This window comes from Bos taurus, chromosome 9, assembly GCF_002263795.3.
Source record: "Bos taurus isolate L1 Dominette 01449 registration number 42190680 breed Hereford chromosome 9, ARS-UCD2.0, whole genome shotgun sequence".
NCBI lineage: Eukaryota > Metazoa > Chordata > Mammalia > Artiodactyla > Bovidae > Bos > Bos taurus.
The window spans coordinates 50,413,623-50,557,801 of record NC_037336.1 but is presented as its reverse complement, the minus strand read 5'-3'; the positions used below and the strand labels follow the sequence as shown (position 1 = coordinate 50,557,801).

General features: G+C 43.2%; 1 protein-coding gene across 4 annotated transcripts; it reads right to left on the bottom strand.

Annotated features, from left to right (window-relative positions):
- Window positions 1-61,216: 61,216 nt before the first annotated feature.
- On the bottom strand, window positions 61,217-139,176 carry FAXC (failed axon connections homolog, metaxin like GST domain containing). 4 transcript variants are annotated; one of them, XM_024996971.2, is made up of 7 exons: window positions 139,085-139,103; window positions 137,954-138,075; window positions 132,400-132,535; window positions 121,958-122,154; window positions 112,034-112,257; window positions 88,820-88,936; window positions 61,217-69,805 (listed from the first exon to the last, which is right to left on the bottom strand). In XM_024996971.2, the coding sequence occupies exons 2-7, from the start codon at window positions 138,058-138,060 to the stop codon at window positions 69,516-69,518; spliced, it is 1,071 nt and encodes a 356-aa protein (XP_024852739.1). In that variant the 5' UTR covers window positions 138,061-138,075; window positions 139,085-139,103; the 3' UTR covers window positions 61,217-69,515. The 4 variants fall into 4 exon arrangements, with proteins under 4 accessions (XP_024852739.1, XP_024852737.1, XP_024852740.1 ...); XM_024996969.2 differs by lacking the exon at window positions 139,085-139,103 and adding an exon at window positions 138,554-138,629; XM_024996972.2 differs by lacking the exon at window positions 137,954-138,075 and having other exon boundaries at window positions 139,085-139,176.
- Between the last annotated feature and the right edge of the window lie 5,003 nt (window positions 139,177-144,179).

The window sequence follows — 144,179 nt, the reverse complement described above, 5'->3', positions numbered from 1 at the left end:
ATGATTCTAAGAACTGATAACACTCAATATAATAAGGCTGCTGACAGTGTGAATGAATAGGTGCTGTGGTTTGGAGGGTTTGAAGTCACGTAACTGGAGGGCAATTTGGACACAGTCATCAAGAGTCCTTCAAATGTTTATGTGCTTTGACTCTGTAATTCCTCTTTAGGAATCCATGTTAAGGAAATAAAGAGAAACGTAGCCAAAGTCTTACATGCAATGTTTCCCATCACTAAGTTACTTGAAATTGAAAAAAAAAAAATTGGAAAAAAAGTACTATCATCTGAATGTTGTTTCTCCCTAAATTTCATAAGCTGAAATCCTAACCCTATAATATTAGTAGGTGGGCCTTTGGGAAGTGAATAGGTCATAAAGGTGGAACCCTCATGAATAAGATTAGTGCTCTTATACAAGAGGGTTCAGATAGATCCCTAGCCTCCTTCCATCAGGTCAGGATACAAAGTGAAGTTTGAAACCCAGAAGAAGGTTCTTCCCCAACCATACTGGCACCCTTACTTCAGACTTCCAGCCTCCAGAACTGTGAGCAATACACTTCTGCTATTTATAGGGCACCTTTCTATGGTATTTTGTTAAAGGAGCCTTAACAGACTACAACACAATGAATCCTAACAACGGAAAGGTAGTTAAATAAATAAAGCAGCCATTAAAAAATCATGTTTTAGAAAAATATTTAATGAGACAGGAAAATGACAAAAACATAATTTTAAGTAAAATAGCAGGATTGCTCCCATCACCAAATTTGCTTCATATACTGAATTACTAGTCAAGCTTTTTCCTAATATTTCTTATTATTCCTACTCTTCTTCTTGTGGTATTAATTACCTCAGGGAAGAGATGAGGTAGCAAAAAGTGGAAAACACAGGAGTCAGGTCTTGATTCAAATGCCTCTGCCCTATCTTAGGCGAAACAATTGGAAAGAGGTGACGTGAAGAAGCGCCAAGCCCCACACTTACCCCACCCTGTGCTCTGTCGCTTCAGCTGTGTCTGACTCTTTGTGATCCTATGGACTGTAGCCTGCCAGGCCCCTCTGTCCATGAGACTTCCCAGGCAACAATACTGGAGTGGGTTGCCATGCCCTCTTCCAGGGGATCTTCTGGACCTAGGGATCGAACTCGCATCACCTGCATTGGCAGGTGGATTCTTTACCACTGAGCCACTGGGGAAGCACTATCCTACCCCAGGGTTAGATATAAAGAACCTCTTCCCCAGATGAAGGAAGAGCTGAAGGAGATGCAGAGAAGTAAAGAGGTCCTACTGTATTCATATGGTGTGTGTGTGTGTGTGTGTGTTATGGGAGAGCATGAAGTATGATGACAGGCAGGGAAAAGTGGAGAGCAAAGGGAACCTGGGTCCTTCCTGAACAGAGCTCCAGAAACAGCAGAGTGAGAGTGCAGCCGAGTGCGGGAGAGTTCCCTGCACCCACAGAGGAAAGAGCCATACACCACGTCTAGGCTGAGTACTTTATCACACACACCCCAGTTCCCAGGAAAGCATGGAAGCAGCGGGACGAATCAGCGTCAGGAGTGGCAGGCAAGTCACAAGCCCTCTGATGGCCTCGTGAAGTCTCCTACCGCCCAGGGCAGCACCAAGAGCCATACGAAGCCGGGTGACCATGACAGCAGGAGAGCGGCTGAGAGACAGAGGCACCCACATTCAGAGAACCAGAGCACATCCTTCAAGCGTTACAACTGAACCAGCCCTTTGGTTCTTTCACCAAAGACTAGACCCAGAGTTCCCTCCCACCCTACATACCACTGTCAGGGATCCTGCAAAAGAGTCAAGTCTTAAACTTCTAACTGATGCACAGTCAGCTCTCAGATCCCATATCTTGCCAAGACTGTCTGCTCTAACTCTCCTCGGATGAAGCCCTCCTCCAGGCAGACTACTGGGACAGGAGAAGGTTTTCCCACTGTCCAGCTTCTTTCCTCCTCTCTCATTAACACCCTGTTGCCCGCAGTCATCCTCCTACCAGCTCAGAAGTCCCCAGCAGGTCTTCAGCCCAGAGCCCAGACTTTACCTGGTTCCCAGACCACATGATAACCAGACCTGCCCAATGAATCCATCCACTTCCCTATCTCTGTGACAGAAACCCCATTTCAGACTGTCTCTCCTCACCTGGAGGATCTCTGCAATTCAAACTAGCCACTCTTCAAATTCCAAGTCAAGTCCCATTTTCCCTAGCAATATTTCCCTATCCTTTTAGTTCCCAAGGATCTCACCTTTCTTTGATTTCTATGGCACTTATTACCTAAAGCATTCCCTCAAATTCTTAACCACTTATGGACTCATATTTTTTGTCATAACTGAAGCCTATGTTGTCTCTATGGCTCAACCACCCAAGTTGGCCAAGTTCAGCAGTGGAGGAAGGGGTATGAGAAGGGATATGTCTTTCACACAAGTTGCCCAATGACAAGAGCACAGGAAGTGCTCCTTAATGCATTCACTGCACATCCGTTCCTTTCCTACTCCTTCATTCCCAGCTGTAGGCAGAGCTAAAGAGAAATGGAGCAGGCTGCAGAAGGGGGCAATGGGCAGTGCAAGGATCCTGGAAAGGATTCCCAACATATGGAAGAGTGCTTATTTCAGAACACACCTTGGGCCTCCCCCACGAAGAAATTTACTTAAACACTGCCCTTAAGACTACATTGGCAATAGAAAATAGACTTGTGGTTGACAGAGAGGGATGGGGAATGGTTGGATGGGGAGTTTGGGATTAGCAGATGCAAACTATTGTATATAGGATGGATAAACAACAAGGTCCTACTGTATAGCATAGGAAATCTATATTCAATATCCTGTGATAAGCCATAATGGAAAAGAACATGAAAGCACATGTGTGTATATATATGTGTGTGTGTATATATATATGTGTGTGTGTGTGCATAACTGAATCACTCTGCGGTACAGCAGAAATTAACACATATAAATCAACTATATTTCAATAAAATAAATTTTAAAAATAAAACAAAAAATGAAAAGACTTCATTGGTGAGACTTAAATACCTAGACAATGTTAGTACCACCTATGCGCACTTCAGGTCTGGGATGGGGAGAAAAGCAAGGTTCTAAAGAAAAGAATATGAATTTAGGACTTCTTTGGTGAAGCAGCTTAAGCACAATTTACCAAATGATGGCCCACAGCAGAGGTCACAGAAGAGTGGTGTGTGTGTGTGTATGTATGTGTGTACATGCATATTCACAGCCAAGAAAGCAAAGAACTGGCCCATCACATTTTACAAGAAAGCAAAGAACTGGCCCATCACATTTTACCAGAAACATTAAACAATTATGTGTTGAAACCAAAAAAGAAAAGCATACCCACCATATCAGAAAAGTAGATGAGGGATACAGAAAATTTACACACAGAGAAGTTCAACAAGCATAGGGAAAGCATCCCAACTTTAATAGTAATCAGTCAAAAATCTCTTTCTCTCCTCCTTCCCTAAGGCCTAACAGTATCATAAATGGGAATCTCAACAAGCAAATTCAACTTATGTTTTCTTTCTATCTATTGTGTGTCAGACACTGGGTAGCAAGCAATTCAAAACCATCAACAAGTTCAAGCAAGAGAGGACATGCTCACCTCTACAAGCCCATCACTGTGGAGGATGCGCTGGGGATAGGGAGACAGCATAAGCTAATCCAAGTGCCAGCATTAGGATCATGCAGTGCAGGTGATAACATTTGCTTCCAGCTCAAGTCATTCTTTCCTTCAGGTAAGCTATTTTCTCTTTTTTCTAATTTAACTTCATTTTGACTACCAATATTACAAAAGTCCTCCCAAAGGGATTAAAAAAAAAAAAGGCTAAAAAGTTTTCACAAAAACTGTATATGGCTTTTACTTTTCACCAAAGTATTAAATTCTAAAACACAGAGGTTGTGTACAAAAGTGCTCAAGTTCAGGAGTGAAAATGAGCCATGTGCTTTGGCTGCTTGAGTTAAGTGAACCAGAGCTCAGTAGGCACTTCCCAGATGAAAAGTCAATTCACTTCAAAGAATTATCTCCCCTTTAATAAATCATAAACATGAGAGTAAGCCCCTTTGCACGAATCTGATGCATAATAATAATAATAATGATGATGATGGTGGTCATCTGGTCAACAGTGAGTTGCTATTCCTCACACAAAGGAGGAGAAAGACATCCAGGGCAGGATTCTGATCTCAGGTTTTCAACTACAGAGCTATTCTATTTTAAATATATTCTGTTTTACCTGGTTTTGCTTTCTCTGTCTCTCCTCATCAAGTAAAAAAAAAAAATGCTAGGTGTTATTTTATCAGAAGCCCTAGGTCCTCTCATAAGGAAATAAGGGGCAGAAGTTCAGCTCCTCGGAGCTCCTCCTCACCTTGAGCACTCCCTTCGGCTGGTGAAGAATGTGACTGGAATCCAAAAGCCAGACGGCTGTCGGTGGAGATGGGCTCCAGCTCCCCGTGACTTCGGAGCATCATCAACCTCCAAGGTGAGACTCGGCCCTGAGAGAGCGCAGTGCTCTGTGAAAGACGTATGTGCTTGTGCTTGGCTATGACTCTGGGTCTGCTGCTTCTGCGTGGAAAGGGTACTTGGTTACCTGGACTAATGCCACAGCCAATCAGCTCAGCTGGGAAATCTTCTGGAAAGGGGCTCAGGCCTCTGTTTCTCTTGTTCCCAAAGGCCAAGTCCTTGTGCCTGATGGCACAGTGAGGCCAAACAGTACTGAAATGTTGGTGTTTGGAACAGAGAAAGGCTTACTGCAGGCCATGCAAGGAAAATGGGTCGCTCCCTGGTGGCTCAGTGGTTAAAGTGTCTGCCTCCAATGCAGGAGACCTGGGTTCAATCCTTGGGTCAGGAAGATCCTCTGGAGAAGGAAACAGTAACCCACTCCAGTATTCTTGCCTGGAGAATCCTATGGATGGAGAAGCCTGGTAGGCTACAGTCCACGGGGTCGCAAAGAGTCGGACACCACTGAGCGACTTCACTTTCTTTCTTGCCCCCCAAACCCCCAACTCCCCAGAAGGTTTCAGCAAAGTATTTTGAAAGGCCTGGTGAGGGAGGGGGGCTACATGATAAGCAATCCACTCATGCACAGTTCTCTGATTGGCTGAAGTAACGTGAGCAATCCTTAGGCATCAGAAGGCCTGGGGGCTAAATGCTCCTGATCATCAAGTAGTTAATTTCTTCCATTTGGTGGTGGCTGTTAGCATCTGAAAAAACTCTGGAAATATACATAAGATACTATCATCTAGTTACTTCAGAGAGGAGCTAAGGCAGAGGATATCGGGGTGGGGTCTGCCCTTGGACCGCCCTAAAGGGCAGTGGCCCCCAATTATTTTGGCACCAGGGACTGGTATCTTGGAAGACAATTTTTCCATAGACTTACTCGCCTGCCACTAATCTCCTGCTGTGCAGCCCTGTTCCTAACAGACCCCAGACTAGTACCAGCCTAGAACCTTGGGGTTAGGGACCCCTACCACAGGGTCCTGCTCAGTTTCAGGTTTCTGTGACTCTCTCCAAGTGAACAACACGCAACCCACCAATTCAGGGAAAGCCCAAATTAATTGATCCAATCGCTCAGCATCAAGGAGGCATAACCATGGTGTTCAAAAGCAGATACAGTCCAGAATCCTGAGTGGACCAAGACCTTGCCACAGTTGGCTCACTTTCAGCAGCCTAAGCTGTGAAACCTCCGATATACTTTTCAAAATTGCTTTTGGAAACTCGCGTTCCAGAGAGCATTCACTCTGACTCCATTTTTACACCAGCTCTTGATTGAGCCCTGACCAGGTGTCTGGCATTGTTCTGGGTACACTGGAGACAGTGATGGGGCAGGAGCCCTGCCTCTACAGAGCACGGTACCAAGAGAGAGCAGTTTTTCTATTGGGGGCTACCTTTCAGTCTAGACATTTATTAATCATTCTTCTATCAGAGAGGAAGGAAAAAACCCTCAATCTCCCCTAGATCCTTTTTTTGGATGATCAATGAAAATATTTTATAATTGAGAGCATCAGATGAAGACTCCTTTTTAAAAATCCTTCTACCTCTAATAAAGTGAGGAGGTAAAAGATATGGATAAGATAAGATTACCCAGGGAAAAGTTATTAGAAAATAAGTTGAAGGACCATATGTTGGCTGTTGATGGCTTTGTCTGGCTGCAGGTACACAGTCTGGGGGTGGGGTGGGGGGGCAGCTTCTAGAACCTGCTGTGAAGTCTCAGGGGTAGATGGCCTCTGCTCAAATAAGTTCAAGTTTTGTGCCTTTCTGAGTCTTCAGAACTGCACTACCAAATCTTCCTTTCTCTGGACCCTCATTCATGAAAATAAAATCATGAAAAAGAAAAGGACTCTGCCAAGAGAACCAGGAGAAGGAAACCACACACAAAGGTCATAAATGTTCCATGCACACCACGATCCCTGCACATCCTTCTCTGGCCTCCCAGAGCAACTACTGCCCTGCTTCTAGCACTGGCCACGTCAGTCGCTTGTGAATATATAGTCTTCACCCTCTAAAATGTGAGCTTCCCCTGAAGAGTTGTTGTTGTTTCCTAAGTCATGTCTAACTCTTGGCAACCTCTTGGACTGTAGCCCACCAGGCTCCTTCTGTCCATGGATTTCCCAGGCAAGAATACTGGAGTGGGCTGCCATTTCCTTCTCCAGGAGATCTTCCCAACTCAGGGATCAAACCCATGTCTCCTGCATTGGCAAGTGTGTTCTTCACCCCTGAGCCACCAGGGAAGCCCTCCCTTGCAGAGAGGCAATGCCAAATTCACCTTTGTGAATACCCCAGAACAAGGCCAAACAAGCTGGTGGATGAGCGGGTTTTGCCTGGCACTGTACCAGGAATGTCCGGGACCCATAGGAAGAGCTGCCTCAGTCCCTCCCCCAGCAAGGATCTCCAGAAGGTGTGTGATCCCACAGTCCTTGAGCAAGAGGGGAGTTTGGCACAGAAGGAACAGGCTGCCCTTGAGACAACCCTGTCAGGAAGACCAGCTACATGATTTGCAGCATCTAAAGCAAAATGAAAAATGCAGTTTCCTCTATTAAAAAATTGTTAAGAATTTCAAGACTGGACAGCAGAAACCAAGTATGGGCCCCTATGAGGCTACATGGGTCCCACATTCATGAAGCCATCTCAGCTTGGCACCTTCTCTGCTTCCTCTACCCTTTATATTTACTCCTGCTGTAACACTGGGCTTCCATGGTGACTCAGAGGTAAAGAATCCACCTGTCAATGCCGGAGACACGAGTTCCATCCCTGGATCAGGAAGATCCCCTGGAGAAGATCCCAGGAACGGGGGAGCTTGGTAGGCTGCCGTCTATGGGGTCGCACAGAGTCGGACACGACTGAAGCGACTTAGCAGCAGCAGCAGCCGGTATTTTTGCCTGGGGAATCCCATGGACAGAGGAGCCTGGTGGGCTATAGTCCATGGGATTGCAAAGAGTCAGACATGACTGAGAAACTAAACAACAATAACTAACCTCTCAACTGAAAACTAACTAACCTCTCAACTGAACATTTTTCTGCTGTTTTCCCACTTAACAGTGAGTCCTTTGAGGATAAACATTGTATTTTATTGATTTGTTTTCTCAACTTTTAATACAACACCTGACTGATAATTGGTGCTCAATAAACATGAATTTAATTCAGTGAAATGGAATAAATCAGTGGAACGGTATGCCTTTGATATATCTTCTGGTCTAGAGGTTTCAGAAGGTTTTGTGGTAAAAAGAGGCCTGGGGAACCGTGATTTGAAAAAAAATTGTGATTCAGTGACTGTGACTCTCTTACTGTTGAAAAGTAGGAATTTAATTTGTTTTTCTCTTTGGAAAGTAGATGCTTCTGCATCTCTGCACCTTCTCTTCCTTTCTGAGCTACAAGACAGGGCAGAAAGAACACTCTGGGAAGGAAGAAGATAGATCCATTACCTTTTCAAAATCTTTTAGTCTTTTGACTGTAAATGTTCATTTTAATCCTGAAAACCAATAATTTTATAAACAACAAGAAGCTATGTATAGCACAGGAAACTATAGTCAATATCTTATAAGTACCTACAATAGAAAAGAATATATATACATATATATCAGTTCAGTTCAGTTCAGTCGCTCAGTCGTGTCTGACTCTTTGCAACCCCATGAATCGCAGCATGCCAGGCCTCTCTGTCCATCACCAACTCCCAGAGTTCATCCAGACTCACGTCCATCGAGTCAGTGATGCCATCCAGCCATCTCATCCTCTGTCGTCCCCTTCTCCTCCTGCCCCCAATCCCTCCCAGCATCAGAGTCTTTTCCAATGAGTCAACTCTTCGCATGAGGTGGCCAAAGTACTGGAGTTTCAGCTTTAGCATCATTCCTTCCAAAGAAATCCCAGGGCTGATCTCCTTCAGAATGGACTGGTTGGATCTCCTTGTAGTCCAAGGGACTCTCAAGAGTCTTCTCCAACACCACAGTTCAAAAGCATCAATTCTTCAGCACTCAGCCTTCTTCACAGTCCAACTCTCACATCCATACATGACCACAGGAAAAACCATACCCTTGACTAGACGGACCTTTGTTGGTAAAGTAATATAGGCAGGCAGGCATATGCCTATATATAGGCAAATAGACTTCACTGGTAGCTCAGTTGGTAAAGAATCCACCTGCAGTGCAGGAGACCCTGGTTCAATCCCTGGGCTGGGAAGATCCCCTGGAGAAAGGATAGGCTACCCACTCCAGTATTCTTGGACTTCCATAGTTGCTCAGACGGTAAAGAATCTGCCTGTAATGCAGAAGACCTGGGTTCGATCCCTGGGTTGGGAAGATCCCCTGGAGGAGAGTACAGCAACTCACTCCAGTATTCTTGCCTGCTAAATTCCATGGAGAGAAGAGCCTGGTGGGCTATAGTCCATGGGGTCACAAAGAGTCGGACACAACTGGGCAACTAAGCACAGCATATACATACATATATATATATATATATATATATTTCTGAATCACTTTGCCATACATCTGAAACTAATACACCATTGTAAATCAGCCACACTTCAATTAAAAAATATTTTAGGATGTTTTGCCTAATGGCCGCTTTTTAAGGGAGATTCCTTTCTAGAGCAATCCTGTGGTGTCTGCAGCATAGTGAGACTGGGATCAATATGATGCCCTGCTCTGCAATCCCTCATCTTTTCCTCTCCCTAATTGACTCTCAGAATCAGAGCTGTCCTAAGCACTCTTCAGCCAGGACTGGTTTGCTCTCAGTAGCACACTGGTATATTTTCATTTAAGCTTTAGTTAAATCGTGTCTGTTAAGGTGTCAGTGACCCATCTTGGCATCTAAAAGGTTAAGTTAGTGTAAAAGTTAATTTCCTAAGGTCCTAAAGGACAAAACCCAGGCAATATGCAGGGGGTATGCATATGAACTCATTTCAGAAGAAGTGTGTTTGGATGGGACTATTCTGAGTGTGCTTGGATGGGACTAGGGTTTCTTTGATGGCTCAGCAGGTAAAGAATCCACCTCCAATGCAGGAGACGCAAGAGACACAGGTTTGACCCCTGGGTCAGGAATAGCCCCTGAAATAGAAAATGGCAACCCACTCCAGTATTCTTGCTTGGAAAATCCCATGGACAGAGGAGCCTGGTGGGCTATACTCCACAAGGTTGCAAGGAGTCAGACAAGACTGAATACTTGGCACATTCTGAGTGAACAGAATTGGGAAAAAAAGACTACCTTTGATCAATGAGAAAATGTTTATAAAATCAAGATAAGCCAACTCATTAAGTCTATTTATTTTGACTTTATTTTATGCTATCACATTGTCTAGAAATATAGGAGGTTAATGAGGAAATTATTCATATAGAAGAGCTATCTAATAATGGAGGAGTTTTGATAAGAAATTCCAGAACTGGTCCCGCTCTGAGAAGTCTGTACTTATTAGTTCTCTACTACTGTATTAGTTTCCTATTGAGAAGCCTGTACTTATTAGTTCTCTACTACTGTATTAGTTTCCTATTGCTGCTGTAACAAACCACTGCAAACTGGGCGGCTTAAAACAGCACAAATGTATTCTCTTGCAGTGCTGTAGGTCAGAGGTCTGACGCAAGTCTCACTGGGTTCAAACCTAGATGTCTGCAAGGCTGTATTCCTTTTAGAGACTCTAGAAGATGAATCCATTTCCTCGCCTTTTCCAGCTTCTGAAGGCCACCTGCATTCCTTAGCTTGTGGCCCCTTCCTTCATCTTTCAAAATGAACAATGTTGCCTCTCTCTGAATATTCTTCTGTAGTCACATTATTCTCTGCCCATAGCCTATAAAGATTCTCCACTCTTAAGAACCCATATGATTAGACTGGACTAACCTGTCGCCCCTACACCTCCTCCTACATGAGGTTGCACTGATCTTTGGTTCTCTACAACAATGGAGATGTAAGCTTCCCTCATCTTGGCCTGACCTTCTAATGACCTTCATGGAAACATTCCCCCTGCCCCTGGCCATCTGCACACCCACCCCAACCCCTCATGCCCTCCCCCCAAGGACAACTGGAGCCCCTGCAGCAACCACAGGTACAGACATCCATCTTCAGGCAAGGTGGTGGATAGCTATAAGCAGCCACTAAGTTCACATGTGTTAGACTGGAGGAAACGGGACAATTTTTTTCTGGACATCTCACTTTCCTTTACATAAGCATCTTGAGGTCATTGTTGTTTAGTCGCTAAGTCATGCCCAACTCTTTGCAACCCTATGGACTACAACATGCAAGGCTTCTCTGTCCTTCACTTGAGCTCAGTCCACTGTCCAAAAGCCAGAGAGTATTTGGAATGTCAACATAACTATTCTCATTGGAACTTGATGACTATGAAATACACAAACCTGGACTTCCCTAATGGCCTAGTGGTAAAGGATCCACCTGCCAGTGCAAGGGACACAGGTTCGATCCCTGGTCCGGGAAGATCCCATGTGCCAGCGGGCAAATAAGCCCACATGCCACAACTACTAAAGCCCTTGCCCTAGAGCCAGCGGTCTGCAACAAGAGAAGCCACCACAATGAGAAGCTGATGCACTGCAACTAGAGAGTAGCCCCAGCTCATAGCAGCCAGAGAAAAGTTTACTTGCAGCAACAAAGATCCAGCACAGCCAAAAGTGATACATAAGTAAAATTTTTTAAAATACACAAATCTAGCCCATATTGGATTAATAGAAGTGTTCCAAGATAGAGAGCTATAACACTATCTTTTGGAGAAGGCAATGGCACCCCACTCCAATACTCTTGCCTGGAAAATCCCATGGACGAAGGAGCCTGGTGGGTCGCTAAGAGTCAGACACGACTGAGCGACTTCACTTTCACTTTTCACTTTCATGCATTGGAGAAGGAAATGGCAACCCACTCCAGTGTTCCTGCCTGGAGAATCCCAGGGACGGTGGAGCCTGGTGGGCTGCCATCTATGGGGTCTCGAGAGTTGGACATGACTGGAGTGACTTAGCAGCAGCAGCAGCAGCAACGCTATCTTTATTCCAAAATGTATTTTACCTCAGCATAACTGACAGAGGTCTGTAGAAACGTGAAAAGTCTTCTGTTGCTCTGTTGAAATATGAATCCTTTAAACAGGATCTAAAGAAATTAACTAATTAATTAATAGAAAGTATAGCTACCAATGTTAAAAACAAAACTGTAAGAGAAGAGAGTTCTCACTGATCTCTAAGAAGAGATATTTAAAAACTTGTTTTCTGTCTGTAACAAAGCAGATTTGGCTGACAAGTGTTCCCTTTCCCCACATTGTTCATCATCTCCCAACAAAAACAGAAGTGTTAAAGTTCATTATCTATGCAACATTTCTGTTTCTCAGTCATCAAATAGATATTTAAATTATAAGCTTTTTTAATACTGAAAATTATGAAGTCTTTAAGGTCTTTTCTAAGTTGTATGGGATGCTCCCAGGGGATTTTCTCTCTCTCTCTCTCTCTCTCTCTCTCTCTCTCTCTTTTTAACTAAGTATGTCTCTCTGCTTCCTTTCAGGAGGCGGGAATGTACAAGACCATTTCCATCAACCAGATTGCTTCCAAATTCTTCCTCTCTCAGAAGCTTCCTCCTCAGGTGACCCAGATGTACCTGAGAGCATCAGCTTCCCAGGAGATCTCTCAGGCAGAAGCTTGGGGTCTCAGGTCAGAATCAGCCCAGCCAAGGCATAGGGGTGGGAGGAGAGGGCAGCACCCAAAGTGCTGGGCCTTGACTGGCCAAGAGAAGATTTAAAATAAGGGGCTCCCTGCCTGGGCCTTCTCTTGACAAGTGACCAGAACATATGTGTTCCTGCATTGTGTCTGAATCATTCAAAAACTACAGCGGTCAATTGACAATTTGTTAGTGATGAGGATAAAATACTAGATGCTTCAAGAACACTTTCCAGTTTATTACTCTTTCAAGGTGTAATGAAAATGAGGAAGAAATAGGGAAAGGGGAAGAGAAAAGAGGAGCGCTCAAAAAGAAAGGACATGCGCTTTGAGTATCTACTGTGGACCAGATACTTTACATCCCTGTCCTTCACCATCCTCTCAAAGGTCCTAGGTCATCGTTATTGTTCCCAGTAACAGGGAAGGCAACTTGGTCTGAGTGTGTTTATGTGACTTGCACACAGCCCCCTCCTTAAGAGCATGAGAGCTGGGTCTATCTTTTTTCTACCATCCCTCAATGATTTCAGCTCCCAACGTCCACTCCTGGCAAAGGGTTACGTTAGGTGGTCAGTTAGTTCCTTGGTGAGACCTTGTCCTGACACACTAAGAAATTCCCTTGACACAGGAAGCAGGTGTCACCTCTCCTACCACCCCGAACCCTGGATATCAATGCAGTCCACTGGCATGAAAAACTTCAACAGCTGAGAGTCTGAATCAGAGCCTCTCTGTCTCCTCAACACTCCCACAACCCAAAGAATTATCTGGGCTCCCCCTCCCATGTACCCCAGTGGAGTCCTGCCAAGCTCCAGCCCCTCCAGGGGTTTCCTGAGACCGAGACCAGGCCCTGGGGCACTCTCTGAGGGTTTTAAGGTTTCCCCCAGTGGTTCAGAGTCGTCTGAATTTTATAGGCTGCCACTTGAGTTGGTTTGCTACCGTCCATGGGCAGCTGACAGCTGTCAGGGAGGCAAGCCTCCCTCTCGCCGACGGCCAGTCCTGAGGCTCGTTCACAGAGATGGGGACAGAGCCCAGACTGACAGAACATTCTAGCTGTTTCTGTGAGGCCCCATAAAACTGGGTTTGGCTGCCTCTAAAGTCAGCACAACATGCAAGCTTCTTGAATACCATTGGATCCTGCTACCATGAACTGAACACAGGGCTGGTAAAAGACTCTGGCCCCTCCTGAGGATCACTTTGTTTCAGTCAAATACGCTTTCTTTCACATCACTAACATCTTTGAGTTCTTCCCATGTGCAAAGAATGAGGAGGCAGAGGCCCTGGGATGTGTTTTGCCTCTACCTACACTGAGAAAGCACACAGTGAGAAAGAGCTTTGTCATTCATTCATTCATCCATCCATTCATCACTCACTTACTCACTGATTCAATAGACAGCTATTGTATATCTATTCTGTGATACTGTGTACTGTGTTAGGCAATGTGAAAAATAAAAGAAGAGCTCTCCAGAGTATCCTGCCCTCAAAAAGGTTAGTAGAGGAGATAAGTCATGGATATAATTTCTTTAAGATAAGATAATATATGGTTTTTGCAATGAGACAAGAAGAGTGGCATGTGTCCAGGGAATGGAAAGACACTGCTGCCATTTGGAGTGTTTGTTTTTGTTTCTTGGCGGTACGGATAGCACTGTGTCATGTGGGATCTAAGTTGCCCAACCAGGGATTCAAACCCATGTCCCTGCATTGGAAGCGCAAAGTCTTAACCATTGGAGCACCAGGGAAGTCCCGTTATTGGCACTTGGAATATCAGGGAAGCTGTCTGGGAGTTTGTTTCCCCAAAAGCAGATCCTGAAACAAAGATGTGAGTCCAAGTAGTGTATTTGTGGGGGAAGGGATCTCAGGAAGCACAGGGAGTAGAAGGCAGAAAAGGGAGAAAAACAAAAAAGGTACTCTAGTGAGTACATTACCACCATCAGCATCTGGGGCTCACCTCCCTGAGGAGCCCCTGGAAGAGCCATAAACACATCTCAGAATCACCACAGGAAGGGAGGAGGAAGCTGCAGTGTTTATCTCACAATTCCCATCTCTCAAGCTTGAGGGTAGCTCCTGTTACGTTCACTCTCTTTTCCTGGCAGCTCAAACCCCAGCCTGCGACAAGAGGATACTCTCCAGAATAAATTCCATTGTATACAGGACCAGCCTGCAGGTCTTTCAGATGGGGCAAGAGAATGGGGGTGGGTCACCTAGCCTACACTCCTGAAGTCTTCACAGAGAATCAGTACTCGAGCAGAGTCTGTCTTGGTCCCTTTGGGCTGCTATAACAAAAATACCATAAACTGGGTGGCTTATAAACAACAAACATTTCTTCTCATAGATCTAGAGGCTGAGAAGTCCAAGACTAAGGCTGGTTCTTCACAGATTTGCTGTCTGGTGAGAGCTCACTTCCTGGTTCATAAATAGCCATCTTCTCACTGCAACCTCCATGCGAATGACTAGATCTCTTTTATAAAGGCATTAATTCCATCCACCCTTGTGATCTAATCCCTTCCCAAAGGCCCCACCTCCTAATACCATCATGCTAGGCATTAGGTTTCAACATACAAATTTTGGGGAGACACAAATATTCAGTCCATTTCAAGGTCTTAAAGGAAAGATAGCATTTGACTTGTGGGGGGGCAAGAGAATTTCAGGTGAAGAAACAGCCTCAACAAAGGCACAGTTGCAAATAACTACAGACCGTACATGGGAATAGTGAATAATTCAGCAAGTCTGGACCTCAGGATCCACAGAGTGGGACAGGGAGAAATGCAGTAGAGCAGGTATGAGACAGCTGGATTATACATCAACACGCTATAGGATCAATACGTAAAATGGATAATTTTAAATGACTTTAGAAGTACAGGTGACATTTAAATAATTCAATCCCTGCATAAAGAACCTGACTCTATCTCAACGGCAAGCTATTTGACTTGACCAAGAGGCAGGCTTGAATTGAATCTACTTTGCCTTTGTGGCTAAAGTTGTGTCTATAAGTGGCCTCCTATATTGACTGTGAAATGCTCCTGCTGGTGAACTACAGTCCATCTTTATAATCCACAGAAGAGGCTGCAAATATGTCAGTGGAGTGACTCAGTATTGGTAAACAAATACTTCAGGGCAATGCAAACGAGATGAATCTCATCTCTAAGATATGTTAGGAATCGTCACCTTTACCCTGAGATCATGCCTCTGCCCCTGGGCTGCTCTGGAATCAGAATTTCTCCCAACAGTCCAGCACTCACAGGAACAATCAGCTGTCTCAGAGAAATCCCATGCCAAGAGTGACCAGTGCTGGGAAGCCAAGGGACTCTGACACACCAGCACCTCCTGTCCAGGGACTTTCTGTCCCCAGAATTGTTGCTTTACCACACGTTCGAGAACAAGGACATGGATTTGGGGTAGAGGCTTCAACAGGTGAGTTAGAGAAGGGCTTAGAATCTTAGCCTCAGGAATTCAGGTTTTAGGTCCATAGGAGAATTGGGGAGGTTCCTTTTCTTATCGGGGTCAGAAAGCATATATGCTCCGACACCTCAAGGAAAATCTAACTTTTTTTAAAAGATAATTTTAATGAGAAAAAATAAGTATCTATGTTCCTTAGTTCACAAAACCAAACATGTCCCCAAAAGGGATGTAAAGATGAATTTCTCCAGCTTGAATCTTATTTTTAACTCAACACAGGAACTTTCTTTTTAAAGTTGTTTTTGCTATGTATAATAAGAAACCATTTGTTGTATGAATTTTAACTTCCCTCACATTCAAACCAGCATCATCTTCTGCATTTGTTTGGTAAATCTTGATGTGTTTTGGGTTTTCTGTGAGAGGAGCTGCTATGCTGTGCTTACTCACTTAGTCATGTCTGACTCTTTGCAACTCCCTGGACCGTAGCCCACCAGGCTCCTCACATTCAATTAAAAATGTTGTTTATTAGGAAGCTTTTGAAGGTGAGGAGTGTGAGTATTATCTTGATTGTGGTGATGGTATCACAGGTGTATACATATGTTCAAACAATCAAATTGAATACTTGACATATATGCAGCTTCTTGTATATCAACTATACATCATCAGTTCAGTTCAGTTCAGTTCAGTCACTCAGTTGTGTCTGACTCTTTGCAACCCCATGAACTGCAGCATGCCAGGCCTCCCTGTCCATCACCAGCTCCCAGAGTCTACCCAAACTCATATCCATTGAGTCGGTGATGCCATCGAACAATCTCATCCTCTGTCATCCCCTTCTCCTCCTGCCCTCAATCCTTCCCAGAATTGAGGTCTTTTCAAATGAGTTGGCTCTTCTCATCAGGTGGCCAAAGTATTGGAGTTTCAGCTTCAGCATCAGTCCTTCCAATGAATATTCAGGACTGATCTCCTTTAGGATGGACTGGTTGGATCTCCTTGCAGTCCAAGGGACTCTCAAGAGTCTTCTCCAACACCACAGTTCAAAAGCATCAATTCTTTGGGGCTCAGCTTTCTTTATAGTCCAACTCTCACATCCATACTTGACTACTGGAAAAACCATAGCCTTGACTAGATGGACCTTTGTTGACAAAGTAATTATACTTCATAAAGCTGTAAAATAAAATAAAGTGCTGTTTTCTCATTCAGCTCAGCTCAACAGCTCTTTACTGAGAGCCCTCAAAGAAGAAGGCAGGAACCATTGTGTTAAAAGTCAGTGAGGCAGAGGTGAATGTGGCACATTTCTGCAGGTTTCAAGGAGTTCGCATCTTTATTTTATTTTCCCTGAATGTCATAGTGGGCATTATGTCATGACTATAGAAAAGCTGGAATTTTTTAATGCAGTGCTTAAAGGGTGACAGTGATATTAATTTTACAAACTAATAAAAAAAATTGACCTCAATAACTCCTCTTAGATTATTTGCAAAGAGTTTAAAACCATAAGAACAGGTCCATACTCATTTCCTATCACTAAAACTGGAAATAAATGTGTCAGATGAACAATGATCTTTACATTGTTATTGTCTCTCTCCACAGACATTCATAATTTTATTTCTTTGCAAGAATTTCTCACTGCATCTTGGAATTCTCTCCATGGGTCCAATTTCAGTGGCTTTTCAGACCACCCCCATTTTTCTAATCATCTCAGATGCTGATCATATCAGATCAAAGTCCTTAAATTTCCCAAGAGAAGCCATTAGGAAAGAAAGTAGAAAAGTCCAATGGGAATAACTGCCCAAAATTCACATCAACAGAGATGCAGGCTGGCTTCCAGCCTAGCACAACAGGTCTGCTGGCTGGGACCACTGGTTCTCCATTTGCAAGCCCGGGTGCACTCCCAAGTCTAATCCTGAGCTGGGTCAAGAAGGTTAAGAAGGTCCCTTTGTGCGTTCCCTCTGTTTTGAATGCATTATACAATTTATCCCCACCTATTTAATTCTCCCAACAGTCTCTGCCTGCACTAGGCGGCATGAGCCCTGCTCAAAGGTAAGACACCTGAGTTTTTACCAACAGTGAGTCAATAGTGAATCCAGAATTAAATCCAGGTCTGTCTGGCCCTAAAGTCTATGCCCTTTCAGCCATACCACATGGCCAGTGCTGGACTATACCCCTCTCTTATGCTGAGCATCCAGCATCTCTGAACCCTCAGCTGGTGCCTGGAGCCCTACTTACCCACTGACTGGCTGCTCACTGGTTTTCAAATCACTAATGAACTCCTTCTGCTGGGATCTGTCTCTCTTCTGGGGCACCCAATTTCCTTGTCTTGATCCCTATTGTTGACTGCATGGCTGGCTCTTCGAGGCTATGTCCCTACTCCTTGGAATCTCTCCTGCTCTGGCCAGACCAATCTTCCCTCGGCCCCTGCAGGCTGACCAAGTGTCATTCCTGGCCTCTTCTCCTGGTGCCCCACCTGCCTGTGAAGCACTGATCCAGGGCAGTGTGAAGCACCCCCCAAAAAAGGACAGAAAATATCAGGACACCAGAGATGGCAGGTAATAGATTCTGTGATGGCACTATGCCCAAGAGACAGAGCAAAAGCTGACTTCCAAAAAAAGAACAGGCTTTGCCCAGAACTTTCTAGATCTCTGGCCTCAGACCCAAAGTGAAAGTCACTCAGTCATGTCCGACTCTTTGCAACCCCATGAACTATGAAGTCCATGGAATTCTCCAGGCCAGAATACTGGAGTGGGTAGCCTTTCCCTTCTCCAGGGGATCTTCCCAACTCAGGGATCAAACCCAGGTCTCCCGCATTGCAGGGGGATTCTTTACAAGCTGAGCCACAAGAGAAGCCCAGCCTCAGATCCAAGAAAGGTATTAAACTTTCTCCAAACTTTTTCTTAGAATTTCATTTACCACACACAACCAGGGCCAGACTAGCAGAAAGGAGACCTTTAGAACAAAAGCAATTTTCTTTAGGAGCAGATGGCAACCTTTCCAAAGAGAGGCCCCATCAGGCGGCATCCCCTGAGCTCAGGCGTGCTCTGCCCAGGCTGAGCGAGCAAGTGCCCACTCATCTCAGGGGGTGGAGAAGTGTACTGACTCTCAGTGAAAACTGCAGGCAGCAAAGTCCTGCCCTAATTTAGAAGAGTGTTTGTGTTCCAAGCTGGATCATTGCATCTCCAAAAGCACTCTGGCTTCTGATTATCTTAGCCATCCCACTCTTGGATTCAACCAGTGTCTCCTGCATTGGTAGGTGAATTCTTTACCACTGAGCCACCTGGGAAGTCCTGTCTCAGCCATAGCTGTTGTAATAAAGTGATCTGTTGAGCTGAAGCAATTCTCTAAATACATCAGAACCCTGACCTGCCTCTTGAGAAATCTGTATCCAGGTCAGGAAGCAACAGTTAGAACTGGATATGGAACAACAGAGTGGTTCCAAATAGGGGAAGAAATACATCAAAGCTGTATATTGTCACCCTGTTTATTTAGCTTATATGCAGAGTACATCATGAGAAACGCTGGGCTGGATAAAGCACAAGCTGGAATCAAGATTGCCGGGAGAAATATCAATAACCTCAGATATGCAGATGACACCACCCTTATGGCAGAAAGTGAAGAAGAACTAAAGAGCCTCTTGATGAAAGTGAAAGAGGAGAGTGAAAAAGTTGGCTTAAAGCTCAACATTCAGAAAACAAAGATCATGGCATCTGGTCCCATCACTTCATAGTAAATAGATGGGGAAACAGTGGAAACAGTGTCAGACTTTATTTTTATGAGCTCCAAAATAACTGTAGATGGTGACTGGAGCCATGAAATTAAAAGCCGCTTGCTTCTTGGAAGGAAAGTTATGACCAACCTAGATAGCATATTAAAAAGCAGAGACATTACTTTGCCAACAAAGGTCCGTCTAGTCAAGGCTATGTTTTTTCCAGTAGTCATGTATGGATGGGAGAGTTGGACTATAAAGAAAGCTGAGCCCTGAAGAATTGATGCTTTTGAACTGTGGTGTTGGAGAAGACTCTTGAGAGTCCCTTGGACTGCAAGGAGACCCAACCAGTCCATCCTAAAGGAAACCAGTCCTGAATATTCATTGGGAGGACTGATGCTGAAGCTGAAACTCCAGTACTGTGGCCACTTGATGCAAAGAACTGACTTTGCATTGGGAAAGACCCTGATGCTGGGAAAGATTGAAGGCAGGAGGAGAAGCGGATGGATGACAGAGGATGAGATGGTTGGATGGCATCACTGACTCAAGGGACATGAGTCTGAGTAAACTCTGGGACTTGGTGATGGACAGGGAGGCCTGGCATGCTGCAGTCCATGGGGTTGCAAAGAGTCGGACATGACTGAGTGACTGAACCAAACTGAAATGATACAAGCGAAACATTTCCTCATTAATACCCAGGTAAAAGAAACTGAGTCAGGCTGTTCCTTTTCCAGCATGATCAACACTCATATGTCTAGTTTATCAAGGAAGACAAAGCTCATGATTCACCCAAAAAGTGGTTCCAAAATTATTTATTCCAAGTTGATGAAATAAATTAGGAGGATTATATGGTCCTTGATATAGTCATGAGAATCCTGGAAGTACTACGCTTCCTCAGTCTAAATAGGTTTAATAGGAAGTGTTAGTCGCTCAGTCGTGTCCAACTCTTTGTGACCCCATGGATGTAGCCCACCAGGCTTCTCTGTCCATGGGATCCTCCAGGCAAGAACACTGGAGTGGTTTGTCATGCCCTCCTTCAGGGGATTTTCCCAACCCAGGTATCAAACCCTAGTCTTCCTGCATTCCAGGCAGATTCTTTACAGTCTGAGCCAGCAGGGAAGCCATTTTTCTCATTACCAAGTATATATCTATGGTAAAAAATTAGAAACGTACATAAAAGCACAAAGGTAAAACTTTAAATCAGTCATTATCTACTAACTCAGAGATAACCACTATTAACACTTTAATGATTATATGCCAGTGTTTTTTCTGTGCATATACATTTGTCTCACCTATTTTTTTTTGTTTTTTACAAAAACGGAAACATTTTGTATAGACTATGTGTATCCTGCTTATTTCATTTAATGATATACTTAAATAATTTCCTATGACACTAAAGAAGAACTAAAGTACCTCTTGATGAAAGTGTAAGAGAGTGAAAAAGCTGGATTAAAATTCAACGTTCAAAAAACAAACATCATGGCACCTGGTCCCATCACTTCATGGCAAATAGATGGGGAAACAATGGAAACAGTGACAGACTCTATTTCGGGGGGGCTCCAAAATCACTGCAGATGGTAACCACAGGCATGAAATTAAAAGACACTTGCGCCTTGGAAGAAAAGCTATGACCAATCTAGATAGCATATTAAAAAGAAGAGATATCACTTTGCCAACAAAAGTTCATCTAGTCAAAGATATGGTTTTTCCAGTACTCATGTATGGATGTGAGAGTTGGACTATAAAGAAAGCTGAGCACTGAAGAATTGATGCTTTTGAACTGTGGTGTTGGAGAAGACTCTTGAGAGTCCCTTGGACTGCAAGGAGATCCAACCAGTCCATCCTAAAGGAGATCAGTCCTGAATATTCATTGGAAGGACTGATGCTGAAGCTGAAACTCCAATACTGTGGCCACCTGATGCAAAGAACTGACTCATTGGAAAAGACCCTGACTCTGGGAAAGATTGAAGGCAGGAGGAGAAGTGGATGATAGAGGATAAAATGATTGGATGACGTCATCAGCTCGATGGACATGAGTTTGAGTAAACTCTGGGAATTGGTAATGGATAGGGAAGCCTGGAATGCTACAGTCCATGAGGTTGCAAAGAGTCGGACACGACTGAGCAACTGAACTGAGATGATGACACTAATTTTTCTTTTATAACACAATATTACTGCTTGATAGTATTTGCTGTGAGCTATTTAAATTGTTTCTAATTTTCTATATTATAAATAACATCAATAGTAAAAGTTTTGTGCATAAAACTCTTTGTACATCTCTATTACTTGTTCCTTATAAATTCCTTGAAGGAGACAAAGTTAGAAAGTGTGAGTGTTTTTAAGATTTACTTTTATATTAACAAGTTGCCCATCAAAAATTGTAGATATTTGTAGAATATGCTCTATTTCTTGTACCTTAACCAATAGAGTGCATTTCCAGTTTTTGGAAATTTAATAGGTGAAATTGAGAGCATGCTATTTTAATCGGCATTTCTTTGTTTACTCACGAGCTTAAACATTTTATCATATGCTTTTTGGACATTTGCTTAAATATTTATAATTTTTATCCATTGTTTGTATTATGGTATTTATCTTTTTCTTATTTATTTTTAAGAGCTCTTTATGCATCACAAATATCCATCTTTTGTCTACTGTATTTGTTTCCAGGATTTTCCATGGCCTAACATTTGCTTTATAATATCACTTATTTACACTTGTTACAATTGATATGCCATTTTGAAAGTGTTCCAAGTAAGAGATAAGAAACTTTCTGCATATAGACCCTAACTAACATCGACTAGAGTGAGCAAGGCGGCACATCACACAAGTTCAGGGGCTCCAGTCATACTGGTAGTGATTTGAACAGCACACACCCGCCACCCCTTACAGTGGTCCTAGATTCCAAACACTTTGTCCACAAAGACTGTCCAAAAAAAAAAGCAGCTGAGACCGTCTGAACTCCTACCTGACCCAGTTGATTTCTGACCAATGATACAAGACAGGGTACAACAAAGTTGTCCTGTAAAGAGCCAGACAGCAAATACTTCAGGCTTTGTGAGCCATACAGTCTGCCACCACTGCTCATCTCTGTCACTGCATCATGACAGCAGCCACAGACAATACACAAATGAGTGGCTTCATCTAAGTAAAACTTTATTTACAAAAATGCTACAATCTTAATTTCACGTAAGTTTCACATCTCACAAAATATTATTTTTATTTTGACTTTTTTTCAATCTTTTAAAAACCTAAACATCATTCTTAGTTCACAAGCCACACAAAAACAAGCAGTGGGCCAGATCCAGCTCATGGACATGAATCAGTTTGCCAACCCCAACTGCAGCCATGAAATCAAAAGATGCTTATTCCTTGGAAGGAAAGTTATGACCAACCTAGATAGCATATTCAAAAGCAGAGACATTACTTTGCCAACAAAGGTCTGTCTAGTCAAGGCTATGGTTTTTCCTGTGGTCATGTATGGATGTGAGAGTTGGACTGTGAAGAAGGCTGAGTGCTGAAGAATTGATGCTTTTGAACTGTGGTGTTGGAGAAGACTCTTGAGAGTCCCTTGGACTACAAGGAGATCCAACCAGTCCATTCTGAAGGAGATCAGCCCTGGGATTTCTTTGGAAGGAATGATGCTAAAGCTGAAACTCCAGTACTTTGGCCACCTCATGTGAAGAGTTGACTCATTGGAAAAGACTGATGCTGGGAGGGAATGGGGGCAGGAGAAGAAGGGGATGACAGAGGATGAGATGGCTGGATGGCATCACTGACTCGATGGACGTCAGTCTGAGTGAACTCCGGGAGTTGGTGATGGACAGGGAGGCCTGGCGTGCTGCAATTCATGGGGTTGCAGAGAGTCGGACACAACTGAGTGACTCATCTGATCTGATCTTATCTGAATGCAGGATGGATGTCTTGTTCATGTGTGTGTGTTTGTGCATGCTGAGTCACTTTAGTCATGTCTGACTCATTGTGACTCTATGGACTGTAGCCCACCAGGCTCCTCTGTCCATTCCATTCTCCAGGCAAGAATACAAAGTGGGCTACCATGCCCTCCTCCAGGGGATCTTCCCAACCTAGGGATTCAACCTGCATCTCTTATGTCTCCTGCACTGGCAGGCAGGTTCTTTACCACTAGCACCACCTGGGAAGTCCTGTCCTTTTCAAACAGATCTATTAATACTAGAGAAACTTGAGGAAAAGGACACGTTTTAATTAGTGAGCGAATGAGATGTGCACCACTTCCAGGTAAGATCTTTAGAAGCCATCACATGGCTGTACCATATTTTCTCTTGCCTCATTCCCAGCAATGTCCCTGCTTGTCAGCCTGAATTCCAGAGTGAGGACAGATGGAACAGGACCACAGTGCATCTGCAATGAACATGAAACCTGATTGAGAAATATTAATAACCCTTTGTTGATACAAGCCACCAAGATTTGGGGATCATTTTGTTACTGTCCATACTTTATGCTGACCAATACACACCTGAACAGACTGCTCTGTATTTATATTTGCTTAGCTCCTATGGGCATTTGAATTTAAAAGTCTTGATTTGAGTCATGTCAGCTTTTGTTTCGTAAGCTATAAATCTGCAATACTGTGTGCATTTACAAGGTTATTATGAGGATAAAAATGAGATATGTGAAAATGCTTCATAAATTAAAAAGCACTATCAGTTCACTTCAGTCACTCAGTCGTGTCCAACTCTTTGTGACCCCATGAATCGCAGCATGCCAGGCCTCCCTGTCTATCACCAACTCCCAGAGTTCACTCAAACTCACGTCTATCACGTCGGTGATGCCATCCAGCCATCTCATTCTCTGTCATCCCCTTTTTCTCCTGCCCCCAATCCCTCCCAGCATCAGAGTCTTTTCCAATGAGTTAACTCTTTGCATGAGGTGGCCAAAGTACTGGAGTTTCAGCTTCAGCATCATTCCTTCAAAGAACACCCAGGACTGATCTCCTCTAGAATGGACTGGTTGGATCTCTTTGGAGTCCAAGGGACTCTCAAGAGTCTTCTCCAACACCACAGTTCAAAAGCATCAATTCTTCGGCCCCAGCTTTCTTGACAGTCCAACTCTCACATCCATACATGACTACTGGAAAAACCATAGCCTTGACTAGACGGACCTTTGTTGGCAAAGTAATGTCTCTGCTTTTGAATATGCGATCTAGGTTGGTCATAACTTTCCTTCCAAGGAGTAAGCCTCTTTTAATTTCACAGCTGCAAGCACCATCTGCAGTGATTTTGGAGCCCCAAAAAATAAAGTCTGACACTGTTTCCACTGTTTCCCCATCTATTTCCCATGACGTGATGGGACCAGATGCCATGATCTTCGTTTTCTGAATGTTGAGCTTTAAGCCAACTTTTTCACTCTCCTCTTTCACTTTCATCGAGAGGCTTTTGAGTTCCTCTTCACTTTCTGCCATAAGGGTGGTGTCATCTGCATATCTGAGGTTATTGATATTTCTCCTGGCAATCTTGATTCAAGCTTGTGCTTCTTCCAGTCCAGCGTTTCTCATGATGTACTCTGTGTAGAAGTTAAATAAACAGGGTGACAATATACAGCCTTGATGTACTCCTTTTCCTATTTGGAACCAGTCTGTTGTTCCATGTCCAGTTCTAACTGTTGCTTCCTGACCTGCATACAGGTTTCTCAAGAGGCAGGTCAGGTGGTCTGGTATTCCCATCTCTTTCAGAATTTTCCACAGTTTATTGTGATCCACACAGTCAAAGGCTTTGGCGTAGTCAATAAAACAGAAATAGATGTTTCTCTGGAACTCTCTTGCTTTTTTGATGATCCAGCAGATGTTGGCAATTTGATCTCTGGTTCCTCTGCCTTTTGTAAAACCAGCTTGAACATCTGGAAGTTCATGGTTCACATATTGCTGAAGCCTGGCTTGGAGAATTTTGAGCGTTACTTTACCAGTGTGTGAGATGAGTGCAATTGTGTGGTAGTTTGAGCATTCTTTGGCATTGCCTTTCTTTGGGATTAGAATGAAAACTGACCTTTTCCAGTCCTGTGGCCACTGCTGAATTTTCCAAATTTGCTGGCATAATGAGTGTAGCACTTTCACAGCATCATCTTTCAGGATTTGAAATAGCTCCACTGGAATTCCATCACCTCCACTAGCTTTGTTTGTAGTGGTGCTTTCTAAGGCCCACTTGACTTCACATTCCAGGATGTCTGGCTCTAGGTGAGTGATCACACCATCGTGATTATCTTGGTCGTGAAGATCTTTTTTGTACAGTTCTTCTGTGTATTCTTGCTACCTCTTCTTAATATCTTCTGCTTCTGTTAGGTCCATACCATTTCTGTCCTTTATCGAGCCCATCTTTGCATGAAATGTTCCCTTGGTATCTCTAATTTTCTTGAAGAGATCTCTAGTCTTTCCCATTCTGTTGTTTTCCTCTATTTCTTTGCATTGATCGCTGAGGAAGGCTTTCTTATCTCTCCTTGCTATTCTTTGGAACTCTGCATTCAGATGCTTATATCTTTCTTTTTCACTTCTCTTCTTTTCACAGCTATTTGTAAGGCCTCCCCAGACAGCCATTTTGCTTTTTTGCATTTTTCCATGGGGATGGTCTTAATCCCTGTCTCCTGTACAATGTCACAAACCTCCATCCATAGTTCATTAGGCACTCTGTGTATCAGATCTAGGCCCTTAAATCTATTTCTCACTTCCACTGTATAATCATAAGGGATTTGATTTAGGTCATACCTGAATGGTCTAGTGGTTTCCCCACTTTCTTTAATTTAAGTCTGAATTTGGCAATAAGGAGTTCATGATCTGAGCCACAGTCAGCTCCCAGTCTTGTTTTTGCTGACTGTATAGAACTTCTCCATCTTGGGCTGCAAAGAATATAATCAATCTGATTTTGGTGTTGACCATCTGGTGATGTCCATGTGTAGAGTCTTCTTTTGTGTTGTTGGAAGAGGGTGTTTGCTATGACCAGTGTGTTCTCTTGGCAAAACTCTATTAGCCTTTGCCCTGCTTCATTCCATATTCCAAGGCCAAATTTGCCTGTTACTCCAGGTGTTTCTTGACTTCCTACTTTTGCATTCCAGTCCCCTATAATGAAAAGGACATCTTTTTTGGGTATTAGTTCTAAAAGGTCTTATAGGTCTTCATAGAACCGTTCAACTTCAGCTTCTTCAGTGTTACTGGTTGGGGCATAGACTTGGATTACTGTGATATTGAATGGTTTGCCTTGGAAACGAACGGAGATCATCCTGTCATTTTTGAGATTGCATCCAAGTACTGCATTTCGGACTCTTTTGTTGACCATGATGGCTACTCCATTTCTTCTAAGGGATTCCTGCCGCAGTAGTAGATATAATGGTCATCTGAGTTAAATTCACCCATTCCAGTCCATTTCAGTTTGCTAATTCCTAGAATGTCGAACTTAGAACTTAGAACTCTGTAAAATCTGTCTTAGTTTATGGCTTTTTGATGATAAACATAATAAAAGGCTTCTAGAATGTGAAGTCAAGTGGGCCTTAGAAAGCACCACTACAAACAAAGCTAGTGGAGGTGATGGAATTCCAGTGGAGCTATTTCAAATCCTGAAAGATGATGCTGTGAAAGTGCTACACTCATTATGCCAGCAAATTTGGAAAATTCAGCAGTGGCCACAGGACTGGAAAAGGTCAGTTTTCATTCTAATCCCAAAGAAAGGCAATGCCAAAGAATGCTCAAACTACCACACAATTGCACTCATCTCACACACTGGTAAAGTAACGCTCAAAATTCTCCAAGCCAGGCTTCAGCAATATGTGAACCATGAACTTCCAGATGTTCAAGCTGGTTTTACAAAAGGCAGAGGAACCAGAGATCAAATTGCCAACATCTGCTGGATCATCAAAAAAGCAAGAGAGTTCCAGAGAAACATCTATTTCTGTTTTATTGACTACGCCAAAGCCTTTGACTGTGTGGATCACAATAAACTGTGGAAAATTCTGAAAGAGATGGGAATACCAGACCACCTGACCTGCCTCTTGAGAAACCTGTATGCAGGTCAGGAAGCAACAGTTAGAACTGGACATGGAACAACAGACTGGTTCCAAATAGGAAAAGGAGTACATCAAGGCTGTATATTGTCACCCTGTTTATTTAACTTCTACACAGAGTACATCATGAGAAACGCTGGACTGGAAGAAGCACAAGCTTGAATCAAGATTGCCAGGAGAAATATCAATAACCTCAGATATGCAGATGACACCACCCTTATGGCAGAAAGTGAAGAGGAACTCAAAAGCCTCTCGATGAAAGTGAAAGAGGAGAGTGAAAAAGTTGGCTTAAAGCTCAACATTCAGAAAACGAAGATCATGGCATCTGGTCCCATCACGTCATGGGAAATAGATGGGGAAACAGTGGAAACAGTGTCAGACTTTATTTTTTGGGGCTCCAAAATCACTGCAGATGGTGCTTGCAGCTGTGAAATTAAAAGAGGCTTACTCCTTGGAAGGAAAGTTATGACCAACCTAGATCGCATATTCAAAAGCAGAGACATTACTTTGCCAACAAAGGTCCGTCTAGTCAAGGCTATGGTTTTTCCAGTAGTCATGTATGGATGTGAGAGTTGGACTGTGAAGAAAGGTGTTCAGTTCAGTCGCTCAGTCATGTCTGACTCTTTGCAACCCCATGAATTGCAGCATTCCAGGCCTCCCTGTCCATCACCAACTTCCGGAGTTCACCCCGACTCACGTTCATCGAGTCAGTGACGCCATCCAGCCATCTCATCCTCTGTCGTCCCCTTCTCCTCCTGCCCCCAATCCCTCCCAGCGAGGGCCAAAGAATTGATGCTTTTGAAATGTGGTGTTGGAGAAGACTCTTGAGAGTCCCTTAGACTCCAAGGAGTTCCAACCAGTCCATTCTAAACGAGATCAGTCCTGGGTGTTCTTTGGAAGGAAAGATGCTAAAGCTGAAGCTCCAGTACTTTGGCCACCTCATGCAAAGAGTTAACTCATTGGAAAAGACTCTGATGCTGGGAGGGATTGCAGGCAGGAAGAGAAGAGGACGACAGAGGATGAGATGGCTGGATGGCATCAGCGACTCGATGGACGTGAGTGTGAGTGAACTCTGGGAGTTGGTGATAGACAGGGAGGCCTGGCATGCTGCGATTCATGGGGTTGCAAAGAGTCGGACATGACTGAGCGACTGAACTGAACTGAAGTTCTACTATAGAAGTAGGGGGTACTATGATCAGGGAGGAACTCAAGATAATTCAGATAACAGAATTTCTTCAAGAGAAGGTGGTATTTGAACTAGATGCTGAAAGACTGGCAGGCTTCTAACAGAAGCAGGAACAAATGCAATGGGGACGGTCCAACCATGGCACAGCCTTGACTTCTCTTTGTCTCCGCACTGGTTGGAAGTCCTAAGACGAAATCTGTTCATTAAGCTTTGAGAAAGAAAAAAGAAATTCTATCACAGGTGAATTGTGTAACAAAAGAGGGCTCTGATATGTTCATTCTGAAAGCTGACGTTCTATTTCAAATTATTTCATTTTAACTCAAAGTGAAGGCAACACAGAGGAATTAGCTACATAATTGTTCTTTTAACAGACCTGACCACTCTTAGCACATTTAATTATTTTATAATTACTCTTACTTACAGCCCAATATGGAAATTATATGCAGATTATCAATCTTTATGATGAACACAAAAGAAAAGCAGTCATCACTCTCTGTCCCCAGAAGTTCTCCTCCCCTTACCATGAGAACAAACAGCCCTCTCTGGGCAGTGAAGAAAGCTGAGGAAAGGTGGAGACCAGAGGACCATGGGTGTAAGCTTGGATACTTCACCAAGGGCATAGGCACAAAATGCTTACACATTTCCAGAAAGAGTTCACCTTTGGTTTATCTCATCCACAAAAAACATGCTCCCTAAGACACCCAAGTGTTCAATTAGAAAAAGTCCTGCAAAACTCACCAAATTTTGTGAAAGCCAAAAACACTTCAGCATAATTTTTCTTCCTTTCAATCCCCCATCTTAGCTCACTTTTACATCAAAAAATAAGCACAAGCTCAATTTAGTGAACCATCCATGACTGGACACCAAGTTGGTGCTGGCTTCGCTAGACTTAAGCCTTACATCTTCAGTCGGATATCCAGCCTTTCCTAAGTCATTGCTTTGCACTTAAGGGGAGGCAATTAGTGGGAACTCATGACAGTTGATGGGACAATGACTCAAGTAACATTGACGTACCCCATGCTAATGCCTCCTGAGTCTGTGGTCACCCAAGTCATGCCAGAAAGAAAGGGAAAGCCCAGCTCAGAGTGGCCTGCTGCTTGTAACCACTGACTCTGTGTTCCTGTAAAAACACAAACTCTCTGCAGTGCTACAATCTTATCATGGCTTTTATGGAATAATCTCAGGAAAATAGAATTTGGGTAAGGCCAGTATTGCATGAGTGTCTGCTTATGTTCAGTCTTAAATCTCAGACCTCACCTATTCCAAGAGATACCAGGAGCATCCCAATTGCCAAAGAAGAGAACCACTTACCTCTTTTGTGGTTCTTTTAAGAGCCAGTAAGTATAAAACAAAGCACTTACCCCTTATCCTCCAGTATCTCTGACTGAGGGGCCATTATGTTCATTCAAAGCCTCTTCCCTCCTGAAGTTTATAATCTAGTTTGGGAACAAGACAAAGAAATGAGTCATCAAGAAACAGCATCAGACTTGAGCAGCCACACAAAGCAACTTCAAGGCTGTCCAGGTTTACCCGACTGAGGAGCAGTTCTCCAATAAGTCAGAGGAAGAGAGAAATCTCGACGGTTTGGATTGGCCACGAGGGTGTCTGGGTAGAAGGTAGGACCTGATGGAATTGTGTGGATGGAATTTTTTTTTTCTTTATGAAGAGATGGGCAGACAACATTCACAACATGCCCAGCAGATGGAGTCTCAGAGGAGGAATGTGCCTGGTGACTTCAGGGACAGTAGGGCCACATCTGAGTTGTATCCAAGGATAAGTTGTGCAAAATAAGTCTGAAAAGGCAAATTGGGGACAAACTGTGAACGGCCTAGAAGGCCAGACTTTGGGGGTTCAGAAGCTAACCTAACTGTGAGCAGCTAGAACGACCCTTTACTTGGATCTGCAAGAGAGATTAGCGGTTAAGAGCCAGCCTCAGTTTCTCAGCCTTTAAATGGGGATAGAACAATACCCACCTCCTCATAGTTATATGATCTGATATATATATATATATATATATATATATATATATACGTATATATATATATGGAACTGTTATATATATGTGTGTGTATGAAAATAAATATATACATTTATATAGCTTATATATCTAAGCTGATAAATTACATATGTAGTATATACGTACGTATACTGCTTATTGGGCTCCCCAAGTGGCTCAGTGGGTAAAGAATCCACCTGCAATGCAAGAGACCCAGGTTCAGTCCCTGGGTGGGGAAGATCACATGGAGGAGGGCATGGCAATCCACTCCAGTATTCTTGCCTGGAGAATTCCATGGCCAGAAAAGCCTGGCAGGCCATAGTCCATGAGGTAGCAAAGAGTCAGACAAGACTGAAGTGACTAAGCACACACAGCACAGACTGCTTATACCTAATACATAGCATGATAAACATAAATAATATAATAACATACAGCCTCGGAGAAGGCAATGGCACTCCACTCCAGTACTCTTGCCCAGAAAATCCCATGGGTGGAGGAGCCTGGTAGGCTACAGTCCATGGGGTCTCAAAGAGTTGGACATGACTGAGTGACTTCACTTTCACTTTTCGCTTTCATGCATTGGAGAAGGAAATGGCAACCCACTCCAGTGTTCTTGCCTGGAGAATCCCAGGGACAGGGGGAGCCTGGTGGGCTGCCGTCTATGTGGTCGCACAGATTCAGACACGACTGAAGTGACTTAGCAGTAGCAGTAGAACAGGGGGCCTGGCAAGTAATAAGTTTTCAGTATAACTTATTATTTCCTTATTACTGGTGACATTCATCTACCCCACCACCGCCCCCCTCCCCAAGAGTTTCACACCCTTTGGACATGACTAAACAGGAATATATAATTCATTCTTTGGATTTTATAGACTAAAAATAAGTATGAGTCTCTTGGCCCAGGACAGATGGAGACCTGTTTCCTAACTGCACCCCAAAGAGAAAGAAGGCATGGGGTGGAATAAAAGTCCGGAATCTGAGCCTGGGCGAGCATGCCCCGCAGTACGGAGTCTCGCATCTTTCCCGGCCCTTCCCCTGGCAGCGGGGAACTGAGAAGCCTGCCCATTAGAGCGCCCGAAACAGTGATTAAGATGGACATCCTCTGAAACAAATCGGAAACTTTTTCCAAAGGAGGGGAAAGGCTGAACTTCCACAGTATAAATATTACTAGATGGCCTCGGGCTCAGATGCCATTCACAAACTCCTCAAGCTGCGCTTTTGCAATTTATGACATTTAACAGAGCCCCTGGAGAGCGCGTCAGTTCTGCCTTCGCTCCCGAGTCAAATATTAGCCTCCTCGTGTTAATGAGGCCGAGTCAGGGAAAAGGAAGACAGGAGATCATTTGAGTGATTTTGCTAGTTAACTTTCAGCCTCTTCTCTGCCCCCCACCCCGACCCTTTCTCCTCTTCCCCTGCTCCAGAGAGAAGCTGGGCGCTCTCTGCACGAAGACTCCAGCGCGCCCCCTTCAGCCGGCTCCAGGGCTGGACCCTAGGTGGCTCACCACCACCCCAGGTGTCACAGGCTGCTCTGTCCCCAAACGCCAGAGCACACAGTGGAGGGAGGACGGGAAGACACACAGGGAGGAGCCTGGCACGATGGATCCCAGCAGGGCCATCGGCCTCACCCAGGGCTCTGCCTTCACGAGCCTGCCTCTCTCCAGCCTCGAGAGCTGTGTGGCTCTGAAAACAAACTTTTAGGCTTCCAGCAAAGGAAGACCTGAATTTTTACACTATATAGCCTGACCACGGTCCACATCTGGACAAGAGGCTTTTTGTCTGCATCAGGCACATAGCCTGATCCTACACTTCAGCCCTGACCCTCTCTAGGGCATGCAAATTATGCTCTATACGCTTAGGATTGTCAGAGTCAGCAAAAATGAATACTTTTAATGTTAAGTCTTCCCATGCAATATTTTTTATATACTTATACTAAAAATTTTGTCTTTGTTCATTTGAAATTCAAATTTGATTGGGCCTCCTGCTATTCATCTGGCAACATGATGAGGAAACCTCAGTTTCCTTATCTCTAGATGGAATATTAAAACTAGATCAGTGATTTTCAGATTTTTTGAAGGATGAAGTTCTCTTGTCAAAAAAAAATTCTTGGGGACTTCCCTGGCGGTCCGGTGGTTAAGACTCCATACTTCCCCTGCAGGGGGCACGAGTTTGAGTCATCGTCAGGGAACTAAGTTCCCATTTGCTGACCAACCTAGATAGCATATTGAAAAGCAGAGACATTACTTTGCCAACAAAGGTCCGTCTAGTCAAGGCTATGGTTTTTCCTGTGGTCATGTATGGATGTGAGAGTTGGACTGTGAAGAAGGCTGAGCGCCAAAGAATTGATGCTTTTGAACTGTGGTGTTGGAGAAGACTCTTGAGAGTCCCTTGGACTGCAAGGAGATCCAACCAGTCCATTTCTGAAGGAGATCAGCCCTGGAATTTCTTTGGAAGGAATGATGCTAAAGCTGAAATTCCAGTACTTTGGCCACCTCATGCGAAGAGTTGACTCATTGGAAAAGACTCTGATGCTGGGAGGGATTGGGGGCAGGAGGAGAAGGGGACGACAGAGGATGAGATGGCTGGATGGCATCACTGACTCGATGGACGTCAGTCTGAGTGAACTCCAGGAGTTGGTGATGGACAGGAAGGCCTGGCATGCTGCGATTCATGAGGTCGCAGAGTCAGACACGACTGAGCAACTGAACTGAACTGATAGGCAAAAAAAAAAGTCTTGACCAGAAGCACAATGTATGGAATAGGTAGAACAAAGCAGCTATGGCAGAGGCAAAGGAGGGCCACCAGAGCCTTCCCCCCATCTTCTGCTGAACCCAATCTGCACTGAGTTCTGTTTAAAAACCAAGGGAGCACACCATCTATCCCGCCCTTTTCATCTCTGCGATCTCCACTAGCCTTCCTGTGGCCTTCACAAATGAAGATCCTACAAAAATTCAGGTCATTTGTGTCTGTTTCTCTGACACAGGAATTTTTCACATGTGCACCGTCCTGGAGGTAAGGGGCTCATCTTCAGATTCTGCAGGTCCTGATTCCAACCTCCAAACCCATGAGATGTGGGCTAAGCAACCCCTTAGACTCACACCATGAAGACGAAGCATCTCAGAGACTATGCATACTGCAGGAGTTGCCCTAGCCAGGCTGTGGTTGGCCATGGAGAATGCATGGCCTCCAAGACCAAGGACTACCACTGTTCAACTGGGTAAACTTGGGACTTAGCCTCTCTGAATATCATTTCCTTAGATAAAGGGTTATTTTTTTAATTATCAGATAAGGTATATAAAAGAGTTTCATAAGTAAAAGATGCCCCAGCTTTCCCCTCAAAAGAGCACATTATATGATTTCATTTATATGAAACTCTAAAAACTACAAACTAATCTACAGTAAGCAAAGATCAGTGTTTGCCTAGGGATGGATGGCACTGGGAGATATTTTGTGGTGATGGTTATGTTTACTATCTTGATTGCAATGATGGTGTCTTATGTCAAAACTTATCAAATTGTAGTCTTTAAATATGTGCAGTTTACCAAATGTCATTTATCTCTTAATAAAGCTATTTAGAAGAAAATAAATAAGCCTAAAATATTAAAAAATATTATCATTCTTATGCTTATTTTTATCCTGGCTTTGAGAATTCCTCCTGGGATTTAAAGATTGTCCTTTTCTCCCAAGAGCCAAGTGTGTTTCTTTTAAAAAAAAAAAATTCAAATTGTTGTGACCTTGGCCCCAGCTCATCACCTCAGAGGTGCAAAAGATTCTAAATGACCCTTTAGCAGAGGCATTCTTTTCTCCTCCCTCTCCCCTGCATCCAAATCCTATTAATTCTGTCTCCTGCTGTCTCCAATACCTCTTCTCCTTCCTCTACCTTCTCTATACTGGTCTAGACACTACTCTGCCTTGCCTGGACCTCTGTAGTAGCTCCTGGTGGCCCCATGCTCCCCAGTCTTGCTCATCTCCATTAGCCACACTTAAGCTAGAGTGATATTTTTAAATGCAAATATAATCATGTCCTTCTGCTGCTTAAACCTTAAGGTTAGCATTTAGAAAAAGACCCAAATGCTCCACCACGGCCTCTAAGACTCCCATGATCTGGCCTTTACTCACCTGTCCAGTCACGGCCTGCACCACTCTTGTTTTCTGTGTCCCAGCCAATTTGGGCTTCTTAAAATGGACCACACTCTTTCTCAACCCCAGCCCTTCCTATGTTCCCCATAAGCTAGTCCCTCTGCCTTAAAGATTCTCTGCCATCATTCATATAGCCAACGCATCCTTTGGGTTTCAGTAGAAATATCACTTTCCTGGAGCAGCTTAATTAATTCTCTAGACAAAGTCTGCCCCCACCTAATTTAAGTCTCCAATATATCTCCAGTGGGTTAGCTCCCCATTGTACCAGTTCCCATCCTAATAGCTGTTCCACCATGCTGATCACCGTCACAAGTCCTGCAAGGGCAGTTGGTATTCAAATGCCAACTCTTTGGTGCAGACACACACTCGTATAGAAAGCAACTTTATAATACAGATCATGAGCTTACTCTTGTACTTTCCTATGACGAAGAAAGAATATGTTGATGAGTGTTCTTTTTGATAATTACCTTTTTCATTGTAAATGAATACCTTCCCTCTCTAATTTTACTGTTCATGCTCTCTAACTCACTATCTTCACTGAGGAAACACATCCTAAGGAAATGAACTAAGTTGTGAAACAAAAATTTATGGAGAAAAGTGTTTATTTAAAACAACAACAAAAAATTAAGATGGCCAAAGTATGATGATGGTGAAATAAATTATGGTGTATCCATAGACTAGAATGTGCTTTCCAGGTAGCTCAGGGGTAAAGAATCTGCCTGCAATGCAGGAGACTTCAATCCCTGGGTCAGGAAGATCCCCTGGAGAAGGAAATGGCAACCCACTCCATTATTCTTGCCTGGGAAATCCCATGGACAGGGGAAGCTGGCAGGCTACAGTCCATGGGGTCACAAAAGAGTCAGACATGCTTTAGCGACTAAACAACAACAACAAATAAATTAGAATATTAAACAATAATTTTGAAAAGCAGGTGCATATTTATGGTTTTTAACAATAGGAAAAAATACTTATGATGAAGTGAAAAGGTAGGTTTATTTTACCTGTTCTATTTTATTACATCTAATATATCTTAGAAATGTCCCATTAAAACCATCTCTAATTTGGGAGAGAAACTGACACAAGATAGCCAAAAATTAGATCTGTGGAAGAGAACTACAGTGGCACATCATTATTATTATTTAGTTGAAATAATATTCGTACATACAATATACATCCCTGAGCACATTTTCAGTCATATCAAATATCCCTCACATGCTAGCTTCTAGAATTCCTGTGAATTGCTTACACAAAATCTTCGAACAAGTAGCCCCAGAATGATGCCCTTGAGGCAAACAAAGGAGCGAGATGACAAGAATGTATGTCGAATTCCGTGAAGCTGCCCCACGGGCAATTTTGGTTCTTCCAGACCTGTTACCCGAAGTCTGGCACACTAGAGCCCCAACATAACTAAATGAGGATATTTCATCCGTAAAATGAATATTCAGTGTGTCCCCTGGGACTCCCTCATAACCAGAGGGGAATATTTCTGTCCCTGCCTTCCGCCTTCTGCATTGGTTACTAACAAACAACTCACCTTACTGTTCCCCTGCTAGGAACTACATGTTTCACCAGGTGATCTTACCTTTATTTCAGTTCTTGATAAACAGATTAAAGATGCTATTAATAAAGATTTAGGAAGTTTCTATTATTTGATTTACTGTAAAAAATATCCAAGAACTATACTTAGAAGCTGCTTGGTACTGAGGAGAACACTATGTTTTAGAGTAACAGAGGCCAGGATTCAAATTCTGGCTGAGTGTCTTCTGAGATACTTAATCTGGCCAAGCCTCAATTTCCTTTTAAAATAGTGCTCAAGAACCACTTTTCTAGTGATGAATTTAAGCCTTGTCATGTGCCTAGTATATTATGGCAACATAATAAATTATTTGCAAATGAATGGCCTTAAAATCCTTAGCAGAGTGCCCTTCTGTTTCCATCAGTGCTACCCAAATATTAAAGTGCATAAGGAAGCACCTTCAGATCCTGAAAAAATATAGATTGAGATTCACTAAGTCTGAGGAGAGATTTCTAACAAGCTCTCCAGTGACACCAGTGGTGTGGGTATACAGACCAAGCTTTGAGTAGCAAGGTTTTACATCACTCGTTCTCAAACATGGCTATACCTTGTCAAGAAAGTTTTAAAAATACTGATGACTGGGTCCCACTTTTAGTTGATCTGGAGGTGTGACCTGAGCTTTGAGATTTTTAAGGGCTCCCTAGGTGATACTAGGTACACCCTAGAATAGGAATACTCATGTTTGAAAACCACTACTCCCTATGCTGCTGCTGCTGCTGCTAAGTCACTTCAGTCGTGTCCGACTCTTAGCAACCCCATGGACTGCAGCCCACCAGGCTCCTCCGCCCATGGGATTTTCCATGCAAGAGTACTGGAGTGGGGTGCCATTGCCTTCTCCAACTACTCCCTATAGGAAGTGCTTAATAAGTAAGGCCTATCATAACTATAAATTTGATGAGGGTCCAGATGATTGTAATCACATTTAAGTAACATATAACATACCATAATACTATTCTATAATAAATAATATGAACCATGCTGTAATAAAGAGCAGAGAGAACCAAATAACTCAGCAGGTAGGTCTCAATTTGCTAAAGATGCAAGAGAAAATGAACCAACCAGAGTTTGTTTGGTCTGGTTGGAATTTAGAGTTTGCTAAACTTTTAACTACTTTAAGTGAATTCTATGCAATGCTTTAAAAAAAAAAACACAAAAGAGTGCTTTTTTTAAAGGGTGTTCTCATCAGATGTACTCAAGCGCATGGTACACATCGGGAGGTTTTCATCCTATCTTGTTAACTGAAATGTTTGGGTTTCTTTTAACTGTGCATTCTCATTTCCAACAGAGAGTGGGAGCACGAGACACATGATACAATAGGGAAAATGTCGAGGCAGCATTTTCAAACATAATCATCCAAATGTGAAGGGACAATGCAGCTCAGAAGGAACAGAGTAAGACGATATAGCAATGAGAGAAGGGAGCAGGTGACGCAATCTGATGTGACGCTGACACGACAGATCAAAGACAGACGGGCGAGCAACATTTCATTTGGGAATCAAGTGAATTGTTATAAAGTTAAGAGTGAGGAGGACTGTGGAAATAATAGGACTGGCTTTCAGCCACCACATCTAAAGACTTTGCCCAGAGGTAGTATTCAAGTGCTCATTCAGAACACACTGGCTGGAAGTGTAAATGAAAGTGTCCAGGACTCCAGTGGGCTCTGCTTGTCTTTAAATATCTCCACCCAACCCTGAAGCCTCTGACCTTCCTGAGAATGTCACTCAGATTCCAACAGTCTTCCTCCAAAAGGACCAATCTCCTCTCCCTGGGATATTTCTGTATTCTACCCACTCACTGAGTTTAGCGCTTAATTTGCATTTAGCACCTGCTTTTGGACTCACTTATGATCTATGCCACTAACTTTTAAGCTAAAAAGTATTTTCCTGCACCATATTTTCAAACTATTAAATGTTTTTCATATTCCCTTAAACCTAATAATTTTATAATGTCCTCTTAATTTTTTGACTCATTTCTACCACTTTACTGTTTTGCAGAACAAATCTGTCACTTCAAAGGAAACAGCTTTGAACAATTCATTTGCAAAGCTGACTCCATTGAGGAATCTGAAAAAAGCATGGGATGGCTTTCTCCCTAGCCTTTTCCCTCTCTGAGGTTGCCTGGGTTGTACAAGATATCTATTCTTTTTCACCTTGTTTTTTTCTGTGTTTTCCATTAGTGTATTAAAAATGAGAGATTTTAACAAAATGATACAAAATTTCTCAAAAGGACACATCAAAATTTATCCTGATAAAAGTAGGAGTGGAATTAATATGAACAAATTGTACAACTTACAAAGAAGGTGAGCATATCTAAACCACTAGAATTATATTTACTCTGACCAGACCCTGAGTCCTAATAAAGTTCAAGGAATACTATGGAGTTAATAGTAACTGGATTAAAAATGTGAAACTATGTATTTTTTTCATAACAGTGATCAGAATCATAAAAGACAGAATAAAAACTGATTTGAAATCTCTGTCATATGAGGGCAAATGAGAATTTCAGTAAAGTACAACTGGATAGAGTAGCTGGAAGGGACTGATAACAAGGAAGATGACCACACCTGGACCCACTCAGTGGAGTCAAATGAGAGATCTAGTTATAAGCACTGGCAGGAAACACAGCCTGACAGGTGCAGCATCATCTCTAAAAGGTACAGTCAGAGAACACATGGCTGACACACAGCAGGTACACCTGGATGGACAGATGGATAGATGGATGGATGGGTGGGTGGCTGAATGGGTAGATGGGTTGGTGAGTGAATAGATGAGTTCATGAAAGGGTGGACAGGAGGGTGGATGGGTGGATGAATGGGCATTCAGACTCAGAGTCCAAAAAGAGATAGCATGCTACCTAAAAAGACAGTTCATCAGGGAATATAAGGGACCCAGGAGAACCCCAGCAGCCTGGACAGGCAGGCAGCATCAGAGAGATCCTTCTACAGATAGAAGGTATTCAGGGAGAGAGAATGGAGAGGAATCTAATAAGCGCAGAATCTCCATCCTGGAGAAAGCAAAATATATGGAAGACCATTGAAACAATCATTTATAATAGGCAAATAATACAAAAACTGAACTCTCTAGTGGAAGCAAGAACAATTAGGTCCTGAGAGCTAGACAGAGCTCAGTTCTCAGATGTAAGACACAGGGTGAGATGATGTCTCAGAACTGGCCCATAACTTCAGTTATTAGAATCAGGGAATGAGATGAAGGCTGTACCAGCACCAAAAGCCACTTGATGTTCAAATCTGAAACTCCTTAAATCCCTCTTGCCTGCAAATGAATTCCCAGGGCTGAGCCTAAAAATGTGTTTAGGAAGATCCAGCCTTGGGGAGAGGAGACAGTGGCTGGAAATCAGACAGCCTAGGAAGCAAACAGAACCCTACCAAACAAAAAAAGGAAAGAACTGAGATGGAGATCCAGAAAAAAATACAAACATCAAATCCCAGGGCCTTTCCAACAGTCATCTGAAAGCACATCCACCCTACAGACAAACAGCACTGTGGCTAAGAGCTTGAAAGCTCATGCAGTCTCACTTCTACATGCCCCTGTTACACTCTGCCAAGTCGCTTCAGTCGTGTCCAACTCTGTGTGACCCCATAGACGGCAGCCCACCAGGCTCCCCATCCCTGGGATTCTCCAGGCAAGAACACTGGAGCCGGTTGCCGTTTCCTTCTCCAATGCATGAAAGTGAAAAGTGAAAGTGAAGTCGCTCAGTCATGTCCGACTCTTCGCGACCTCGTGGACTGCAGCCCACCAAGCTCCTCCATCCATGGGATTTTCCAGGCAAGAGTACTGGAGTGGGTTGCCATTGCCTGTTACACTAGTAACCTGGTAATACCAGCAGCACCAGCCACCAACATTCCCTGACTTCCTTTCTGTGCAAATAGCCCTGTCCCAGGTTCCCATCAGAAAATGGAATTCCTTCTATTTAGAATAAACTGATGACAGGAATGGTAAGACTGAGCAGTGATGATGTGAAAAATAGCCAAGGATTTTCTCTTCCAAAATCAAAAAGAAGACCATTCATTCAAGTAGCAGGGACTTCTGCCACTTAATAAAATGGATGGGAAATGGTCCATTTGGACTCATAGGAATGCCACTTGCTGCAATCAAAGAGCCAAAGTGTGCAGAAGGCACTTCACGTTCCAGCCCAGGTTCAGTCCTGTGATGCCCTCATCCAGGTCGGCCTCAGTGGCTGAGCCTCTATCCAGCCAGAAGGACAAAGCAGAGGAGCTGAGATCATGGACCCAGTGCCCTAGGATACAGCCGTTTGTTCATGTGGAGAGAAGCCCCTTCTCCCACTCCCTCCGCCTACGGTTCCGAGGTGCCTTCTCCATCTGTATTCTGAAGGCGTCCTCTGATGAGTGGCATTGAGATTGAACAGTTGTTTGGGTCTGAGTCCATTCCATATACTTAGCCCCCAGCATTGCCTCCAGCCATGCGCACTTGCTTAAGAGGATCATTTGCTACTGATGTTTGCTGGGAGCATCAGCAAGATGTGATTGTGCTGCCTTTGCTTAGCAAATAACCCCAGTTTCAAAGAAGAGAGACAAGCTGCCCTGTAAACCAGAGCCGCAATGGAGGATTCCACTTCGGAGACTCGACTTTCGAGAACCAGGGTCTGGGGGACCTCATCCCACAGCTCTGTGAAGCGCCATGTGGCAGCATCCTCACCCCTGGGGGCCGTGTGGCTCTAACAGAGGAAAGGAAGTACTTTTACAAAAGTCTGGCTCCCTGTGCTAAGAAAAGTGGAAAAAAAAATCTGAAATCTGAATGTTAATAAGACAGCCACCAGGCTGATTTTAAAGAACAGGAGAGCACCCCTCACACTAATGAAAGACTCCTGGATCTTCACACCACAGCTTCCTTAGTGCCAGCAATGATGCGAGGAGGTCCCACCCCAAAGACCCCCTCCTCCATGCAGACCCTCCATGATATTTCCAAGAATTTGACTGGACTGCTCTTGTCTTCTTCCCATGGCGGGAAAAATGCTCATGTGTGTTAGAGCCTAGAGACTCAAAACAGAGCAGCTTTATTCCATTCCCCTCCACTTCCCTTTGAGAGCTTGTCCTAGCTTGAACCACTAATACGGTCCTCCTTTTCTTGCCCTTCCTGAATTCCCTAAAGGGTAAAGCAGGGTTGGGGAGGCAGGACTCTTCCGTGTCATCCTGGCAGAAAGTTGAAAATCTCTCTTCCCCAAACTGTGGTTACCTCTACAGGGAAAACGGGATGACAATACCTACCTCACATAGCTGCTGAGAGAGTTAGACGATACAACGAATGCGCAGAGCCCAGCATGCAGCAGGCATACAATACATGTCGGCAGGTGTCACACTGTTTTCTCCCCTGACAAGCCAGGCACACCAGCAACCTGCACACCATTGCTTTGTTCTCTCCCCTGACAAGCCAGGCACACCAGCAACCTGCACACCATTGCTTTGTTCTCTCCCCTGACAAGCCATGCACACTAGCGACTTGCACACCATTGCTTTGTTCTCTCCCCTGACAAGCCAGGCACACCAGCAACCTGCACACCATTGCTACCTCCTCTGTCACCGTTTACCACAAGCGCCACACACAGCTCAACCTCACCAGACAAGGCATTTGCAGCATCGCTCCGATCTGGCTGCCATCAGCTCGCACCCCTGGAGAGCAGGCAAACTGTTCTCATCAAGGTGAGGTGAGCCCCAGAGGACAAACTTTGCCATTGGAGAGGACTGAACTTGAAGCTAAACTGGAAATAAAACAGAAGTTCTCTTCAGAGTGCAAAACATCTGGTTACCTCTCTTTTCCCATTCATAACACTGCCCATTACTGCAGTTACAGGCTGGCTTCGGACAGCCACGCTGTAGTCCTCAGGGCAGACTGCATCCATTTTTGATCCACCTGAAACCACATAAGTGTCCGAGAAAATCCCAAGCCCTGTTAAGATTTACAGACCAATTTTCTAAACTGAAATGGTTTGCATAGGCTTTGGATAAGAATCTGAAACACATTTCCTTCTCTAAACTGGACCACTTGAAAAGAAGAAAATACAATAGTAGCTTTCTAGGGAGTGGTTTGCAGCAACACAAGACCAAAGAAAACAATTATCTGGAAAATGAGTGTTACAAATCAACCGTTCTTCTACAGGAAAGACATGAGCCTGCATGTCACAGAGCTTGGGAGTATACACCTGAAATCACTACTCTGATGCAAAACATCACCAACTGAACTCCAGTGTTACCATTTACCTGGGCCCTGACCGCTATCTCCCAAGTTATGATAGAAGGGATGTCATACGACAGAAGGGATAAGAGGAGATATTGTCTGTCCGAATAGTCACTGGGAGGTGGTTGGGAATCATAAATCTGCAGCGGAGTCCACTTCTCATCACAGTTTATAACAGCTCTCACCATGGCAGGAATGGGGGTTCTGGACTTGTCTGTCTCTGAGGGAATAGGGACACTGAACTCCATGAAGCTACGGGGGAAGCCAGTGCTTTCCTGGGTACAATCTCCCCTTTAATCAGTCAGTATGGAGTTCTCTTAGGATGAACAGGACTTTATTGGGAGCCTAGAAGCATATTCTTAAAAGTAAAAGTAACCCCACATGACTTAAAATGTTTACCATATTGAACTGGCAAAATGAAAGTCTTAGTGGGTAAGAAAAATGAAAATAAATAATATCCTTAAATGGCAAATGGTCTTTAGATATGTTTTTCAACTATTTCTCATCTTTGTTGACCATCTGAGGTCTTCAAACATCATTTTCATCTTCAAATGAATTTGGGGCTCTCATGGCATCTGTCCACAATATCAAAGCGGTTTCAAAATTAGCAAATTCCCTATTTCCCCAAGAAGGAATCTCTGAAACCATCTTACAGGAAATGCTAGAAAAATGGAATCCCAGTACACCTGAGGGGGTGGTGGGCAGTGTGAAGCGAGAAATGTTTAAGAAAATATCTGAACTCAACTTGCTGAAATTGCACAAAATAAATAGACAAAAACCCGAGACAGTTGCCTCCATTCCTTCCCACACACCTGCCTTCTGGAAGGTCACTGTCTTTATTAGTCCTGCCAGAGAAATATTCCTGGGGTAAGAGCTGTCCAGAGAAGAGGACTCCTTTAGCAATGCCCTTCGGCATCACCTCCAAGCTTTACCTACTTTTCTTCATCCTGAAAACTTTTCTCATTTTTCTCCTTTCCACTTGATCTTCCTTAGACAGACAACATCAGCAATACCTGGGCTGTTGTCAAGAACACAGACTCTCAGAGTCCATCCAGACTACTAATTAAGAATTTGCCTCTTATCAAGACTTCCCTCCACGTGATTTCCTCACACATAAACGTCTGAAAATCCTGTTCTGCACTACATTCTTTCTATTCCTCCACCCACTTGGACCTTCTGAATCTTCCCTGTTTTGACTGACATTCCTAATGCTTTTCTCCTGATTTCAGCCTCAAGTCTCTCTCTTATTGTTCTCTGCCCCACCCCCACCCCCCCCCCACCCCCACCAAATACGAGGCTGCGTGTAGGAAGACAGTACTTTTATTTTGTCTCCTGTGCTTCCATTATCTGACCTGGCCTAGGTGAGCCCAGTCTCCTTTATTATATCTGTAGCTCAACTGAAACAAGTCTACTGTTTGTGTACCCCGTGCCAGGCACTAAAGCTACAAACAGAGCCAAGACACTGGCCTGTCCTCCAGGAGATACAGTCCACACGGGAAGAGCTCAACTCTGTCTTGTCATTCAGCCCCACAGCAGCTCCACCGTGAGCTCTTCAAAGGCACGAAGGACTGACCGAGAGAGAGCAAACATGAAAACAAACTTTCCTCCAGAGTCCAGAGAGGAGGACCAATCAGAAGCCAGCAGATGAAACCAGCCAATCCGCGACCCAATGGGCTGAAAACCAGAAAGTTTACAGGAGGCCTGCAATGTAGTACCCAAAGCGGGGTTGACCAAGCCCTGGGAAAAGACATATAAAAACTTACATTGAGATACGATCAACTAAAATTAGAGGTATAATTAAAGTAATTAGGGTTTATGTATATGAAACTCACTGTCACCATTAAAAATTATGTCTAGGAAGAGACAGCCCTTGCAGTCCAGTGGTCAGGACTCTGAGCTTCCACTACTGGGGGCTCCAGTTCGATCCCTAGTCAGGGAGCTAGGATCCCACTTGCTATGCAGTGTGGCCAAAATGAGAGAAATTATGTCTAGGAAGAATACTGATGACATGGTAAATGCTTACAGCGCTTCCTACCCGAGAAACCTTGGACACCTTACTGAAGATTTCTGTGCCTCTGTTTCTTCAACTATAAGTGAAAATACACTTAAAAAAAACACAATCCATTAATTTTAAGATGCATGTTTTCTCACATTTTAACATCTCTGAAAGAAACAATCATCATTTATGGTGACTTAAAATGAATTGGTGGTGTTTTTCTTTATTTCTTAGTGCACATACGATGATGATGCAGTCTTGGAACCCTCTTAGACCTGATGAAAAGGTAGGACTTCCTGAATAGGCTTTCGTGAGAATGTAAAGAGTTAATAAAGGTAAAAATTTAAAAACTGCCTCAAAAGGAACAAGTACTCAAAGCAATGTTAGTTATTATAACTGTAACTAGCCAGGAGCTCCTTTTAGACACAGGCACCCATCTTTGCAAGAACACAGACAGGCAATCTCAACAAAAACAAATATACTCTGTTCTTCATTTTGGTCCCTGGCCTTTATATCACCCATCATTTCCCCTCCACAAAAAGAGGGCTTCTCAAATCAGGTTGCACAGGGAAATCACCTGGGGGAGATTTTTTAAGTGCTGGCACTACACCCTCTCCCAGACACACACACATACACACACACACACACACAGAGCTTTAACTGGCCTGGGATAAGACCCTGGCATTGGGATTTTTAAAAGTTCCCTGGGTGATTTCTGATGTAGACCCAAGTCTATAAACCCACTGCAGTAAATTATAAGGTCTTTGAGTGTGCAGGTCTTTCTAAGAAGAAAACCAAGATAGCAGTGTACTTAGGGTCCTGGAGTCAGCCAAGCCTGGGTTCAACTTTCTGTTCCTCCCCTTGACCAGCTAAGTGACAAACTGCTTGACTTCTCCAAGCCTCAATTTCTTTATCTGCAAACTGGGAATAATACTTGCCTCCTAGTGTTGTTTAGGACATTCATGAAGTGAGCTGAGCATACATACTTAATAAATACGTTGTTATTATTAGTGCCATTTGATAGCCATTTCAGCATCTACTCAGTGACTCAGCACCAGAGGTGCTTAATAAATATTTGTTGATTTGAATTTGGAGAGTATAAAAAGCTCCTCCCATGAGAGAAGGACATAGAGAAGGAGGTAATCAAATGATGCCAGGTTAGGGCCACTCTCACGAGTCAGCCTAGGCCTGGTCTGCACCTCACAGACACAGAGGTGGGAACACAAGAATGATCACACCTCATGACCAACAAAGCAGCAATCCTTTCCATGACCAGTGAGGCAAAGATTTCTGCCCTCCAGACATCGCCTCTGCCTTCAGTCTCCTGTGTAGGTAAATTGGTAACTGAGCAGCATCTAATAACTTGGTCCAAAAATTATCCAAATCTGAGGGATCTTTCAGAAGAAGGGAAGTTGAAACAAGACAATGTATAAACACTCTACTAAAGGCAGGGCTGTGATGTTCCTTTTCTCGGGGATAAACCCTGACCTCGAGAGCTGAGCGGAGAGAAGGCCCCACCCCACAGGCCTCCCATCCTGCGTGCCTGGGCCGGGGGACCGCCAGCCAGAACTTGCCACACTCCAGCGATAAGCTGCACTAACAAGGATACCCGGGAAAATGTGCAAAAGCTGCGAAGGGAAATGAGCCCCAGGTCCCATTCCTCTCATCAACATCAAATTTTTATTTCTTGACTAAATAGCAGCTCTGTGGAAAAGAAACAAAGCTAGAACAGAAATCATTTGCTGCCCTCTTGTGGCCGACTTGGTATCCTGTCCCGCTGGTTTTCTAGATAAGACCCAAGCAAAAGGAGGAACATAGAGTTGGTGTCTAAAAGCTCTGCTCCCTTCTGCAAAGGACCTGGAAACACTGCACCTCTGCTTGTTCCTGACCATCCCATGTATGTCTGGAAATCGGTCTAGTTCTGGCCAAGGTTCAGTGTACTTAAGGGAAGTCTGAGTGTGCCTTTAGCCTTGGAGGAAAAGGGCAAGGAGGACAAAGAATAAAAGGTCTGGCTTATAGTTTTTATCATTTTCCTGTGCTACAGTCTGGATCAGGGCTCTTGGCCTAACCCTGGCCAGCGGGGTGATGGGAGATGGGGAAGAACCAAGAAGGCGAGTGATTCCAGAACCAGTCCTGATGGTTGCATCTTCTCAACAACTGAGGTCAGCAGTTGAGGCCCATTACAAAATCCTGGACTAAATCAACAGTGAAACCAAACCCGGCTCCAGGGAGCTGGAAGCGAGGTCAATCCCACCAAAGGCAGCCTGGTTGGGGAGCAAGTGCTGTACCCACCACAGCCCCCTAGTCCCAGCCCCACTGGGCCAAAGGAGGCCTTAGCCCATCACAAGCTTAAAAAATTGTTTGTGTTTTTAGAATTGTTGAAAGATATCCTCCCTAATTTGGAATACATCTAAAATGTGTGTTGAAGTTGTTGTCTCTCTGGAGAGTACCCTGTGCTAACAAAAGACTGATGTCCCTGTTAGCCAACTCATCATCTGTAACTTAACTAGTGACAGATAAATGAACCAGAATGGATTTTTTTTTAATTATTGCATTCTTAATAGATACATGAAATTTTAGAAACCTTATAGAAATGCAGCAGCACTGTCTAATAATCTAAGGAAAGAGGAGAGACTTAATAAAACAGTATTTTATTTGCTATTATCTCTTTATTGGTGTCTCACGATACAAAGGCTACTGATAGCACTCCTGGAGTTGTGGTTTTAAAGCAGCGTGCATTCGGATCCCAGGAGAATTCATGTTAGAAAAGCCTGTTTCATGAGCATTCTCCATCCCAGGATAGCTGTTGTTTTCATTCTGAGGCTGGTCTGGGCAAAAATTGATCCATGAATTTATTTTTTCCTACTTGATTGACTGTCGTAGCATTACATAGATTCAGCTTCATAGTCATGATTCTTCAAATGGAGGAATCACTAGACATATGTTTGACTGCACTACTCACTTACCTGGCATCTCTGAAGCCCCCACATATTATAAAGTTGAACTGCCCAATATGGTAGCCACTGACCACCTGTGTCTATTTAAATTTACATTTTAATGCATTAAAATTAAAGTACCTCCATTGTATCAACCACATTTCAAGTGTTCAATAGAAATTGGACAATAGAAATGTCAAACATTTCCAAGACCACAAAAGGGGCCCTTGAACAGTACTTTTCTATAGGATATTGTTGAAAATCTTTGGCAAAGCAAATAAGGCCCTTTACAACCTGGTCCCATCCACCTTCTTACCATTTTCTCTGGCCTCTCCTCCAAACATCCCATTATTTGGCCCTCTAACCCACCACTTCTGCTGATCTCCCTGGAATGTCTTCCCTGTACTTTCCACCCCCACTACCTGTGAATTGCTCCTAATTCTTCAAATCCAGGTTAAATATCACCTCCTCCCTGCAGTTCTCCAAGATATACTTTCCCCCATCCCACAACTAGGAGGTTCATTGGCCTCTTATAAGTAATTCCATAGCTGTTTATTTCTTTATTAAATATGCGTGATATTAATTATGCTTAATAATATATTTTACTAAGATGTAATATTTTGTTATTTAGTAATAGTCATTATTATTATAGAATAGTCATTGTATCTTTGGAAATTTTATGAAATAATTATTTTAAAAAATAAATGTGAGCTCTGATCCCACCCTAGTTTGAAATACAGTTCTCAAAAAAAAAAAAAAAAAACAGCTCCTCTATCTTCAGGGTTAGGATGTTCTGGAGAAAAAGAATTGAACTGGAAAACAGGAAATTCAGAGTCAAATCCTTGGTTCCATCCTCACTAGCTGTGTGATCTTAGGCAAGGGTCTAAAACTCTCTGCTTTCTCATTTATCAAATGGAGCTTTGGGTCTGGTTATTCCTAAGAACTGTCTAAGTTCGTCCAGGGCCTACATCTAAGCAGGTAGCCAATGGGAAAATGGTAGAAATACACGCTGGTGAAACTGGGGGATCAGAATGCCCCCTTCTTCATTACGAAGCTTCTGGAAACTAAATCTAAACCTCTCCTTATTCTCCCCTCATTCACACCAAGCTGGATAACTCCAAGGACTATTACCTCAGGAGTCAAGTCACCAGATTCTTATAGACAAGTCAGGGGTCAGTCTACGTAGGGCTGGGCTCTTGGTCTTGTGTTTGTAATTAACTTTCAAATACTAGAATTATTCAGGATAGCTAAAAGTGCTAAAAAAAAAAAAAAAAAAAAAACTCAAAATAACACAAAACAAGTCAGATATCTCTAGCTCTCCCAAATTAACATACACAGTCTCCTGAGATGTTCAGGGCTCAGCCCAAGCATCAGCTGAGAAAGCCTTTCCCTGACTGTGCACCTGGCCCACTCATGACATTCTCCTTCACGCTACTCCCTTCTGTGTTCTTTATAACACTTACCATCGTCTGAAGTTATCTTTCTTGTTTATTTGTTTCCTTATTGATTGTGTGCCCAAATACTCACTAAAATATAAGCCCCATCAGGGGAAGACTATCCAGCTTATTTATTGTGGTTTTAAGCCCCTATGATGATGGCTTGCATGTGGTAAGCACCTAATAAGTATTTGAGGACTATCTGATGAGCAAATGAGGTCAGCAAAACTATGGTAGAATCACTCCTACAGGATAGCTACATCTTGCAGTGTCTTTAAACCTCTCACTGTCTCTGTGGTTGCTCTTCAGGATTGTGCAGCTATTTAAGAAGATCTCTTTACTGCCTTGACCTTGCTATCTTATACAGTAAAAAGGCTACATTCTCCTGTCCCAGTAAGCACACTCTCTTCCTTTGGCACTGTCTTTATACTTTGCTATGCCTCTAGCAGGCATCATTGGGAGAATAACTTATAATATTTCCACTTCACTAGGAAGTCAGGACATAGGAGTTGGCTCGTGTTGGCTCTGTATATATGTAACAAAATTTTGTACCTCTGGCTACGTGACACAGAGCAGAATGAGACAATGGGGCCGGGGGAGGGGGTTAGAAACCAAGACTGCTCCAGGGAACTCAGTGGCACCCCAGTTGGAGTAATCAGATTTTTTTCACCATGAATTTTGAAAGGTAGTATGGAAACACCCAGAAACTGAGAGTCACCACTTCTGGAAAACATCCTGAACACTTACAGTAGAATTGCCTATTCTGAGGTTTAGCTGTCCCATTCTTCCTTTAGCTTTGTGAGATACAAGGGTTCTTCCAATCGATTTCTATTGCTTGTAATCAAATGAACTTTAACCGATACAAGCCAAGGTGTCCTCCATTCCATTCTGTAACAGAACTCTGTCACTTAGTGCTCTATCTGGCAGGTATCCCTATAACCTACGGACACTTTATTCAGTTATAGTTAAAGTGAATTTACACATTGATCAAAGTTGTTCACCAGTTGGAAGCTGTCAGTGCACTGTAGGTGCAAGAATACGACTGAAAGCTACCAACCTAGAAAGAGTCTGTACTAGGAAAGGGTACAAAGCCAACATGATCGAATTTTATAGGAGTAGAAATTAAGGCCTAAAGTAACATTATATTTATCTACATAATCAGAAAAGAGGAGCTGGAAAGCTCTGATTTCTCAGCAGTGTAAATGGAAGAGACCTGAGGGTTTCAGCTGAATCTAATCTCAGTCTTACCTAAGACTATATGAGCCCAACATGATGAGCACTAATAAAGTTCCCAGATAATGATAATAATGATTATTATTACTACATGTAATAATGACTCTGTAGTCTGAGACATGGATTAAATACTAGCTGAAGTATTGTGTCAATCTGTCGTCATCCTATCAGGATGGTCAAGGAGAGGGCTCTAAAATGACGAGAAATGTGTACGCCATGTGACACCAGGAACCATTAACAGAATTGGGGATGTTTGGTTTGGGGAAGGACAGGATTAAGAAAGTCCAATTGCTTCATCATATATTTGAAGAGCAAACACATGAAAGAAAGCCTCTGTTGTAATTCTAGTAGACAGAAGTAGGAATAGGGAAAGAAAATTAAAGAGAGGCAGAATTTAATCTAAAACAATGGCTTTCTATCAGAATTTCTCAACAATATAATAAGGTACCTAACAAGAAGTAAGCTACTCTTCCTCGAAATGTTCACAAACAGGCTAAATATGTCCACACATTCAGCAGATGCTTCTCCTCTGGCTAGAAGGGCGACATGGATGACACTCCAGTCCCTTTCAACACTCAGATGTGGGGTCTCTTGTGCAGACCCTATCACTCGCTATCCGGGTGACAAGTAACTTAACTTCCCTTGAGCTCTTCAGCCTCACCTGTAAGAAGAGAAAACTAAATTAGACGGTCTCAGGGCCCCTCTCATTGCAAACCTCTATCATTTACAACAGAGGGGCAACAGGTCATCTGAGGTGGAGGGAGGGTGGACTCCCAGACAGAAGGAAAGAAGTGGGAGCGGGGAAAGGACGCTGCAATTAGGGAAAAGAGGAGAAGCTGATGAAAGAGGAAGAGAAATAAACGCTTTCAGGAGGGGAGGGAAAGCAGGGAGAGTCATGTAACAGGAGAGAAAAGAAGAAATCAAAAAACAGAAAAGAGAAAGACGAAATGACAATGGAGAGGTTCTGCCTTACCCAGCCCCTCCCAGCTCTATTTAATAGTCCCATCTCCACCTTCTTTATTGTTCAGCTATCTTGATAAATTTCAGCTTGCATTAACATAAACCATGTGGTTAATACCATAGTTTTAACACCCAATTCAATTTTATTACTAAAGGCGTCTTTTTTTCCCAAACAAGTATCTCTCTGAGACCCAATGCATTTTCCTTTTATATTCATCACATATTAAAGGTTTCCAGGAGCCCCTAAATTTCCAATTTATGCTGAGACTCCCATTTGGTATGCTGAAGGTACTTCATCACCATTCGTTATGAATGAGCTACAACAGTATTGCAACAGTGCTCAGCAAACAGCTCCTGACTTTCAGGTGTCATTACATGCAAGTTAAACTAAATGGATGAATTTTTAGCAGGAATAATGTAGTTCATGTTGACATTATTCAGAGCTTTCCCAAGAAGACAGGTATTAATCAGACAACACTCCTGTAGGTCTCCGTATATAAATATTTGGGCGTCTGGCTAAACAGTGCCCTAACCTTTAAAAGGCATATAGACCCTTATGCTTTAAATAGGATCATCAGTATAAAGGGCAATTTAGGACAAATAAAAGGAAGAATTTCTTTGCACAGGAGTATGGATGTATATGGAACCTATGATAATAGGTTCCAAGAGTTTGAACAGCACACAAATAAAAATAAATCCCCATGAAAGATTTAGATAAGTCAGTAATCACAAAATTCTGTGAATTCTTCTTTCAAAATCATTCATGTTTCTGTCTCTTTCTCTCTATTTCCACTATCCCCATATTGGACAACATACATTTACTGAAGCCTCAGAGGAATTTTTACAAAACACAAGAACTCAGGTGTCATTTCTGAAAGTTTATAATCTAGAAAGGGGGATATGGTATACAGCAAGAGGTGTCTAGGAGAGCATGTAAGCACACGCTAGGTGATCAGTGAACAGATGAACAAGGATTGCTTCAGAAATTAAGAAGAAAGGGCCATTTCTGAAGGCAGGAAGACTTGCAGAGAAGGATGAACATGATGTGGGCATCATGCATGGAATCATGGCATGGATAAGCAAACGATGAAAATCCCAAGAGTCAAAGCATGGAAGTGGCCAAGGGTTTGACACAATTTTGAATGAATCATCTGTCTGGGTAAAGGATGGAGTTCATGGGAGGAACTTCACATAGAAGAGGAAAATGAAGCTGTTAGGAACAAAATACAGGTATCCCCCACTTTTTGAAAGTTTGCTTTGTGTGATTTCACTTTTAAGAAAGACCTACATTAGTACCTGTTTCCACTAACCAAAAGAAATCGAAAAAGGGTTTTCACTTTTACAAAAAAAAAAGGGAGAAAAGAAAAGTGGTTGTTTTTCAGTAAGCTGTTACAGAGGCAGGGAGAGCGGTTCCCCCAGGTTCCTCTCTGGGAACTACCCTCAGCATCACAGCCTCAAGCCACCACCACTTTGAACTGTCTGTGAGTATCTGGGTTTATCTCAGTTTACTTTGTGCATTCATTATCAAGATGTGTCCTAGGGTAATTGCTTCTTCACTTTACATCATTTCAGCTCATGAGAGTTTTCATACTTTCTGATAGCCGGGGACATCTGTGTTGGAAGTGCTTGGCAAGCAGGCTGAAAGTTGAGACTCTTCTGTAAAAGGGGAGAGTCACCAGAGATGTTTGAGCAAGAGCAAAAAAGACTTCAGTGGAGAACAACAATGTGAACAGAAAGGAAAGAACACACGTACAGGATGTCCTGCTCCTCCCTTCTAATGCCCGCTGCTGCTGGATCCATCTTCCTGTATCATCTTATGAGCCTTCCATTCAGAAGTCCTCGCTGCATCCCACTCAAAGTCCAAGGTCCACTTCTTGGCACCTGCCGTGTGTTATGGAGTTTCACAGATCTATCATTTGCCGCTTACTGCAAACAGGCCCTTTCCACTTTTAACCGGTCTGCTTACTATTTCCAACATACACACTGTTCATTATTAGCAAACATTAGCAAACATTTATGGTTGCACACGGAGAAGGCGATGGCACCCCACTCCAGTACTCTTGCCTGGAAAATCCCATGGACGGAGGAGCCTGGTAGGCTGCAGTCCATGGGGTCACTAAGAGTCAGACACGACTGAGTGACTTCACTTTCACTTTTCACTTTCATGCATTGGAGAAGGAAATGGCAACCCACTCCAGTGTTCTTGCCTGGAGAATCCCAGGGATGGGGGAGCCTGGTGGGCTGCCATCTGTGGGGTCACACAGAGTCGGACACGACTGAAGTGACTTAGCAGCATGGTTACACATGATGTGCCCGGTTCTGTGCTAGATGTGAGAGTGAAAGGATCATAAAATAGAGCACTGCTTGGGAAGACCCACAGTCTAATGGAACACCCCTCCCACTGTTTTGTGCCTCACTCCTACCTATTCATCCAGAAGAAGCTCAAGTCCACATTTTCCTCACAGCCATCAATGATCACTCTTGCCCAGGCTGGCTTCACTTACTAGGAATTCATATATGCTTATAATATTTTCCATTCATTCTATTATTGTAATTCATCATTTATAATTTTAACATGTCAAAAAGTTTTCACTTAAAAAAAAAATCAGCACTTAAGATGGGTTTTTATTCTTGGTTACTTACTGCCCCTGCAACTTGCACATGCTGACAGCAGGGGGCAATAGTGTGCTGAGGGGACAACAGCACCTAACACCCAGACTTGAAAAGCATGGATTTCTATTTTTCATACGTCTTAGATTAACCCTAAATCGTATACATAGGCATAATAAAAACAAAAATCATTATAACTTCCCTGAATCATTATTTGGGAATAATCCCCTATAGAACCAATTTACCCTTCAGTTTTGGCTTTAGACGAGAAACTTTATTAACTAATCTTTCCCACCAAAGTCCACTTGCTTTCCATAAGGCCAAGGCTCTCATGAGTCCGTCTCCAGGCCCCTTGATAGTCCTCTTACCCACTTGCCAGATGACTTTTCACAGTCATTTAGTTTTATATTCCCATATTTAAAATCAGTCTTATTTAGTCCCTCCAAATCACCAGCAGAAAACAGCACAGACGAGCAATGAATGTAGATTAATTATATGATTGATTTTTCATATGTGTGTGTCAGCTTCATTCTAGGTTACTAAAAACGGTGTGTGTGGGAAGTGGGGAGTACATTTGGAAATAACCCTACATACTAAGGGGACAACTTCAGAGTTTCTCAGAATCTCACTTCAGAGACAAAATAGAGGGGGAGATAGCCAGTTTAGTAGAACTAAGGGAGCATTTTTCATTCTCTTATTTTGCAATGATAAAGGAAGAAGCAGTAGCCCAGGAGAAGGAACAGAAAAGCTGAGGATGCTTGGAGCAAAGTCCTTGTGATAAGAGCCCCCCATAACCAGCCTGAGAAGAGACACCAGAATACTGCCCACTTAAGAACAGTGAAGGACATTCACAGACTCAGGACCATCAAACTCACCTTAAAATATCCTTTGGTTCCCAAGCACAGGTATATGCTACATTTTATAGGATTGCTTCCTCACCTTCCGCTGAGGCCCCGAGACAGTCGGCATCAACTAATCCCACTCTGTAGCGGGGTCTTAGACACAAAAGGAGAAGTGAGAGGTAAGGGAAATTTCCAGTTGCCTCAGGCTTAGTGAGCCAGCGGGGCTTGGTGGAGAGCTGGACATTTTGCTGGAGAGGCCAACATTTTAGCACAAAGAGAGACACAGATAACGTACCATCTAAAAGAGACTTTGCTGGGTCTTCCCTGGGAGACCCAAGTTTGATCCCTGAACAGGGAACTAGATCCCCCATGCTGTAACTAGAGTTCACTTGCTGCAACTAAAGATCCCCAAGTGCTACAACCAAGACTCAGCACAGCCAAATAAATATTTTTTAAAATAAATAAATAAGAGACTTTGCTTACGAGGACTTCTGGAAAAGTGCTAGAAGTCCAACCAGAGGACAACAACAGAATCATAAGTGATCAGCCAGAGAAGCATTCACCTGTATCCTGGGAACTTCCAGGTAGAAGATTTCCTGGTACTAGGGAGGTCTCCAAATGGCCCGGGAAAGTGCGCATGAGAATCATCTTCAAACATCTGCAAATACCGGCAACCATTTTGGCAGCAGCTAAGTTAGACACGTCCCCCTAAACTCCTCCGCCTTTCTCTGATTCATCCCTAGTGGCCTCAGAAGCTGAGGCTAGCCAATCAATACCTGTGGAGTGGGAAAGAAGGAGGCAGGGAGAGGAAGCTGACAGAATAAAGATAATGAAACTCGCCCTTCTTCTGATGGCAACAAATGCAAAGCAGAGGAGCAGCTTCAGTGTTGAGTGCAATTCAGAATTTGTATTATTGCCCTTAACTCTACATATTAATATCAGAACCATAATTGGACAGAAAACTGGACAAACAAGACAGAAGAGCCTGGCATGCTGCAGTCCACGGGGTTTCAGAGTCGGACACAACTGAGCAACTGACAAACAACTGGTTTTTGTTTGTTTGTGGTTTTTCATTTTTATTTTTTACTTCCTGTTTTATATTGGAGTAAAGATGACCATGTATGGATGTGAGAGTTGGACTGTGAAGAAAGCTGAGTGCCGAAGAATTGATGCTTTTGAACTGTGGTGCTAGAGAAGACTCTTGAGAGTCCCTTGGACTGCAAGGAGATCCAACCAGTCTATTCTAAAGGAGATCCAGCCCTGGGATTTCTTTGGAAGGAATCATGCTAAAGCTGAAACTCCAGTACTTTGGCCACCTCATGAGAAGAGTTGACTCATTGGAAAAGACTCTGATGCTGGGAGGGATTGGGGGCAGGAGGAGAAGAGGACAACAGAGGATGAGATGGCTGGATGGCATCACCGACTCGATGGACGTGAGTCTGAGTGAACTCCGGGAGTTGGTGATGGACAGGGAGGCCTGGCGTGCTTCGATTCATGGGGTCGCAAAGAGTCGGACACGACTGAGCAACTGAACTAAACTGAACTGAAAGATGACCAACAAAGTTGTGTTAGTTTCAGATGTACAGCAAAGTGATTCTGTTATACATATACATGTATCTATTCTTTTTAAAATTCTTTACCCAATTAGGTTGTTACAAAATGTTGAGCGGAGTTCCCTGTGCTATATAGTAGGTCCTTTGTCGGTCATCCATTTTAAATATAGCAGTGTGTACCTGTCAATCCCAAACTCCCTAACTATCCCTCCCCCAACCCTTCCCCCTGGTAACCATAAGTTCAGCACTGCAACTGTTTTGAGGGACTTAAGGGATCCCTATCTTTCAGTCATCTAAGAGTGAGCAGATAAATGATGAGACTTGCCTAAAATTTCATCCAACTTTAGGGAGAAAACTAGCCCTACAGAGCAGCTTTGCAGGGAAAGTTATAATAAAAAAAAAAAAAAGGTAATTTATGACTGTACCTGACATGTCTACTTTTAAGCTACTAGTTGCATACTCACAAGATGATACAGGAAATAGGGCTAAGAGCAATACCGTATTACTATGAATTCAAATTCCTAATACAGAGAAAGACTTAGAGCATAAGGAGAAAAAAAAGAGGAAGACATCTCCTCCCTACTAGGAATTTCTCCCTCTATCTTTAGGCACAGGTTCAGGCTGAATCCAAAGAAAGCATCTCTAACTGTGCTCTAGTTCCTATAGGATGCAAAACCAGAGCTAAAAGGAATAAACTTCCAAAACCCCTAAATAAAGCCATACACAGAGTTTTAATGTATGCAGTCTCCTTAATAAGTTAAATATCCTATAATACATAGCAACACTACAGGACAAAGAGTAGGTGAATGTGCCTAACACCGGAGGCTCTAACAAGAGTGCAAGGGTGGAGATGAAGACAGTGCCAACCACGGGCAGGATTTGGGATTCAGATGTGTGGTGTGTGTGTGTCAAGGAAATGCGAGCTGTTTGAATTATGGGGCTATAATTCCATCAAGGGATCCTGAGGACTGCATAAGCCACTTGAGCCTCCAGAAATTACTACCCCGTATTTCAGTCACCTGCGGTTTGTTCTATGAGTAATTTATGGGCTGCCTTGGCACAGTCTGTCTTGTCAAATCTTAAACTTTGGATATTTCTTTGCACTTTGATTTGTCTTTTACCTAAGAATCTGTCCATTCCTGTAACTAACCTTTATTGATCATTTACTATGTGCACCGTACCATGCGGAGAGCTGCCCTGTGCCTCTTCCGTGGGGACCTCCAGTTGCTGCAGGTTTTAAACCCTTAAAGTTATCCAACACCAGAAATCAGACATCCCATGGCTGAGACCCCTGCCTGGGGAGTCAACAGCAATGAAAAAGTAACACAAGTGTTTAAGGAAAATACAACCACAAGCTTTTGGGGGCGGGGTTCCCTGAGAACTCCATCCTTGGGGCTCTAAGCAGTTTCTCAGGCCCTGCTTACAGGGAAAAGCTCCTTTTAGAGAAAAGAGGGTTTATTTCCCTGATGCTAAGACATAGGTACAAACACCCAATCAGCCCCCACCATCTGGCTCCAAGCAGCTGGCACGATGCCTCTGAGCAACACAGATACATTTGTTCCATTTTAGCCTGTCTATAATACCTCTGCCTCCTTTATCTCTTCAGCGGTATTAAGGTAGCGGTAGACAGTAGTGTAAAAGCTGAACTCTCAGACTCACTGCGTTTAAACTGCAGCTCTGCTGATCATCTGACAGAGATTGGAGTAAGTTACTTGACTTCTCTCTCATTTTCCTCATCTGTAAACCAATGATGCTGATGGCAAGGTGTGGTGATGAGGGCGATTATGAGGAATGATAAAACCTCACAGGGCTATGGTGAGGATTAAATGATAAACAGAAGGAGGTTGCTAAGAACACAGTGCTTGGCACAGAGTAATATGGTGTGTATGTTCTCAGTCATGTCTGACTCTTTGCAGCCCCATGGACTGTAGCCTGCCAGGCTCCTCCGTCCATGGAATTTTCCAGGCAAGAATACTGGAGTGGGTTGCCATTTCCTTCTCCAGGGGATCTTCCCGACCCAGGGATTGAACCCATGTCTCTTGTGTCTCCTGCATTACAGGTGGACTGTTCACCACTAGTGTGCCACCTGGGAAGTCCAATTAATAAGGTACCAATAATTAATTAGCTATCAGTAATATTAAAATATATATAACACAATAATTGTGTATAATGCTTCATTATTATATCACTATAGTTAATATTAATTAATTAGCTATTACTAGTTGATTTGGTCAATTAACTCCTCCTTTCAGCACTGTAAGAACCAGCAGAGCAGGAGGTGGAGTCGGTGTTGCCAGAGGAGTGGCTTTCAGCCTCAGGGAAGGATAAAAGGAAGTTTGAGCCAGAAGCTATCTTAAAGATCAACCTGTAAGAAGCCTCATTTTGTAAATGAAGACACTAAGTGATGTGGTCTCAGTGTTACTGACTCTAACAGTACCTTAAAGATGTACATTATGCAAATACAAGATGCCAATAATTTTTTATTATCTCTCCAGCCCATTTGCTTCAGCAATCCCTTCAGGGAGGTGGCTTCACTTCTACCCCTTCACAAGCTCCAGTCCAGTAGAGACTGGTTCCTCAAATTCAGGGCGGCTAAAACCAAGTACTGTTCTTGCCCCTTATCAGCCCCCGCCTCTTCCCCTTTCTCTGCACTGGCAGCAGCAGGCCACAGTCTCCAGCATTACCTTGCCGCCTTCACCATCTCCCCCCACCCCACTGCCACCCCCTCCCAGGCTCACCACTGCCAGGAGTCTCGGGTTCTCCTTGTGCACGGTGGCTGCTCTCCCTTCTCCCCATGTCCCATCCCTGTCCTCATGTCCCACCTCTGACTTCACTCCAAGCCACTGAGATCAGGTCTGGCTGCTCTCTGACCAGTGCTGCATGCAGGCTGTCATCAGTGAATCTCGTCTAAATACTCATTCCTTACATTAGTCCACAGCTCAGAAACTTTCCTCACCTGCAAAGGGATGACTTTCCAAACAGTTAGCCCCCGGGTCCTTTCTCCCCACTTACCCTCCTTCCCATTTTTGTGCCACTATCGAATCAAGACTATTGACATGCCGGAGTAGTCTTTAGAATTTCTGCTATTTTCCTTGAAATGCACAAGCTAAGGCTGGAGGAGGCTTGTGAGAATGGAAGAGCAGCACCAGGCTGCCCCACAATAAACCCTTGGCACAGTAGGGTTGGGAAGAGGCCTGGGGCTGCTCCCTCCCACACTCAGCCCTTTTCTCAAGTCCCCTCCCTTCCAAGGCTGCCTGGGATGCTGTTTTAATCAGGGTTTTCCATTCTGTGTGGAGCACAAGTGACCCAGTGAGCTCTCCCCAGACCAAACAGCCCAGGGAGGGGAACTCCAATGCTGCCCATCCCTCACCTGGAGATGACCCCCAAGTCTTCACCATAAGAACACCGTCAGGGAAATAGACCAGGTACCACTAGGCACACGGGGCAGCAACGCAGACGTTACCATGATGAAGGAGGTGGGTTCTCTTTCCTCTTTGTTTTCCGAAGTTCCCTTTCATCCAAAGGACAAGCTACTTTAACCTTGCCTGTGCCTATGCGTGCTCAGTCACTCAGTCGTGTCCAACACATTGCGACCCCGTGGACTGTAGCCCGCCAGGCTCCTCTGTCCATGGAATTTCCCAGGCAAGAACACTGGAGCCGGTTGCCATGCTCTCCTCCCGGGTATCTTCCTGACTCAGGGATTGATCAAACACGCATGGATCGATCGAACACGCATCTCCTGCATTTCCTGCAGCGGCGGCGAATTCTTTACCACTAAAAGGAAATTCTGTGGCCAGTGAGCACCAACCCAGCTGGGCAGTGTTTAAAAGGCGCCGACAGTGGCACCATCTGCAAACCACACAGGCAGCCCCTGAGAGAACACGGAGACCGACTGTGCCATCTCCCCCGTGAAGGAAAAAGACGAAAATGTGAAAAACGGCATCATGGAATACTCGGTACAACTGGTTGCAAAATATTTCTCTTAACACTTCTGGGAGCAAAGTGTTTTGGAAAGGCAAATCACCCCCTTCATTCTAAAAGCAAGGAGCACAAATCTTCCCTGAAGGGACAGACACCAAGCCTGAGTCCAGGACCCCCACACAGGTTCTAGAAGGGTTTGAACCCACTTAAGTTGAAAGAGTTGTAGATTTGCCCCAGAGCATTTCCAGTTGAGGTCTATGTTACTAATAACACAGACAATAAATAATAAAGGCTGAATAGTCAGGCTTTACAGGTTACCAGAGAAAGGTGATCTAAATGATAAAAAGCAAATTATTATCTCTGAATGTGGAAAGGGGGGGTTCTTTCATTATTTACCTAATAGATAGTCCCATGGTTTGAAGAGTTTGGGATTTTGTGGGGTTTGGGTTTTTTCCTGTTTTGTTTTGTTTAGGGGTGGGGGGTGATTTTAGCCATGCTGCGTGACTTTGGGGATCTCAGTTCCCTGACCAGTGTTGAACTGGGGCCACAGCAATGAAAGCCCCAAATCCTAAACACTTGACCACCAGGGAACTCCCAAGTTTGAGATATTGAATGCTACCTTGTTGTAATTTGCTCTAACAGGTAAAAAGCTAACATTTGAATAATAGTTGCTCAAATTCGTAGAACAGATTTTAAACATTCTGAATGCCTCCACCCATTCTGAAATGCCCACAGGCCCACCTCTCCTTCGCAGTTCCTTGCCAGGCATGTGTGTGAAACACTTAGTAAGATTTGTGTTTCCAAAACCTTACTGTGAATCTCTGACCCCAGTATTTGACTTGAGCATCTCTTAGCCACATTACCCTAATCTACCACTTCAAGCCTCTTTTCTTATCTATAAAATAGGAATCAGAATTACTTCCCTGAATAGCTGGGAAAACTAACTGAGGCATGTTTACTTATCCAGAGGGGACTTGGTCTACCCACCAGGCTCAGCAGCCACAGTGACGGTCTTCACACGTGTTCCCCTCTGCATCTCCTTCTCTCCTCTCTGCCAGTGGGCATCAGTCCTGACAGAGCTCTGACGGGCACACTGGGCATGAAACAGGGGCAAGGGAGGAAGGACCGCATAATCCAGAGACCTGTTTTTCTACTTAAAAAACATTCATTTAAAATTCTATCAGAAAGTCATACGCCTAAAAAATTCATTACCTCCCTTCTCATTATACATGAGCCTTAAAATTAAATATTCTCCCAATCATCTAAGAGACCACCACTTAACAGTATATTAGATGCAAAAAATATCTCAGATTTTCCCCATGGGTGTAAAGTTTAAACATTCAAATTTGCAAAAGAGAAGCAAACTGGAATAAAGACATTCACAGCCAGCTATTTCATATCCATTAGTTATCATATACACATCAAATACATACAGCAATGAGACCAAATATACAGAATCTCCACATTTATATACAGTAATCAACATAGTGCACAATTCAAATCTATCTTACAATCAAGTGTACAAGTTTAAATATGGCTTTATAAACTACTAACAATAACTGTGCTAAAGGAACTCATAGGTCCAGAAGTAAACACTGGAATGCCGCCTCCATATCGAGGCCCTCGTTCAGCAAGATGCTATCCACTGTGTTTGCAAAACAGAGGGTGCGAGTCATTGTTTCCGGGCAGTGTCCACCCATCAGCCCCCAAGCAGCTGAAATGTAGGTTCAATTATACCAACATTGGCCCCTCCTATCTCAGGTATCTGAAAATAAATCTGTACATCTTCCACACATTTGGAGACACGGGGTAATAAACAAATAGAAGAAAAACAAATAATCAGTGAGGTGATGATTACCAGGAATTATCAAAACGTGCTTTTCAGATTCAGAAATTCTCAGGCATGAGAGTCAGCATTTGCATTATTGAGGTTTTTCCCTCCCTCCTTTCTTTGCTTGTTTTGCTTAAATCAGCGTACTGAGAAAATTTTCAGGAATTTAAGAGATGTACTATATCAAGTGGTCCCCAAAACAGAATTGAAAAGAGTTCTTATAAAGGTAACATCTAATTATTCACTCTTTTCTTCTAGCCAAAAATGGCTCTTAAGAATGAATGAATGAATAACCTTGATCTAAAATCATGCTTCCATGCCTATTTTACATCTACTTGCCCACCAACAATATAGACACACTCTCTAACCAACTGCTGCCTTCTACGTGCTACCTTTAAGTCCTTCTTGCCCCATACTCTAAACTCTATCGAGTAGACTATTCCCTGTAAATTTCTATGTTTGCTATGTTTTTAATAACAAATCATTGGAGCAGTGTGTGTGAGTTTAAATAAATACCTTGCGGGGCATGCTTAGAAAGTCTTACTGATGAGGTCAATGAGCGCAGAGGTTTGGAGACCACTGCCTACATAGAGATGAGGTGGGTGTCTCCAAACATTTAAGGGTCTTCTATCAAACAAATATACAAATATACTCTGTACATTTTTTATATTAGAAAATGGAAATTCTATGTCACAAACACTTTTGAGAGACAAGAAGGAAGTTCCAGAATCAAAGGAGTGAACACACCAGGGCCACTCCTCCAGTTCCCAGGCTCAGACTCAGGTAGGACGAGAACAAGCCAGAAACTAGGACAAAGATCAAGGTTACTCCAGGGCTTGCTGCACGGGCCACTGGAATAACCACAACAGTCCTTCCCTACAGATTGCATTTATCTTTCATTTAAACCCGTAGTCCTTTGGATTGCTTTAGTAAGATGCCACCACTCAGAACACTCTCAACGTGCCTGACACTTCTCTAACACAGCCACACCGCACAATTGCTTGAAGTCCAGTATCTGTTCATCTTTCCTTTTCTCCTCCCACTCAGTGAAATTCAAACACCACCAGAGGAAGGACTTGGATCCTCATCTTTTCAACCACCACCATGGGGGGAACGTCACCCTCATCAAGGGTGGAGTTGTCAGACACTCAGCAGGATACAGATAACTAGGAAAAACACGTTTCTGATAAACATGATCCCACGAGACTGCTTACTTTAGGTGAAGTCATTTTGACAGGAGTCACACAAACATGTTGCTCCTACTGAAGCAGAGATTCCCTCCAAAATTTGAACATTATCTCTAGTCTTATTGCTAAAAAAAAAATTCAGATATAATTTGTTAAAGATAAAAATACAATCATTTGGACATGGTTGATGTTTTAATAAGCCAAACATGATCTCTTATTGGGGGATAGAAACAAGTATGAGAGAAGACTTCCAATTCTGAACAACTATTAAAGGGAACAGTCTATAGATTGTAGTATTTTTTAAGGGAGGGAGGTAGTAAGTACCCAAAGCATTACTCCTTTCTAGCCTCGAATTATATCACATTCCCTCTGCTATCTGTTTAGCCACTGCTGATTAACTTGACAATTTAGGAGCTAACTCCTACTGTTTTCAAACCCATGGGGTAACTTTTTTTTAATACTAAAGAAGGTCTAAATTATACTAATAAATCAAAGTTACTCTATTCTAGAGCTAAAAGTAAAAAATAAAAAAGGGAGGGGAAAGATGCTTGCCAATGGGGGATGGGAGGTGAATTAGTCACTTTTAGTAATACTACTTTTCATAAAATGAAATAGCATCATAAATATATATCACTCTATAGCTAGTGAATTGTTTCAAAATATTTAAAGCTGTAATTAGGGACAAGAGCAGCTGAAAAATATTTAAGAAGAACATTATAACAGTAATCAAGTTAATTGCTGAAATTATTTGTGTATGGAACACCTAAGTACTGTACCAATGTTTGGTTCTAGATAACTTGTTTCCCCATGGAAATGGTCAAGAGTATTGGTGCTGGCTGGACCATATTCATAAGCTGTTTTATTATTGCAATGGTCCCCTTTATTTGTCTACAAATTTGATAATTAGGGGCAATAATCCACCTGACATTTGAGCATCCAAATGGTCTAGCCAGCAGCAGAAGTTTCAGAGAGCTTTGGTCTGGGGACAAAGTCCCTGTTTGGCCAGAGCCAGAATGGTTAAGGAGGTCATACTGTCAGCCCCCAAACAGTGAGTTGCTTCCTTTTACAGAGAATGTTTTCAGTATTCTCTGTAACCTTTAAGGGGCAAGGCCAATGTGTTGCTGGTTCCAGTTACCTTAAAGATTAAGTGCCTTAATTACCTTTAAGATATTCTTTAAAGTCAGGGACTAAAAACCTAAAAAAATGAAAAAAATCCCACATCCATTTGCATTTACTCCTGGCACTAGCAAGCGTTCTGCCATCCAGAGGAGCCTCCTGCTCACACACCAAGGGGTCCTTTTGAACTTTGCAAATTGCATCCAGACCATCAAAAGTAAATGAATAAAAGTCAAGCATGCCACAGTCACAGGCAATCGATCCTGGACCTGTTAGAAATGGGTTGCCAGAGTTCCGCATTTAGACTCAAGAAATATTTGTCATTGAATGTACTTTCATCAGTCCTTGTTCTTCTTAAATAGCACTGCATAGACAGGAGAACAAAGGATCCTGGGTAATAGCCAAGAGCAATGAAAATAGTCTCACCCGTTAACAAAAAAAAAAAAAGAGGAAGAGGAGGAGAGGAAAGAGGGAGAGGATGGGGGAGATGAAGAAGGAGAAGGGAAAGAAAACGAAGAGGAGGAAAAGCCTGAGTTGTTTCCTATCAACAAAAGGCACCATCCTTTTATTGAAAATACACTCAACAATTGTTCAATTAATTAATTAATGCAGAAAAACCTGATTGTGCAGAACTTATTCCTATAAGGAAAAATCCAGCTTCTTCTCTAGTACCTTAAGCCACAGACCAGTCAGCTTATCCATGCAGAAGTGGTGCGTTTCAGGGCTGAAGTGAAGCCCCTGTCCCTGAACTGATTTTGCAAAATCAACATTTTGGGTGGTCAGAAGGTAGATGACAATGATGATGACAACAAAATCCTTTCACTTTCAAAATGCCAAACTTGTCAGAAGAAGGATATTTTCTCAATCAGTGTGAAGCACCTCTTCTTCCTTCCCTGTCACAGAGCACTCTCCATGTGGATAACGATACAGATTACTTGTGCTTGCACCTCCCATTCTAATTTATCTCCTGTCTGGCTGGGATAAAATCAAGCAAGAATGAACACTGAATTTTAAAGGCTGTGAATTTTAAAGGCTGTTTTTCAAACAAGGTTTCTTCAGCTGTGGTCCATGAACCCTCTAAGGAATCCACAGGTAGTTTCAAGACATTTCTACATCTCCTGAACTTACATGCAAAATTTCATATATCTCCATATTTTTCTGGGACTAGGGCATAGGACTTGCATTAGATTATCAATGGAGACACAAAAATTAAAAAACCACTGTGTGTGTGCTCAGTCGTATCCAACTCTGTGCAAACTCATGGACTCTAGCCCACCAGGTTCCTCTGTCCATGTGACTTTCCCAGCAACAATACTGGAGTAGGCTGCCATTTCCTCCTCCAGGGGATTTTCCCAAGCCAGGGATTGAATCCACATCTCCTGGGTCTCCTGCATTGTAGGAAGACTCTTTACTGCTGAGCCACCAAGGAAGCCCAATATCTTTCTAGAGTATGACCCTCTTCCTGGGAATCCCTTCTCCTATGCAACCTTCAGGGAAGGAAGTGATGGGAGCTGTGTTTCTAGAGGAAGTGGGAGTTACAATAAGCTGAGACCTCGTCCTGCAGAATTGACAAGGTTGGGCCATGTGAGGTGTGTGAGCCAAAGGAGAGGAAGGGCAGGCATTTCAGGAGAGGAGCTGCCATGAATGGAGGCACAGAGCAGAGCACGTGAGGCATGTCTAGGCAACAGCAAATGGACCAGCCTGGATCCACTGGATGGCTTACATGGAGGAGCCCTGGCAAACAAGATGAATAAAAATTGTGGACACCAGGCCCAAAGGAATACCTCATCCTAGAGCAATACAGTGCCTTATGGGGGTTTTGAGAAATATTAATCTAAGATGATGGGTAGAATGGATCAGGGAAGTGGCGATGCATGTAAAAGAGATTATCACAGAAGCTTAGGCAAAAGAGAATACCTAAAACCAGGACGCCACATCTGTTCACCACTCTATATCCAGTGTGGATTCCAGGGCCAGGCTTAGGGTAAGGGGCTATCAACTCATCAGTGAGTAACTAAATACCTAGTGAGAGATCACATGGGCACGGATTCCTTAAAAGATCTAATCCAAGAACAAGGGTCTTGGTAACTTAAATGTCCATCTTGGTGACATTCACAGAGCACAAGCAGCACTTTGTACAGAGTAGATACCGAACAAAGATCCCTTGAACTGACCAGGGTAAAGAGATACAGGGGACAAAACTGAAAGATTTCGAGCACTCTCTGAGAGGCTGGGATGAGCTCGTTCTACAAACATGGAGTGAGTGCTCAGGGAGGTGGTTTTAAAAATAATCCAAGTCAAGGTGATGTAATGGCAACAACTCTGTAAGGCAAGGTGAAAGACCTCAGTTCTGGGCCTGCCCTTCAAATAAATATGGCTTTCCAGAGCAAATCCACCACCCAGCTATCCATGTCTATGAGTCTATACTTTCTCTCGAGTAATCTGGGCAAGACTCCCACAGCTACAATCCTTAACACCTCCTTTCCTTGAACCCTAGTTGTTTCACAAACACATATCCTCATACCTCAGTACACACAAGTAGGGCTCATGTTCTAGTTCAAAGTCTGGTTCTAATTCTAGTTCAAGTCCATTTGTTCTAAGTCTGTGATCAGTCAGTTGGGCAGCCCATCACTTTGGTAGCATTAATATTCACAAATCATGATGTTATAAAAAAATGGGAACCTCTGGCAAGACAGTTTACCTCTGCATAAATTTAAATCATCCTTGTTATCTACTCTGACATATGCAAGGCAAAGTATAATTCGGCTGCTCCTTCATCCAGACAAGTGGAGATGAGGGTGGGGTGGGGCAAAGGGAAGTAGAGAAAAAGACAGAATTTAATTTTTACAATGAAAGGTTAAAAAGAACAGGTAGCCCCCAGGTCTTCTGGCCATCCAAAAGCATCTCTTAGCATTAAAGATCACACTTCCTTAAGTTATCTTCCAATAAAAAAGAAATACAGAACTTGAACAAGAGAGTCAGATGACCAAAACATCCCCTAATTTCTTGTTATTTTTCTTATAAGTAGCACCTGTTCATCAAATAGGAGAACAGTTCAATCTGGGCAGCCTAAGAATGAAACATATAAAATTAAAGCCCACCTAATCAAGACTGCGTAAGTCACCCACATCACTGTGAGTTTTGTCTTAGTCATTATTTTTCCATAACCCACTTTGGGAAAGTAAAGCCTGGGTATATTCTGGGGTTCCTAATCAAGTTATACCTACAAAATGCTGAGTACCCAAACATGAGGGGTCGGGCAGTACTCAGGACTCAGCCCCCGTGGGAGGCACCTGGAGAGAATGAATGAAGGTTTCACATATTTAATATTGGTTCTCCATGGATGTGCCCTCCAAGTAATACACAATAAAAAATATGTGACCCCACATACTCATAACTTAAACCTTCTTGTCATGAAGATACAGTATACTTTGTGCTATACAGGAAGAATAAATTATAGACAAAATTTCAAACACAACTCTTTTCCGCTGAAGATGGGGAAAGGGCAACTCAGTCTTAGCAGAGCTAGGTCCAGAGTCTGTCGACTCCATTCACATTTTCAGGCCAGGACTTTCCCTGTCACACAGAACTACCACCAGTTGGTCTTGGAATGCATTTGTGAAAGAGATAAGAGGTGGGTAATCCTGGAAATGATACTGGAAACAAGATAGGCTTATCCATTCATATATCTTCCAACACATTCTCGTTAGGCAGCAAACAGTCCCCTCAAAGATGAAGGGTTTGATAAGATACTAACAAATGAGTTTTATGTGGAATAAAAATCTTTAGCTTAGAGTGTTTCAGCACTTCTTCCCAGTTATACATTGCTTAAACGGTAAATCACCTCAAAAACTCTCTCCCATTACATCTTTGTGAATCCACAGCATTCTAGGACTGTTTTGCCAAAACTATATTCAGTCTTTTTCAAATAAAGTATATGAACTTCTCAGAAGTTGCTGTCTTTTAAGAAGTTCCTTTTTAACCCCATTAGGAATAGCCCTTCCCCAGGCAGTTGTGGTCAGAAGCCCAGATCCACAGCCATCGCCCTAGGATCTTCACCCCATATTTCACTGGAAAATGTTCTAAGTCAACCAAAACCATGTCTTCAGAGATAGAGTGCCTTAGTCAACACTGGAGAGGGAAAGAGAGGACAGGAAGGGGAGGGGACATCCTTAAGAAACATTAAGATTCTCCTCAGCATTGCCTTCCCCTCACTGGACAAGGGCCGAGAAGACCAGAAAAGTTGCATTAATAAAAACTGCATAGAGTCTACACGGCACAAAGTGCTTTGCTACCATTTACAACGATCTTCTTCCTGCTTCATCTTTTCAGTACATCTTGCAAAGTTTGTTTTCAAAAAAGACATTACAAGTTGGCGAGCTTCTGCTTAAAAAAAAATCAATCAAATCCTTTCCCCTTCACTTCTATTAAATAGATCTTATTCCTGAGCTTTATACCCTCCAGGTAATCCAAACATAGGCAACTTAACACTCCGGAATCAACAAAGGACAGCTTTCCAGTGTGAGTTCAGACAACAAAAGAGACTTCTCTGCAAATATACAGTAGAGTTGAAGACTGTTTGTAGCTGTTGATGATCTGTAAAAATATTTCCAAGGTTCTTTCAACGAAAGGTTTCAACTCAAGCAAGATCACAAAGAGGATGATGAGCGCGTCCTAACTGTGCCTTGGTGTGTATTCCATCAGCTCGGCTTGGGCGAGTGACCGTGGCTGCTGTTGCCTGAATGTGGAATTCCTCCGCCCGCCGATCTTCACACGCACGAAGCACATTAAAGAATAAAATGTGTTTATGTCACACCTCTTCCTAGAGGTTGAAAGCGCCAAATGTTACCACATGAATCCTCACAACACCCCTGTGAGGTAGGTAGGTGGAGACTATTGTCCCCCACTTCACCGGTGGGGGAAATGAGGCACACAAGAATTAAGGGACTTGCCCAGAATCACACAGCTAGTCACTGGCAGGGCTTAGGATAAAACCAGTACTGGCTAGCACCTAGCACAGTGCTCTGCACATAGTAGGTGTTCACTGAATATCTATGGGTTTTATTTGACTTATATTTCAACATACAATATACACACAGAAAATACAAGTGGCCACCAAAGAACATTTATCTCCTGCATTCCTTCTGATGACATCACTCATGACTTTGAATCCTACTGGATGAAGGATGTTCAAGGATCCATCTCACACCTAAACCCTCAGGTTGCAGGGGATCAACGTATAAGCGGTCTGTGGACAACCCGCACTTGCACTGCTCTACCACACAATGTTAGTTTTCTAATGAAAACAAAAATGGATTTCAGGAACCATGCTGACTTTTTTATTTTTTTGCCTCTTTGTTTTAAATGGAGCCATTGGAATGGTTCTGTGTCTTGTTTGTACAAAAAAGAAATAAGGCTGCTCTACTCCAGTTAGCTTGTGAGAACTGTGCCAAGCACGAAGATCTCCTCCCAGCTCAATGGGATTTCTGCCTGGGAAACTGGACTGACCCCAGGGAGTGGCAGCTCCAACAGAGGAGGGTCAGCGAGGCTGCCCATCACTTGCACTGTTCATGGTCTGTGTAGTCATCCATGTCCACATCAGAGTCAAAGAGCGAGTGTCCAGTGAAATCTGTGTCTGGGGTTCTGGAAAAACTGTTCTCTGCTCCCTCGTCTTCAAAGGTCTCTGTCCTTGAGTAAAAGCTGAAATCCAGCAGGGGTGTGTGTGTTTTGCTCCCGTCACTGCTCTCCTCTGACTCATAGATGGTGTTGTCATCATCATGGTGCCACTCAGGCCAGAATTTTCTCCTTATCCTCTCACAGTACATAGCGAGATTGATCAGCTCACCTGCAGGGTGGTAAGGAAAGCAAGGGTTAGTTCTCAGAAGCAACCATCTACCAGCCACTTGGCTTTCTGGGCCACTCAGAAGAACTGTGTAGGGTAGGCATGAACAATGCTTTTCCACAGAGGCACTGTTCAAATGTTTAGATTTTATACACAGAAGAAAGGTGAGTGGGAAAAAATAAATTCAGTGAGTGGGCTGGATGAAATTCAGGGGTGAGTCCTAGGATGGTGAGGAGTGAGCAGGGTAGCTGATTCAAAATGGCAGCTAAACTACCCATCGTTTGGCTTTGTGAAACATTTTATTATTTTATGTTTGCATGTCAAGAAAACTAGTGCTTCAGCTGGTTCATCTCTAAATTAATTTATAGTCCATGAAAACACACCAACTGTTAGTTGGACTAAGTCAGCCAGAAGTGATCATTCATTCCACAAATATTTGTAGTGTTGTTACAGGCTGCTGTGCCAAGTAGTTGAAAAAAAAAAATAGGTTAGGAAGGAAATTTTGCCCTGAATCATCCATAAAATAGATAACTCAGAACTGTCTTTATGGATGAACATGCCTGCAAGCACATTTAGTAAAACAGAGATTGTTTAATTTTTTAAGTAAAATTCAACACTACACCCATGATTGGGTTCTTGCTTGGTCACCAGGTTACTTCTTTCTACTGTGAATCAAAGGAACACTTTCATTAACTTGCTAAATTTATCCAGGCATTCGTCTGAAACATGACACAGTATTTGGCTTTCATTTCCTAATTTCAAATGCAAACTGCAAAAAGAGAGTGAGTTTTTGCTTTTGAGCCACCAGATGGCAACACTGCTCAATAAGCATATAATTTGTCACTAACTCTTACAGGATTTTATTGCCCTAATAGTCTTTGGATGTTTATTTTTTTTAATTATATAAACACTCACTTACTGTGTAGGTAATCCATGTTTTATTTCAGAAAATTAGAAAATACAGGTAAGCAAAAAATAAAAGAATTACCAATAATCCCATTTGTCATAACATTTTCATTTATGCTGTTCTTGAAATTTAAGTTTATTTATATATACATGTGGGCTTCCCTTGTGGCTTAGCTTGTAAAGAATTTGCCTTCAGTGCAGGAGACCTGGGTTGGGAAGATACCCTGGAGAAGGGAAAAGCTACCCAACTCCAGTATTCTGGCCTGGAGAATTCCATGGACTCTATAGTCCATGGGGTCACAAAGAGTCAGACATGAGTGACTGACTTTCACTTTTCACATATATATATTTACATATATTTACATTTACAATGTAGCATTTACTACATATTGTTTCCTATGCTACTTTTTAAAAAATTTTTATTTATTTATTTTTGGCTGTGCTGGGTCTTCCCTACTGCCCGTGAGCTTTTCCTAGTTTCCCATGCTACTTTTTTCACTTAACAACATATGATGAAAACCTTTTAATTTTACTCTATGACCACCTTGATAATTGTATTCTACTTCATTATATAGATGTACCACAGTTTCATTTTACTTCAGCTCCCTATTATAGCCATTTAGGCTGTATCTATATTAATAGCTTTATCGGTTACAGTAACTACTCTATCTCATTTTCTATCAAAGAAGATAATATATATTCATTTTGGAAAATCCTAAGTCTGTATATAGAAATGGTATAAATATATATAATACACACACACACACACACACATATAAAGAAGAAAACAAAAGCATCAATAATCACACCAATGCAAGGTAATGACAATTAACATTTTGGTGTGTTTCTTTCAGTATTTTTTCAATTTATGTATTGTCATTATTATCATTAGTTGTCACTTCCTGTAACATTGTAAACATTTTCCCACTAAAGTTTTTCAAAACTTTGATTGCTGTTCTGCTTAAATAAACCCATCCCCTACAAAACATAAGGCGAATCCCCCTGCCTCATGGATCCTGTAAACTACTGGATTTGTACATGGTTCACCATGTTCAGTTTTCTCAGATCAAAATAGCTCGACTCACGCTTCTGAGTCCATTCTGATTGCCCCCAACTTGAAGATCTATGAGCTCAGGAGCCAGAAGCCGAGAAGCCCACATCACTGCTCCTTTTGGGAAGACACACGCAAATTTTTCACCTATTTTCTCCCTCAGGGAAGCAGTTGTGAAGATGCTTTATCTGGTATTGCTGGCGACCAAAAATTAGATAAAGATGAGGAAGCGGCAGCAAGGGGCCACTGGGGTGGAGGATATCAGAGATGAACTGGGGTCACTTCACAGCTGGGGACCACCTCTTTGCCTCAGTCAAGTCCATTCCCAGAAAGCCAGAACCTAGGTACAAAGTGCACGGAATCCAGATGATAAATGACTGTGCACGCCTTCTGTGGCTATCCTCTCTACAGCCCTTTTCTTTACCTTTCATCCAAGAGAGTTGCCCCCCTTCATGACTATGTTTCATTAGAACCTTTTCAATCAGGAACAATAAAAATTAATAATAATAAAAATAGCAAACATGTATATAGGCCTTACTGTGTACCGGGCAATACTTGAAGTGCTTTATTTACTACTGAATTCATATTAACTCCCATCCCTAGTCCTGGCACCAATCCTATGAGAGAGGAGCTATTACTATGTGCATTTATGATAGGAAAACTGAATCAACAAGGAAATTAATTAACTTGCCTGAAGTCACACAGCTAGACAGTGGCAGAGCCAGGATTCAAACAAAAGCAGTCCCCAGACTCCAAGCCCTCCACCAAGACTTGACCTTGCCTCTCTCCTGATGAGCTGACAGCCTGGCCTGGGAATTCATAGCTTCCAACTACCTATCACAGATTATTTTTCAGTAATTCTTTCTAGAGTCTCAAGAATTATGAGAGGGCAGGTGTTGTCACTCAAAGACAATGGGTTGTCATGAAGAAGCAATCATTCTATCATGCCGTTAAGAAATGGTCTGCTTCGATAAGCAAAGACTGGGAGCTCACATGCCCATCCTCATATCCTGGCCCTGATAAAAAGAGTGAAGCAAAGAGTGAAAATTTACACTTCAATTCTCCCTTTATCTGGATTTGCCAATCCCTTCTTATGCATAGACCCTCTACCAGCAGATCCACTCAACATGCTACCAGCCAAAAAGAATGAAAAAAGTCAGCAGAGAAACAGGTTGTGTGTGTAGTGTGTGTGTGATATGCTCATGTTAACATAAATGCCTATATTGAAGATGTAAACTTTGTGAAATAATTTTTTAGAACAGGAGGTTTTTTTCTCAAAGAGTACTCAACAAACAGATAATGTCACCTATCAGGCTGGTAAGAATTAAAGCTTGATACCATCCAATGTGGAGAGTCAGACATTGTACAACATGGTTGGTGGAAGTATAAATTGTTAAAAGCTTTTCAGGAAAGTAATGTGAGGTTACCTATTGAAATTTTAAATGCACTTGTGTGTTGGCTCAGGACTCTGCTTTTAGTACTCTCTTCTACTCTTGCCTGGAAAATCCCATGGACAGAGGAGCCTGGAAGGTTGCAGGCCATGGGGTCGCAAAGAGTCAGACACGACTGAGTGACTTCACATTTCACTTTCACTTTCTACTAAAATAAAAGCATCAGTATGTAAAGACAGATGCACATGGATGTTGAATGTAGTATTATGTCAATGAAGAGAAAGAAAACAAAGATGGAAACAGCCTGAATATCCAATAAGGATTGACTGATATTTGTCATATCAATCCTATAGAATATTGTACAACTATTAAAACAATAAATATTCTATTTAGCAAAAAAAAATTATAAAGTAATATGTATAACATAATTCCATTTGGTTTTAAAATAATATAAAAACAGCTATATATATGTATGTAAATTTGTATATGAAAAATAAAAAGTACAGAAGGGTTCACTTCAAATCCCTAATCTTGGTTTTCTATGGGAGTGATTTTGGACATCTGTGCCTTTATTTTTCATACACAAATTTACATACCTATATATAACTGTCTTTTTTATTTTATTATTTTAAAATTAAACAGTGGAATTGCACTATACACATTATAATCTTTTCACTAAATAGAATACTATATCTTTTTAATAGCTGCACAATATTCTATAGGAAGGTGGTGCTAATGGTTGAGAATCTGCCTGCCAATGCAGGAGACATGAGACATGAGTTCGATCCCTAGGTGGAGAAAATCCCCTGAAGGAGGGCATGGGCTATAGTCCATGGGGTTGCACAGAGTCAGACATGACTGAAGCAATCTTAGCACACACACACAATATAGGCGAGGAGATGATAAATCTTTTAAAACACACCTGCCTAATTCAACTTATTGTGACAATTGTGTATTACTTTTTAATTTAAAGATCCAATAAAATAAATTAGTAAAATGACTAATGAGTGGTTATTAATATTTTCAGAAAACTGGAGAGGTTATTTATCAGAAAACCAAATGGCCCTTCACCCCGAGGACACTCCCAGACAGGATAAAGAACTTTTCTCTTGAAGTTTCGCTAATGGAAATATTCCCCACTCTTTGGAAAAAGTGACTCATTTCATTTTCCTGTATCACTCCAGCTCCTCCCAGCACCGCTGCAGCCCTGGACCCTTAACCAGCTGATACCTAGAAAACGGGGCTGGCGCCCACACACACTCTGTTTTCAAGGCGTTCCCTCAGCACCTCCCTCTCCATGCTTGTGCAGGGTGCCAGCTGTGCCCGTGGTTGCTTCCTTTAACCCCGTGTCACACGAGCAGCAAGGGTGCTGAACATTTCCTCTTTAGAAAAGTTCTTATCAAACTTGAATGTGGCAATGAGGACACCCCGCCCCTTTCCCAGTCTCCCTGAAGCTAATTCACAGATCTAAAAATACAAACACCAGCAAAGGTCACTCAAGCCAACCTTTTCCCAAGACCCAAATTCCCCCACAACCTCTTCCTAAACACCTCCAAATAGGGAACAGTAAGAGTATGGGGTGAGTATGTTTTTCAAGGATTCCAGCATTCTTTCTATCTTATAATCTATCAAAAAATAAGCAAAGAATACATCCAAGTACAATAAATAATTATTGATAGAAAATCTGCTGAACAGGGTTTTTCTTAAAACACAAAGGTCTGTCTAGTCAAAGCTATGATTTTTCCAGTAGTCATGTATGGATGTGAGAGCTGGACAATAAAATAGGCTGAGCACCAAAGAATTGATGCCTTCGAACTGTGGTGTTGGAGAAGATTCTTGAGAGCCCCACCTTGGACAGCAAGGAGATCAAAACAGTCAATTCCTAAAGGAAATCAATCCTGAATATTCACTGGAAGGACAGATGGTGAAGCTGAAGCTCCAACACTTTGACCACCTGATTCAAAGAACTGACTCATTGGAAAAGACCCTGATGCTGGGCAAGATTGAAGGGAGGAGGAGAAGGGAACGACAGAAGATGAGATGGTTGGATGGCATCACCAACTCAATGAACATGAATTTGAGCAAACTCCAGAAGATGGTGAGGGACAGGGAGGCCTGGCGTGCTGCAGCCCATGGGGTCGCAACTGAAAAACAAAAACAATGGAGGGTTGTGTTTCTTACAAATTCAGAAAAATAGCATTAGGTTCTTTGATTTTGATCTGGCTCCCCAGGGCGAGCAGTGGAGTGGCAAAACCCTTTCCCTTTTGCTGTTTTATTTTCCAGGCTCTCCATGCTCCACACCTGTGTTAAAGAGGGCCATCCACATGCAGTTCTCTAGTAAGGATACTCTGGTAAAAATATCAAATGTGACTCCACATTAAAAGGGTTGCTGAAAAAGACAAGAAATAACAAGTATAGGTGAGCATGTGGAGAAAAAGGAACCCTCATTCACTGCTGTTGGGAATGTAAATCGGTGCTGCCACTATGAAAAACAACGTGGAGGTTACTCAAAAATTAAAAATAAAACTACCATATGATACAGCAATTCCATTCCATTTGAGGTACTTCCAGACACTGCTGATGAGAATATAAATTGAAACAGTCCTTCTAGAAAGCAATTTAGCTGTGTAGACCAAGAGTTTGCACCCTTTGAGACAGTGATTCCCCAACTAGAAATTTAGCTTAAGTAAACAACCAGAGGTAAGCGTATATATATATGTATACAATAAATACACAATATTCACTATAGAATGTTAGTAAAAATTATTTAAAATCACCAGCAAGAGACTTTCCCAGTAGTCCAGTGGTAAAGAATCCACTTGCCAGTACAGGGGACATGGGTTCAGTCCCGGCCCAGGAAAATTCCACATGCCTTGAGGCACCTAAGTCTGTGTGCCACAGCTACTGAGACTGTGCTCTGGAGCCCTTGAGCCACAACTAATAAAGCCTGCACACTCTCAAGTCCGTGCTCTGCAACAGGAGAAACCACCGCAATGAGAAGCCTGACCACTGAAAGCAGAGAAGCTGGCATGTAGCAACGAAGACTTAGTGCAGCCAAAACTAAAGAAAAAGTAAAACAAACCACCCACAAGTCCAGAAAAAGATTAATTACATAAATTACAGTGTAGCTATAGGATATTTTGCAATGATTAACTACATTGTTTTGAAGAATATTTAATAACAAAGGAAATGGCCATAATACAGTTAATCAAAAACTGCCAACTTCAGGATATAACTATTTCAACATGATCTCAATTTTGAAACATAAATGCATACATGTAGTTGATAAAAGATGAAGAAACATACTACAATATTAACAGAAGCTCTCTGTGGGTGTTAGGGTCACAAGTTATTAATAATCTTTTTATTTTTTTATTTTTTTTCACGATTGGTGAGTTTTATTTATTTATTTATTTTATTTTACTTTTAAACTTTACATAATTGTATTAGTTTTGCCAAATATCAAAATGAATCCATCACAGGTATACATGTGCTCCCCATCTTGAACCCTCCTCCCTCCTCCCTCCCCATACCATCCCTCTGGGTCATCCCAGTGCACTAGCCCCAAGCATCCAGTATCGTGCATCGAACCTGGACTGGCATCTCGTTTCATACATGATATTTTACATGTTTCAATGCCATTCTCCCAAATCTTCCCACCCTCTCACTCTCCCACAGATTCCATAAGACTGTTCCATACAATCTTTTTAAAAAAATCTTTATCTTTTCTAAATTTTTCCAGTCAGGAAATATTTCACATCATACACAAACATATTATATATATTTTAAGAATTGTCGAATGTTCAAAGTCTGTCCTCCTACTCACTGAAATTAAGGAAAATTGCCCACTATTCTGGATGTTTCCTGGAGTAGTTTGTGTAACTAGATATTGTAAATAATATCTAGGATCAAAAAGCTAATTTTTTAAAACTTTTTGACTGCACCATGAGGTATGCAAAATCTTAATTCCCTGACTAGGGATCCAACCCTTGCCCCCTGAAATGGAGGCATGGACCACTGGACCACCAGGGAACTCCCAAGAAGCTAATATTATACACACACCCTCACACAGGTGGCAAGGACAATGTCGCCCTGGCTGTCCCAAAGCTACAGCAGAAAATTGCCAGATCCAAGCCACTTGCACGCCTGGGTGTGAGCCAGGTCTCCACTATTCAGGCTCCTGGTGGTTTGTTTCTACTTCTCCTTCCTCTTGTTACTTCTTGGCAAAGTCTCCACCACAGAAAAAGCAAAGGCAGAGAAAGAAGCTGAGACCAGATTAGTAGCTTGCCTGCACTAGCAGCTCTGATCAAAGGCTTAGAAGGGGCCTGGAATAATGACTGAAATGACTTTTAAAGAGTCACTGTGGACTTGAATGACTTGTGCTCCTCCAGTCCCCAAGGAGAGCTGGAAGCTACTAACTTGTTCTAAGAATCAAAGTGCCTGCAACTATGTGCCAACAATGCCCTGCAGATGATAGCATCAGATTCTCCCAGTGTATGCATCTCCAAGTGAGACTCAAAAATCAATTCTCCAAAAACACCAATCATTTCTTTAAAAAGAATACTAAATGCCTCAAGTCCCTCCAGGAAGTAACAGAGGAAAGTGCCAAGTCATAAATAAATCAGTTAAAGATGCCTCATTTCCTTAAGAAGGGATTCTGTACAATCTAAGAGTTCTACTGATATTGGATACCTAAATCCTTCTAAAATAACAGATGACCTCATACACTTCACCCTTGAACAAAGTGGGGGTTAATTCACATAGAATTTATAGTCAGTCCTCTGTATCCAAGGTTCCTCCACATTCATGGATTCAACCAACCATGGATTGTGTAGCAGTATAGTCATTACTATTGAAAAATATTCACGTATAAGTGACCCGTGCAATTCAAACTTGTGTTGTTCAAGCGCCAAATGTAGTGCCTGTGTGCATAGGGCATGTGATTGTATGTGTACAGGGTATGTGTTTGCACTTGGGTAAAAGTATAAGTGTGTGAATAAGTGAGTATGTACAGAACTATGTGAGTAAATGTGTTTGTATTCACAGGTGTGCAGGGAAATGGAAGGAGAGAGTAGGAAGTAACAGGAAGAGAGAATATATACAAAACACACCCCTAAATGAACTAAAAGTAATCAGTATCTTTTAGACCACCATGGAAAATCTGATTACATTAAAGGGAAACTATTTTAAGTGCTACAAGCATCACCAATCTGATAGTCAATTGATGAATTGAATATTCAATTTAGATAATTCCCAACACATCACAAGACAAGGAATATCTTCATGCTGATTATCTAGAAAATTAAATATAAGCCCATACTATCCTTACCCCCACTCAGTGGTAGTTTCAGAAGACCTTCAACAAATGCCTGATTTCTTCCAACTAAGCCTGGTAAAATGTTATCTGAAGTCCTATTCCCACCAATCTGGAGCGTACTCCTGCTGCCATTAGCCTGGTCTGAACCTCTGGACATACACATGAGTAGACACACACAGACACAGTTACAGCCTTCACCATCCTCCCTACCCACCCACCCGTGACTACCACACATGACTGCTCACCTGCCTCAGTTTCTTATATGATTTTCCTTGCTTGGTCCCATCCATCCATCCAACATTAATTAAGAGTATTATATATGTTATTCACTGGTGATCTCATGTACACCCCCAGTCTCTCAGCCAGGATATGTAAAGTGAAAAGCCTTAGTTTTTCAGTCATGTCCAACTCTTTGCAGCCCCATGGACTGTTGCCCACCAGGCTCCTTGGCCCATGGATCTGAAAGAGCTAAGCTTAGGCAGGCAGTCCAAGGCCCTATAAGGAGGAGGTGAACATTCTCTGCTCATGCCTTCCTTGAGCCTTATGCAACAATGTATCTTCCCCTAGAACTGGCCTTTCTTTAGGTCCCAACTAATAATCACAGCACAATGTCTTACTCATGGAAATGCTTTTCTTAGACTCTATGTTAATGATTATAACAAATCTTGCCTGGAAACCTGTTTCTCAAGACTTGTACCTCTGAGTACACAGCAACAGTGTATCTCGCCCAGACACTGCCAGAGCCGTTCTCTCTGGCTAATCTTGTGCCTAAGTTATCGCAGGATGTATGCCTTGGGAAAGGGTCTGGTGGAACTCTTACAACCTTGAGGTATTCTTTTTATTGATTCTCAGCAGCTAGTTGAGAAGTATATAAGACTCTGCTTCAACTAGTGAGGCGGGTACTCTCCTACCCACTCCCAGTGCCTCTTGCTGCAAGCTTTCTCTATCCCCGTTACTTTAACAAAATCTACACAAAGCTCTGAGTGACTGAGACTGCCTTTGGTCCCAGACTTAAATCTTCTCCTTCAGAGACCATGAATCTGGCAACACTGTTCACTGTAAGCTATCATCTTGGGGTCTCGTCTGGGATCTTCAAGACAAAGTAAGAACTTTCAGAGCTGGGACTCTTTTGCTCTTTTAATGTAAAGTCTCTACTTTCCTAACTCAGTGTGTCTGTCTGTGTGAATGTGCAAGAAGCAAGAGCTGTGTCCTGCTCCACGGTTCCATGGTGATCCTCATATGGCAGTATGCCTGCCGGGGTTTATACTGACCTGCCAGTGTCAAGAACCAATGTCCTCACGAGGGGAGTGGTCAAAAATGGATGAAGAGTATGGACCAAACTTCTTTTCCCCGGTCAGCCTTTCCTGGTCTCTCTGACTGCTTTCATAACTGCTTGAGGAAGTCAAGGTACTAACCTAGTATGCCGGATTGTAGACTGTCAGGAGACTTACAATCCATGCTGTTATTGAGTTTTTCTAGCCAGACCATCATTCCAACAGGGCACTGCAGGCAGGAACACATTAGGGAGCTTAAGTGGAGCTCTAGCTCCAGGGACATCTCTCAGACTGAAAATCACCCTCCTGACCCCAGAGACCCAGAGATGAGTTCTTGTTATGGCCATGCCTCCAGACTATACGGATGGATGTATTACTGGTGAACATGAGATTCCTGAGGACTCAGATCAGGGAACCCCAGATTTGGGCAGATTGGAAATGCAGCGGGCTTCTTCCCTTGGTAATGCAAGCTCTTTGTGGACCAAATAAAGCCCTCCAATGACCCTTATTTCAACTCTTTAGATATTCTTTTTGTACAATCTGCTGGACAGGAATAGAAAGGTTGACCTTGACACTCCATGAACATGAAAGATTATTCTTTTCCTAGCAGGCCAGCCCTCCATCACCTCCTTTTTTATCACATAGGCGGATATGGAAGCTCTCAGAAGGGACATCTTGGCTTTTCTGTTCGGCCCTTTATAACTTACTGCTTCTACTGAGGTCAGGAATGTGCTCAGGAATGTGCACAGACACACAGAAGATGGGTGTTTCCCCTAGTGGTCTGAGCTTGGGAGACATTCTGGAAGGCTACTCTGCTCTACCCCAGGTGACCTCAGAGGAGGAGCAGAAACCAGGCAAAGGTTTTAATGGCGAGGAACTGGACATCAATCTGGGATGCCATCAGGTCTGCCCCTGGTGCATCTCCACCCCTCCTCGGTGGTAGAACCGGGATGGACGACAGTGGGACACCCGCGCTGGTAAGGACAGATTAACTTGGCCAGGGAAGGAAGCTTAGGTGGAAGACCTGTCTCCACTCCCATCTAGAGCAGGGAGGGATGCCTCTGGTAGAAAAAAGCCACGGCACTGGGTGCCGCTTTTTTCTCTCTTACAGATGGGAGCTAACAGTTCCAGAACCACCCCTTTGAATTGTATCTTGAAAAACTGGGATAAGTTTGATCCCCAGAGCCTAAAAAGCCCCTTCTAAACAGGATCTCTTTACTTTAAGAAAAGCCCTCACCTTCCCGGAGAGACAATCCCTGCTGGGACAACACCTTATCAATCAGGCTACCCCTGTCATCAAAGCCAATTTGAACACTCTCTGGTTTAAATTTTAGCTATGAAACTATGACTACAAAAAAGAGAGATGACATTTTTGATACTGAATGGCCATGATATTCTTTAGACTCCGGAGAACACTGGTTAAAATGAAATCTTTTTGAAATTGCAAAACTGGTTATTTTTGCTTGTGCAATTAGGAAAAAGCTGGTTTATTAAAATACTTTTTTTTTGGAGCTCCAACCCTGCCTGAGAAACAAAAAACATGCCTGGGAAAAAACTCTGAAGTTACCTCTTATCATGTCCTTGAGATACACAGCCCATTCTGTCTGGGACTCCAGCCATGAGCAAACTGGTAGAACTTCAGGCCAAAGGAAAAAAAGGCAAATAGACATTTTAAGTTTCAGGCAGAAAACTGTGAGGTTTCTGTCTGTCCAGATATGTGTGTCCCAGCGTGTGTCTCCGTCCTTGGACAATATTGCTAAAGGCTAATTGGTCAGTGAGCTCTATTTAATTGGCCCAAAGAAAAGTAAGTGCTTACGAATCAAACAATTCTAATTTAAGAAAATTAAACTAAAATGAATTTCAGGCTTGTGTGAACTGGTAAATATTCACTATTGAATTGATACCTGGTATTGATGTTTGTTTATTGATCTAATTAACATAGACATTGTGAAGATACTTTTGCCAATGATATAGCTTTGGGTGATTTATATTTACCATTCTACAAAATGATGATATAAAGTACAGGTCATGGTTGCTGAAGGAAAGTAGGATGTGTGTTTTCAATAAAAAGGCATAAGGAATGGAATAACATTCTATTAAGGGAAAGGAAGTAAATCTGAACTTAAAGGTGGCTGTTCTCTGAATGGGCAAATAAAATAACCACACAGAAGTATAAAAAAGGCTTGTGGCAAGGGGAAGAGAGTTTTGTGTATGATGCAAGCTTCTTAAGACATTAAACTGTCTTTGAAACATTTTATTGTTACTTTGACTAAGTGAATAACTATTGTTTCACAGTGAATAAAAGCTGGTACCAATCTGGAATTTGGTTTTCTCTTCCTATTAAAAGAACAAAGTTTTCTTTGAATGTGGCCTTTGATGACAGACTATGGCACACATAGACAAAGCTCATTCTGCTTCTACAAAAATTAACCCCTCATCAGGGAACTTATGGAGAAGGAAATGGCAACCCACTCCAGTGTTCTTGCCTGGAGAATCCCAGGGACGGGGGAGCCTGGTGGGCTGCCGTCTATGGGGTCACACAGAATCAGACATGACTGAAGAGACTTAGCAGCAGCAGCAGCAGCGGGAAACTTAAAACAGATAAACAATGGCTAGAAACTAAATAGTTGGGGTTATGGGAAATCCAAGACAGCCACTTGGCTTTTCCTAGCTCCCCGACAAACCTCACTTTTATTTGATAAGATAAAGCCTTTCCTGGCTTCAGGGTTAGTATCTCACAATGGAGAACAAATGTCTAAAATATGTTTTCTACAATCTCCAGTGACTGGGGCACCCACTTTGCTGGACAGGTAGTACAGACATTGGCAAGAAACTTCACAAGCTTCTTGGAGACTATCGTTATCACTGACATCCTCGGTCGTCGGGCAAGGATGACAGAACAAAGGCTAGGTTACATGAGATTGAATAGACCGCTAAATATGACTCAATTTTTATGACTTTTTCTCTGACATATTACTGGCTTCTAATCTTTGTTTTCAGATATAAAGAAGCTCTCTCCTTAAGTTACTGATGGTTTAAAACAATTTAGTGATTTACACCTGTGGGTAAAATTAAAACATCTTTCTTTTCTCTCTGCCTCGTCCCTCGAGAAACTGGAGACACTTGGGTTCTGAACAGCCTCATCAAGGTAAAAAAGACTGTTTCTGGATATATACAGAAATCTCAAAGTATACTGGGGAGCTCTAAAAGAAAAAATCCACCAAACTGATGTCAGGCCTACAGCATCTATTATGTTTCCCTAAATATTAAGTTCTAGTTTTGTTAATTAAGGTCTGTATTTACTAAAACTCACTTCTGAGATAGTTCCCTGTGGTTATGTTACATTGCTAAGAGGTTTAATTAAGTTATTAAAAAGGACACTCTGAGCTTATCTCTAAAGCTTATCTCAGTAGCCAGTCTTTGAATAAAGATAAAATGCTCCAGGATATGCAACCAGGAGATTAACAACAGGCTGTAGTCATTTAACAAACTAAGTCATCTCCTCCTGGAGATGTCACTGGGCTATACCTAGTGGAAGTTCTTGACTTAAGTTCTTACTTATGATTTTACTATTACTGCTAACTATATTGCTTTCTATATTGCCTGTTTCAAGAAGTATTGTCCCTTACATTATCAAGTGTGTGACTGAGTCACAGTTCCATATGAAACCCATAGTTATAATGGTGTGACTCTGTATATGAGAAGAAGCAACAAGAAGGAATGTTTTCCTGGACCAAGAGACTAGTGAGACAGGTGAGGTCGAGAGACTTTTGCTACTCACAGGCCCTAGTCCAATAACAGCACGTTGAGTGGCCCATCGGCGAAATCTTCGACAGATCTGGGAATGAGCCTTCCCAGTACTGTGGGACAAGGTGGTCATGAAATGCCCCCCAAACTATGGTCAAACTCAGGGCCATACAGGGGCCCTGCAACTGGAAACTGGCACTTGCCATGGGCATCTACAAAGATTAAATCATGGACACTACAGCTGTTGACCTTCAACATCTCCTGAATGGAATTCAGGGTGGAAATCAGAAATTAGGCACTTACTCTGTGCTCTGGAAAAATGGACAAAACAGGCCTTCGGAAAGTTAGATATTTTCAGGTAAAGATTTTCTTGAACCCAAATTCTTGTATCTTCTCATACCTAAAAAAATGCTAAAATTGTCAGTGGTGACAACTACTTTGGCTAATATGTTAATACCACAATAAGAGGCTAAAGCCTACTTGGACAAACTTAGACAACTGGCTACCTGGCTATCAGTCAGTTCAGTCACTCAGTCGTGGCTGACTCTCTGCAGCCCCATGAATCACAGCATGCCAGGCCTCCCTGTCCATCACCAACTCCCGGAGTTCACCCAAACTCATGTCCATCGAGCTGGTGATGCCATCCAGCCATCTCATCCTCTGCCGTCCCCTTGTCCTCCCACCCCTAATCCCTCCCAGCATCAGGGTCCTTTTCAATGAGTCAACTCTTCGCATCAGGTGGCCAAAGTATTGCATCAGTCCTTCCAATGAACACCCAGGTCTGATCTCCTTTAGAATGGACTGGTTGGATCTCCTTGACATCCAAGGGACTCTCAAGAGTCTTCTCCAACACCACAGTTCAAAAGCAACAATTCTTCGGTGCTCAGCTTTCTTCACAGTCCAACTCTCACATCCATACATGACCACTGGAAAAACCATAGCCTTGACTAGATGGACCTTTGTTGGCAAAGTAATGTCTCTGCTTTTTAATATGCTATCTAGGTTGGTCATAACTTTCCTTCCAAGGAGTAAGTGTCTTAATTTTATGGCTCCAGTTACCACCTGCAGCGATTCTGGAGCCCAAAAAATAAAGTCTGACATTGTTTCCCCTGTTTCTCCATCTATTTGCCATGAAGTGATGGGACCAGATGCCATGTTCTTAGTTTTCTGAATGTTGAGCTTTAAGCCAACTTTTTCACCCTCTTCTTTCACTTTCATCATTTCTTTCTTCTTCACTTTCTGTCATAAGGGTGGTGTCATCTGCATATTGGAAGTTATTGATATTTCTTCTGGCAATCTTGATTCCAGCTTGTGCTTCTTCCAGCCCTGCATTTCTCATGATGTATTCTGCATATAAGTTAAATAAGCAGGGTGACAATATACAGCCTTGACGTACTCCTTTTCCTATTTGGAACCAGTCTGTTGTTCCATGTCCAGTTCTAACTGTTGCTTCCTGAACTGCATATAGGTTTCTCAAGAGGCAGGTCAGGTGGTCTGGTATTCCCATCTCTTTCAGAATTTTCCACAGTTTATTGTGATCCACACAGTCAAAGGCTTTGGCATAGTCAATAAAGCAGAAATAGATGTTTTTCTAGAACTCTCTTGCTTTTTCAATGATCCAGCGGCTACAAGTCTCCCTAAAATATCTGTCTATGTTGGGGTTCAGACTCATTTTTCTAAAAAGAAATGGTAATATTTATTTTGTCTGTTAAGATTCAGGTTGTCATTCTTTCAACTACTTCTAACTGGGTCTGGGATACCTACATTGAAAATGTATATGAACATGCCAAATGGCTCCATTCTTATAAATAGGACAGCCCAAGTGTTGACTCTATCTAGACCAGGATCAAAGTTACTTCCAAATGTAACCTGATTCTTTGACTCTTGCTTGGGCTGCTGATTACAGTAATTCTTTTACTGATACTTAATCTCTGCCTTTTAATCTACTTGTCTAGTTTGTTCTTTCTAAAGGATACAACGGCTTCCCAAAGTAACAGTGATGCAGAGATTCTGGTCACTCTTCAAAATGGACTCCCCTGATGTTCCACTCTTCTCACAGATACAATCTTGATTTAGAAGCTCTCCTTAGTGGTAAACTATCTTGAAAGTAATAATCGTAATCATTTTATTCTTGCTCTTTGCTCCTTATATATGTAACTGTATAATGAATTTTGTATCTAAGCAGCTTGAGACATTTAAGTTACTAATGATTGTTCATGCTTCTAGTTTTTACTGCCTCCTCTAGCTATTACTCAGGGCTCCTGGATCAGAGACCCTCAATATGAGGGTAAGGAGAATATGTTGCCTCAACAATTTAGGGTCTGTGCCCCTTACCAGCAGGAAGAAGTTACCAAAAGATTGCTCCACCCCTTTCCCTGGCAACCATATTCTCCTAAAAGAAAAAGGGAGGAATGAAAGAATTAAAGCTTGGGCAGGCAGTCCAAAGCCCTTTAAGGAGAATGTGAACAGTCGCTGCTCATGCTTTCCTTGAGCCTTATGCAACAATGTATCTTACTTGAGAACTGGCCTTTCTTTAGGTCCAGGAACTAATGATCACACAGAACATCTTACTCATGGAAATGCTTTTCTTAAACTCTATGTTAATGATTGTAATTGTAACAGATCTTGGCTGGGAATCTGTTTCTCAAGACTTGTATCCCTAATTAACAGCAACAGTATATCTCATCCAGAGACATTGCTGGAACTGTTCTCCCTGGCTAATCTTGTGCCAAAGTTATCTCAGGATGTATGCCTTGGGAAAGTGTCTGGGGGAACTTACAATCTTGAGGTATCCTTTTTATCTATTCTTAGCAGCTAGTTGAGAAGTATATGCTGCTAAGTCACTTCAGTCATGTTCGACTCTGGCGACCCCAGAGATAGCAGCTCACCAGGCTCCCCCATCCCTGGGATTCTCCAGGCAAGAACACTGGAGTGGGTTTGCCATTTCCTTCTCCAATGCATGAAAGTGAAAAGTGAAAGTGAAGTCACTCAGTTGTGTCTGACTCTTAGCGACCCCATGGACTGCAGCCTACCAGGCTCCTCCGCCCATGGCATTTTCCAGGCAAGAGTACTGGAGTGGGCTGCCATTGCCTTCTCCAGAGAAGTATATAAGGCCTCACTTAAATCTGTGAGGCAGGTACTCTCCTGACCCCTTCCAGTGCCTCTTGTTGGAAGCTTTCTCTATCCCTGTTACTTTAATAAAGGGAAACAGTGGAAACAGTGTCAGACTTTATTTTTTGGGGCTCCAAAATCACTGCAGATGGTGACTGCAGCCAGGAAATTAAAAGATGCTTACTCCTTGGAAGGAAAGTTATGATCAACCTAGAGAGCATATTCAAAAGCAAAGACATTACTTTGCCAACAAGGTTCGTCTAGTCAAGGCTATGGTTTTTCCTGTGGTCATGTATGGATGTGAGAGTTGGACTGTGAAGAAGGCTGAGCGCCGAAGAATTGATGCCTTTGAACTGTGGTGCTGGAGAAGACTCTTGAGAGTCCCTTGGACTGCAAGGAGATCCAATCAGTCCATTCTAAAGGAGATCAGCCCTGGGATTTCTTTGGAAGGAATGATGCTAAAGCTGAAACTCCAGTACTCTGGCCACCTCATGCCATGAGTTGACTCATTGGAAAAGACTCTGATGCTGGGAGGGATTGGGGGCAGGAGGAGAAGGGGACGACAGAGGATGAGATGGCTGGATGGCATCACTGACTCGATGGACGTGAGTCTGGGTGAACTCCGGGAGTTGGTGATGGACAGGGAGGCCTGGTGTGCTGCGATTCATGGGGTCGCAAGGAGTCGGATACGACTGGGCGACTGAACTGAACTGAACTGACACAAAACTTTGAGTAACTGAGGTTGTCTTTGGTCCCAGAGTTAAATCTTCTCCTTCGGAGACCACGAATCTGGCAGTACCATTCACCATAAGCTATCAGAATCTCCAGGCAAGAATACTGAAGTGGGTTACCATTCTCTTCTGCAGGGGATCTTCCCAACCCAGGGACTGAACCCAGGTCTCCTGCATTGCAGGCAGATTCTTTACTGTCTGAACCACCAGGGAAGCCCAAATATTGAAGAGTAACCACCCAACATGGGGCTTGACCGCATGACCCTGGAATTAAGAGTCCCATGCTCTACTGATTAAGCTACCAAAGCCCTGATTAACTCCTCTCATTCCCCTTCCCCAAACCAAAATATAGAACCTTGATCCCCACATTCCTAACACCAGGTACTTGCTTAGGTACTGTTTCAAACCAGAGACGACTCAAAGTGGTTTCCATTCATCCATGCAGAAGAAGCCTCTCTCAGAGGCCCCAGCAGCCATGCATATTCCAATACTCCACTCCAACACACACACACACACACACACACACACACACACACACACATACACACAAACTAACACACATGACGATCTGGTCCCTTAACATTAACCCAGGTTGAGTTGACTTTCCCTGCCCCACTGCCAACAAGAACTTGACCCCTGGCAACCATCCCCATCCCTACCCTCACACATATGTTCATCCTCTAGCTCTGGCCCCATTCAGCCCACTTTTATTCCACCAGTTTAGAATTATAATTCTCACAGGCCTACATCAAGATCACACAACAAAGATACAAGATTGTATTTCTTTGGTCAAAACGTACATATAATATCAATAATAATACCTCACATAGCACCAGACTTACAAAGAATCTGTTGACATTTTTTCCTCATTTTCCCACAAAGTTCTTGAATTTTCCAGCTCTACTACTCTCCAGGTATGATCTACAGACACCCAACTGGAATAGAAGGGAGTGTTTTGAACTTATGACACAGAATCCTATGTACCTATATCCACATGTGAACTATCTAAGACCAGTCTGTACTCAAAAGGAGCATGCGAGATAGGCAGTGAGTCCATCGCGACCACCCAACCTCAGGTGCCGCAGTGCTGGATAAACCAGAAACTGGAAAGCCACCACCATCCAAAGGAAATTAAGGCAGACTGACAAAACTAGGACACTAGGGGACTTTAAGTCCTGTTTCAGTGACAAGTATGAAATCCACTAGGTAGGCTGCTGGAAGAAAAGCCCTTGTGTAGAACGTGGCAGGACTTGTGTCAGCTTTGCTAGGAACATGGTTTGTGCAGGATGACAGGCGAGAAGCTCCATCTCTCCTCCTCTGCCTCTACCGATCCTGACACAGAAAACCAACCTTGGCCCCGGACACCACAGCCTGGTGTCTCCACAAAGCACAGCCAAGCTCACAGGCTTGGGCCCAGAATTCTCCACTGTGCTGCCCCCACCCCAGGCCCCCAGCAACTCCCCAAACCTGAGAGCTTCATAGGGCTTGCCTTTAATCAGCCGTTCAGGTCTCGTCCCAGGTAAGGTCCACATTGCCTGGGCCAAGTGTCCAAAGACAGTAGCATCGAGGGTGGAGAGCTTGGGCCCCATGATGTACTTCTTGTCACCTGCAGCAGAGAAAGAGAGAGGTCACTGGCTGGCCCTTGCTGTCCTGCTAAGTCACAATGGCATTCAGCATCTTCCATCATACATCTGCTTAACAGAGCATCAGAAGCTTTGCAAAACCAAATGCATGCACCTTCTTTTACCAAAAACTAGAAACAAAGGTAAAACAAACAATTCTGCGATATATCAACTGATATGATAGCACAGCAGGGAAGTAACTGGGAATATACCAAGGTAAGCGGATGAGGGAGGGGGTTCATGGAGAAAAGGGAGAACTGATCACCCCTAGAACCCCAGAGGCACCTCCTTGTCTCCAACTCCAGTTGTTAAAGCTTGAAATGCTTAAGAACATCTGGACATTTGCTTAAACCATCTCAAGTCAAGCACAGCCAGCCTCGGCACTTACTTTATTAAATTACTACATTTCCTTGGGGAGAACCAGAACCCTAAGCTACTTAGGAAGTCTGGAGGAAGCAAGGCTCTGTATGATGTCTCCATGGTCTTGGCAAGGTTCTCACCACTGAGCACCAACAGGAAACAAACATAAAGAGAAGCTTTAAAACTTTAGGATAAAAAGGTGGCCCAGGAGGAAATGGATCCATCCTCCTTCACATCCTGGTCCCACTGTTATTCACTATGAAAGCCTGCTCATTAATCAACCTCTCCAAGCCTCGGTTCTCCCATCTGGAAAAGGAGATGATATTAAAGGTATTTCCTAGGACCACTGTGGGGATTAAATTTCATAACACATGTAAAGCACTTAGCACCAAATCTGGGTAACTCATCAAATACCAGCACTCATGATAAGAGCCCTTCTGTTTTTCCAGTCTATTCCATATCTCACCCAAAGCTAAATCTCTAGGACATTCTTTTCATAGTGACACTGCCTTTCACAACTTTTAATGATTTATGAAATGGGCTATGAAATACAGTCCAAACTCAACCTGTAGTCCAAGGCTCATCACATTCTGCTCCCACCCACATTCCGGCTTTGCCCCTCACCCTTCTTTAACCCAGCAGGCCTGGGACAGCCCCATTCACCAGCCCACTTCATGCTTCCCACTGCTACACCTCTGCCATGCTGCACCCACACATCTCCTTGCCCTCCCAAAACCCATATGTGCCCCCTACTTCTCTCCATCTCATAAACTATATTCATCTTTCCAGCACAAGCCTTCTTTCAAAGCCCTCTCATGGCAATGGAAGCTTTCAGTCAGACAGCTCTCTTTCAAATTTCACTTTTACACATACGACCCAGATTCAAAGGGAAGAAAACAGGTTAAAGGAGAGCTATAATGGCTTCCTGGCTCCCCTGAAATTTCCTTAAACTGCTAAAAGGAAAGAGTCTAAGGGAAATGCTAGAGTACAATGTGAAGTCTGTTGTAGACTCCAAAAATTTGGGGGAGCAAGAGGAAAAAATGTACATGAGTTTTATAAAAACTTAGGAAACCTAAAAATAGAGCACATAAGACCTTGATAAAAAAAAAAAGAAAAATAATAACCATAAATATAATCATTTGAATCCATACATCAACTAATACATATAGCGTTCAGCCCAAATTTGCTTTTTGGCTCAGAACATTAAAGCTAGAAGGACCCTGAGTTATTAATAACAACAGAAACAGACTAAAAATGCCAGCACCCAGTCTCCTGACTCCCAGCCTGATACTCTCTGCTCTGCACAAGCTGCCACAGAAAGCTTCATCTATGAGATAAAGACCCCAAGGAACAGCAGGAGGGCTAAGCTGTGAATGTTTACAAAAGGATGCTTTTCATCAGGAGGGAATACAGAATATAGAAGGAGAAAGGAAGAAAAGTCTAAGGGTTTTTAAAGGTACTTGCCCCCTCCCTCAAAAAATGGATAGAATTTAGCATTCATGGTAGACACACAATTATACATGTATACACACACACACTACAGTTATAAATTTAAAGAGTATAAAAATACTCTGTTATTAAGAAGTCCTCAGAGTACCCAATGGCAGGAAACTTTAAAAAAAAAAACTTTCCTAATTAATTTTTTAGTTAATTTTAGACTTATAGAAAAGTTACAAAATAGCAGTTTCTGTATACCCTTCAACTAGCTTCTGCTAAAATGAACAGCTAAGGTAACCATCGAAAAAGCAAGAGAGTTCCAGAAAAACATCTGCTTTATTGACTGTGCCAAAGCCTTTGACTGTGTGGATCACAATAAACTGTGGAAAATTCTGAAAGAGATGAGAATACCAGACCACCTGACCTGCCTCTTGAGAAATCTGTACGCAGGTCAGGAAGCAACAGTTAGAAGTGGACATGGAACAACAGACTGGTGCCAAATACGAAAAGGAGTACGTCAAGGCTGTATGTTGTCACCCTGCTTATTTAACTTATATGTAGAGTACATCATGAGAAACACTGGGCTGGAGGAAGCACAAGCTAGAATCAAGATTGCCGGGAGAAATAGCAATAACCTCAGATATGCAGATGACACCATCCTTATGGCAGAAAGTGAAGAGGAACTAAAAAGCCTCTTGATGAAAGTGAAAGAGGAGAGTGAAAAAGTTGGCTTAAAGCTCAACATTCAACAAATTAACATCATGGCATCTGGCCCCATCACTTGATGGCAAATAGATGAGGAAACAGGGGAAACAGTGTCAGACTTTATTTTGGGGGGGCTCCAAAATCACTGCAGATGGTGGCTAAACCATGAAATTTTAAAAGACGCTTACTCCTTGGAAGGAAAGTTATGACCAACCTAGACAGCATATTAAAAAGCAGAGACATTACTTTGCCAACAAAGGTCCATCTTGTCAAGGCTATGGTTTTTCCAGTGGTCATGTATGGATATGAGAGTTGGACTATAAAGAAAGCTGAGCGCCGAAGAATTGATGCTTTTGAACTGTGGTGTTGGAGAAGACTCTTGAGAGTCCCTGGGACTGCAAGGAGATCCAGCCAGCCCATCCTAAAGGAGATCAGTCCTGAGTGTTCATTGGAAGGACTGATGTTGAAGCTGAAACTCCAATACTTTGGCCACCTGATACAAAGAAGTAACTAATTGGAAAAGACCCTGATGCTGGGGAAGATTGAGGGCAGGAGGAGAAGGGGATGACAGAGGATGAGATGGTTGGATGGCATCACCGACTCAATGGAGATGAGCTTGAGTAAACTCCAGGAGTTGGTGATGGACAGGGAGGCCTGGTGTGCTGTGGTCCATGGGGCCGCAAAGAGTCAACATGACTGAGCGACTGATCTGAACGGAACCAGGCAACCACAGTACATTTATTGTTGCTGTCGTTGTTTAGTCGCCCAGTCGTGTTGGACCCTTTTGCAATCCCATGGATTGGGATTCTCCAGGCAAGAATACTGGAGTCAGTTGCCATTTCCTTTCTCCAGGGGATCTTCCCAACCCAAGGATCAAATCCATGTCTCCTGCCTGCATCTCCAGCCTTGCTGGCAGATTTTTTACCACTGAGCCACCAGGAAAGTCCCTCAGTACATTTACCAAAACTAAGAAATTAACATCAATATAATTCAATTAACAGTGCTGTACCCTTCGTTAAAATGTTAGTGGTTTTTCAACTAATGTTCTTCTCTGCCTCAGGATCCCACATTGCATGTAGTTGTCAGGTCGCCCTAGTTCCTCAGTTTCTCCTTGTCACCCCCGCCCCCACCTACCCCACCACACAGCCATGTCCTGCAAGATCTTAGTTCCCTGACCAGGGATTGAACCCCATATAGTGAGCACAGAGGTTTAACCACTGGACCGTCAGGGAAGTCCCTCCTTGTCTTTCATAACCTTGACATTTTTAAAGAATACTGATCAGCTATTTTGCAAAATGGTCATCAACTTGGGTTTGTCCAAGGTGATTAATCATTAGAGTAGTCATCCACATTTACAAATGCTCCTGTGATGGTTATTTCATATGTCAACCTGACTACAGCATGGGGCGCTAAGTGATGTGGTCAAACATTATTCTGGGATTTAGGCAATGGCACCCCACTCCAGTACTCTTGCCTGGAAAATCCCATGGATGGAGGAGCCTGGTAGGCTGCAGACCATCGGGTCGCGAAGAGTCAGACACGACAGAGCGACTTCACTTTCACTTTTCCCTTTCATGCATTGGAAAAGGAAATGGCAACCCACTCCAGTGTTCTTGCCTGGAGAATCCCAGGGACGGGGGAGCCTGGTGGGCTGCCGTTTATGGGGTCACACAGAGTCAGACACGACTGGAGCGACTTAGCAGCAGCAGCAGCAGGGCAAGATTAACATTTAAGTGATAGGCTGAGCAAAGTAGCGCACTCTCCGTCGTGCAGGTGGGCCTCCTCCAGATAGTTGAAGGCCTTCATATGACAAGAGGGCGGACTCTCCCCGGAGGAAGAGAAAATTCCTACTACCTAATTGCCTCTCAACTAGGACAGAGGCCTTTGCTGACTTCAGACTTAAATGGAAACACTGGCTTTTCCAGGGTCTTGAGCCAGTTCTGCCTGGAACTACACCATCAGCCCTCCTTGGTCTCCAGCTTGCCAACCCCCTCTGCAGATCTTGGTATCTGTCAGCCTCCATAATTGTATGAACCCATATAAATTTATTATATGAGAGAAACAGACATGGATAGATCCAGATATCTAGATCTGTATCTCCTATTGGTTTATTTCTCTGGAGACCCCCAATACCCCTTCTCAGAGCATCATATCAGGAGGTCCATAATGTCCATACGTCTTATCACTGGGGATATTAACCATGACCACGTGGTAAAGGTAGTATCCATAAGGTTTCTTCCCTGTAATGTCACTAGTTTTCCTTTTGCAGTTAATAACCTTGGGGGAGAAACTTTGAGACTCTATCACTATCCTGTTTCTCCTCAAACTTTGGCCCACTAATTTTAGCATCCATCAGTAGACATCAAATGAAACAACTAAATACTGTGGAGTTTGCCTAATCAGGATTTTCTATTGCGCTATTACTTCTACATCTATTGATTCAAATACTACTATTCCCTTCATCCCCCTTTTACTGACATATTCAATTATTTATATAAGCATGCACTTGTCAATATTTCTTTTACTCCAGTAAAGAGTAATCCAGTACTCTCCTTGTTCCTTATGTTGCTCAAATTGTTCCAAATTTGGTCTTTTGAGCTTAGCAGGAAGTATTTTTAAGAAAAAGACTGAATTTAGATTAGATTCTGGTTCGAGATGAAAAGGCCAAGTCAAAGTCTCAAGTCTGTAGCATCCCCAGGCTTCCCCAAGTGGGCCCCAGTTCTAACTACTGGAGGGTTTCAGCAAAAATAGAACATGAAGGGCCCTTCTGAAGGGCACTGAGGAAGAAGGCTTGGGTGATGAGGCAACTCCAGCTTCATTTTCATGTGTAGAGATGCACAGAAGCAGTTGACAGTACTCCCAGCACCACCTCCCATCTCATCCTTCCTCAGATAACCTCCACTGGCCTAACTCAACACTTCCCTAAGGCTCAGATCACAGGCTCCCTCCTCCACTCCAGAAAGGTTACCTGCACCGTCCAGTGCCGAGCACCTCTCCTCTGCCAACCCCCAGAGGCACATCTGCTTAGAGCAGGGCTGCTCAAAGAGCAGTTTGGGACCAGCTGCATCAGCATCACAAATGCCACCTATTGAATCAAAATGACTGAGAGTGAGACTGGGAGAGAATCTGTGTTTTAACAAGCTTTTGGGTCAGTGATTCTTAGACAGCCAGTAATTCTTGGACCACGCTTTGAATAGTGCTGTTCCAGATGATTCTCATGTACACTGAAGTTTGAGAAGTGCTGGTCTAGACTAGAGTATATCAGTGTTCTTAAACTCAAGCATGCATCATAATCCTCTGGAGGGCTTTTTAAAAATACTGATTTGTCTCCCACAAATCCCCAGGTTTTGGATTCAGTAGGTATGGGTGGGACTCAAGACTCTGCCTTTCTAACAAGAGCTCAGGTAGTGCTAAGGCTGCTGGTCCAGGAACCACACTTTGGGAAACACTCACCTAAATCAATCATTAGGTAATTCACACATGTCATCTCATAGTCTTATTTATGTGTGTGTCCTATCTCCTCAAGTAGTGTTTAATCTCCTTGAGGGCAGGTAACCCTCTTTTACTTTTCTGTCCATCTGAAATCTATCATAGTAGAAATCATCAAATAAGGTGTTGATAGCCTTAAGTATTAACCACCTTTATCCCTAGTGGCTTAGTGCTAAAGAATCCACCTGCCAACACCTGCCAATAGGTTAGATCCCTGGGTCTGGAAGATCTCCATTGGAGGTAGAAATGACAACTCATTTCAGCATTCTTGCCTGGGTAATCCCATGAGGACAGAGGAGCCTGGCAGGCTACAGTCTGTGGGATCACAAAAGAGTTGGACACGACTGAATAACTAAACAAGAACAACAGCAACTAGATTTAAGTATGCTTGATCTCTGTGCTTTCTTAGCATAGAGAACTCCTGTAAGGATTTTAAAACGTAAAAATGTGAAAGCATTTTGCAAACTACAAGGTGCTATTCTAACATATGCAATTATTTTACACTCATCACCAATAACAGAACAAGTACTATTTGTGGGCAGAACGCTCCAACTTTCCTCCCAGTATAGAAATCCCTTCACCCACTTTCTGACCAGACAGTTCCCACACCCAAGCCCTCCAGGAATTTATCCATCATTTCCTGGGCAAGGCAGGCAATTTTATGGTTAGTCAGTTCCTTATACTGAGACAAAATATGTCTCCTGGGGACATCTACCATTGATTCCAGATCTTTCCTCTGGAAGCACACAAAGTATTTATGGCCATATTTACTCTACATGGCAGGGCTTCTCTGGTAGCTCAGTGGTAAAGAATCCATCTGCCAATGCTGGAGATGCATATTTGATTCCTGAGTTGGGAAGATCCCCTGGAGAAGGAAATGGCAACCCAGTCCAGTATTCTTATCTAGGAAATACCAAGAACAGAAGATTCTGGCAGGCTACAGTCCATGGAGTTGCAAAGAGTCAAACATGACTTAGACGTTAAACAACAACTCTGCATAGCACTCCTAGGAAAATTAAATCTCCATTAACATGCTTCTAGGTAAAAACTGATGACTTGTTTTCACATGTATCACTGTAGGATAGTGAGTAGAGTGTTTGGGAAGCAGCTACAGAAATGAACACAGAATTACATCTACTTACTCCCTTACTAATTCTGTTCCCAGCTTTTACTGGCCACTATCAGCTCCATTTCTGCCATTTAGCTAAATTTCCAAGTGCTGTAAGTGGCAAAAAAGACTGGCTATGCAGGAAAATATTGTTCTAGAGAGAAATTAAAAATTAATAGTCAAAAGACTTTCAAGCACTCATTTTTCTATTAGTCTAAGAATAAATGATAATTAATATGTTTCACCTACTTAGTGTTCCCTATACTTGAGCACCAACACCATTTATAAGCAGATAATTCCAGTGAAGTCAATGTCGATATCATTCCTTTTCTAACTGTCCCTCTCTCAATTAACTGAGACTAAGGACTATTGAGAAAGAAAATTTTGAGTACCTTCCCCAAGGATGGCACAGATCCCAGTAATGTTCCAACCTTCAAAGAACACACACTTGAAGTTCTTTTTCTGCATGAGACTCTCCCAGAGGGCAAAGCAGCAGGAAATCTGCGTTCTAGTCTCTCTTACACTCTTATCAGACTTCTCTTTGTCAGAAACAATAGGACAGGCCACTTCTTAAAAAGCTCTTGTTCATATTCCCAGCATACTCTAAAATCACTGAATGTGTGATTCTTTCAACTGCAGGGGGTGCTATCTTATATAAGAGATGATTAACAGTCCTTATGGGTAAATATCAGAATTAAAATCATTAACTTTTACAACATTCTGACATTTACTGCTGCTGCTGCTGCTAAGTCACTTCAGTCGTGTCCGACTCTGTGTGACCCCATAGATGGCAATGCACCAATTGGCTTACACTCTGGGAAAAAATTAAGGTGGTTGGGGGTGGGGGTGGGGGGCAGGCACCAGAAGAAGCCCCTGAATTTAATCGCTCCTCAGATTGCATTCTGGAAGGCAACTAGATACTCCTATAATCTTCTACAAAATTCCCTAGAGGAACATACAAGAGAATTTTTTTCAGTGTACATGCATTATCTTGACCCCTTCCCTAATTGCCATCTCACCTCTTCCTCCCGATTTTCTCTTTGTTGATGTCCCTGCTCTTAAAATTTTCTGTGGATCAAACAAGGATGCACATACATTCTCCACTATAAGGACAGGATTGCACTTGCTCTTCTGAACTTCAGTCCTCCTATTAATGTGTCTGAACACCTTCTGAACTCCACACTCAAAGCATTCATGCACATACCTTGTAATTTTAAGGAAGTGGGACAAAGGAATTGCAGCAGTCGTAGAAAAAATTCATATATGGGAGATCTAGAGCAGGAAAACATTTCCCAGGAGGAGGCAAATACCTGATTAGCTTCACTTATTATTATAATTTAATATCACTAAACAGCAGCTTCTGGAAGTTTTCAAGAACCATAGCTGACATCTCTAACAATGACGCAGCGTTACTGACTCACTGATGATCGGCCTTCTTATTTATCTCTCTTCTTGAAGTTGCTGCAATATGGCTGGTTTTGGGTCTGATTAGACATTTAACTGAAATAGTGAGATTTGAGGAGTACAAAAGCTCTATGTATCTCCCCAGTTTCACTTTCCCAGCTACACCTTCTAAGGGTAAAGAATATAGAGCACCCCAAGTCAAATCACTTCCCAAGAGGCTTTCTCCTTAATTTCATTTCTGTCCTGGCAGTTCTGTATTTGGGCAACAGAGGAGGCAGCTGTACTCTTTATTCAATAAAGACTATCTGGTTGCCCTCAAATATGATTTAGTTAATAAAATAACACATCAGACTGAATTCAATGTCATGTTGAAGTTTAAAATCAAATCCTGTTGTAAGGAACTTATCCTTCTTCTAAGAAAGTTGAACAGAAGCAGATTCTAATGGCAGGTTTTGTGTTTGGCCATCAGGGTCCTGCAAGCAGACTCCACATTCCTGGAGGATTTTTCTTCATGTTATGGACCCCAGGTTTCACCTTAGCTGGAATCCAGGATCTTCAACCATTCTCAAACATTTGTTTAGTTGCTAACCCGTGTCCAACTCTTGCAACTCCATGGACTATAGCCAGCCAGGCTCCTCTATCCAAGGGATTTCCCAGGTAAGAATACTGGAATGCATTGCCATTTCCTTCTCCACTCAAACATCTGAGCAATCACCAAAAATTGGTGAAAATCTTTAACCACCAGAACTGTTTAGCATCCGGCCAGAGTGGTAGACCTGATTCACACAATAGGCACAGGTCCCTTGGGATGAAATCAAACTGCTATCGACCTCATCTTTCTGAGGAATTCCCTGGCAGTCCAATATTAGGACTCAGTGTTTTCACTGCTGGGGTCTGGGTTCGATTCCTGATCTGGGAATGGCAAAAAAAAAAAAAAAGGAATCTGATTCCTTCTCAGATGATATACCCATGAGTATGCTGGGTATCACATCAGAATTCTGTGTGCTGTGTCTTTTCAAGCATAGGACTCAGTCTTTAGCTCCTACCCTGTGGGAGACCTATTACTCCCCTACTAAACCCCTTGTCCATGTATCCTGACCATTAGATGGTTAAGAATGTCCCACAGAACTGTCTCCCCAAAGCACACCACTTTCTCAAAGATCACTGAATCCAGAGACAGAAACCTCCTGTGAGTCAAGCTCTATAATCTCGGAAGAAATCCGGGTTTATTTACAGCCAAGACGAGAACACTGCTAAAACCAGAATGAGTGGTAATAAGTGTCTCGGAAGACACTGAAAGATAAGATTCCACTTCCAAAAGATGTAAAATCTTTTATCCACATAACTTAAGGCAACAGAGATTTGATGCCTATTGCCCATCACAGCAGGATAAGCACCCTTTCCTCTTGCCAACCCAGCTGTACCCTTCACGGTTCAGCAATGCTCAAAGAGGCTCATCCTAGTAGGATTAGGCTCATCCTAGGATTAATGAGATTGGGGCTATGTAGGTGCGTTTTTTATTGATGGCTACATAACAAATTTCCTCAAAAATTTAGCAGCTTAAAAGGCCAAATATTTATTACCTCACAGTTTCTGTGAGTCAAGAATCCAGGCAGCTTTCACTGGGTGCCTCTGGCTCAGGGTCTTTCACAGGCTGCAATGAAGATGTCAGCCAGGGATGCAACTAGAATTATCACACTAGGTGAAGCAAGTCAGAAAGAGAAAGACAAAGACCATACAATATCACTTACATGTGGAATCTAAAATATGTCACAAATGAATTCATCTATAGGGGCTTCCCTGGTGGCTCAGACAGTAAAAAAAAAAAAAAAAAATCTGCCTCTAATGTGGGATACCTAGGTTTGATCCTGGGTCAGGAAGATCCCCTGGAGAAAGGAATGGCAACCCACTCCAGTATTCTTGCCTAGAGAATTCCATAGACAGAGAAGACTGGCAAGCTACAGTCAACAGGGTCACAAAGAGTCGGACACGACTGAGCAACTAACACACACACACACGAAACAGAAACAGACTCACAGATACAGCAAAGAGACTTGTGGTTGTCAAGGGGGAGGAGAGGTGGGGAAGGGGTGGACTGCGATTTTAGGTTAGTAGATGGAAACTATTACAAATAGAATGCATAAGCAACAAGATCCTACTGTATAGCACAGGCAACTATATTCAATATCCTGGGATACATTATAATGGAAAAGAATATAAAAAGGAATGTGTATATATATATAACTGAGTCACAATGTTATACAGAAGAAATTAACACAATACTGTAAATCAAATGTACTTCAATAAAAAAAATAAATTAAAACAAAAAATCCCAAATATTGGGGAAAAAAAAAAAGATGTCAGCCAGCCTGCAGTTATCTCAAGGCTTGACTGGGGGAAGACGCTTCCCAACTCACTCATAAGGTTGTTAACAGGACTATATAGCACTGCTGGATCCTGGCTATGAGTTCCCGCCACGTGGGCCTCTCCACCACGCTGCTCACGATGGTGTAGACTTCCATCAGAGCAAGTGAAAGATCAAGGGCAGGAGAGACAAGATGTGCAAGACAGAAGCTACCATTTTTTTTAAAACCTAATCTTAGAAGGGACATCCCATTGCTTCTGCCATATTCTGTTTGTCAGAAGCAAAGCAGTAAGTTCAGCCTGTGCTCAAGGGAAGGGGATTACCCGAGAGGATGAATCCTGGGAGGCAAGGATCACTGGGGCATCTTGGAGGCTGACAACCACAGAAGAAAAATATCAGCACAGCATTTAAAAGTGTTTACAGGTTAAATGTCATGATATCTGTAACTTTAAAACATTTCCACATTAAGAAAAAATAGTTGAGGTAAGTATGACAAAACATTATTAAATAGAGGTGATGGTTATAAAGCTATTATTTGGACTATTAAATACTATTCTACTTCTCTGTGTGTTTTACATATCATGCATACATCATATGTATAATATATTATGTTTTATTATGTTGTATATTATATAATTAATGTATATACACATGTGGGGTTTCCCTTGTGGCTCAGTTGGTAAAGAATCCGCCTTCAATGAGAGAGATTCTAGTTCATTCCTGGGTTGGGAAGATCCCCTGAAGAAGGGAAAGACTACCCACTCCAGTATTCTGGACTGGAGAATTCCATGGACTGTATAGTCAGTCCATGGAGTCACAAAGAGTTGTACACAACTGAGAGACTTTTACTTTCTTTCAAATACACATGTATATTATTATAAAAGTACATACATATTACCATATGAGGGTAAGTACTATGTATTGTATTACTATTTGCCTAAGCACACTGGAAATGTGCCATAAATGTCAGCTTTTAATATTATTTTGATTATATGCAAGACACAGCTCTGGGTACTTGGGATTGTGTGACTAACAGAACAGACAAGGTCACTGCTCTCATGGAGTCTACATCCCATGGAGAGATGATAAACAAATCAATCAATAAATAAGAAAGCATCAGCCAGTGATATGTGCAATGCAGAGAATTAAAGTAAGGTGATGTGATAGAGGGTGACTGACAGTTATGTTAGACTGGTGGTCAAGGAAGGCCTCTCTGTGGAGGTGATAGTTACCCAGAGACATGAATGTCAAGAAGGATCTAGTGGTGCACAAATCCGGAGAAGGGAATTCTAGTCAGGGAAAACAGCTAAGAGAAGTATCACAAGGTCAGGGTAAGCATGGTGTGTTTGCGAAGTAGAGAGAAGACAACTGTTGTTTTCACAGAGTGGGCAAAGTTTAAGAAATGAAATTGGAGAATAGACTTATGGACATGGGGAGAGGGGAGGAGAGGGTGAGATGTATGGAAAGAGTAACATGGAAACTTATATTACTGTATGCAAAATAGATAGCCAAGGGGAATTTGCTGTGTGGCTCAGGAAACAGGGGCTCTGTATCAATCTAGAGTGGTGGGATGGGGAAGGATATGGGAGGGAGGTTCAAAAGGGAGGGAATATATGTATACCTATGGCTGTTTCATGTTGAGGTTTGACAGAAAACAACAAAATTCTGTAAAGTGATTATCCTTCAATAAAAATATAAATTAAAAAAAAAAGTGAAATCGGAAAGAAGGCAGGACCCCAGCAGGTGTACAGCAAAGTGTTAAATATATATATATATATATTTTTTCCCCTTATAGGCTTATAGGTTATTATACAATATTCAGTATGGAGTGGGATTTAAAGATCTACTGTCTGCATGGCATTATCTTGTGAATATTTTTCTTTTCTTTTAATCATTCAGGAATTGGAATCTGAAACATTTAAATACATGGGCCTGCCATGCGGCACTAGTGGTAAAGAATCTGCCTGCCAATGCAGGAGATGCAAGAAACACAGGTTCAATCCCTGGGTCAGGAAGATACCCTGGAATAGGAAATGGCAACCCGCTTCAGTATTCTCGCCCAGAAAATTCCATGGACAGAGGAGCCTGGCAGGCTACAGTCCACGGGGCCGCAGAAAGTTGGATACACACACATACTACATTTAAACATAAAGTGACTTTTCTCAGGGAAGAAACAATTAGAAGATCCCCAGGATGAAGCAAAAACCAGACTGCTTCTGTCAGAATGACATCAACCAATTTGTGCCGCTAAATAAGCCATAAAGATTCTAAGAATTCAACACTGATTAGCATTTCATTTTAATCTGCTAAGTAACTTTTTTATTTCATTAATAATCAACACATTTTTACCAACTGAGATAGCAACGATGAAACTAGAAAAGAAATCAGCCACAACTCAAGGCCACAGCTGTGTAGTCCCCATAAGGGTATAAAGATTTTAACAAGAGCAGGGCCTGGCCCCACCAATCAATCCCGGGCTATTGAAGGTGGCCAGGCCCCCCAGGCCTCCATTGCTCCCTCCTTCTGGAAGCCTGGAATGGATGTGATGCCTGAAGAGAAGAGCTGCTGCTCTCTGAGGATTGGAGCTAATGGCCCTCTCCATTAGAAGCTGCAGCAATTCAGTTACTCAACAATATGTAAAGATCTTTCAGAGTACATGGATCACTTCACTTCAGTCACATCAGATTCCGGTATGAATCTGTACAAAGCTTAAGTTCTCACAGGAACCCCATCAATCCAGGTAAAAATAAAATTTATGGTTTCCAAGTCAAATTATTACTATTCTTGCAGGTGACTTTAAAAACAAGCCACCAATGTACAGACACAGAAGTTGTCCTGAAGCAAAAGAAATGCATTTTCATTAGCTAGCTGCACAGCCTGAGACTGGCTCCCTAGCCTCTCTGACTCCCGTTGGGCTTTCTCATCTGAAATAACTAACTCCCACGGGTGCTGTAAGACTACAACATCTTCAGGATGCTGTTAAAAATACTGTCTAAAATTTATTCACACACACACAAAAAACCCTTGAAGTCTGCATAGTAGGTCTGTGACATGGAGAGAAGGAAGGAGTAGGCCAAGGCCCATGCAGACAGACCCAACCAGGGTCACCCTAACCAAGACACAGTTCCCTCATGTGGCCCCTTCCCAGAACACACAGCCGCCCTTCTCTCTGCCCTATAGTAAATGACAAACATATTTGAATCACCTCCTGGATTTTAAAAATACCTTTCCCAGCCCTGATCCTAATAAGCAATGAAGGCTGAGAATCACTGTCCTAGACAGGCCCCTGTAATTTGCAAAGGGCTTAGAATCTACATTAGGAAACACTGCTTTGAGGTTCCAGAACATACCTTATAGTGTCTGTTATATTCTTCTTTATCTGTGGGTTTTCTCTTTCAAGCTAGATTGACAGGCATAATTACTCCTGTCTTTGTTCTCCTCCTCTGCCCTCTGTTCAGTTACTCAACATATGCTAAATATGCTAATATGTACATAGATATAACCTAATGTTTCTCATCTTTTTCTGCTGCCAGTTGTGAAGAGTCTGCCCTGCCACTTTCACTGGGAGGCATGGCGTGTGGCTGCTGCGTGCCAGCTAGGCTCCCAGCCTCAGCCTGAACGCCTCATGAGAAGGCAGTGCAGCTTACATGATGCAATTAAACAGGGTAGGATGAGCAGCTATTAAAACAGCCTATTCCCAAGCTCTCTTAAAAAACAAAAAACAATTGTGCTACTGTCCAAAAGCCGTGGAGTAAAAATCACTTCAAAAGAAGTAGAAGGTTAGAAGAGAGGTTTATCGGAAATCAACCTTGTTCAAAAAGTAGATTTAAAAACAAGGGGCACAGAGTAAATGCAGATCATTTAAAGCACTCTGCTTTTGGAAGTCATGAGTGGCAGCCCAAACATAAATCTCAATCCAAGAGATGAACGAGAACATGAGTGAATAACTCTGCCTCGTCTTATAACGTGGAAACCCGCCTCTGCTCTTTTCTCTAGAGAATGAATACAAAATTATCAAACCATCAGAACTGAAAGGATCCCCACTACAGTTTCTAGTTAAGCTTCATATTGCCTGTGAAAAGACTCCCCGGCTATCTGGATGGTGGTCCTCACTCTCTTGGAGCACATAAAAAACAGTGGCTCCGACCACATGACAAATGTGTGCATGCACGCGTGCTAGGTCGCTTCAGTCGTGTCCGACTCTTTGCAACCCTATGGACTGTAGCCCACCAGGCCTCTCTGTCACAAGCCCTTCTAACTGTAGATGGGTCTGTTCTACAGTGCTGTCACACCCTGAGCTGCCATCTGTTGTCATTTCACCTCATACACACCCCTCTGCCCTCCTTTCCTCTGCCCAAACATGCCCATCACCTGCAGTAACACCTAAGGCACCCTCTTAAATAACGGGAAAAAAACTAGTTTATGACCCTTATATCTGCAATTCTCCAGACTATCTATGCCCACTTTCTTCCTCACAGGAAATTATCTTGAGACTAACCACCTTCCTAATCACCCCTCTCTGGATGCACCCAGGTTCGGCCACGTTCTTTTTAAAAGATGGACCTCAGAACTGAGTATTGCATCCTTTGTTCAACAAACACTTGCTAAAAGCCTCATATGCACCAGGGGCTTGTTCGGGCTCTAGAGACAGAAACTTATCCACCAGGCCTGGCACCCAGTCCAGCTGAGTAGACAGTCAAGCCTACCATTCAGAGATAGTACCGGAAGTGCTCTGGGGGAGAAAGCACCAGGGGCCTGGGAGCAGGGAACAGGCTCTCCTGACACAGTCTGGGAGAAAGTTCCAGAAAGGCTTCCTTGAGGAAACAACTTAATCCAAGACATTATGCTTTGTTTAAACAGGCTACATTTTTATTAGCTTCTTTGGAAGTCCATCATGCTGGTGACATATTGAGATTGAAGTCAACTAAAATCCTCATATCTTTTTTCATATATCTCTCCCCACCCTGTATTAGTGCAATTCAATTTGAGGTCCTAAGTATAGAATTTGACATTTATCCCTACTGGGTTTCTTCTTGTTATGGTTGACAGTTTTGATTCCTGATTTTTCCATCCAATTTTTAGCTATCGTTCCACTTGGAGTCATTTAAAAACCATTAAAAAAAGTTCTCTTTGAAGTTGTCAATAGATCTTTGAGAAAAGACAAGAGTAGCGTCCCTGGAGATTCAGGGGATATCAGTCCCTTAATGGGTACTGTGAGGACACAGATACTCAACCAAGCGCACATCCACCACCAATTAATCCAGGGGGTTTCCAACTTTTTTCTTTGGTAGGGGAAGTTCTCTATCAAACAAAATGAAACAGATTCCCAATACACAGAGAGGTAACAGAGGAGCTGATCTAAGTGAAGAAAGGGTAGAAAGAGTCTAGCCATCAAGGGATCCCTCTCCCCCACAACAAACCACTCAAGAAACCTTGGTGGTACCATAGGCATCCATGAAGCGGCCTTTGAAAATGAGCCATCTTCCACAAGCATATCATGAGAGATGGTCTCCAATTTCTTGAAGAAATCAAGAGATTGTCTATCCAATCAGTAGGCCCAGCAAGTCAAGAAAAATAAACAGCTGATCCTGAACAACATGAATTTTAACTGTTGCAGGTCCACTTGTATGCAGATTTTTTTTCAGTAAATACACTGTTCACATATATGATCCGAGGCTGGTTGAATTTGCTGATGTGAAACCCACAGATACAAAGACCCAACAACGGGGCTTGAGCATCCTCGGATTTTGGTATTAACAGCAGGTCCCAGAACCAATTCCCATGGACACAGAGGGACGACTGCAATCACTTTTTGATATGACATTCGCAATGAACCAATAATAGTCCTTCAAGAAAACCAGCCATCTATTCAATAATTCATTCTAGTGTTTTATTTCATTATGAGAATCTACTTTCTCTCTCCCTCTTTTGGAAACAAGGATGATTTCCTATCTCCATCTTCTGACATTTTTCCTAGCCTCCTCATTTCTGAAAGAGTACAGTCAGAATTCTAAGATCACATGGGGAAATTCTTCACATCCTAGGATATTGTCAGCCTAGAAACATGAGCTCCAATATACTATAAGCTTCCTGAAAGTGGACACTCTTATACCATTATTATTCATCTTTGTTTCCCAAGAGCCTAGCATAGCAGCCAGTGCATAATTGATACAAAAATAATGTTCAGGTCGTTTTCCTGTTAGTCTTTAGTTGTTTAAAAATCTTGAAATGCTCTCTTTTGACCTTCTCACTTAATTTAGATTTCAATTCAACTTTTTATGTAGAAGCAAATTATGAGTTGAGTGTTGATTTTATCCTCGCTGTCACTTAAGTTTGCATCCTTGAAAAAAAAACCTTTAAATGTTCTGAGCTCTCTTGCAAACCACAATCCTCAGTCTCCTGACATTACAGCTCTCTGCTCAGCTCTTTAGAGCACCCTTTGCAGTAGTAACAATTTCATTGGGTATGCCTGTGATCAAAGAGAAAGGATGAAATGCATCATTCTTTCTGGAGAAAAATGCAAATTACTTACAAACGATCCATAAGTAGCCACCTAAGGTTAAACCTTCAGCTGCCCTAAGAGAAGGGAAAGCTGACAATATAAGGGGGCAGATAAGGATGAAGAAAAAGAGAGTGGTGAGTGCCTAGTAACTTAAGCTTCCTGTTACCGTATCAAACAAAAACCAAGCACTCTGGACAAAAAAAATCCATACTATTAATAATCATAATCAATGTTTCAGCATTATAATCCTCTTTATAGATAAAAATTCTCGTAATTTTTTTTTTTTTAGGAAAAACCCTGAAAGGCTTAATTATCTAGTAATTACAGTCGTCCCTTAGGATATCAGTTAAAGGATTCCCACATATACCAAAATCGCAGATGCTCAAGTAAGTCCCTCAGTCATCCCTCCATATGCACAGGTTCCACATCCACAGACTCAGGTAATCCCATGTCCTAAACATAGTACTACAGGATCCAGGCTTGGCTGAACTGCAGATGCAGAAATCAGGAGGATCTGGTTTCCCTGGGGGCTCAGCAGTAAAGAATCCGCCTGCCAGTAAAGGAAGATTCCACACACTGAGGAGCAACTGAGCTTCTGCACCACCATTATGGAAAAGCTGTACTCTAGAGCCTGTGCCCCACAAGAGAAGCCACTGCTGTGAGATGCCCGTGCATTGCGATGAAGAGTAGCTCCCACTTGCCACAACTAGAGAAAGCCCGTGCACAGCAAGGAAGACCCAGCGCAGTCGAAAATAAATCAATAAATATCCCCAACTCATTCACAGTCCCTTACAAAGAGCTGAAGGCAGCTACGCTCCTACAGTCAGACTCATACAGTCCTGAGTCAAAGGCATTACCCTTCTGTCTGCATTCCAATCATTCCAAGTACAGTCTCCCATGTAAGGTCTCCAGCCGTGGCTCCAATTAAAATAAACTAAATGTATATATATATTTTTAAAAAGAACATTCTTTCATAGGATTTTTCAGTTTCCACCTATAGAGCCCAGGCTTATTTCTGATCCTGCCTCTTAAAAGCATTCACAGATTTCAAATTTTGCTCAGAAAGTACCCTCAGATGCACAGATCCTGGAGCGCCTCATTGGCTGGCTGCTAAACATCTCCAGACATTCATTCATTCTTCTCCTTCATTCATCCAGCAGGTATCTATTGCCCACCAACAGTGCCCAACTGAGCCTCATAACTGAAATTGTATTCTTATTATTCTATCCCCTATATGATTATGTCTCCCAAACCAACTCTATTTGCCAATTATTCATTTGCTTTTCCCATAAGTGCTGTGTCACTATGCAGGGTCTATAAAGGTGCAATCAAAAGCAAAGAAACACTAGAGTTCAGTCATCTGTGCTGCTTCATTATGATCAGATAAATGCACGGCTCCCTGAAGACCCCTTCATAACTGTATGAATTACTACCTACACCCCCATCCTGCAGACTGTTTGCCCAGCCTGAACTTGAGGGGCAGTCAGAGATATGAGAAGAAACTCGGTCCAGCTTCATCCACCCCCAACGCCCACACACGAGGAGCTACCACTTCACCTTTCCTTAGTTCCGGTCCACCTGACAAAAGCTGCTTTCCAAAAGCTTCATATTGCAATCAGGCGCTTCAGAACCACAAAACAAGGACTATAAAACTGCAGTCTGGCAACAACCTAAGGCACATTCCCCAATGAGGGAAGTTCTTGTACTGCAGCTACAAGATCCTCACCCCAATCTATTTCTTACCCAGCCCAGCTTCCTGCTCTGCAGTCCCAACACTCTAAGACCAGTTCTCTTATAATAAAGTCCATATGTGACAAACGCATTGCTAACATCATACACAACAGTGAAAAGCTGAAAGCATTTCCCCTAAGATCAGGAAAAAGGCAAGGATGACCACTCTTACCATTTTTACTCAACAGAGTATTGGAAGTCCTAGCCACAGCAATCAAAGAAGAAAAAGAAATAAAAGGAATCCAAACTGGAAGGGAAGAAGTAAAACTGTCACTGTTTGCAGATGACATGATACTATATGTGGAAAATCCTAGAGATGCCACCAGAAAACTACTAGAGTTCATCAATAAATTCGGTGAAGTTGCAAGATACAAAATTAATATACTGCATCACCACTTCTGCTCCATAGCAAGCCTTTTCAGTCTGGACAGATGGGACCCCAAAAGTATTTCAGGTTCAAAAAGAGTTAGAGATTTTTCTATTACTAGTCACAAAGCCTATATATTATTAATCTTCTATATATTATTTATGGGCTTCCCTGATAGCTCAGTTGGTTAAGAATTCACTTGCAATGCAGGAGACCCCAGTTCGATTCCTGGGTTGGGAAGATCTGCCAGAGAAGGGATAGGCTACCTCCTCCAGTATTCTTGGGCTTCCCTTGTGGCTCAGCTGGTAAAGAATCCACCTGCAATGCAGGAGACCTGGGTTTGATCCCTGGGTTGGGAAGATCCCCTGGAGAAGGGAAAGGCTACCCATTCCAGTATTCTGGCCTGAAGAATTCCACAGACTACATTCCATGGGGTTGCAAAGAGTTGGACGTGACTGAGCAACTTTCACTTTCACATATTATTTATCTAAGAGCTAAGTGATCAGTTGAATATCTATATATTTGAAAAACAAAGTTATTTACAAATTGAAAAATAAACAAATTTTAAATGATTTTATTTTTTAGTTCAACAGCAAAATACAGTCGTTCTGAAAAACTATACCACATTGTAACTCTACATGCTGATAAGAGTGACATGAAGCATACACATGGCAAGTGACTCATTTTGCTTCCTTTGAAAGAACTACTTTACATCCCATTCAGTTCAGTTCAGTCGCTCAGTCCTGTCCGACTCTTTGCGACCTCATGAATCGCAGCACGCCAGGCCTCCCTGTCCATCACCAACTCCCGGAGTTCACTCAGACTCATGTCCATTGAGTCAGTGATGCCATCCAGCCATCTCATCCTCTGTCGTCCCCTTCTCCTCCTGCCCCTAATCCCTCCCAGCATCAGAGTCTTTTCCAATGAGTCAACTCTTCGCATGAGGTGGCCAAAGTACTGGAGTTTCAGCTTTAGCATCATTCCTTCCAAAGAATTACATCCCATTACTCTTTATTAAATAGCCAAGATTACACACTGATGTTTATTCAAATAACCAATAGATCTGACTTTTTGACATGTGCCAACCCAATGGCAACAAGGACTCTGAAAAATAAAGATGCCCCGAGCCATTTTCATGAATCAATAAAGCCTCGGACCAGGAGGGAAACGTGCATTTCACTTTCACTTTAGCCTAATACAGTTGGCTGGAAACCAGCTTGTTTTTCTCACTTTCATTTACAAATTCTACTTTATTATTTGGCTCTTTCCATTGTTGTTGTTATTGTTTAGTTGCTAAGTCCTGTCTGACTCTTTCACAATACCATGGACTGTAGTCAGCCAGGCTCCTCTGTCCATGGGATTTCCCAGGCAAAAATGACTGGAGTGGCTAGCCATTTCCTTCTCCAGGGGATTTTTCTGAATCAGGGATCAAACTCGCATCTTCTGCATTGGCAGGAACATTCTTTACTACTGAGCCAGCAGGGCTCTTTCAATAGCAGCTCCTAAAAAAGAAAAAGACCTTTTCTCCTCAAGTACTTGTACGCTTAAGCTTGGAGTTTTAATACATCTCCTTGTTGGAAGTCAGCCTCCTAAGGACGAGTATGACTTCAACTCACAAAGCCCAGGAAACTGATTTCAATGATGAGACTCCATAGTCCATGCTGCCCTCAGCCTCCAAGAGCAACATCATAAAACAGCTGGATATTATAAGTAAGCTATATCCTGGGTGAAGGGAAAAGTAGATGCTTTCTGCCTCATTTAGTAAGAAAATTATGATGCTCAGCCAGAGAGCCTTTCTTCCCTAGACACAGAAAATGTGCTTCTCTTATGATAGAATTCAAAACCAGACTGCTCCCTGGACCCCCATTCAGAATAGAACTCTAGCAAACTTTAGCTTTTCAAATAACCCACTCAGTTTCTCATCCTAGAAACTCATCTGGACTCAGAATGCCATTGTGATACTTGCCAGGGACCCAGGCTAGCAATCAGTGATGCAACTGCCTCCCATCTCACCAGCAGTGGGGAGAAATCAAACATGGAAGAGATACTGGTGTTATCCTATGACTACCACCCTGATTCCAAGTTCCCCAACCAAAAATGCTCTAGAAGGGAGATGATCACCCCATTCTGGTTAAGGAACCAGCGCTGTTAAACCATTAGAGATGAACTATCTTCACTTTGGAAGCTCAACTCCTGGCTTTCTGGGGCTCCCTACAGTGAAAACTGGGGAAGAAGCCAGGAGCAGATGAAGCCACTGCTGAGAAGAAATGGTCCTCTCTCCACTGGCTTCTGTGTGGCCCAGAGTCCAGTACTAAGTTTCCAAAGGAACGAGACAAACTGGAGGCAAATTCCACTCATACCTACATCAGGCAGGCCCCCCTGGGCCCACGGAGACAAAGCACCAGCAGGTCCAGACAGCATCAACCTCCAAGCCAGGCGGGGCTTCGGAGTGTCTGTTTAGAGCAGGAACCCAGCACATCAAGGCCCACCCACCCTTGCTGTTGCCCCACAACAAAGCTGAACAAGAGCTGGGTGTGCTGCTGGGATCTCCTTCTGCAGGTTCCAGGGAGGACTCCAGGTCCAGTAAGCATCTGCAGCAAGGAGCAGGAAGGAGCTAGTCAGAGTGTGTCACTCTGCATAGGTGACAGAACGCCCCCCAGTTCCTGGGTACGAGGTAGGTTTGAACAAAACAAATCCGAAACTCCACTTCCTGGAGGAGGTACTTAATGTGCTCCAGAACAGAGATGAGGGTACCAAGGGAGGCCCAAGGAAAACCACAGTCGCTGGACAAAATCGGCAGCTCTGAAGGACTAGGACCTATGACCTTGGTTCCGTATACACGAACTGTTTCCAGGAGAGGCCATTATTTCACACATCGAAGCCGAATTCAAATGATCCATTTGTGAACTGTCAGAGCTAAGGCTCAAGCCTCACTCAGGACAATGCCACATCAGCCCAGCCACCAGCCGACCAGGTGAGCAAAGGTGGGTCACTCGACTGAGCATCATCACGCACCCATGGAGAGAGGCCCCTCGGTGCTTCTCTTTGAGAGGCTTCCCAAGCGCAGTTAAACCCACTGGGTGCAATAAATACAAAATCAGAAGAGCTCAAACATGCTAATAAGAAGAGGACTCAGATTACAAAGAGAAATGAAAGACGTGAGAAAATGTCAAATTTTCTCATTCACTTGGGCTGGGTTGGCATTTAGCTGGAGGTCAACAGTACCCAGTCGAATCTTCTGAGCAGACATGTCTATAAATAGCCTTTCACCCTGACCCATTTATAAATAGAGGCGCTTCCTTGCTCAAATTCCTCCTTGGCTCACAACACATTCAGAAATACCATCACTTACAGCCAGTTAGTAATGCTAGGCCACGTTCTATGTTCTCTTCACCGGGAGCTTCACCACACTAGAAACACTCACCCTCTAGTGATTCAGAAGAGAGACACATGTTCCTGAAAATTTGGGGACTTGGTTAAAAGGTGGGACTGCAACCTACATGTAGAAGCAAAGAAATCAACCAAAATAAAGCTTTAAAGCAGGAAACCAGCAGTGCTTTACTAATCATGCAAAAAGGATAAAAAATGCAGAATAGAAGGTGTGGTACGTTACCCAGAAGCCCTGCTAAAGACCGCATGTCCTTCTCCATCAGCATGTAAATCTCCTCCTCGGAGAAGCGGCCAATGCCGTGGCCATGCATCTCGCGTTTCACGATTCCTTTCGTTATGTGGCACACGACCCACCTCAGCAGGTTACTGAAGGGACCGCCACCACTAAGAGAGAGCATCTTCCGGGTCTCATTGAGATTGTCCACCCACTGGCAATAAGCTAAGGTCCTGGAATTGCGTGGAAAGAAGTTACTACTGTGTGTTAGATACATAGCAGGTCCACAGAGTCAATTTCCAGTGAGGGGTTGGGAATTCAGCACATGCTAGAGGACTGAATCACGGCAGCTTTTACAAAGAGCAGTCTGCATGGCAGATACTACAATAGACTCAAGTCCATGCCTGGACTTAGGGTCAGATAGCTTGCCATGCTACTATCCAACAAGCCTCCTCTGAACCTGCCCGGAGACCCCCAACCCCCCAAGGCTGTGCTTCTGCTCTCTCTCAGGCAGCCCCACAGAAAACAAGTAGAAACCCACTTTAAAAGGGTTTTAAAAGGACAGTGAGTACCTATGTGGGTGGGTTGCAGGGGGTGGCAATGGGAAGGAGATGGCAATGACTGGGGTGCTGGTTTCATTCTTTTTTGATCAAAGCGATGGTTATACAAGCCTGTTCTGTGTTTTAATTTTTATTGAAATATAATTGATTTACAATATTGTGCTAGTTTCAGGTATACAGCAAAGTGATTCAGACACACACGTATATATACACACATATTTATATTCTCTTTTACATTCTCTTCCATTATAGGTAATTATAAGATATTGAATATAATTCCCTGTGCTATACAGTAGGTCCTTGTTGATTACCTATTTTACATATAGTAGTATATATATTTTTATCCCAAACTTCTAATTTGTCCCCCTCCCCGCCTATGGTAATCATGAGTTTGTTTTCTATGTTTGTGAGTCCATTTCTGCTTTGTAAATAAATTCATTTGTGTCATTATTTTAGATTTCATATATAAACAATATCATATGATACTTGTCTTTGTCTGGCTTACTTTACTTAGTATGATAATCTCTAGGTCCATCCATGTTCCTGCAAATGGCATTATTTCATTTTTTTTTATGCTCCATGTTGATTAAGCTGCACATTTTTTGTTTTGTACACTTTATGTATACATTTTATATTTCCTGATATAAAAGGATTTTTTTCCAAAAAGAAATCTTTTTGCCTTTTTGACAGAATCTCTGGTGGCTCAGATGGTAAAGAATCTGCCTGCAATGCAGGAGACCCGGGTTTGATTCTGGGTTGGGAAGATCCCCTGGAGAAGGGAATGGCTACCCATTTCAGTATTCTTGCCTGGAGAATTCCATGGACAGAGGAGGAGCCTCCTCTGTGGGCTACAGTCCATGGGGTTACAAAAAATCAGACACAACTGAGCGACTAACACATTCACTTTCACAGAATAGTTATAGCTGTCCATGTTTACTATGAATTATATAAATTATAAATAGTATACAAATGATTCATTCTCCAGAAAGGCAGCTCTCTGCTTCAGTTTGTTCTCCAGGACCCTAGAGAGTATAGAAATACCAAAGGAACTTGGTTGGATCACTCTTCCCAACTAGGTGATGGTTGTGGCAGAAAGTCCAGAGGCTCCTATGTGATCTGTGTACACAGCTAAGTGGTTAACAGCTGCCTGTGTGGTGTGCTGGCTGCAATACTCAGGCCTTTGCTGATTTTGTTCTCTGAACCTGGGGTGATCGCCAGACTGTTTTTATGGTTCCTAGTGTTGGTAGATAGAAATTAAAAGGTTTTCCTACTGGAGGCTAAGAAAAACATAGCTGTGGGCGTTAAAAAGTAAAAGAGATATTTTAGCTCTTCCTCACAGTGAGCAATAAAAGCTGTACTGGAGTCATCTCCCACTGCTGGTTGATACAGCAGCAATGGTCACTTGGAAAACATCAGAGGAGTGAAAATACTTTTTACAGAGAGAACACAAGGGGTGATAGCTAATTGTAGCTACTTTCTATCTCAAGAAAAAGAAACAAAAGCAGAAAATAAGATCCTGATATTTTGATCATTTTATACAGCTCTATTCTTTAAAGTATGAAAATAAGGGGGAAAAAACAGATTTTTCTAATTTTTAAAGTCTTCCTGATTTTCACTAAAAAGTCTCACAACCAATGTCAACATACTCTACAACTATAACTCTTTTTTATCAGCTTTTTAAAAGATGCTTACAAATCTCATTAGAAAGATTTGTGCACCTCTCAAAATAAAGTATTGAGGAGGCAAGAAATTTTGACTGAAAAGAGGAAAAAGTACACTAAAATGGTAACTACTTAGTATGTAGAGAGTCAATAAAACTTCTGATATAAAAGATTTCATTTATTCTCGCATTTTTTTATAAATGTGCAAATAAAATGCTTTTCTAGTTGTTCTTTTTATACCTGCAATAATTAGGGTGTCACTTTTCATATTCCACTAATCAGCACTTTGATTCTAGTAATAGACTTAAATTCACAGTACAAAGGCCAATTCCATCCTTGATTATTCTGGAAGTAGTCAGTGATCTGAAAATAAAACTAAAATTACCCTAAGTTAAGCATGACCAGGTAATAATAGCATCCAGGAAGCATCTAAAGTGTAAAAATGAGGACTGGGGTGGCTCTAAACAGATAGATTGGTATAAAAAAGAATTCATTCTTTGTAGGCACATCACATGGGTTTGATCACAAGCACAACTGATCTAGAAGAATGAGCAGCAGTTCACTAGGTAGACCAGAGGCAGAGGCGTGTGCATGAAGCATCCCAGCTGCTCCATGAACGGCAAGAACTTCAGGATGGGCAGGTGGGGCCTGGGATGCCTGAGGGAGCCTGGAAGGGCTGGAGCCAGAAGGATGGGCAAGAATTGGGTCAAGATGTGCCTGCTAAAAAGGGACTAAGACTTATTTTGAAAGCCAAATTGGCAGATGAGACACATAATCAGATGTGTGGCAAGGTGAGGAAAGGACCGGAAGTAGAGAAATGATAGAGGACGCAATCCCCCAGGCTGATGGTTGGCGTGGATGGTAACCAGTCCCGGCATACACAAAGTGGACAGATTTAGGTGATGAAAGATGAGTTAACCTGTTGCATTTGAAAGTTCCATAAAACCTGCAAGGGAGGATCCCGAAGGTTTAGGTTCTACAGGCAGGGGCATGGCGGTGGCAGTTTCAAAGATGCAAGAGGAGCTGAGGTTGCCTAAGAAAGTTTCTAGGATAAGGAGTGGTTTGGGGGGAAGCCTAGTTCAAAGGCAAGTGAGAAGACTAGAGGGCCAGGCTGGAAGGGCCAGCATGGAGAGAAGTAGGGACACCACTCTCTGTGAGAGGGAGAAGGGGCTGCAAGGAGGTCCCAAGCTTCCGCCCCATGAACTCGGTCTCCTCTGAGAGCAGGAAATGAGGGCATGCGCAGAAGATGAGGGTGCAGCAGTGGGAAGAGAGTCTGGGAAGACTAATGAGTTAGAAGAGCCATAGGGACAGAGGAGGCAGCTGTTGTCTGGGCCACACAGCTGAGCAGGGAAGAGAAACACACACCATCCCCAGCCCCAGGCTATGGTGTAAGGCTCTCCACCCGCATTAGTAGGTTAGATGCAGGGCACAGGAGAAACACTGGGTTGATTCAGAATGTGGCAGCTGAAAATAACCTCAGACATTGGCTTTCTTTCCTTCTCTTCCCCACCCTGCTCTCGTTTTCCTTCCTCTCTTTCACTCCCTGTGCCCAAAACTGTAGACCAGTATCAGGGAAGAGAAGCAAATGAGGGCCAGGCAGGCTCTTCTATGGCCAAGTCCTGTGAAGTGGGTATAAAATGCAATGTCAATGAAAATGCGTGCTTCAAGGGTCCCTAAGTCAATTTCTACAGATCAAAGACATCCCTCACACATGCTGCCATTTCCTGACAACCACAAGTCCACACCTTCCCACATGAAAGTTTCCTGAACATCTCCACGTGAAAGGGACTTCCGTACCGACCACTCCACCGAAACCACTCTCGTCCAAGTCAACAATCCCGTCTTATTGCAAAGTTCAAATACGTTTTCTTTTCATCTTTATCTTCCTTGAACTCTTTGCAGCATCCAACACTATCAGCCTCTTTCTTAGAATTCTCTCTTGGCTTACGTCTCTTACTTTCCTCTCACCTCTTACATGTTGCCAAGATTTTTATCTTTATCCCTTCTACCTTCTTATACCTCATTCGTGGGGTGTTTCTATGTTTCACATTCATGATTTCAAAGTGAGGACTCCCAACTCCATATCACAGCCCACGAGACCTGTCCTGAGATCCACAGATACAATGAGGGAGCCTCAGGCACTCAAACCAACATTTCCAAAGTTGGATTCATCCTCTTTCTTCCTCGCAAATCTGCCACTCTGCACGGAAACCAGAAGGAATCCCGGGAGATCCTCTTCACCGCTCCCCACCCCTCCCTCCTGATAGCCAGTCACCCTGCGGCTTTGTCACCAATTCGACTGACACTATCATTCAGGCTGCATCACTGCCCAATCCTGAGGACGGTGGCCTCCTCACAGGTCTCCCAACGGCCTCTTAAGGACTTCTAGAAATCCATTTTCCCCTAGTCAGCCACAAAAAGCTTCCTAAAAACAAATCCCATGGTATCACACTGCTTCTCGGAGTCATGCATTTGCTCCCCATAGCTGCTTCACCTGGCACCTCAGCCTCCCCCATCCCAACCCCATCCCCACCCCCCGCCACAGCCTGACCCCAAAATGGCACTGCTTCCCCACAGAATTATACATGCCTCCCCGACTGCCTCCTTCTTGCCTCTAAACTTTTGCAGACTGCTGCCCCCTCCCCCTGACATCCTCATCTTACCCTCTCAGCCGATCCCTTCCCCCACTACTCTGGCCCTAGATCCTGTTTGACATCATCTCCTCCGGAAGCCTGCGTGCCTGCGTCACATCGCTCCAGCAGGTGCTCTTCAGACTCTCCCCCAGCGCTGCCTGGCTATGCAGGCTGGATGGCGCCCTCCCCTGTGAGCCAGCTGAGGACAGGCACCTTGTCTTCCCTGACATCCAGCCCCTAGTGGTCATTCATCCTGGAACTCTGCTGAAAGGATGAACTGTTGACTGAATGGAAAGTTCTGAGCCAGCTGCTGCAAAGTAGTGTTTCTAAAGGCTGACAATATTTACGCAGGAAAATGCAATGAGAGAGGCCTGCAGAGACTGAGGAAGAAAGGGCTGCCCCCTTTCTCCTTCTGAGATCTGTCTCTTCACTCTCTGCTGGGAAGAGGCCACTACTCAGGGAATTGTGAATTATAAACTAGAGAGGATAGGGAGGGCCAATTTGGAAACTGGGCCAGGCTGAGCAATTAAAATAATTTCTCATTCTGAGAGCCTCTGTCAGGAAGTTGATACTCATTTTGTTTTATATATCACAACTGGATATATCTGGTCTTTCCTACAAAATGACGTCAAAGAGGCTTGTTTTTTTCCACCACTATCGATGATCTTAGAACTGAAGAGTAAACCCAGCTGAGACATTTTTAAAGAAGCTAGGAAGGAAAGAAGATCTCTGATGCTTTAATAAGGATATCTCTCATTATAACCTCCCATGAAGCCTGGGCTGTGGCCGAAATGACTATTAGCACATATGGAAGAAAGTGCAAACCTACTGTTTGCTGAATGAATCTTAGCATGTGGCCTTTCCAACCATGAGAACGCCCTTTTCCTGGTCATGCTACTACCTTCTTGCCACCTTTCACTTGTAGTCTAGATGCCCTAGGGTGCAGGAGCATATGATATGCTTCTGCAATCTCACCACCTTTCACAGTATTAGAAATGCCTCTCTGAATGGGGCCCTCACTACATCTAAAACTGGGGGGAGGGATACAAAAAAGAAAGGAGAGGGGACCATTTCAATCGAGTTGTAATCAAGGAGAGAGAGTCTCCTGGCTTTTAGAGAAAAATCTCAGGTAAGTCCTTTTATTAAAGCATCCCATCTCTCCCACTCACCAAAAGCCAAGCTCAAAATTTTAAAAAATGGGACTTCCGTGGCAGTCTAGTGGTTCAGACTTGACCTTCCAATTCAGGGGGTGCAGGTGTGATCACTGGTCAGGGAACAAAGATGCCATATGCCTCAAGGGGGGGAAAAAACAAAACATAAAACAGAAACAATATTGCAAAAAATTCAATAAAGACTTTAAAAAATAGTCCACATCAAAAATATTTTAATTATAGCCAACCTAGAAGTGATTTGAATCCTCTTTTCTAACATCTATATTTTTATGGGTGAAATTGTTATGACTATAGGGAGTTTGACAATTGAGATTAGAAGAGCTTAAGACACTCCTGGTGACTCAGAAAGTAAAGAATCTGCCCGCAATATGGGAGACCCAGGTTCATTGCCTGGGTTGGGAAGATTCCCTGGAGAAGGAAATGGCAACCCACTCCAGTACTCTTGCCTGGAGAATTCCATGAACAGTGGAGCCTGGCGGGCTACAGTCAATGGGGTCACAAAGAGTCGGACACAACTGAGCTGCTCACACACACACACACACAATACTCAGTAGTGTCCACAAGGGGACAGTATGTCACCTAGAAGCCACTATAGCATCTGTTATCAAAACAATTTCATTCCAGTAATCTGACCCCAAGTCTCTCAGACTTTGCTTTATTCTGGCTTCCCTGTATTTAACTTTAGCATCCAGTGAAATAAAGGGGATAAAAAACCTGAGTCCTTCATCTTCAATAATAGTATTTATAACGCAAGTGGGATATAATTGTATGGATTTCAAGTGCAAGAAAAAACCACTTTATAGCTGAGTGTGCTTTTTGTACAGACCTGATTCAGAGCTTCAGAATTATATGATGTTAGATAATGTTTTCATTATATAATATCAGGAGCCTTTGTTTTTCAGAAAACCATATCTGAAGTAGAGTATTTTTAAAGTTTCAGACCAAGACAGACATATCTGAAAACTCCAGATAACTGAATCAATTGAGTCCAATAATTAATTCTCCCTCTTACACTTCTGTAAGTATAAACACAACGTTAGAGCTCATCGATGATCAAAATTCAACAAGCTCTCATGGAAAGCTCATACTTGTAATATTTTCCTACATACTGTGGTCAGTTCCCTATGCTGGCCCCCGGTTTCCACAGGCATGCACTTTCTTACCATGGATTGCGCCGGGTAAAGGGGGTGAGTGTTGGGATTTAGAGCTCTCAAGAAAGACTGTTCAGGATCTCCCCAAAGCAAGAAGTTAGCTAAAGGTTTGGAAAGTTAAAGAAACAGAGAAAGTTTGTTTTTCCTTCTGCTATTGAAGACTAAAAGAAACTGGAGGAACTAGGATTTTTTTTTTTTTTGAAAGGTCACTGGATATTTGTATCTCAATCAAGACTTGACCTCTCACCTTCACTATTCATTTCTCAAATAAACGCTTGAGGAGACACAAATGCAAAACAGTAGCTAACCCCAAAAAGTAAGCTATTTGTATTTTAATTTAAAAATACTAATTAAGAGCCTTCCTGGTGGCTCAGTGGTAAAGAGTCCACCTGCCAGTGCAGGAGACACAGGTTTGATTCTTGATCCAGGAAGATCCCACATGCCACAGAGCAATTAAGCCCATGTGCCACAACTATTGAGCCTGTGCTCTGGAGCCTGGGAACTGCAGCTACTGAGCCCTCATGCTGCAACTACGGAAGCCCTGGCAACCTAGAGCCCATGTGCCGCGACAAGAGACCACCACAACGAGAAGCCCACACACTGCAACTAGAGAGTAGCCCCGCCAGCAACTAGAAAAAAACCCACAGCAACGAAGACCCAGCACAGCCAAAAGAATAAAAAAAAATTTTAAAGTACTAATTTAAAATTACTATTTTTTAATTAAAAAGAGAAGAATCTACATATGACCTTTGCAACTTCCCAAGCACTTGGGGGTTTGTGATCTGTAAAATTAAGATTCTCACCCACTGGAGTACCACCTCCCAAGGCTCCCTCCCAGCCCTCCCCACCACACCCTGCCCCCTCATCACATCACTAGGAAAATAAGAGAAGGGAAGAACAGAAGATGAACTTCTCTCAGGAAGTTAATATACATAACACGTCACTAACACCCAGAGCAAGAAGCAGTGACAGGTGATCCTTGAAATCTTGCTGGATTTCTAAGCCGAATATAAATTTTATGCACGCACACACAGCACACACAGAAATCAAAGAGTGTCGCAAAAGTACCAACTTAACTGTAAGGCTTTCAGCTTTTCAGGCAGCTGAAAAGTGCTAGCTCTCCATATTAATGGCCCATCCATCAAATGAAGTAGCACTTGGGGGTGGGGGGTGGCGGCTTAGCAAGAGAAGGCACAGAGAGCCTGGGTGGCCCTATGCTGGTTCTTCATTTTCCTGATCACTGCGGAGCAGGACCTGCAACCCCAGGCGAGCAAGTGAGACGACTCTGTCCCCCAAGGGCTTTTGTGTGAGGCTAAGCGTATGACCTGCACTCATGCATTTTGGTCCACCCTGTAACCCCTGCACTCTTTGAGAGGGAAGGGCAAGCAGTTCTCCATAAGTATTATAAGGAACAGACCACACTGAGCCTGTGATCATTCCCACGCTGATCTGCAGCCCTGCCTCCACTCTGCCTGACTCTCTCCTTCCTCCCACCACCTTCATCTCTGCAGTGAGAAAGAGAAGAAAGTGATGCTTCAGGTCAGTCCTGGAATAAAGTGGGCAAGAACTGAAAGCGGAAAAAGAAAAAAAGCAGAAGGTCACAAAATTCAAGAGGCAAGTTTTCCATTTAGCAAGAGCTGAATGTATGAAATAGGAATGTGAAGCCAAGGAAGTTTCTAGGCAACCCCACATTGACTGTAAGTCTCCGTGGAAGAGGTGAAAGCTACTCAGTGAGCAATGACCTAGTAGTAACAATTAATGCCCCAAAAAAGTGGACTCAGCAATTCTTTATTAAATCTTTAGAACAAGATGAAGCGCAGAAATCAGGGAGAAAATATTTCTTACCTATTGGAATGTATAGAAAGGCTAAAACTCTAGAAGATAAACGGAAAAAAAAAACAACAAAACCCACATTTCAATGAGATTGTAAAGCAAGAAGAACCAAGTCTGCCTAACTCATGCAATGTCACAGCAGCATACCACCTGCAAAACAGGGGCACCTAACCCACACAGTGTCTGCAATGCTTCAAACTCAGGGAATATGGAAGCTAGGAGTCAGCCAATCAGGACAAAGTACAAGCTAGGAGTCAGCCAATCAAGGCAAAGGTACTCAGAAAACAGTAGTAAGCTTTACTTCTGGATCAGGGAGAAGCTCTTGTCATACAGGGAAAACTGACAATACTCTGCCAAAGCTTGCATAATTTATTTCACCTGAGACTTCTATCTGCCTTAGTCTTCTGTTCCCTCCTTTGAGTATCTGATGCAACATTAATTCAGGAGTTTGTATTTGTAAAAAGCCCAGTCTATCTCCCTCATGGGCTAAGAAGTTTTCATATTTGTAAATGGTTGAGGGGGAAAAAAATCAAAAGAACAGTATTTTATATTAAATGAAATTCAAATGTCAGTGCTTTTGTTGTTTTATTTAAACACAGTGATGCTTATTCATGTGTGTATCATCTATGGCTGCTTTTGCGCTAAAACCGCAGAATTAAGTAGTTGCCACAGACAAATGCAGTTCAAATAGCCTAACATATGTACTAGCTGGGCCTCAACAGAAAACGTCAATTCTGCTCTAGATACCTAGAGACTTAACAGTCATAGTTTTGACCCCTAAGTCGGTCAGAATGTAGAACACTTTGGAAAAGGTTCAGCAGGTGGGGGGGGGCGGGGGCGGGCCTGAAACGTGAAACCATTGGCTTGCTTCACATGATGGGGACGTGCCCTAGACACCCACCCAGGCCCCTGGGGGGACTCACCAGTAGAAATGCTCCTCCACCATCTTAGTCACTGCCCTGGAGATGGCTCTTTCATGAGGACCAAGGTTTTTGTTTAAATTCACTCCAAGTTTCTCTTCCAGAAAGTCAATTATGAATTCTGTCCCGGAAACTTTTTCATGATTATATTCAATCCAAGGCATTTTCCCTTGAGCAGAGAGTTTTCCACCAAAATAATTCTAAGCAGAGTAAATTGTAAAGAGAAAAGCAAAGTTTTATTTAAACTTCACTGTATGGTTAACAGAAACAAACATTCCAACAGTATATTTGATAGTGACTGCACTATTCAAGTGAATGAAATCAGCATAAAAACTCTTAAGGGGATAAACAGTTCATCTGGGGCAAAAAAGGCTTATCTCACATGAAAATATTACTTTACTCCCATACATTTTATCATAGTTCTGGCTTGTGTGCGCTTAGTCGTTCAGTTGTATCTGACTCTTTGCGACCCTGTGGACTGGTCCTCTGTCCATGGTGATTCTCCAGGCCAGAATACTGAAGTGGGTTGCCATGCCCTTCTCCAGGGGATCTTCCCAACCCAGGGATCGAGCCCAGGTCTCCCACATTGCAGGCAGATTCTTTACCATCTGAGCCACCAGGGAAGCCCTTACTGTTCTGGCTTACTGGTTTGTTTGTTTGTTTTAAGAGCAGAAAGGAAGATGAGAGCTGAAATCATCTTCATCCTGGTCAGAGTCAGTCTAATTATAATTTATGAACAATCTAAAAACACAGAAATTGAAAATAAAGGAGGCATATACTGATAGGGCTACTGATCAGAAACCTCACTTGTAACAGTACCTTACACTTGAAAATGCTTATCATGATACCACTATATTGCAAACAAGTGGTCCCAGAAATTACAACAGCGGGGTATAACAAAGTGCGCCCAACACATTCAAGTCCAGTGCCTATGAAAATGCAGATTCCTAGGCCCACACCCAGATCACTGAGTCAGAATCCAGGGAAAGGTGGTCACGAATCTGTACATTTGACAACCTCCCTTTGATTTATACCCACACTAGAAGTTTTATGGTGTCTCAGGGGAGATTCTAATCCCAAAACGGGGTTGGTGGGAGGTGGGGGTGAAGTCAGAGTTTATAAGCATTGAGAATGACAGGATAACATCTTCTGATCCCTGTATAAAAAGATCTTAACCACACTGCTGGAGCGGATTCTGTGATAATGATCGTATTTATCCAATTGCTTTTCTCAGTAAATTTGGACTGTGTGAACCTCAAAGTTGATTTTTAAATCTGAATCCAGTTTTGGGTGGTCTACACAGCTTAAATTAATCATATTATTACAAACTTCTCCTGGTACTTCATACAAGTCAACAGTTCAGAGACTATGACTGCTGCTGCTGCGTCGCTTCAGTCGTGTCCGACTCTGTGCGACCCCATAGACGGCAGCCCACCAGGCTTCCCATCCCTGGGATTCTCCAGGCAAGAATACTGGAGTGGGTTGCCATTTCCTTCTCCAATGCATGAAAGTGAAAAGTGAAAGTGAAGTCGCTCAGTCGTGTCCGACTCTAGCGACCCCATGAACTGCAGCCCACCAGGCTCCTCCGTCCATGGGATTCTCCGGGCAAGAGTACTGGAGTGGGGTGCCATTGCCTTCTCCACAGATACTACGGACTAGTAGCCAAATGTTGGTTCCTGTGGAGGAAACTGAACTCTCAGACATTGCTGATGGGAATGTAAAATGGTACAACCATTTTGAAACCATTTGTTAATTTCTTAAAAGGTTAAGTACACACCTGCCACTCAATCCAATCATTTCCCTCCTAGGTGTTTATCTAAGAGAAAAGAAAGCATATGTCCATGCAAAGACTTGTACATATGCTTTCTTGTGGCGGGTGTGTGTGTGTGTGTGTGTGTGTGTGTGTGTGTGTACGCGCGCACGTTCACACGCTCAGTTTGTGTCCGACTCTTTGTGACCACATGGACTGCAGCCCACCAGTCTTCTCTGTCCATGGAATTTTCCAGCAAGAATACTGGATCGGGTTGCCACTTCCTACTCCAGGAAGCAGGAGACAACATTTTAGAGATACTATGAAAATATCTAAAGATTAGATGAATTCAAAAAATATTTTTAAAAAGAGACACAAAAGTAACCCAGTAAAACTAAGTGTGAGATGACGGTAATCTTTTTTCCATGAATTTCAATTTTTCTGAATGTTATATTCCTTTTAAAATAAATCTATATAATTTTTAAATAATACTTAATATTTCTTAACTTCCTTAAACATATTAAAGAACTTCTGGTCTAATTTTATTTAGGCAATTGGAGTCTGGCCCACCAACAACAGTTTCTGAAAGTAGTTTTGAGAAGAATGATGAAGAGGTAAATCCTCTTTATCTTTGCCAAGCTGATGTCTCCACCTGCAAGTCTGTCCTAGATGAGATTAATGCATCTACATTTACACTACATTATTAGCACAGCAGTGAAAGCCATAGGCTTTGGGTTTAAAACTCTGGTGCCCTCATTTAGTCACTGTGTGACCTTGAACCTCCCTGGTCTCCCTTAATCCCCCTGGATTCATCTATATATAATTGGGATAATATGCTATGCCACGCTAAGTCGCTTCAGTAGTGTCCGACTCTTTTCGACCCTGTGGACTGTAGCCCACCAGGCTCCTCCGTCCATGTGATTCTCCAGGCAAGAATACTGGAGTGGGTTGCCATGTCCTCCTCCAGGGGATGTTCCCAACCCAGGAATCGAACCCACGTCTCTTATGCCTTCTGCATTAGTAGGCAGGTTCTTTACCACTATTGCCACCTGGGAAGCCCGTTAGGATAATAGCAGTGGCTAAAATTAAATGAGAAAATGCACACAATGTGTTTGACAGAGTGCCTTTATCAGAAGTATTGACATCACCATCCCCATTTCAAAATGGAGAACTTGCAACCTTCAGAGAAATCCCAATCTTGGAACTTTGACGTGCTACACTGGCCACAGTGCCCCAAACTTTTCAGTTAAATTTATATCCATTACATTCACAGCACCTCTGGAACCATCTTGAAAGGTCCCCCACTGGGTAAATTTGAGCTAAATTTTAGCACCTTTTGTGGATTATGTAACACGTTGAAAAAAAATTCATGCATCCATTATTGTGAATAAGAAATAAATGCATTAGTCTCTGCCCTTGGCTCCCAGCACAGAGCTCCTAAAATCCTGATAAATCCCTAAGTGTTCAGAGCATGAGGAAAACCTTTTGTTCTGAGGTGGTGACTCTGAGTGGGCTCCTGGATAAACTGGTCACCAGAAAGACCAAGTCACAATTATAAGCTTAGCGTTTTCAACCTCCTCCCCCATCCTCTAGAGAGCAGAGAGGGGTTGGACATGGAGTTATTAACTGGTCATAAATACTTGAGGAGGACTTCCCAGGTGGCACTAGTGATATAGAACCCACCTGCCAATGCAGGAGATGTTAAGAGATGCGGGTTCAATCCTGGGTCAGGAAGATCCCCTGGAGGAGGGCATGGCAACCCACTCCAGTATTCTTGCCTGGAGAATCCCATGGACAGAGGAGCCTGGTGGGCTACAGGCCACAGGGTCATAGGGTCATACGGGCCACAGGGTCACAAAGAGTCAGACATGACTGAAATGACTTAGCACACATGTGCACACTACTTGAGGAAGCCTCCACAAAATCCCCTAAGTATGGGGCTTGAAGAGCCTCCAGGCCGGTGAGCACATCCACACTGGGAGGGTGATACTCCCAAATACGCAAGAACAGATGTTCCTACTCAGGACCCTCCCACATGTCCCTCTTCATGTAGCTGTTCATCTGTATCCTTTATCAAATCCTTCAGTAAGTTGGTAAACATAAGTGTTTCCCTGAGTCCTGTGAGCTGCTCTAGCCTAGTAATCAAACCTAAGGAGGGGTCATTAGAACCTCTGATCTACAGTCGGTTGGTCAGAAGCACAGGTGACAATCTGGGCTTGCGACTAGCATCTAAACCAGGGGGCAGTCTTGTGGGACTTAACCCAGGGAATCTGATGCTGCCTCTGGGTAGCGTCAGGATTGAACTAAAGTGTAGGCTGTCCAGCTGAAGGCAGGGTCGACAGAGGATGAGACAGTTGGATGGCTTCACCAACTCAATGGACATAAGTTTGAGCAAGCTCCAGGACATGGTGATGGACAGGGAAGCCTCGCGTGTTGCAGTCCATAGGGTCGCAAAGTCACAAAGAGTCGGACACGACTGAGCAACTGAATAACAACGTCCAGCTGGTGTCAGAGAGGACTGACTGCTGTGGGCCTCATGTTTGGCCAGAAGTGTCAGAAATGAAGCGTTTCATGTGAGTCGCAAAGGAGACTCATGGGGAGAAACACACAGTAGGGAGGGACTGGTTTCCCCTACACAGAAAGGAAAAATCTGAGTACTTCCCTTTATAACTACACACTATAGTTTTGTAGAAGAATGTCCTTCTGTTTTGAAGATACACCCTAAAGTATGGAGGGGTGAAGTGTTGAGATTCTTACAGCTTATGTTCAAATGTTGCATTAAAATTTTTTTTCATAAAGGTATACATAAAAAGAAGTAAAGGAAAGAAGGCAACATGTTAACAATTGGTGAGTCTAGGGGAAGGGCATATGGATGTTCACATACTATTCTTTTAACTTGTCTGTAGCTCCGAAAATTTCCAAAACAAAAAGATGGTGGGGTGGTATAGGGCAGGAGTGTGGTGTACAGACAAAAAGAGCAAACAAATAGAACATTAGAAGTTAGGGCCAAGAACCAGAGCAGAGAGTTTCAAAAAGAGCCATTTCCTTCTCTTTTCTTTCTCAGATTTAAAAAGAAGGATTGCGTGAAATACATGCTTCTTATACAATCAGTTATGGCAAATGATGCAGGTATCTTTATGTGAAAGTCACTCAGTCGTGTCCAACTCTTTGCGACGCCATGGACTGTAGCCCACCAGGCTCTTCTGTCCATGGGATTCTCCAGCCAGAATACTGAAGTGGGTAGCAATTCCCTTCTCCAGGGGCTCTTCCCGACCCAGAGATCAAACTCAGGTCTCCCTCATTGCAGGCAGATTCTTACCATCTGAGCCACTAGGGAAGCCCTTTATGTATGTATGTATGTCTAAAAACAAGTATGGAAAGATGCTCAGAAGTATTTGTGATGATAATCTCCAGCTAGTAAGATATCATCAATTTTCATTTTCCACTGACGCTTTGTTGAAATTGTTAAAATTCTTATAAGGGCCATGTCATCCAAATGTAATAAAAAAAAACAAATGGTAAAGCTGTTTTCATTTTGAAAAAAAAAAAAATCACCATATCTGCAGGACCTCCTTACATCTTTTTGGTAACTTCCTATGAATCTATAATTATAACAAAATGAAGTTTTAAAAATTCATCTACCAATATTTATATTCTTATTTTAAAAAGCTAACAACTGCAACTAATACATCAGGCTTTTTAAGAAAACCCTTGTGAGTTCCTACTAATGGTCATCAAATATTTATCCCTGTCTCATTTCGATTAAAAAATAAAAAAGCTTCAAATATAAAGTCATGCTCTTAGGAACATGACATTTTAATCTTTTTTTAAAAGGCACAGGGCAAAGAAGGGGCAGAGGGTAGTGCTCCCTGGGTTGATGACAAAATACCTCTCTACTGATCCTCCAAGCAGAGAGCCCAAATAGTACTTCCCAGGCGCCACCAGAAACAACACAAACCCTCACTGAGGATGCACAAGGTCTCAAAGGATCCCCACCCCCACCCCAAGACGGGATCAGAGCATCCCTTTCTAAATCATAAAACCATCTTCCTGTTACCTACCCCGATGAACACTCACTTCATTTATTTTCCATAGAGACCTCACAGAAGAAACACTCCAATATCACTCCTTTCATAAAAAATATAACTTAACAGGAAATAATAATTTTAGAAGGGGTAAGCAGTCCCCTTCTTGAAGGTTTCTCCAGGCTTCAGAGCTAGGCGTGTGTCCAGCTGCTCCAGCTATACTAATGAAAAGCAGAAGCCTGAAACATGACCAGAGGTGGTTAGGCTGCTGGTAGAGCACTTAGAGCTTGAGGGCTTGAAGGCAAGCAAGGAAAGGGCAGGACTTCCCTGGTGGTCCACTGGTGAAGAATCTTCCTGCCAATGCAAGAGACACAGATTCGATCCAGGAAGATCCCATATGCCATGGAGCAACGAAGCCCATGCACCAGAGCTACTGAGCCTGCTCCCTAGAGCCCAGGAGCCACAACAAGAGAAAACCCATGTACAGCAGTGAAGATCCAGTGTAGGCAAAAATAAATAATTTAAAAAAAAATGGTATCATCTACCTTCTTTCTTTTAAAAGAAAAGTGTTAGTGTCCAACTCTTTGTGATCCCATAGACTGTAGCCCACCAGGCTCCTCTGTCCATGGGATTCTCCAGGCAAGAATACTGGAGTGGGTTGCCATTCCCTTCCCCAAGAGATCTTCCCGACCCAGGGATCAAACCCAGGTCTCCCACATTGCAGGTGGATTCTTTACTGTCTGAGCCACCAGGGAAGGAAAAGGTAACACAGCGTGGCAGCTGCCACACCATTGCCCACAGGATGACTTCATCAAGGATGGGGGGCACAGGAAATATAGAAAGCCAGGAGAGGCCACAGAGCAGAAAATTCAGGTTTGGGCCCTCATGTCCAAAAGCGGTCATAGTGATGAGGGACCAGTGGCAAGCAGCCGCTGGGGAGCAGTCTCTCCCTCCAATGGGAGTCCCTCAGTGACACACACCTTCAAGCACTGACTGTCCACACCGAGCTAAACAAGGGTCTTTCAAATCCAATTGAACAATGATCAAGCCTTGTGGGGTCTTTTGCTATTTTCTCCTCCATTGCTGGCTTCCAAAATCCTGAATAATCTCCCTGCCTCTCTGTCCAGACTCACCCCCTGCATTCCAGTTCCACTTACAAAGACCCTCTGTGAGTCTAAGACCTGGATCACCTTCAGTTCAGTTGCTCAGTCATGTCCGACTCTGCGACCCCATGGACTGCAGCATGCCAGGCTTCCCTGTCCATCACTGACTCCCAGAGCTTGTTCAAACTCATGACCATCGACTTGGTAATGCCATCCAACCGTCTCATCCTCTGTTGTCCCCTTCTCCTCCTGCCTTCAATCTTTTCCAGCACCTTCTGCTCTCCCAGATCTCCAGACTGAAATCCAGGTTCAGTGTCATATTCCCAGAGGACCAGTGACCAAACTGAGCATTTCATTCAACTCTCCCAGCCCTGCCTTAGGAAGATCAGTGCCACACCCCTCCATCCCACATGCCTTCTCTGTAGAGAAACGAGCTCAGAAAGCATAGGCCACTGGGAGGTAGGACTCGGAGGAGTAATATCATTAGCAGGGCAACCAAAAGCTTGGCTAGATGAGGGACTTCTTCTCTAACCTCCCAGCTGCTCTGCTTCCTGCTAAGACCACCCCTCCCAATGCTACTACTTTGTAAGAGCTTAATGTTGAACCTTGATCATCTGAAGGAAATGCAGCAAACTGGAGGAATCTCAGTGGTGTGGGGATGCCTGGGGCTCACCTCCCTACTTTACTTATATTCCTTCGGAGGCACACAGCCTGCATCTTAAGCTTTAGACCTTTCCCAGTGCAAAGTCCTGGGCAGGGAAGCTAACATCCCTGGAAAGAGGAGATCTCAAACCAAATTAACTAGACATCTAAGGGGTACAGTAACTAAGACAAGGGCAGCACACTGAATATATACAACATAAGGCAGAATGATTGGGAAATACCAATTTAATTTAATTTAATTAATGAGCATAAGAAATATCCTCCAAGGGATAAAGGAAGGGACTGTAATACAAACCAAGGGGAAATAGAAGAAAAACGCAAAGTTGAACACAATGGATGAGATAAATAGTAGGATGGTTACAAGAAGAGAATAGAGGGATGCAATGGAAGCTCGGAAAAATGAATTCTCCAAGGAGGAAGAGGAAAAGAATAAAGGATAAAGGATAGGTTCAGAGAAACAGAAAATAAAAGCAGAGATTCCAGGATCCAGATTCCAAGATAATCAGGAACAGGAAAGAAGAAGGGGAAACAAACAAATAAAAAACAAAAAGAAATACGTGAAGAACATAGATAGTTTCTCAGAATTAAAAAGAGATTAAAGACTTCAGATGAAAAGCGTATATAAAGGACCAAAGAAAATACATAAAAATCCACACCAAGCCAGAGAATGATGATAGTTAAGAATGTTGAGATTAAGGATTTCCCTGGTGGTCCAGTGGCTAAGACTCCATGTTCCCAATGCAGGTGGCCCGGGTTCGATCACTGGTCAGGGAACTAGATCCGACATGCCTCAACTAAAAGGTCTCGTCTGCCACAATTAAGACATGGTGCAGCCAAATAAATAGATATTAAAAAAAAAAAAAAAGAGTCGAGCGTAAATGCAAGTTCTAAAAACTTCCAAAAAGAAAGAAAGAGAACCGGATGAACATCAGACTTATCAGCAGCAACATCAATGCAAAAAGACAATGGAGTAATATTTTTAAAGCACCAAAGGAAAAGAACTTTGGACACAGATGTATCAAAAGTGCAGCATAATAAAGACGTTCTGGGGCATGCAAATCCACTGAAGGTCTGCCCCATAAAGGCTCACTCAAAATATTCATCAAAGAAGTACTCATAGAAAAACATAAATAAATCTTGTAGGATAAGACATATGGGAAATAAGGCTAGTCAAATAACTTGGTAAGTTTTCTTAGCCAAAAAAAGGACTATAAAAAGAGAAAGGATTTCCAGAATTCCAGATTTAAAACATGAGGTAATAGCAACACACCTGGAATGAGCCCTGAAAAGAAAGAAGCCCAAGACTAACATGAACCTACTAGCAGACTTGTATCATTAGAGGGCAAACACAGATTCTGACATGTATAAGAAGTGAGTACGGATAAATAAACACGAATTTGAATCTTAAGAGCAACTGCCATAAGAACAAAAATAGATTTATTTTAAATGACAAGAAAAAAAATTTTACCTATTAGACAGCAGAAAGTGAAAAAAAAAAAGTAGAGGGAGGAAAAGAATATTAAAGATGTTAGAAATATGTCCTAATAAAATAATCATTACAAGTAAAAATGGATTAAACTCACCAATTAAGGACTCTCCAATTGGTTATAACTAATACATTGCCTACAAGAGACAAATACAAAAAAAAAAAAAAAAATAGAGAAAGAGGATGAAGAAAGATATTCCAGGCAAATAAGCTGGAGACTCAATCTGAATATCTGATAATACATAACTCAAGGTTAAAAAATTCATAAGGGACAGAGATGGGTGCTATATACCAGAAAAAGAAATAAAACAGTAAAAGATGTAATCTTTCATATCATATGGCCCTAAACAATATAACCTTGAATATATACATACTCTTACCTAAAGGCAGAATAGACAGAATGACAAGAAAGAGACAAATCAAAAAATATACTTGAATATTTTAACTCAGTCCTTCCAGAAACTGCTAGAGGAGGCAGACAAAAAATAAACAGATATAACGGTTCTAAATGATACACTAAACATGCTCAAACAAGTATATAAAAAGAGCTCTGCTCTCAGAGAATGTCTCTATTCTCAACGTTTGTAACAAGTAGCCATACACTAAGCTAAAGTGTCAGTTAATTCCAAGGAATTCATATCACAAAGACTACCTGCTGTGACCATAAAATTAAAAAAAAAATAACAAAATTGAAGTTTGTTTTTTTCTGATGCCTATGGCTAGAAATTAAGTGAAAAAGAAAATCATAAGGGAATTTAAAAAAATATGACTGAACAACAATGAAAACACAGCCTGTCAAATCTGTGAGACAGTTCCAGCCTTACTCAGAAAAACATGTATATTTTCAATGCATTCATTCCTCCGTTCCCTCTCTAAGGCTGAAATAAGCAAGTGTTTCGCTGACAATCACCCAAAGAGAATGCGAAAAGTTCCAGGGGAAAAACTCACAAAATCTGCAAATATCTCCTTGGTGGCCTGCTGGATCCTCTGCCCCCAAGATTCATGAGAGATAAATACAATTTTTTCAATAAATAGAAACCTAAAGGAAAGAACCATGTCAGGCCCACCTTTATTTACAGCCGCCCAGCAGGCCTATCCACACTATTAACCAAAGAATACTCTTTGTCAGGAGAAAAATAACATGGTCCCTGCCTGAAACCTATGAAAAATCCAGACCCTTCTGGATTTAATGAGATCACTCATTAAACTGGATATAAAAATCAAAAGACTGGAACTAAGTTTCCTGAGCATCTACTAAGAACTGGGCACTGCTGCTTCATATCCACTTCCTCTGGCACCAAGAGCGAACCCTTGCCCCACTGTGAGAGTAAGTACTTCCCCTCCGCCCATCACCCACCACCCTGCCTTGCCAGCCAATACTGCTGCCACGAGGATAAAACATATTTGCACGCAAGTACCTGATAGGGTAAGTCAGCCATCCTTAAATAAGTTTCCATTTTCAAACAGAAAGGAGATAAACTGGGGACACCATTGTTAGGTCTTGCAAACTGATGCAAAATAATAGCATCTTTGGAGTCAATCTCTTGCTGTTTCCTGTCAAAACCAAAACAGAAAAAAAGAACAATCCATGTGTTATACATGTGATTCCCTTAGTTCCTCAGAGGTCCCTGCTAGGTGCAGCTCCTCAAGGAATAAATACATCTGTTTGTCACAGGGCCTTACCTCACCCAGAAGCACTTTGAGGGGGAAAGCTTGGTCAAAACACAAGAGAACCTCACAAAGTCTGCTGTTACCATGACGACACAGGCTCACAGCGTGGGCTCAGGGGAGTAACTATATGTCACCCTCTCTCTAGCACCTGTAACCTATGGAGGTATACTTTCTGGGATAGGTCCACCTCTTCTCCTGGCTACATCTACCTGCCAGGGACAAGCTGGATGGATTAAAAAAAAAAGGTATTCTGTGCTTACTGTGCATCAGGCATTGTTCTAAGGGCTTCACAGGTATTATCTCATTTAATCTTCACAATAACCTTATGAGATCAGTACCACTATTATCTATGTTTTGTAGATGAGGAAACTGAGGCACAGACGATAAACTTACCCAAAGTCCCATTGCTAGTAAATGGCAGACCCTGGATTAAACCGTGTAGTCAGAACCTACGTTCTCGACTATGAGTCTGTACCTTGAAGCAGTCTCTTCACCCACAGGACCTCAGAGGAACAGTGCAGATCTGCTCTGCCATGACTCAAGTCTGCAGGGAACCTGAGACTCGACTCTGCTGATCCCTCTTCCAAACCATTAGTGCCCTCCCCTGGCTTTTCACCCGTGGTGCCCAGGAACCTACCCTCTGGGTGCTCTCTCCTCCTCTCTCCCTTCAAGGCTCCACACTTTCACCACACAGCATATACCCCCGAACCTCCACCTTTTCCCTTTCTTCTTTCTCATCCACACACCTATCTTTTCCTTTGGCTACTTCTCTGGGTGATGAGGACTTTCTTGGTACAGCTTTTCAACAGCCGCCATGTAGTAGAAGGAATGCTGGACTCTACTTCTGGACACGTAGGGTCAAGTGCAATCCCTACTTCCTACTAGCTATGTCACCTGAGACCTCGTCTACACTCTCAGGTGGAAAGTGAGGACCATACCAATTCTGCCTCCTTCATCGTGAGGACTAAATAAGACAGTATCTGTAAACCTTTGGTGGCTGCCAAACACTATGTACCAGCCGTGGACTTCATTCTCATTCAAAGAGATATGGTCTTATCCCCTTAAGGAACAAAATCTCATTCCACACAGCGCCACTCATACACCATATTCGGAAACTTTTGCAACCTCCATCTTTCACTCTACCCAACCATTTCTGAGTCAGATAAACCTCACTCTTCCTCCTTGGCATTCCCTGAGCCTCGGGTTCTCTCACACTGTTCCCAGTTTAATCCCACACATCCTTCTCCCCAAGCAAGTAAGGGCAGGCTCTTCGTATCAGCTTCACAAGGATGCCCATTTCCTGCAGAATCTCCAGAAAAACAAACTGTCTTGGAGAAGTTTAGCATGTGAGTGTCATTCCTGCTTAAAGAGTTAAAAACAACTCATTTTGAAAATACTAGTCAAAAGAATAAAAATATTTGCTGCCTCTTGACAATACTTGCTATAAAACAAACTTTTTCATTTAGATGAGATGTTTGGGAGGTCAGATATTAAAGTTAAGAAGCCATTTAGACTATGTTTCTAGAAAATGCAAACTGTAGATTTGACAATTAACTGATCTTGTCCAGTCAAGTAATTCAAGTCAGAGTAAGTTCATATAAATTCAGCCAGGCAAAAATTAAAGAACTGAAAGAAGAAAAGATAAGCATAAAATTCCCTGCCCATTGGCCAGAACAACCTAATTCTGATGGTTAATTTGGGCCCTATCATAATAAAAATGGATGCGACTAGCATATGCCAATGACTTTGTGGACATTATATATATTATTTCATTCTGACAGTAACACCATAGAGTGAATATCATTATAGCTTAAATTTAGTACTTAGAAAAAATTTATTTTGGCCACACCACACAGCATGTGGGATTTTAGTTCCCTGACCAAGGTTTGAACCCAAGCCCCCTTCATTGGAAGCACAGAGCCCTAACCACTGGACCACCAGGGAAGTCCCTAAATTTAGTATATTATACCATACTTATATTTTATAGTAGACAAGGAAACTGAAGTTCAGAGAGGTTAAGTAATTTGCCCAAGGAGTATCAATTTAAGATCAAATTGTTAATAACTCTAGTTCCCAAACTCACAAGCAGTTCGACTACACCAAAATGGGCAATTTCCCAGTTAATTTTATTAAAGTAGCCAGTTTGACTCAGACCACTCAAGCCTGGAACTTTCTGATGAAAGCCTATAATAACTAATGATGGCCAACTTTTAGCCAATGCTCACTATAAGGCCAGACTCTGTAGATTTGACAGTTAACTGATTCTGCTAATCATGTCACATGTTAACTTATGTAATCACCTCTGTGAGGAAGGCTAGTATTATTATTCCTACTTCACAGATTATTTCCATTTCACACTGGGTAACCAAGTTTACTCTTGGGTCCAAGGTTACATGGTTGGTTTAAGGCAGAATGAATTTGAACCCAGTCTGGCTCCAGAGCCCTCCCTCAACATCAGGAAACTCTCTAACATGGGATCAAAGGAGCAGGTACTCTAGACATAAAGTGGCCTTATGATAAGGACTGTACAAGAGAACACTTGTCGAGCAGCAAGACTAGCCCTACTCCCATGGTGAAGGGTATCACAGATGACCATGCCTCTGTGTACTGTCGATGGGCTGTTAGTTTACAGACATCACATGACCCATGGGCTGCTCTGATTCTCTAAGTTTTCTAGGGCAGGCTGAGCCCCTGTGCCTAGTGCAGACAAGTTGTGTGGGTAACAAGTCATTTCGGTACCATACAATTTACAAACAACACATTTCCAAACGCTGGACTGAATTCAGGAGAGCTGCAAGTCTCTTTCCACTAGGAGAGAATAAAGTAAAGGACTGGGACTGTATTTCTTTAAAAATACCATGATGGGAAAAATACGAGAAAAATCCAAAGTACCTGCTTTAGTTATTATACGGTACTCATTAAGTAAACATCCTAAATAATTCTCACCTGTCAACTTTACTATCCACTCTGGAGATGTACCCATAGATTATGGTTAAGTCAACACAGCAGGAAATCCAAGTGCAGCGGTGAAGACTACGATTGCCAATAAACTCAGACAGTGTAGCCATTGCAAGATGGGTTTTCCATCCCATGTATTTCAGACTGTTCTGAGTTTTTGCCTAAACTACACTGACAACTGAAACTCGGATTTCCCATCAAGGTACGGTCTCTATCCTGTAACCTCCGAATCTCAGTGCCCCACTTTCCTGGGTCTTCTTTCCCTATCCCTTCCGTGCCCTTAGCAGTTGTCAAAAACTCAGGTCGCTGCCACAGGCTTGTCTTCCCTGGGAACTGCCCCAATTCTGCTTTCTTTCTACCATCAAAACTTACTCCCAAATCAGTGCTTGTTAGGAGAAAGTGGTAACAGTGTGGGCGCTGGAGACACACATTCTCAGATTTGAACCTGGATCCCACTACTCTTACTGCGTGCTCTCGGACAAATCGCTTAACCTCCCTCAGCTGGAATGTCCTCATCTACGAAGTGGAGATCAAGCAGTCAATGGTAGTGGCAGAGGAGGAGGCGAAACACAATCAGGAAGGTAAAGCACTTCTAAGCAGAGCCCGCTACTAAGGGCTCAAAAATGGGCAATTATTTATTATTTGCATTACAACAGGGCTTCCCTACTCAATATAAACTTTTGTCAAGAAACAAAAGTGAATAAACCAAAGACCAAAAATACTTTCTCAAATAAGTATCCAAGTGGGCAGAGGGCTCTTGAGAGTTGCAACCACACCTACCACAGTATGGCCTGCTCCCAGGGTCAACTCTGAGTTCTCCTACCCGCCTCCCCATTTCTGCAAGGTCATTTAAGCAAGTTTTAGACTCAGTCCCCCGAAGCTGTGCCTCACTCCATCCTCAGAGTGGAAGACTGGTGAGAGGCCACATGGTTCAGGATCCTCAAAAGGCTTTGGACAGGTATCTAATTTCAGAACAAGTGGGTGACATTTTAGTTACTTGCACAGATGTTTTCGTTTTTCATATAGCTTGAAACCTAACTTGAAATTGAGTCCTAAAACTGGCAAATATATAAAATAATCTAGGGAAACGATTCATGTAATTTTTTTAAAATTTGGTTCAACGATATTCAAGACACTGCGCTAAGTCAGAGAATTCAATGATAAGCTTAAAGTAAAACTTCTCAATTATGGCTAAATATGCAAGCCAATACACTTCCCCAGACCTAAATAATTTCCTCTCTCCGAGACTAGAAATTTTCCAAATACCTGTTAGGCTGTCACAATGTCCTCCTGGAATCCCTGCAGGCCCCTTAAAGGTCACCTATCACTGTCTTTGTTTATAAACCTATTGTGTAGGATTCCCCATGGGAAAAAGGCATGCAGACACATTTTCTCACTCTTTAGAAAATACTGGCCAAGAGGGACATTTTGAGATACTGAAAACTGCTCTTCCTGGTCCTCTCCTAGAGACAGAGGTCTAAAACGCATGGAAATTTTAACCATAAATTGTACCAATTAGCCAAACCACTAGTCCCAGGAGCCTACGGTATTATTCTATTCAAAGATCTGGCGTCCGGCTGAATGTACCAACAGCCGGGGCCTCCATTTTCTGATATTTCCGTGTCAATCCTGTAAACATTCTGCGGCAGGCAGCAGATCCAAGTGTTTCCGGCACTGGGCAACTCCTGTGCACGCCCATGTGCTCGTTCAGTCCTCAGATCCCCTACTGTTCGCACAACAATGGCATTTAAACCTGAAGATGGTGCTTAGCTTTAAATACCAGGTTAGCAGATAACCGGGCTAAGGCTGCATCAAACTCGCACACTCCGCTGTGCATCCCTCACAGGGACCCAGAGCTCTCTGGAGCTTGTGCAATTTCAGCCTTTTGATGATGGTGACACTTGGGGAGGGACAATGAAAAACTAACCTTTAAGGAGTGGTTAATATTCCAGCATGATCATCTATAAACAAACAGGGCGTTTCATAAAAATGTAACTTAGTATTTCTACAGGGCCTACTTCTATTGTCGCAAACACACTGCACTTATGATCTTCATAACATACTAGTATGCTCCATAACAACCCAGAGAATTTTTGCTTTAGCACCAAACGATAGGGATTCAAGTGTTTTCCCCTCCCGGTACCAGTTTAATTCTCCTGTCAACTCGAAACTGCCCCTCATGGCCGGGTGACCACGGACTGTCTTCTGGCGAAACAGAAGGACAGGACTCGGGCATTTGGGCAGCGTGACCAAGGGGCCGGCATGGGTCCCCCCTCACTCCGGCCCGGCCCTAGCCAGGTGCCCCTCTCTGCGCCCCTGCGCGGGGCCCTCTCTCCGGCTCACCTAATGACCAGGAGTTCGTGGAGCAGATACGCAGCTGCGGCCAGCAAAGCTCCCCCGGTCAAGTAAAGGGTTTTCTTCCACCAGGGATCGGAGCCCAGCCCTGCCATGATCCCACCGTAATCCTGCAAAGGGAAAGCGATGATGTCCCCATAAAAGGAGAAGGGCTCCTCGGACCCGGCCCACCAGCCGAAGAAGGAGACGCTCTGGTTCCAGCTCAGATCCACCACGCACGGCCTGGACGAGGCAAAGCCAACCCCCCAGTGCATGCTGCGCGGCTGGCTGCGGGCGCCCCTCCCAGGGCCCGCGCCGCCCGCATGGGAAGGGGCCGGCGCGGCCGGGCGCGGGCTCAGCGGCGCGCTGGGGTGGCGGGCGGCGCGGGCAGCGGTGACCGAGGCGGCGGCGGCGGCAGAGGAGGGAGGGCGCGGGCCGCGGGCGGCGGGCCTGGCCGGCGGGGCCCGGGGGCCCTGGGCGGCAGCGGCGGCCGCCGGCTCCCCCCGCAGCGGCCTCTCCGCGCCGCTCTTTGTGTCGGCGCCGGGAGAAGGCCGCGTGATGTCATTGCTCCCCGGGGCAGGGAAACAGAGGCGGGATAAAGTCACCTACCCCGCGCCCTGCCCCCGCCCCGCATCTCCGCGGTCCGGCGGCCTCCGCCCCGGCCGGAGCTGCAGGGCTGGGCGCGCCGGGCGGGCTCCGCGCCTCCAGGCGGCACGGCCGCGAACGGCTCGGCGCGCGAGGGCAGGGCTGCGGAGGTGGCTGGAAATGCGGCTCCGCTCGGAGGAAGCTGCAGTCGGGCCCGGATCTCCGTCCCCCCGCCCGCACCCCGCGGCCTGTCCTCCGCCTCCGCTCCAGCCCCTCCCGCGAGCGCGAGAGCGGGGCGCGCGCAGAACTCACCTGGGGCCGCGCGGAGCTCCCCCGAGACACCGCCCCGCGCGAGCCGGGGACCAGGGCCCGGGCCAGGTCGCGAATTACATTGTTCTGGCCATCGGGAAAGCGCCGTGTCTTTGCAGAACTTATAAAAACACTCTTATCACAGTACACGGTTACCTGGGTCTTGGCCATGTGCCCCCGGAGAGATGTTTGGTTTAACAACAGCAAAAGTGTACCCTTACAAAAGTGTATCCTAGAGAGACTTACCCTCTGAGAGACACAGCCCAAGTCCTAGTCTTTCCCCTTGGAAATCATTATCAGGGAACTTAGGGATGGAGCAGGGTGGGCCCGGGGAGGGGCAGTGGGCGGGGGGAGTGGTGTTTTTCCTTTTCGGTGCAGAAAATCTGTCAAACGTGTGTGTGTGCGCGTGTGTTGAATTGTTTTTGCCTTTAACTTTATTTTTAAAAGTTCATTCGTGCTAAGAACAGGGTCGCGCTTCATAGAAGTGTAGGATGTACACACAAATTTTAGCAAGAGCATGGACAGTTTAAAATTGTTAAAAGGAACTGAAAAAAATTCAAGTAGTAGGGGTTATCACTCTTAGGATGAATGGATGGATATAGGAATCTAAGCTTTTGTATGAGGGAGGGGAGATTGGAGTGAAGGGGGGACTCCCCCTTTCTGTTGATACTTCCCCTACCACGCCAGCCATTTAGAATAGGCAGTGAGTGCTGCTGCTAAGTCGCTTCAGTCATGTCCGCCGACTCTGTGCGACCCCAGAGACGGCAGCCCACCAGGCTCCCCCGTCCCTGGGATTGTCCAGGCAAGAACACTGGAGTGGGTTGCCATTTCCTTCTCCAATGCATGAAAGTGAAAAGTGAAAGTGAAGTGGCTCAGTCGTGTCCAACTCTTAGCAACCCCATGGACTGCAGCCTACCAGGCTCCTCCGTCCATGGGGTTTTCCACCCAAGAGTACTGGAATGGGTTGCCATTTCCTTCTCCAAGTGAGTGCTGCCATATAGCTAATAAAATCCGGGCGTGTTGTCAGTCCCAACCAGAAAAGGGGAGGGGCTGGCTAGGCTGGGGCCCAAGCACACTTGCACAGGAAGGACTGGAACAGATCACCGAGGTAGCCATTTAGGTGACCTCTCAGAAAGAAGCAGAACGTGTGGTTGGAGGTGGAACCTTTCATGAACAGGTTGCAAGGAGTGGGAGTCAAGGGCCTGCTGGAGAGACAGAAGTTGTCACCAGACCACATTCTAGGAGAGGACCAGGAGGCTGGCTGCCTAGGAAGCAGAATGGGGAGCAGTGGGATCAGGGCAGAAAAGCTCGGGTGCAGAGACGGGACAAGGAGCTCTGGCATCAGGGATTCTCCATTGTTTTTCTGTGTCCTTCTCACGTGGCACTCAGCCTTTGCTCTCTTTACATGTTGGGCCAACATTTAATATCCCCCTAATTATTCGCCTGAGTCTGAGTCCAGCCACAAGGATGGGGGTAAATTACCTTGAAGGGAGGAATATGGAAGGCAAAAGAGAGAATCAGCACTGGCAAACCCTGTACCCGGAAAGCAAGTTAGAAACTAGATGAAATTTAATATTGGGATCCACAGAATGCATTGCACTCTCACAGCTGCTCTTGTCAGCAGACCTACACACCCACTCATGGAGGCCGCTGGCCACTGCTGTGGTCCTGGGAGTACCAGATAATTATGAGCATTATCTGGCCTTTGGTTCAAGTATGGTTTAAATTTTCAGAGCTACTCTGAAGTAAATGTCTTTTTTTGCAGGGGGAGGGGGGGGGGGCGGGGGCCTGCTGAGTCACATAGCTTGTGGGATCTTAGTTCTCCAACCAGAGGTTGAACCTGAGCCCTCAGCAGTAGAAGTGTGGATTCCTAAGCCCTGGACCACCAGGGAATTCCCTGACATGAATATCTTTAAAAAGCAGGTGTGAAAGTGAAAATTAGTCACTCTTTGTGACCCCATGGAGTGTAGCCCACCAGGCTCCTCTGTCCATGAAATTCTCCAGGCAAGGAGTGGGTTGCCACTTCCTTGTCCAGGGGATCTTCCTGACCCAGGGATCAAACCCAGGTCTCCTACAGCAGACTCTTTACCAACTAAACCACAAGGGAAGCCACTAAAAGCAAGTGCAGGTAAAATAAAATCCTGTAACAGAAGTTAAAATATAATCTTAAATGATCTGATGCAGATTAAAATTAGCTTTTAGATTCATAGCATAGAAAAGAGTATTGGAATTCAGGCTCAAATAAAGGTGAAAGAAGGTAGAGTAGGATCTAAGAAGTCAACAGACCTAAGTTGAGCAAAAGTTTGGCATAAGTATGTAGAACAAAGCTTGAAGAAACAAGAAAACCCGCTAGAGTTAAAGTCTCAGCAGCGATGCAAGCCTTAGCCAGCTCTTTGTGCAAAATCAGACAGGGCTGTAGATGGAAAGGCTGCACCACAAAGGGGTGCAATCCAGTCAAAGAGAGAAGGGAGCCTGTGTCTCAGGGGCAGTGCCTCAGCCCCCAGGGTGGTAGTATAATTAACACCCAGCGGGGGAGTGAACACAGCTGGGTTAACTGAGGAGACTGATTCCCAGTCAAGGGCTCCTCAGAGGCCCCTGTGTGAAGCCAGATCCCAGGCTCAAGCCCAAGTGCCTGTGCAGCCTCCCACTCCCCGCACTGCAGGGTGAAGATATAGAGAGGTGATCTGAGCACATCTGTCCTCCAGCTCCCCTTCCAGAGCTCCTTCAGGTAATGATACAATATGAAGACCTTGACAGCGAGAGTGGGCACACTCTTTACTCCACACCCCCACCACCAGTACCAATTCTGACAGCCTTGGCATCATAACTATGGACATTAACTCCAAGCTATAGGCATCTTTTTATTTTTACTTTTTCAAAGACCTTATTTTACTAACTACTAAGTTATTACAAGACAAAAAAGAAAAAAAAAAGAGGAAGGGGCTAACATTTATTGAACACCTATTTGTCTAATGATACATTTTTCAGTAACTTGCCAAAACTATGTATTAAAGGAGTACTGGCATCCCTGTTTTACAAATGAGAAAACTGAGGCTCAGAGAGGTAAAGTAACAATTTCAATTCCCAGAGCCCAGTAATGATAGAGACAAACCCAGTATGTCTCACACCAGCTGCCTTTTGTTTGGGCTTTCCACCGCCTACAAAGGCTCTCATCCCAAGGACCAGTGGTCGAGCGCTGTCCATGGTATTTCTTCTTTAAGACATTAGTCTGTGTCTCAGTCGGAGAAGGCAATGGCACCCCACTCCAGTACTCTTGCCTAGAAAATCCCATGGATGGAGGAGCCTGGTAGGCTGCAGTCCAGGGGGTCGCTAAGAGTCGGACACGACTGAGCGACTTCACTTTCACTTTTCACTTTCATGCATTGGAGAAGGAAATGGCAACCCCACTCCAGTGTTCTTGCCTGGAGAATCACAGGGACGGGGGAGCCTGGTGGGCTGCTGTCTATGGGGTCGCACAGAGTCGGACACGACTGAAGTGACTTAGCAGCAGCTTAGCAGCTGTGTCTCAGTCTTCTGAACCACGTCTAAATCCGATGGCTACAAAGCCTCAAACATGCCTTCCTGTTGCGCTATCACCTTTTGAGAAAGGTAGACTTAGTTCCTTGCACAGCCAGTGCTATGTCCCTATCATGTGACTCTGCAGCCTGGTCATAACAATATGACAAGGGACAACTCAATCAGTGCTTCCCAAACCTTGTATACGAGTCATCTGGGAATCTGCCACAGTGATCAAAAGGGGCAATTAGGTCAGTGTTTCTCAAACATTACCGTGTATATGAGTCACTGGGGATCTTGTTAACATGCAAATTCTGACTCAGGAGTTCTGGGGAGAGGTCTGAGATTCTGCATTTCTAACAAGCTTCCAGGTGAAGCCAGACCATACTGTATCTGTAACACTAGCTTACAAGTAGCATTGAAAACTCTGCCCCAAAGAGACAGAACCCCATATTGAATGGTTCCTAACCAACCCATTAAGTCACGATTCTTGATGAGTTTGGACACCAGACACATAGATAAAAGGGTTGGTGGAGTAGTAGAATCAGAAATGGAAAGAAAATGAATCAAGACTCAAGAAAAGCATTTAGAACAGTGAGAAATGCATATTCCTTGTGAGAAGATAATCTGATGGAAGCCACGTGGAAGGAGAGGTGGGGGTGAGGTGTTAGGAGGAGAAGAGGGAGAAACCAGGGTGTCCTGGAGGGACTAGTGGTATCACGGCACCTTTTTATAGGAACCAACACAAAGAGCATAAACAAATGAGTAAAATATTTTATACGTTTTTTTTTGTCCCTGAAAACATTTTCACAAGATTTTATACTTCACGCTTCAAAATATAGCTTAAGAGATTTAAGATTCTGCTGTTGAGTAGGATGTGATGTTAGTATTATTGCTGGATTTACGTAATGAAATTTAGTATGCTATTTTTTTAACTATCTGTATTATTTTAAAAAAATAAATAGTTTACTCGATAACGTTACCTTGTATTTTATTGTAAAGCTGTTATCGAAAGGTATGCATGGGGGTTCTGGCTACTCGCCCACTCAAAAGCCAGTGAACAGGCCAGGTCGGTGGAAAAGAAAGTTTGCTTTATTTCAGATGCTGGCAACTGTGTGGGGGGAGGGTGGCGGATATCCGTCCAAAGGCTGACTCCCCCCCCTGATAAGCAGGGGGTGAGAACATTTATAGGCAGAGTTGGCGGGGGAGGGGTGGGAGAGGGCAACATGCAGAAACAACACAGTCATCTCTAATAGTCATCTTAAAATTGGTCATCAGTGGTCTGACTAGCATCATCTTGGTTGTTTTAGGTACAGTTAATCTTCAGTTGTGGAGAAGGCAATGGCACCCCACTGCAGTACTCTTGCCTGGAAAATCCCATGGACAGAGGAGCCTGGTGGGCTGCAGTCCATGGGGTCGCTAAGAGTCGGACACGACTGAGCAACTTCACTTTTCACTTTCATGCATTGGAGAAGGAAATGGCAACCCACTCCAGTGTTCTTGCCTGGAGAATCCCAGGGATGGGGGAGCCTGGTGGGCTGCCGTCTATGGTGTCGCACAGAGTCGGACACGACTGAAGCGACTTAGCAGCAGCCGCAGCAGCATTCTTCAGTTGCAGGGTGCGCTTGTTCCCATTTCTCTGTTGTCAGTTCTCGGAATTGTGGCAGCTCAAGTCCTGGGTACTAGTCTGGTTATCATGTAGTTAACATCATCTGGTGCTTTGGTATCTATAAGATAGCTCATAGGATATGGTTCAGAATTATCTACAGCCCTTGAGAAAGAACTGAAGGTCCTTGACTATGCTTAATGACTACATTATTATTAT

What these genes read in the sequence shown, in the direction of transcription:
- FAXC (XM_024996970.2), bottom strand. Translation starts at nt 138,219, where the DNA reads ATGCACTGGGGGGTTGGCTTTGCCTCGTCCAGGCCGTGCGTGGTGGAT. An exon ending in TGGCTGACTTACCCTATCAG is followed by an intron (nt 122,155 to 132,399) that starts GTACTTGCGTGC and finishes TACTCTGCTTAG; the next exon opens with AATTATTTTGGTGGAAAACT. An exon ending in GTGGAGGAGCATTTCTACTG is followed by an intron (nt 112,258 to 121,957) that starts GTGAGTCCCCCC and finishes ACGCAATTCCAG; the next exon opens with GACCTTAGCTTATTGCCAGT.